The 144,179-nt window shown below is 46.3% G+C and overlaps 2 protein-coding genes across 2 annotated transcripts; both read left to right on the plus strand.

The window, feature by feature from the left end:
* Nucleotides 1–3,198: 3,198 nt before the first annotated feature.
* On the plus strand, nt 3,199–118,479 carry SPRED2 (sprouty related EVH1 domain containing 2). The gene is made up of 6 exons (XM_081100507.1): nt 3,199–3,251; nt 87,140–87,317; nt 95,038–95,206; nt 98,098–98,162; nt 112,895–113,044; nt 115,281–118,479. Exons 1-6 carry the CDS (start codon nt 3,226–3,228, stop codon nt 115,941–115,943), a joined length of 1,251 nt encoding a protein of 416 aa, XP_080956633.1. The 5' UTR covers nt 3,199–3,225; the 3' UTR covers nt 115,944–118,479.
* Nucleotides 87,894–88,106, plus strand: LOC308525709 (small nuclear ribonucleoprotein G-like; the record flags this gene model as incomplete). The annotated part of the gene is made up of 1 exon (XM_081100508.1): nt 87,894–88,106. One exon carries the CDS (start codon nt 87,894–87,896, stop codon nt 88,104–88,106), a length of 213 nt encoding a protein of 70 aa, XP_080956634.1.
* Nucleotides 118,480–144,179: the final 25,700 nt, after the last annotated feature.

Raw genomic sequence — 144,179 nt, forward strand, 5'->3', positions numbered from 1 at the left:
CCCCAATTTCATTATTACAAATTGAACATAATTAAAGCATAGTGGTTAATCACAAAAACAACATGTAATTATATATGTGTTTTCCGATGGTCTTAGGCGACCCCTGTGAAAGGGTCGTTCGACCCCCAAAGGGGTCGCGACCCACAGGTTGAGAACCACTGCTTTAGAGGAACATGAAGTACCCGGGGTGGAGGGGGTAGCAATATAGTAATACAGCTGCCTGGAAAGAAGAAAGGGTTGCCGTTAATTTCCTACTTGCAGTGTGCTTAACACAGTACCCTCACTGTATAGCCATTTAACCTTCCCCGCGACCCCATTTGTGGGCATTATCCTGACACTACAGACACTGAACCCAAGGCTCAGAGAACCTAAAAACCTCCTGGAGTGTGGCACCAGGGCAACCAACCAGGGACCTGGTGAATTCTGGACCTTGAATGTTTTTCTTAGCTCCTCTGGCTGCTTGGTTAGGGCAGGGCCAGTCATCCAATGCTATTAGCAGGGAGCTGGGTAAACGAGTGGTGATGACACCAATTCTGCTTGGCTACCTACAGAAATGAATAACCACCTCACCTGCCACCTTGTCATTTGGACTTTCTAAAACTGGAGGGTGGAGCCAAAGAGGTGCCCATTGGATGGGTAATTTTGATATGGACAAATGTTTGTGTTCCCAGAAGTCCAGGAATGACTGAGTGGGACCTCTTTCAGCAACTCTAGGAGAAAAGCAACAATGGCCAAAGGTGATAACTGGATAGACACCTTAGCTTTATGGGGCTTTAGAGACCAATGAGATCTTGCTCTGTTCAGTGCTTTCTCATAGACTCTCCATGGCCTCAAAAGCTGAGAAAGACAACCTTGGCCTTGTTATCTCTGTTTTATTAAGAAACTGAAGAATTGCTAAAAGCTTCATTCAGGGCCTTCAGGCTGCCAGGAGAAAACCAGCACCCAGGTATGCCTTCCACCCGTGCCCTTTTCACCTCCATACAACATCACTCAGCATCAAAGGTGGTCAAGCCCGATCCATATCCAGAAAGTTCATGGTTGTGATCGGCACTGAGTTAGGGTAAACCACCAATTTTGCCTTGACTCAAGGTGAAACTCTATCTTTGGAGTACTTGTGGCTCTCCAAATGTGTGTGTGTGTGTGTGTGTGTGTGTGTGTGTGTGTACTACATTTAAGGTATGTTTAATCTACTTTAAATTCATTCAGTGGTTGCTATTTAGTTAAAATACCTGTGTAGTCTCTTAGCACATTTGGGAGGATGGAAAAGTCTACTGTGTTTGGAGAGCAGGAAGGTGCGGGGACTGTATCTCTTGCTCCCTAGCAAAATCCCAGAAGGAATACCCAACAGCTGTGCAAATTGTGGGGCCCACTACAGAATAACAATGGGGAGCCCCTAGTTGGTTCAAACACTATAAAGAATGCCAAGCCTCCAACAACAGAGCATAAAACAAGCCAAGGTCCCTGTGCAACTGAACAGGGTGCATGCCCAGCAAGCAAGGCCTGCCCATTGCCCAGGCAGTGCTGTTTTGGAGAGCATGGGCCCACCTAGGCCATGGTCCCAGGACAAGATCGGAAAAATAATTTGAAGATAAAGGGAAGGAAAAGGGGCCCTAGCTGGATTGACTCAGTGGATAGAGCGTTGACCTGGGGACTGAAGGGTCCCAGGTTCAATCCCCATCAAGAGCACATGCCCCGGTGGCAGCTGCGGGCTCGATCCCCAGTAGGGGGTGTGCAGGAGGTAGCCAATCAATGATTCTCTCTCATCATTGACGTTTCTTTCTCTCCCTTCCTCTCTGAAATCAATAAAAGTATATATTTTTTAAAAAGGTAAGGAAAAGGGGACTGGAGAAGCTCTTTTCTCTCCATAACTATGGCCTTCAAGAGCCTGGGGCAGGGCCATCCTCCACCAACATGAGAAAGATTTACTGAATAAAAATGTATATTTGAAAAAAAAAAGTATATTTGGTCTTATCTTTTAACCCAAGAAAGCCTGTCATTTCTACTAAAATGCAAACGTTTCTCGGCTCGTTGGACTTATCTTTTTTTTTTTTTTTACGTAAAATAATGCCCGTTCCCTTACCAAGACAAAAGAAAAAAAAAAAGATCATAAGATTCACGGGAAACTGAAAAGCCTCTGCCATTCAGAACCTTGGCAAAAGCACCTGTGCCGCCCTCACCCTCCCACCCCTCCGTGGGGGAGTAGTTGATCGTCAGAGCCCGAGCACCGCTCCGGCCCTACCCAGAGCTCTCTGTCTCCACCCTTCCTCCTCCTCCCCACCCCCCGATTTTCAATCCAGGGGTTTGGTAGGAGGGAGGGAGCTGAACGGGAGCCAGATGTGTGCGAGTCCCCCGCTCCCGCCTCCTCCCTCCTCCCGGGCATCTTAAAACCCGGAGTTCAGACGGAGGAGGATCCGGAGTCACAAAGACGCGGTGCAAACAACTCGGCTCCGCGGCTCCCCCGGGAGTGGGAGCCAGAAGGGAGGGGGAGAGAACGCCGGGCATGCTCAGTAGACCGGACAAAGTTGTGTTTTTTTCTTCTTCTTTTTTTCTCCGCTCTCTCTCATTTTTTTTTTCGGTCGCAAGTAGGAAGCTTTTTGCACTCCACCACCTCTGGCCGCTGGGAAGACGTCATCGCTTCCGCCCTACTTCCTCCTGTTGGCGGCGGTGAGAATCCAATATGGAGTAAATCGGTAGAGTCGAGAGATGGGGCTCGGACGGGGCGCCCTGTACCGCCTCCCAGGCGCACCTCCCCCGGCCGCCGACCGCTCCCCGGAACCGTGATTGGCCCTCCCCCCCCTCCCCCCGGGGGCGACCCCGGACAGAGCCCCCACCCGCGGCCGGCCCCCTTCTCCTCCTCTCAGCAGTCTCCGCCGCTCCACGGCGCGCTTGTTTTTTTCCCTCCTCTCCCTCACCGCCGTCCCCGGCCCAAACCTCTCCCCCTCCGCCCGCTCCCGAGTCCCCGAAGCCCCCGCCCGCCTCGCCCCTCGGCGCCGCGGCGCCCCTGACCTCCCGCAGCTTGCCTTCGCACCGCTTCCCCCCAACCACCCGCGCCCGGTCGTGCAGCTTCCCCTTCTGCCTTCTGCGGCGCCCCCTTCATCTCCAGCCGTCCCCCCTCCCCAGCCAAATCAGGCGATCTCCGGAGATGTGAAGAAGGGGGTGAGCGCACAGGAAGATGAAGGGAGCAAAGCTGCCCGCCGCGGGACAGACGTCTAGGTGAACAGGAAAATGACCGAGGAAACACACCCGGACGAGTAAGTTCGGCCGCGGGGTGGGACGCGTGTGCCCCGTGGGGGCCGTGTGGGGGTCGGGGCGGAGGACGCCGGCGGGCGACGCTCATTGGGTGAACTTGGCGTGGGGTGCAGCGACTCGCTGGCCTGTGGGGGTTTGGGACGCGAGATTCCCCCCCTTGTTGATGTGAGGAGGGGGCAAAAACTGCTGTGGGCCGGCGGGGGCGCGCCTGGGGTCGGCTGGCTGGTCGCCGCTGCGGGGGCCAAGGGCGCACTGGTGACCTCAGGGAGGTCCCCCTCCCTCTCCGGGGAGTTACAAACATCCCCCCTCCCCCGAAATCCTCGGCGGCCGGAGCAGAAGACTTGACACCCCCGCTCCGGTTTCCTGGGGTCGGTGGGTTTTTGATTTGGTGACTTTGTGATTCTCCCGCCCGGCTGCTCGCCCTGCGGTCCTTTCCCGAGCCCTCTGGGGCCCAGGCTCCGCCATTTCGTTTTCTTGAATCGCTCTCATTTGCATACCACATTTTCATTCATAAAAAACACGGCCGAGCGAGGGGAGCCCTGGGTGCGGGGGTCTGCGTTGCGCCCGGGTCCTCGAGCTGGCGGGCGTGCTGGAGCCGCCCCCGGGGTCCGGCGGCGCGTGCGGGCGTGTGTGCACGCGCTCGTGTGCCCGGGACCCGCGCTCCGCGCCCCGCGGGGTCCGGTAGCTCGGGGGGCGGATCCGAGGCTTGCGCAGCGGGGGCGGGCAGGATCCTGCGGGGCAGTTCGGTGAGGGCCGGTGTGTGTGTGGGGCGGGGGGGGGGGGGGGGGGAGAGGGAGGGTCTGTGTGTTCGCCCGTGCAACCGAGTGCGTGCCGGGCTCCGCGAGTCCGAGGGTAACAATGCTCCGGGCGCTCCGCCCTAGGGGCTCCCTGCCAGACCCGTCGCCCCCCGGGGACGCATGCAGTTCTCCAGGCCCTGGCCAAGGTGCAGCTCCCTGCAGCCTCTCGGTCGCAGAGTCGGGTTTGATTCTTCCCCAGCCCCGCCGGAGGCCGTTCCAGTTGCGGGTGCAACGCAGGCTAGGCCGCTGGGCCCGGCGCCTGAGGTCGTCGGCCTCGGGTCCGAGCGGTCACCGCACAGCGGCCGCCACTACTCAGCGGCTGTGCCCGCCACCCGCCACTTTTTTTCTTCTTTTATTTTTTCCCCTTTTTTTGTGAATAAGACGTTCTCCTTTATTGTCACATGATAGCCCTCCCCTCCTCCCCTGCACATTCATAAATCCGGAGCCTGCCTCGGCTCCTTTCATTCAGAGCTGCCTGCCATTTAGCCAAGGTAGTGGCGGCGCCGGCTTCGGCGCAAAGACCCTGTTCGAAGCCGCGGAAACTACCCCTAGAGGGAGGCCCCGGGAGTGTCTCTGGGGGCGTGGGGCCTGCGGGCAGACAGCTCCTGGGGCCCCGGTCTTTTGCCTCCTTGAGCATTGAGACTCGGTGCAGAGAGGGGAAGTGACTCAGGGCTTGGGCGAGAAGGCTTCTCTTGCAGCAGGTGACAGAATGCTGTGCTCTACTCTAAGAATCTACTCCTTTTTTAAATGCCCCTTTATCCTTCGGCGTCTGCTGTTGCCAGGCTAGGAGAGAGGGCTAGTCTTGGGGAAAGGGAATTTCCTTTCCTGTGGGTCCCCGGGGAGCGTTGATTGCAGTAACCCCTAGTCTGCCGGACACCCATAGCTGGAGAGGATCCCGCCTGGTGTATATGTTGTGGCCAACCCACTACATCTGCTGGCCCTTCTGTTTTAGACATTTTGCTTGGCCTCCGTAGACTATCTTGAAATGGGAAAGTGAAAGAAAAGAAAAAAAAGTTGTGTTTCTAGGCTGAAATAATGGAGGGGAGTTATACGCTGCTGGGCCTTAACCCCTTCAGGACTTGGTTAGTAATAGGTATTTGTGTGGGCCCTCCTTTGTCCCTGCACGCGCAAATAGCAATGGTAGCCATGCTCTGGGCTTCGGAATTTCCCAAAGACAGATTCAACCACCCTAGGTTGGGTTCCTTGGCTCCATTCCTTGTGAATCCCGGCCTGGCCTCTCCCTTTTCACGGCAGCATGTTATCTGGTATCCAAAGAAGCAAAAGGACTTCGAGTGGGGTCACCAGCAAGAAATAAATATCTCTATTCCAGGCTTTCAGAGCAGTTCAACATGGAGAACTGGCTGCCCCCACTGCTGTCAGAAGCCCAGTTGAGACAATGGCTATTTGAGGACACGTTCTGGTTTCAGAAAATCAGAAAGCTGTGGCCCCTAAGCCCACTCACTGCACAGCTTTGTCAGGATTACTCTTAATGTAATGGCCTTGGCATGAGACGTGGAATGGCCGGTCAGAGAGCAGGCTGCACGTGCCATAAACTGGCATTTGTGGACACTCTACTATATTGTTCCATATTCTTATGTAATGACCCATCTGAAAATTTTCTTTTAAATATTAGTACCAGAAGAAGGTTTCTGTTTGAGTTACAGGGCTTGCTGTGATTGCCTTTTCTTTTTGCTACTACTGTCTGGAAGCTCAGAGCCAAAATTATTGCTTGATCAGGGTAGCCATATTGGCCTAGGTTTCTTGCTAGACTTATTTACTCCTCTATAAATTTTGATCCCCTATTTTCCCTTCTAATGATTTCGTGTTTGAGGTCCCTCAGATATGTTTGGAAATAGGCAAGTTTTGTTACTTAAAAAGAATTGGCGACAATGAACTGGAAACCTAGGGGAGTTATACTTGTGCCTTAGGTAAAATAGATTTTCTTGATAGTCCACATATTTTTCTTAAATGTCTGGTATATTTCACATCAGGATATAATAAATCAGAATCTTAATAACTGGTAAAATCATGCTTAATTAAAAAATAAATGTTTTGTCTCCTAATGTTCTCTTCCACGTCAATTTGAAGCTCCCCTCTGATAAATATATAGTAATTCAGGAAAGCTTGTCTGTTCTATTCACTGATGGTCCTAAAAATTAGCTTTTCTATAAAAACTACATTGACTCTTCTTTGATCCCACCCTCAATTAGACATGCATGTTAAGATTAACAATTCTACACATTTTTTTTTGTAATTTAAAAATTAAAGACCATCAACAAAATATGGAAAGTGGTCTTTTATACATAGGAGTAGAAAATTTTTTTTAAGTCATACCATATCTTTAAAGCATTTGATCATGGCTCTGTGTGGTTTGGAAATTCGCAGACAAAAAATGAAGGAATCTTCTCAAGTGAGCTATAACCTCGGAGACACCAGGTCTTCGTTCAGCTTTTTTATTCTGTCCCTCTTCTGAACACACATCTTGCTGAGAGAATGGATCTGCAGTTCTGCCTGCGGCCATACTCCTCATGTTGAAAGGTTTCTCATTAAAAAAAAAAAAAAAAAAAAAAAAAGCTTAATTATTTTTGTGGAACCATTTCAAAATTAGACATCAGAACTCATATTTAAATACTTGAGCTTAGCCCTAGTCAGTTTGACTCAGTGGTTAGTTAGAGCATCGGTCCACAGACTGAAGGGTCCTGGGTTCGATTCTGGTCAAGGGAACGTGTGTGTCTCAGTTGGGGGCTTGATCCCCAGCCCTGGTCAGGGTGTTATGTGGGAGGCAACCAATCGATGCACATCAATGTTTCCCCCCCTCTCTCTATCTCTCCCCCTCCTTTCCACTCTCTCTAAAAATCAGTGGAAAAATATCCTTGGGTGAAGATTAACAAAAAAATCAAAATAAATACTTGAATACTATCAACAATAAAAAATACACTTAAAAAATAAATTAATACTTGAGCTTACTTCCCAAAAAGGTGAGACTACTCTTGGGTGAAACCACAGACCCATCAGCACACTTAACAAAATTAAGAATAATTCCCTGATATCTTTAACACTCAGTCTCAATTGTCTGAAAAATGTCTTTTATAACTGGTTATTTCAGCCAGGAGCCAGTCAAAGATCCCGTATTAAATGCCACTCGTGAAATATACTTACAGTGCAAAACTCAGCCATTTGCACACTTTCTGATCCCACCTAGGTTTTATCTGAGTGTGAATAAAATAGGAATAAATATTAGTGATCTCATGAAGTTGCTGTGAGAATTAAATGAGATAGTTTATGTAAAATTTACAATCTAGTACCAAGCATAAAACAAGTGTCCAGTGTGACTCTAGGGAGCACTGAGGTAGGAATTTTACAGGCTCAGCTTGCTAATTTTCAAATAACCCTGGGAAGGAGTTGTAGTTACTTGCCTAAGACAGCAGACATTTTTTTTTTTAAGTGTTTGAATAAAAGTCTGTTAGTTAAAAATGGATTTAATTCCTTTTTAAAATGCGGTTTCATCCCTGTCAACTAATGCAATAATTATAATTGTATTTGGTTAACTAAGGGTGTGGAGAAGCCGGCTTTCCTTCTGAGGAACTGCCATGTTTACATGAAGCCCTTGGAGTGGTTTGTGGAAATTGGGTGCAGAACTGTCTGGTGGTGGCGATATGTGATTGACAACTCAAAACCATGTTGATTCCAATCACTGTTATAGGAACTGGGAAGTGGAAGCAATAGAACTGCGAGGTAGAACGCAATAGGCCAGGGCCTGCGTTTCTGCCTCTGCAGGAGAATCTCTGCAGAAATCACAATATTAACAATTTGCAGTAGCCGCAGGGTTCTGATGGAGTCTTCACACTTGAAGTTGGAGACAGCTGTGCTGATGAACTCCAGTATTGGCATAGCTCCTATGTTACTGGGCTGAACACAAATACACAATCTAACAGCAAAATCCTCCCAAACCGAACAAGATGATAATAGAGGCAGAGCAGGAAGTGTTGGTGTGTGTGGTTGTTTGTTTTGGCTTATTTTCTCTTAAGTAAATTGGGCTGAGACTTTTTTTTTTTTTAAAGACCCAGTCATATTGATAAACTTGATGACTCTTCTTGTAAATATTTCTTTTTAATCAATATTTAAAGCTAGGACATTGATGATTTTTTTAAAGGCACCCTCTAGGGCTGTTAGTCGCTGGGAGTAGAAGGACTATTTTGCCCCTGGTGCATACAGTGCTCTGTGGGGCAAATGCATTTTCTTGGGCTTGCCTGGGTAGGCCTGAAGGATTGTTACCACAGCTTGACGTGTCCCATGCCCTGGAAAGGAAGTCTGGCCAGGATCTTAGTAAAATCCCGGGTAGTTACTGGTGTAAGAGTTGAGGAACAACTGTTTTTTAACCACTCATTTCTGAGGTAATCTTTGTCAGCAGTATATTCACATGTGACATAGTGCACCCACGATAGCAAATTGTGCTTATTTTCGTTATGCTACTCTCAAAGGGTAGTTGAATACTTATTTCAAAACAAAATTTCTGTTTACATGCACTTAGAGCGTAGAGGTAACGTAATGGATTTTGACTTTAGCATTTGGTACTTGTGATTGAAGAGATTAGAACAGTCTGGGTAGCCTCTAAAAAGTATGGCTTTGGCTCCACTGTGTACTGAAATAATGATTTTTTAAATCTGGTTGTTTTCATGCTTAGTTATATTTCCTGTGCTCCATTCATAAATGCTTAAAACTTAATTATCAGGTTAAGTTTTTAAATTGTCTTTCCAAGTTCATCTAGTAGTGACATTTTTGTCTTTTCTTTTTTCACTCTTTAACTTTTTTTTTATCTTTAAATTCTTTTTTTTAATAATATATTTTATTGACTTTTTACAGAGAGGAAGGAAGAGGGATAGAGAGTTAGAAACATCGATGAGAGAGAAACATCGATCAGCTACCTCCTGCACCCCCCCCCCCCCCGCCCCCCACTGGGGATGTGCCTGCAACCAATGTACATGCCCTTGACCGGAATCGTCAGTTCCCAAGCCGACGCTCCATCCAGTGAGCCAAACCAGCTAGGGCTCTTTAAATTCTTTATTAGTTAAGGAATTACAAATGTGTCCTCATCCCCCCCATTAACCCCCATCCTCCACCCCCCCTCCCCCACTCATGCTCTCATCCCCCTGTTGTCCATGTCCATTGGTTTGGTTTATATGCATGCATACAAGTCCTTTGGTTGATCTCTTCCCCTTACCCCCCTCCCCTACTTTCCCTCTGGGGATTAATAGTCTGATTGCTGTTTCTGTCTTTGGATCTGTCCCTGTTAATCAGTCTATGTTGTTCTCTATATTCCACAAATGAGTGAGATCATGTGGTATTTATCTTTCTCTGACTGGCTTATTTCTCTTAGCATAATGCTCTCCAGTTCCATCCATGCTGTTGCAAATGGTAAGAACTCCTTCTTTTTTACAGCAGCATAGTATTCCATTGTGTAGATGTACCACAGTTTTCTAATCCATTCATCTGCTGATGGACACTTAGGCTGTTTCCAGATCTTTGCTATGGTGAATTGTGCTGCTATGAACATAGGGATGCATATATCCTTTCTGATTGGTGTTTCTGGTTTCTTGGGATATATTCCTAGAAGTGGGATCACTGGGTCAAATGGGAGTTCCATTTTTAACTTTTTGAGGAAACTCCATACTGTCTTCCATAGTGGCTGTACCAGTCTGCATTTCCACCAGCAGTGCACAAGTGTTCCCTTTTCTCCGCATCCTCTCCAGCACTTGTCTTTTGTTGATTTGTTGATTTGTTGATGATAGCCATTCTGACAGGTGTGAGATGATACCTCATTGTTGTTTTGATTTGCATCTCTCGAATGATTAGTGACTTGGAGCATGTTTTCATATGTCTCTTGGCTTTCTGAATGTCCTCTTTTGAAAAGTGCCTATTTCGGTCCTTTGCCCATTTTTTGATTGGATTGTTTATCTTCCTTTTGTTAAGTTGTATGAGCTCCCTCTAAATGTTGGAGATTAGACCCTTATCGGTGATAACATTGGAAAATATGTTCTCCCATGCAGTGGGCTTTCTTTGTTGATGGTTTCTTTTGCTGTGCAGAAGCTTTTTATTTTGATGTAGTCCCATTTGTTTATTTTCTCTTTAGTTTCCAATGCCCTAGGAGCAGTATCAGTGAAGAAATTGCTTCGGCATATGTCTGAGATTTTGTTGCCTTTGGATTCCTCTAGTATTTTTATGGTTTCCCGCCTTACATTTAAATCCTTTATCCATTTTCATTTTTGTCTTTTCATTTTCTTTCTTTCTTTCTTTCTTTTGTTAATCTTTACTCGAGGATGTTTTTTTATTGATTTTTAGAGAGTGTAAGGGACTGGGAGAGACAGAGAGAAACATTGATGTGAGAAAGACACACCTATTGGTTGCCTCTCACAGGTTCCCTGACCAGGGCCAGGGATCAAGCCTACAACTGAGGTACGTGCCCTTGACTGGAATCGAACCCAGGACCCTTCAATCCAAGGGCTGATGCTCTATCCACTGAACTAAACCAGCTAGGGCTGTCTTTTCATTTTCATTGTTTATTACTCTTATTTCTTTTTCTCCTTGCATTGCTTTGACTCTGGCCTCCAGCATCGATTTTTCAGATAAGCACTATTTATTTTGTATTTGCATCCCACCCTAACAGAAATACATAGAAGCAAGACCCACCTGCCCATCTACTATGGGAGTAATAGCTTATACTAACCCTTTTAAGCTTGCTGCCCATAGAAGCCTTTCTGAAAATGTTTATTGATTGGTTAAAGTAAAGAGTCATTAATTAAGAAATCATTTTACCTTATGTAAAAATTTCAACAGTTATTCATATTGTACCAACATCCAAAAAGACTTTGAGGTTGCTTTTTAAAAATTACCATGAAGGGCTGGCTGCATGATGGTAGTAGAAGAAACATGGTCTTTGGGGTGATGATACCCTGCCCCAACTCTCCATTAACTCGGGGACCCTGAAAAGTATCCTGAGCCGTGAATCCTGGGTCAATGTAATCAAAGTTCATTCTGCTACCTACTTCACAAATGGTCAAAAAATGGCAATGTGAAGTATTGTAGCACGGCACCTGATGAATTGGGAAATCAGTGGCTCATCCACCTTTGGTAGGTCTTACATCATGTAGCAAGCCAATCATTTCCCTTCAGAATTTACAAGGGAGAGAATACCCATTAACTATGCTAGTCTCATAGCAACCTTTTGAGGTAGGAAATGGGGCTCTCACCTTACAGTATGTATAGTTAAGAGAATTGAAGTGACTTGCTCAGTGGGGGTTGTGGGATAATTAGAAGTCATGTTCTTTTCATTTGGCCTTCAGTGCTGTCCTGGTAGGCCCCTCTTACAGCAGCGTAGATTTTATGTTATAGTATCAGTAATGCCCAACTGTCTATTGGCCCCTTTACTCAATGATCCTAGTTGGCTATGCTTTTTGAGAGTTTATGTTTTTAGTAGCTTGTCTCCTCTCTTACTGTCAGTAATCTTACCTCTAGTAGCATTCTTGGCTCTCTTGCCATCCTTATCTGTGGTCTAGAAATCATATTACCGGTGGCATTCAAATAGTTTCCAAAACAAGAGTCAACAGTCTTGGTGGGGATGGGCGGGCCAAGGGTTCTCTTAGGAATCAGGTGGCTTATGACTTGTTTTGTCTACTTATATGCTATGTTGGTGTTTGCCTTTTATATTTCCGGCCAAGGAATAACATGGATGCTGGACCGGAGGTTTAATTTAGTCATCAACATCCCAATAATTTTATTCATTTTTACAGACCTTTTGAAGCCACTTAAGTGTGCATATAGTCTTACTATAGTAATTAAATGTCTTTCTTTTGCTTAATAGCATGAATCAAACCTGTGGCTTTTCTCAGGCTCAAAATTCCAAACCAAGTCTGCTTTACCAGGATGGTGTGCACCGGCTCCATGTTACGTCTGGCTCTGAAGGCCTAATGGTTGCCTTCTCACTTATCTGCGTGTGCACAGGTTTTAGATCAGGACTCTGCCATTTGTAAACCAGCTTTGCATCCTGTACCATCCATTTTTAGATGTCTTTTACACTAAGGAAACTTAGGAGGTACTGGAATTACAGGTGTCCATTTGGAGTGTGGTAGACTTTGATTCCAAAAAAACTTGACTTTAGAGCAGCCGTGGGCAAACTACAGCCCGCGGGCCAGATCCGGCCCGTTTGAAATGACTAAAACTAAAAAAAAAAAAAAAAAAAAAAAGACCGTACCCTTTTATGTAATGATGTTTACTTTGAATTTATATTAGTTCACACAAACACTCCATCCATGCTTTTGTTCCGGCCCTCCGGTCCAGTTTAAGAACCCATTGTGGCCCTCGAGTCAAAAAGTTTGCCCACCCCTGCTTTAGAGCATACTTGGACTCTAGTAACAAAGCCATATATAAATTTATTGAATAGAATAAGTAACAGTGTGGGTGAGGCTGTAGGAAAGGGAGCCACTAGCTGTTGAATGCCATTCACTTACTGCAACAAACATACCAGACACCTAAACTCCCAGACAGTTAACGGAACTGTGACTCAGAGACCTCTCTGCCCTCAGGGAGCTTACGCTCGAGGGTCCTTGGCACTTGCACATGCCTTAAGGGTGTGTGATGATTGTCTGGTGGCTGCAGACTTGTTTTCCCTTTCCTTCCCATCTTTTTGCAGGTTCCCTCCTGCAGGCCTTGGAACTCCCAGATTTGGGAAGGGCGACAGAATCCCCAACACGTCCTACAAGTTATATTTCAGGGGAGTGTATGTGGTGTGGACAAGTACTCGCACAAGCACACAAAGATGGGATATGTATGTTAGCCAAGCGTCCACAGACGACAGGCAGGGAAAAGACTCAGAGAGGTTAAGTATCTTGTCTGGGGTCACAGAGCAGGCTTTGCTATTTTTAACCCAGATCCTTTGACTTCAAATCCCATGTCTGCAGAACAACATTGTGTGTTATGACTTCACAGAGCCTCAGCTTTCTCTTATACAAATACGTGCTGTGTGTACAGCTTGGTTTATATTACTGTTGAGTGAATGACATTAGAATTTACTTAAGAATCCTGTAAACGCCTCAAAGCTGTGAGGTGTCATTTCCTCTTCACATTCTTCTTTTCGCTCTGTGGAGCAGGGAACCAGTGCCCACTGAGGTGGCCTGTTCTATCCTATATAATAAAAGCCTAATATGCTAAGTGTCTGGTCATCTGGTTGTCTGTTCAACCAATCAAAGTGTAATATGCTAGTCAACCAGTCGACCAGTTGCTATGATGTGCACTGACCACCAGAAGGCAGACACTCTAACCAGTAGTTTAGCTTGCTGCTGGGGTCCAGCCGATTGGAACTAAGCAAGACGGGCCAGACACGCCCTGGAGCCCTCCCTCTGCTCCTTCCCCTGGCCAGCCCCACCCCCATTGGGCCCCCATCGGGGCAGGCCCGGCTGGACCCCACCCGTGCACAAATTCATGCATCGGGCTTCTAGTACTGATATAAAGAGCAGCTCGACGGGTACCTCTTTTGGAATAGGAACTAACCACCTTACCCTTGATGGGAAAAGTGTGTGTGAGCAGAAGGCTTAACAAAGCACAGTAGTCTCCTGGCCCTGCGTTTTAGCCTAGCTGTTTGAGAGGGGGGCGTTAAACTTGAACGTGCATAGGGAACCACCTGGGAATCTTGTAAAATGGGGACTGCGTTTCAGTCAGGCCTGAGATTTTGCATTTTTTTTTAATATTTTATTGATTTTTTACAGAGAGGAAGGGAGAGAGATAGAGAGTCAGAAACATCGATGAGAGAGAAACATCGATCAGCTGCCTCCTGCACATCTCCCACTGGGGATATGCCTGCAACCCAGGTACATGCCCTTGACCGGAATCGAACCCGGGACCCTTCAGTCCGCAGGCTGACGCTGACGCTCTATCCACTGAGCTAAACCGGTTTCGGCAGATTTTGCATTTTTAACAAACTTGCAGGTGCTGCTGGTGCTGCTGATCCATGGACGCCACTTTGAGTAGCCAGGGCCTCTCTATGGTGGGATGATAGGGAGCTCGCGGCTGCCAGGTCTGTCTTCAGAGGCAACTCACATACCTGGCTTTTGGGATCTGTTGAGGAAGCTCATTGAACAAAATACACAGAGAGCCTTTACCAAGCTCCTGCCCTTCCCTATCCCCGTCAGGACTTCCAGCTTTGAGGTATAGCTTGATTTTAGACAGGACTGTGCGGGAATTTTTTTTCTCTTTTCTTTTCTTAGGGCTTAAAAAAGTTGTTAGTGAATGCCAGGAGACCCAAGAGTTCCATCCCTTACCAAGAAATGCGAAGTTCCTGCACTGGGTGTGCAATGTCTGATAGTCAGCTGGCGCTCCCGGACCCTCCAGACAAATCAGTCTTGGGTGGAAAGCCTGCCGCCCTGGGAAGCGGGCCTGCTCAGCCCTAGAAGAAATCACAGGAAGTAATTAAACAGAGAAGGTCAGAGAAAGAGGAAGCGGTTGTGTTGTTTCTGATGCGAATTGCATTGTTGTTCCTGGGGATCAAGATCATGATGTTTGAACCTTCTGGAATGTGGCTGCTTGGGGATTTGATTGTATTTAAATTGCAGCCCTTTAGTTTATTCTTTTAGACAGCAATCTAGTTAGGAAACGAATTGCTTTTAGGTCTTATCAGGAATCCCCACGTGCCTAAGCGTAAGTCTTGTGAACCGGGAGTTGCTTATAGCTTGGCAAATTGCACTTAAATGAAATGAATGTCAAGACTATTAGAGGTTAATTTTAGGTGTCTGGAGTTCTCCCTAATTCTCCTGATTAAACACTTTAACATAATAGTCTCCTTAATTGGAATAATGATAGAATATTAGCATGCGTATTAAACCATTTACCCAAATTTGAATAGGGTTAAAATGCAAATTACCCATCACTTGTCTCTTTAGAGATAATTCCTGGGGAGAGACGGGGAAGAGACTGGAATATGAATTGGGAATGGGCCTTTCTTCTGGCAGCATTGCTAGGAAAGCCAAGAATAGACCAGAGGACTGAAGTGAGAGATCCTTTGTTTCCTCCAAAAAGAGGTTCTAAAAATACCAGTGCCTGTGACCTACCAAGTGGAGGTAAATGCAATGGGAAAGCCGAGTGAGCTGAGTGGACGTCCCTTCTGATTGACTTTGCAGTAGCCTGTCCCCTTTTTCCTTTAGACAAAAGCGGTAAGAGACTTAAGGCCCCTCCCCAGCACTTAGACACCCCTCGGAAGTCTTGAACGGATGCCACCACCCAGCAGTTCCCAAACCAGTGGCTGGGAGCCCATCAGCAAGCACTCTTAAGTATTGTCTGTGAACCAAATATATAAAGCCAGCCACATATATCTGTGTTACTCTCTTTCAGTGTATTTATGGAATAATAAAATACAACCTCATTAAAATACTGCTGAATTCACTGTGGATGTTTGTTGTATTTTTCTCAGCTCACAGTTATTGAAAAGCACAACTACAATCCCTGGGGAGTAGGGGCCAGTCCCTGAATTTTCTCCCTTAGGGTGCTCTCCTGAGAAAGTTGTGGCCCGCATGCTAGATGGAAGAGAAGATGCACGCTCCTTCTCTGGGGGGCGCATGTCTAGAGGGTGTGGTCCCACGCAGGAGGGTTTGAGTGGAAGGCCTGAAGGCAAGCAGAGGACCAGTGTAGTCGGAGGTGGAAGGGGGAGTTGAAAACGAGCCTCAGGACCTCTCCCCTAGAGACCTGGCATCAAGTTGGGTCTTCTCATGAGAGGAGGGAGAGCTGAGGGAGTGAGTCTCCTCTCTTCCAGCTCTTTCCTCTCTCCACTTACATCAGCATTTATCCAACACGTGTGCTGTGCAGCACACAACTCTTTATTGTGCAAAAGAGGATACACCCCACACTGGAAGCTCTTGGTGGGTACCAGTAGCACAGGAGGTGGGTACTCGGTTGCCATGTGTAGGTCTGGGAGTCAGCGAACAGAGGTCCCCTCCCTCTTCGCCACCACCCTGCTGCAGGACCTTAGGCAAGGCGTCAAGCTTCTTCCCTGGACTCTGTTCCCATCTCTAAAATAAAGAGCTTGAATAATATAATATTGAAGAACTTATAATTCCAGATATTGCAAGGACAGTTCATGTTTAAAAACTCATTCTTAGTATAATCATCTTTTTTAAATAGAGACAAATACCAAAAAGAAATGAATATACCTCTTGCTGCATCAGCCCAGGGGATGAATGTGCACCGTTAATAAGGGTGTGTGTGTGGGGGGGGGGCGGCGGCTGGAGTTTTAAAGGACTCATCTAAAGACGGTGCTGGTATTTGGGGGAGGCAAGTTGGGGAGGAGGCAACTGGTGGCCAAAGGTTTTATTCCATAGACAGGGAAACTCCGCGCCCAGGTTTCTGCTGTGGGAGCTCAGCGAAAGAGCCGGTCCAGCGGGCAGAGACTAACTATGGGAAGCTATTATGTGTCCTTGTGAAGCAGAGGATACATTGCTCTTTCTAAATAGAGTAAAATGGTTGCGACTTGACCATCTAATTGTAGAACTGGAGAGGATCTTGGGAAAACACCAGCTCAGCTCCCTTCTTTTACACATAAATTGCAGTCCAGAGAGGTTGAGTGAGGAACCCAGGATCGCACAGCCAGTTGGTGATTTGGGATATTTCAGGGCACAGATGTCACCTGACTGTGGTTCCAGTCCTGTTTCGGGTGCTGTGTTAAACATTCATGACAGTTGCTACCCTCCAGTTGTGGAGCCCTCCGGAGATGGGAGAAAGATGGTGGTAACCTGCTCAGTACAGGTAAATGTGGCCCATGTTGAAACCATCAACACTGACCATATTGCTAGCCTTGGTTAGTCCCTGTCCGGGGCTGAGACAGATGAGCTTGCCTAAACGCTGTGCCTGTGTGGTTTCCACCCTCGGGGACAGGAGGGTAGGGATGGAGGCAGAGGAGGGCCTCCTTCAGCTCACCATCCTGAGAGGGAAGATGAACCCCTAGATGAAAAGTTGAAATACATGTGATGTCCCCAGGTTTTTACACCTGGGCACCAGCAAAAAAAAGTTGATGAAACATTGCCTTCTGCTCTCCCCGTGTGTTTGTTTTTGATGTTAACTGCCAAGGTGGTGTGGCCATAGACAGCAGGAAGTAATATCCGATATGCAGGTCTGCTGGGGAGGGGGTCGGTGGATTCAGGAGGGGAAGGGTGGTGGGTTGGCACATTCCTGTGAGAACTCTGGGCACTTCTAAGCACACAGGTGCTTTTACAGCAAAGAGAGGAAGGGAAAAGTTGACCGGCTGGTCATATCATGAACATTTTTTATGGTAGCTTTTTAAAAATTTATTTTTTATTGATTTCAGAGAGGAAGAGAGAGGGAGAGATAGAAACATCAATGATGAGAGAGAATCATTGATTGACTGCCTCCTGCACGCCCCCTACTGGGGATCGAGCCTGCAACCTGGGCATGTGCCCTTGAACAAATCGAGCCCAGGACCCTTCAGTCCGCAGGCCGATGCTCTGCGTGCGAACTGAGCCAAACCAACTAGGGCTATGGTAGCTTTTTAATTTAGGTTTTTGTAAGGGTGCTGTCCCATTGGTTAACTCCAGATAAGGTTCAGATATCCTCTAGGGCAGTGGTCGGCAAACCGCGGCTCGCGAGCCACATGCAGCTCTTTGGCCCCTTGAGTGTGGCTCTTCCACAAAATACCACGTGCGGTGTGCACGTACAGTGCGATTGAAACTTCGTGGCCCATGCGCAGAAGTCGGTATTTTGTGGAAGAGCCACACTCAAGGGGCCAAAGAGCCGCGTGTGGCTCGCAAGCCGCAGTTTGCCGACCACTGCCCTAGGTGATGGATGTTAACTAAACTTACTGTGGTGGTCATTTTACAATATATACAAATATCGCATCATGTTCTATGCCTGAAACTAAAAATGTTGTAAGTTAATGCTGACTAGTCCGTCATGTCAGAAGGCATTCAAAAGGCCACACACATTCATATCAGTGAATGGGAATGTTCTGAGGAATGTTGGTCCTTCCATTCCCACCCTTTCTTTGAGGTTCCATCTCATTCCAGTTAGATAGCAAATAATCTCTTAGGGAGGACAGTACCAAATCGATGTTAACATGAAGGGAGATCACAAGAGACAATAAAAATAAATTCTAATTGTCGTTACAAAAGGTCTTTTATATTGAATTAAAAATTCTAAAGCACACCAAAAATACACCACCTACAATTGTCCAAATTTATGGCTGTTTTTTATTATTTTTAAAGAAAGGTTTGGCTGAAACCTTGAAAGCCCTATTAATTTTTTTCAGAAGTTTTCATTGGTGATGTAGCACAGATGCCTTTAGGAGACTAATTTAGCTATTTTAATAGTTGAAGTAGTAAATATCAGGGTGCTTTTTTGTTTTGTTTTGTTTTTGCCTTTTATTATTCTTTTCTTTTTTGGTAGAGTAGGGCCAGCTATTCTATAGGGAACAGGATAAGTTCTTGCATTTGATTTTTGACACCTTTAGTTAATGTGGGACCAGTATGTGCTCGAATTTGAAGGCAAACAGAGGTATAGGATCATATGCTTTTACCTAGAAATGGAAATACATTGATTTAAAACAGGTGTCTCCAACAAAAACTGATGCCAGGGTTTCAGATGAGTACTTGTCACCAGCGGGTGTGGCACCACATGCGAATGTGGGGAAGGCTGAACATTTTTTTAATAGCTTAGAAACTGAAGCACACACTTCAAAAAGGGACAGCCTTGCATAACAGTGTGGCTACCAATTTCACTGACCCGTACACTTAAAAATGGTCAAAAGGGTAAATTTTATATGATGTACATTTTGCCATGACTAAAAACAATAGCAACATCAAGTCAACTAATGACTTTATAAGAACTCAAAGACTTCTTTCCAGAAAAACTGCACCCTGAATACAACTGCCTGTGTGCCTCAGAAGCCAAGTCTATTTCACATCCTCACCTGTAGATTTCTAGCTTCCTGTCAATTCCTGCCTAGTCCTCTTGACTCCCTTCTTCTGATCCCCCCTCCCCCCCAAAAAAATAGCTTCCTTCATAGAAGTTTGCAGACAGACTTTGAGATTAGACCAGGGGTGCCCAAAGTCACTATCCCCTCAAGTTTCCTGCAGTTGACCAAGTATGTGTGTTTCTTTCTATACTACTGTGTCTTGACAAGGGGTCGGAACCTCTCAGAAAGTTCTAGAGGTCCGAACGGCTTCTACCAGAGCCAAGAGCAGAGCTGGTCTTAGTGGTGGGTGGTGGGGATGATGGACCCTCCCTAGACGCAGAGACCAGGGTCAAGGGGAGGCTCACGCAGTGGTGCCCCCCTGACACAGCCCCGGGCAAGCATTCACATCCACGGAGCCGCGGTAGTTCTCCCGGAGAGCCCGACCGCGGACTTCAGAGGTTCGGACAACTGTATGAGTTGCGCTCCCATGAATGTAAAAACCAGAGAGGCAAGTCAGCCCTTCATCCTGTTTGGAGGATTCGTAATCTGGCAGGTGAAATTAAGAATCACTTAATTCAAACAAACATATAGGAATATGTACTGTAGCCCTGACCGGTTTGGCTCAGTGGATAGAGCGTCAGCCTGCGGACTGAAGGGTCCCAGGTTCGATTCCAGTCAAGGGCATGTACCCTGGTTACGGGCACATCCCCAGTAGAGGGTGTGCAAGAGGCAGCTGATACTGGGGGTGTGCAAGAGGCAGCTGATCGATGTTTCTCTCTCATCCATGTTTCTAACTATCCCTCTCCCTCTCTGTACAAAATCAATAAAATATATTAAAAAAAAAAAGAATATGTACTGTAGTGCATGTCTGTGAGAAAACTTGTTCTCTGAGACTCTCCTGTTTCACATCCTTGTGTTTTTTTTAAAACTTGATGTTTCTCTCAATAAGTAGTTTTACTAGTAGCGTGTTGGTGTAAATTGGATTGCTAGGGTGTCTGAAGTGGCATACCCCTAGAGTGGGAATATAAGCCACTTCTTATGTAGCTTTTGTGAATTTTTCAATGAAACTAAACTCTAACTCTTACTAACAAGTAGTCATTCTTGATTGTTGACAATCTGTACTCATTCATAAACTGTTTATGCATTTGACACTTTCTGGCCTTGGAAATACTCAAGTCACCACATTGGATACTTAACTTGGCAATCTCTGTGTCCAGGAGAAAAAAAACAAATGTTGTAATGAACCTCTCTGATAAGCTTTGGGGACAGGGTTATTCGTGGTCGAGGGAACATTCGTTCATGTGAAAGCACACAGTCCTCCCCCCACCTTTCCCCATTGAGACACAGGATCTGAAGATCTTACCAGTTCAGGGAGCTGAGAAGTATGCCCTGTTCTACCACACCGGATGGCCCTTCGCTTTCTGCCTGGTCACTTCCGCGATAAGGAACCCACGTGCTGTGCAGCTCTGATTGTCGGCAAGTTCTTCTATGGAACCACTGTCCTCGGCAGCAGCGACAACCGGTTCCGGGTTCTGATCGCCCTGCTGATACAGATGGCAGGCTCCCTCTCTTCTTCAGGCCAGACACCATCCTGGTCTCCTGATTGGGGTTCACGCTCAGTCATGTCTTTCGTAAAATGGGGGCCCAGAACTGGGGTTGCTTTTCCTGGTGCCAGACTCTTGATACTGTGGGTATTTGCCTCCCTTGGTGCAGTCTAGGGTGGCTTCGGGGCTTTGGTCAGTGGAAAGGCACCTGGTTCTGCATGGATAATGCATGCTGCTTGTGCTGAGCCTGCGCCCTTGAGTTTGCTTTTACAGGATGTCAGTTACCATCAGCTGCCATGGGCGTAGAGGAATGGACATCTTTCCCTCTGAGAGGGCATCCTATTGGCTCTTGGTATGGTGGGCAGGGATGGGAAGGGCATTCTGCTCCAAAGGAACTCTCCCCTTGTAAGTCTTCTGTATTTCTTTTTTTAAAAAAAATATATTCTTATTGATTTCAGAAAGGAAGGGAAAGAGAGAGAGAGAAACATCAATGATGAGAGAGAATCATTGATGGGTTGCCTCCTGCACACCCCACACTGGGGATCGAGCCTGCAACCTGGGCATGTGCCCTGATCAGGAATTGAACTGTGACTTTCTGGTTTGTGGGTCGATGCTCAAACACTGAGCCACGCTGGCTGGCTGTATTCCTTGAGTGGTATCTTTTGGTAGGGGCACAGAAGGCTTGGTGAGAAGGTGGGTGAGCTGCTCATGGCACTGAAATCGTTGTTTCTTGAAGTTGGTTCTGGGCCACCTACTCAGAGTCGGTAGTTTGGAGAGCTTGTTAAAACACACGTGTCTGCGGCCCACCCAGACCTCCTGATCGGCCTCTCTGGCTGCACCGCCCAGAGGATCTGCATTGTTGAAAAGCTCCCCAGGTGATCCTCTGCCTGGAAGCCGGAGTTTAAGGTCTGCTTCAATTGTAATGACCTCTTTGATGTTCATTCTCTTAAATGTCCAGAGGACTCAGGAATCTTAAAGGCCACCTTTGTGCCTGCTCCAGCCACCCAGTGCTTTTAATGGTTCCTGAGTATGTGTTTACACAATCTGCATTTTATGAAGTCCATAAAGACATGTTTACCCAACAAGTCACCAGCCCTGCAAAGGTCAGCTTTCCTCTGTTTGTATGAAAGGCACTTAACTCAAAGTCAATTAACACCAAGAGAGAAGCTAATGAAGGCCTGGAAATGAGCGGCTCATGCCCACATTCCAGCTGTAACTTTTGTCCCCACTCATAGCTTAGTTTTACAAGCCCCTTCAAGCTAGTTACTTCCCATAACCTGTGCATGTGTGGCCCGTTACAGCGCGCAGGTAAAAGTGCCATTTGTCATGTCCTCCTGTAAGAGTGCTGTTTAAAAGCGTGTAACTTAAGGAACTATTAAATGATGCCATGTTAACACTTTTGCAGCTGACTGGAACACCCCCCCACCCCCAGCATCAGGGATATCATGGGAATGCTAGAGAAAGGGCAGGGGGACTCGGGCTCCCTCTGTTGCTTTCAGAGCCTGCTGTTGCACGAGCCTTGCCTGGGTCCAGAGCAGTGATTTCCTCATTTGCAGAGAGTAACTCCTCAAAGAACTGCTGGAGGATTAAATGAGGGAAACGTGCGTCACGCGCTCAAGCATAGCGCCTAGTTATACGTAGAAAGCAGTCGATGTGGAGAAGGTTATCTGCTGCAGCTGATGGGGATTATTAGCACAAAATCCAAAACCCTGCAAGAGGACTAACCCTTAGATTAGCAGTTGCTATTGGTCAAGAGCTCCACGGGTTGGTTGTCCAGGGCAAACAGCCCCAGCTCCGCCTGCACCTTCGGGACCCCAGCCAGACGCCAGCCCGAAGCTCTGCGCTGAGAACCGCTCCGCAAAGGAAAGGTATGGCTCTTGGGTTTCACTGTAGACCCCGTGCGTGACAGCTTTCAACCCAGCTTCTTACCTGGAAGTGCCGCATCCTTCGGAGGAAAAAGCGGGGCGCTCTTCTGATTCGGGAACCACTCTTTATCTGTTGAGGTTAAGAACTGGGGTGGATAGTACAGTTAGGGATTAAAATAAAGAGACCCCGCCCTAGGCAGTTTGCCTCAGTGGATAGAGTGTAGGCCTGCGGCACAAAGGGTCCGAGGTTCGATTCCGGTCAAGGGCACTTACCTGGGTTGCTGGCTCCTCCCGGCTCAGCCTGGGCCCTGGTCGGGGCGCGTGCACGAGGCAACTAATCGATGTGTTTATTTTACATCCATGTTTCTCTCTGTCTTTCCTTCTCTCTTCCACTCTCCCTAAAAATCAATGGAAAGATATCCTCGGGTGAGGATTAACCAAAAAAGGAAAATGAGAGAGAGGTTCTGCTTGAGAATGCTTATCAAATGCTGTGAACGTGCTGAAGATCCCGGCTGGGGGGCCGGGAGAGGGGACCGCCCTGTGTAGGCTGCTTGCGGATTGTTTGGCATCAGCACGTGAAGTTGTTTTGTTTTTTTAAAAAATTATTCTTAAAGTCTTCATGGGAAACTAAATTCTTGTTAGTAGAAGTGAGGCTGTCATGGTGGCTTCGTTCTTGTTTAGCATTATTGCAAGGAGGCAGTAGGGCATTCTTGGTAAGGACCATAGATTTTAGACCAGTGCTGTACAGTGCGAGCCGCGTAAGCATTTTTCAATGTGCGGGTAGCAGAGTTTTGTTGTTGTTTGTTTAAATAGAAACAGGTGAGATTAATTTTAACATGTTTTTATTGAAGTATATCTTCCAATTGTCATTTCAACATGTACTCAGTATCAAAAAGTATTAAATATTCTGCATTGTGTTTGCACTACACCTTTGGAATGCAGCGTGTATTCTACACTTAGGACATCTCATTCAGACCAGGTGTGTTTCCCGTGTTCCTGTTCGGTAGCCAGGGGTGGCTAGTGCCTATTGTGGTAAACGGCGCACCTCTCTGCTAAGACAGACCTGGGTGTGAACGTCACTCGGCTGCTGATCTGTTGTGTGGCCAGGGGTAAATTACCTGCACCCTGCAAAGCCTCAGAGTCCTCAAATGTAAAAAAGGTACCGTAAAACCCACCTTTCTGGGCTGCTCTGAGTATTAAGTCAGGTGATGTGTGTGTGTAAACGCGTGGGTCCATGAAGGGGTCCTCTGTAAATGGCATCTAGATGTTTTTGAGATACTATAGCCACTGTTAATTGTGTAGCGTATGGATTAAGGAGTGGGATTTATGGTGGGAGCCAGTGTTTAGACAATATTTATTTATTTGAAGAAGGATTTCAAACAACCTGGCAATCCCAGGGACTGGAATCTGGGATCTCGTACACAAGCATTGGAAGGGAACTGTGGTTCTGGTCAGAGCAATTTGCTTGGAGCTCTGACCAATTCAGAGAAGAAGGTATACAGGGAATTCCTATAGGAATCATGTGGCATTATCAAAACAGCCCGAGCCTCAGATGTGGCGGACTATGCCCCTTATATTGCATATTTCTCTTCCCAAACTTTGGTTTTCTCATCTGTCAGATGGAACTAATAATATGAGGCTTGTGAGGGTTCAATTAGACTACACCTGAAAATGCCTGCTTCGGTGTCTGGCATATTGAGTTGCCTAATTCTTGCCAGGTGGATGTTACCGGCACCTGGAAAGCGGTTTCAACTTAAAGCCTATTGAGAGGGCCTGAGGTCTAGACTGAAGGGAAGGATTGTGCCCCCCTGATAAGCAGCTTGAAATGGAACCAGCAAGCAAGGTTTTGTGAGGAACTATCTTTGGAGCTGGAAACAGACTGATAAATCCTGTCTTAGCCAAATGGAACGGGCGTGGGGGATCTAGGGCCACATACCCGCTGTTCTTTGAATACCAAGATTCTGTGAGACCCTACTAAGGATTTGTGACTGAACTGGGTGCCAGAGGGGACTCTGGAAGAGAAGAGGAAGAAAGGGGGCGTGGCCTGGGTAGCTGGATTAGGACCCCTGCACACTGGCTGTGTCATGAGCATTTTGGTAACTTTTTTTTTTTCTTGTTCCTTTAGTTCTCTGGCTTCCTTGCCCAGCTTTTGACATTTTATTTATTTATTTATTTATTTATTCTGGAAAGTAAAATTATTACTAGAGGGTCACACTCTCGTGTTAGTATTTTAAGACAGTCCCAAGAGCCAGGGGAGAACCATCCTCAAAATGGAGCTCTGGGGAATTAGCTACCTGTGTTCCCAAGGTGAAGTGTGAGAAGATACAGTGTCTTCACAGGTGAAAGGACAGACGTGATCCAGCCAGAGAGAATAAGTACAAATTGGCCTTTTGATTCAGACAAACCAGACACCAAAATCTAGCTTTGCAAAGCACGTGAACGAGGGTGTGTGTGACAGTCACTGCACACAAAGACTATGCGTTAAGTAGGCGGCACCCCCTCCCCTGCCCTGAGCAGAGAGAAACCTTGCAGCCACGTGCCCACCTCTTTGATTTACTGCAGTTCTGCACCTGGGGCCCCATAGCAACAGATTAGAGCTCCTTCTCTTGAAACTTTACTTGATAAGGACAACCCAGTGGCCCCAAAGATGGTCATTAGGTGGGTTTTCACTGCATATAGTGTTTTCCTTGAATTCAGCCATAGGTATTCATCACCCACCACCAACACGCACAGACTCACAGAGTTGCGTAGCCGTCATGATTTGGGAGGGTTTGTGTGTGTGTGTGTTTTGTTAGCTCACAGTAGCTATGAGGTCATAGGCTTTCTGTCGTGGGACTTTTAACCATGAATAGAAGAGCTGAATGCCCCATTTGAGAACTAAACTTTCCACTGCCCCAAGTAGTGTCCAGTGACTTGGACCAGAAGCCCAGGTGGAGGGCCCTGCCGCACTGTGGGTCTGAGCTCTCAGGAAAGGTAGATCTTATCTGAGGAAGTGGCGGCTCCCTTTATCAGGCCATTCTGGTGAAACAGACTCACTCCCTGCAGAGGAGAAACTTGATGTTAACTATTTCTGGCCTGTCTCTCACCTGCAGCAAGCAGACGGAAAGTGAAATAATAACACATTTCTGAAGTGTGTGTTGCTACCTGCCCCTGACATTCCATTCTCCCCTCCCTAAAGAAATCCTCCCAGAGATTAAAAAAAGGTCGACATCCCAGGTGTGGTGCATAGAGTAGAATGACTAACTATATCCACAACCAGTTAGGCCCCTTGCCACGGTCTCTGTAAAAGTTCTTTGCAATCTTTTTTTATTCTTTCAAATATTTTTTTACTGAGTTCAGAAAGAGGGAGGGAGAAGGAGGGAGAGCTAGAAACAGCATTGATGAGAGAATCAATTGTCTGCCTCCTGCATGCCCCCTACAGGGGATTGAGACTTAAACTTGGGCATGTGCCCTGACCAGGAATGGAACCATGACCTCCTGGTTCATGGGTCGATGCTCAACCACTGAGCCACGCCGGCTGGGCCTCCTTGCTATCTTGGAGACAGACGTGTGCACAGACACCAGCTGATGAAATACGGGATCCCACCTAGCAAAACTGGGCCCTTTGACTTGGGGTAGGGAGGAAGGGGTGAACCTGGCATTGTTTTGTTTTTAACATTTCAATTCGTTATTCTTGACTGTTGTGAAGAGTGAATTTTGAGAAGGGATTGGAGGATTGGAAAGTGTGTCGGTGGAGAGGATGAAGGAATCCTGGTTTCTCATTTCCTCCGGGGTGTGTTTGTGGCTCTGACATCGGCCCGGCCTCTGGAGAACTGCTACCTTGGGGTGATCTTCTGCCCTCAGGGCAGCAATATGGGCTTCCAGGTGTATCCATCCACAACATCGAGGCCAGAAGAAGCACCATTTTACAGATGAGGGCACTGAGGCCTGGGTTTAAACTCAGATCACACCGTTGGGAGCAGGAGAGTCTGCTTGGCCTGGATGTTTGCTCTTCCCCCAGGGATCATCCAAATGAGGTCCAGAAAGAAAGGGGGATGCTGTCATTGCAGGAGGGCCAGCTTGGAGAATTCCTTTGCAATTTTGAAGAGTGCCTGAAGGAAAGAGGGGATGGGAACTTTGCAGAGGCCCTGGGTCTTCTCAAACAGGAGTGCTCTGGGTAGGAGGAGAGGGGTGGAGGAGCTCTGTTATAGCTGCTTAAATTAGTTCAAAGTGAGAAATGTAATTACTATACTTGCTCAAACCAAATGTCTGCACATTGTTATAAAATGAGGTGTAATCACAGAAGAGAAGAGTGGGGCGCAGCATTACTCCCACGAAGTGGCCTCGTGTTCTCGGGAGCCCCAGTGCTGGTTAAGCTTCTGGGGGCGTTGAAGTCCCATTAAGTTCAGGTATGTGGATTGGACTTAGGGAGAGTTTTCGTTCTCATTTGGATAGTCATTCACAGTTACTTTGCATTTATAACAAACTAGTGGCCTGGTGCACGGATTTGTGCATATTGAAAGGAAATTAATTAGAAGAAATATTTTAATATCTCTATTCGCCCTTTCTCTATAATAGAAGTGTCAACCAAATTCACGATCGACAATGACAGATCAAAACACACCTGTGCAGTTGGTGCCAGCGAGAGCTTTATATGTATCATGCATGTGCTAGTCAATTAGCCTTTTATAGATATGGAATAAACTTGCTTAATTAGACCTGCTTTCTGACTTAGCTAAACTTTTTCCAGTCCAGTGAAGCACCCCAATGTCTCTTTCAGGTAATTGTCAGCAACACAGCAGTAAATATCAACACGAAACAGATTATTATTGTAGATCACTCAGGGAGAGAACAAAGGGTGAAATATTTAACTGCAGCAGTGTTTGACTATATTCTGCACAGTGAGAAAACCTGAAGTCATTTTCAAGGTCCACCATTTCTTCTTTTCAGTTGGGTCAAGTTTCTAAGCTTTCTAAATCTGCATTTTCTGGCTAATGAAAAGAAAATAGGATTCTATCGAGTCTCCTGTCTACCTACTCCAGGACTTCTGTGAGGATCAAATGAGATGAGGCATGGGAAAACACTTCACAGACATTTGGTTACAGTGTAAACTGTTTCCACCTGGCTATAAAGCAAGTCCTGTTCCTGGGCTGAAGAAACTGCAAGGAGGCTAGTCATTAAGGAGAGGAAGCCGGGGATTGCTATGTGATGTCATTACCTGGACCGTGGGACACTTAGCATATTTTATATATATATATATATATATATATATATATATATAGAGAGAGAGAGAGAGAGAGAGAGAGAGAGAGAGAGAGAGAGATTTGTGATGAAGGAGGAAAGAATCACCATTAAACATTTTAGTTAGGAATATTTGGGGTCAGAATAAAATAAGACCTAAGCCAAGAGGGAAAACTGAGAATGGTCTATGGCGACTGGCCCTTGTTAATTGCTATTTGAATGATAAAAGGAAAAATGAAAAGGATATTTCACTCCCTGGAAAAGGACTTCCTCTAATATTTTTGTCTGCTCCATGCTTTTCTCCCCCAAGCTGAAAATTGTTATAAGGAGTTCTGATTCTGCCATTTCTTAGTCGTGTGATCTAGAGCAGTTTAAACTCTAAGGCTTAGTTTTCTCTTCTGGGAAATGGGCTAATGTAGGTACAGTTAAATGAGATAACACGAGACACAGGAGGAAAACACATGGGGAATAATAGCAAGCTGCCGTTATCATCAGCATCATTGTTTCTGATCATGTTTATAGCATTTGTACTGCCCCAGAGATAGCCACGATACCGGAGGAAAAGGGGGGGATGAAAGGTCTGTTGGGGAACAGGTGCCTGGAGCTCAGTGAGGTTGGTCCAAGAAAGGTTTCCTGGGCCACTTTTTGGAAGGGAGGGATATGGTTGGCAGAAGAGAAAGGGTGATGTCCGAGCTGGGGATGGTGGTGCATGGGATGACTGAGCTGTGTCCACATTTGCAAGAAATTGACCCATTGTTTTGTAGATTTGCAATTTGTGCCCTGTTCCCTTTGGCTTCTCCCTAATCTGTGCAAAACATGGGGAAGGAGGATGGGCAGGGGTAGGTGCTTTCAACTATCCAGCTTCCAGAGACCCCAGGACCGTCTGTCTGTGAACAGTAGGGTTTAGTTACAGAAGGGCAGGGCATTTCCCTGTTTTGTTTACTGCTGCTTCCAGTGCATGGCATAATCTATCTATACTAATAAAGAGCTAATATGCTAATGGTCGATACGCTGTAACGGGTAATGACCAGGTTATTAGCATATTAGCTGGGGCATTGCTCTGGAGACGGGGCGGAAGCGGGGAGGCCCCCGGAGGAGGCAGGACCATCCCGTGCTGGGGAGGGCAGGGGTGAGAGCCCATAGCACCCCCCTGACAGTCCTTCACCACCCAGCGCTCTCACTCTGAGTGCCCTGTGGCCCACCTGCCAGGGGAAGGAGCACAGCGCAGCAGGCGGGAGGCTTCCACATCTCCCCGGGTGCCATGACGGGCGGAGCTGCCTCGTTGCTCTGGAGATGGGGCAAAAGCGGGGAAGCGCCCAGAGAAGGCAGGACCAGCCTGGGGCCACTAGATGACTGAGGGCGGGGCTTGAAGTGGCCAGAGGGCTTGGGGGCTGGGCCAGGTGCGCTGGAGCTCTGCGTGGACAGGTGGACAGGTTCGGGTGTCAAGGCAGGGCTGCAGGTGGGTGGGTGGCGCCTAGCGATTTGCGCTCTGGGCTCCTAGTAGCATAATAGGATCTCAAGTAGTATCTGCCAAATGAATGAATAGGGGTATCGCATGAGTGAATATCTACAATAAAATATGTGTGCTCCTTGAGAAAACTCATCGAGAAAATTATCATTGCTGAGACTATTAGGAGAGAAACTTTTGAAGCAACTTGGTTTGGTCACAGGCAAGTTGTTTATACTTGTGTTTATAACTAGTTACCATGCCGTTCATATGTTTAATATATTTGATTACAGATTTTAACTTTATTTCATGTGGTTGCCTGCCTGCACACCATCGTTAAAATAATTGAGGAGAAATGATTAGCATGAACGTTCCTTTTCCCAAAACGGGTTATGCTGCTACTTCTGGAGTAAAGTGTTCGAGTGTTGTATTCACCGGACTATCGCTCCGACCAGTGCAGTACTGAGCAGGTGTCCTGAGGGTTAGGGCTTCGATGTGCATGTGAATCACCCATGTCTTGCGAAATTGCAGATGAGGTGGAGAGGCTGAGAGCACACATTTCTAATAAGTTTGCTGCTGCTGCTGCTGCCTCTTTTGACCACACTTTGGGTAGCAAGACTTCAATTTGTCTCTAGTGTACTCGTGTCTTTGTGTTCTAAAGATGTAGCATATCTCATTCTCAGTGTTGACTCTTCTTAATCCCTTCTGGAAATAGTTGTTCCCTTGGGAGGACCATTGTTTGGTCTACAGGTGGTTAGTACAGCCCTGCCCCGGTGTAGCCAGCTGCTCCTAGAAGCTTGGACGTTTCAGGATTCACGGTGGACCTTGAGTGAAGTCTGAGGCTCTATATTTGGCTTTTGGATGCAAATCAAACGTTATTGGGTTCGGCGTTGGCTAAAAGTATGGGTTGCGCCAATAAATAATTTGACAGAAGCGTCCAATGCCCCAAACATGGTAGGTTCATTTCTATCACTCGGTTTGATCCTGTGGTCTCATCATTGTCTAACCCTCTTTTGGGTGAATACTAAAACAAACCTTTTGTAGTCTTGCAAAATAAATATCTTAAGTATGAATCTTTGCATGCCTATACAGTGCCAATTGATTCTAATAATTTCTGAATTGTCCATTTCTTCAGATGCAGCTGCTTTACAATACTGCAATTCAGGCAACAACATCGGTGTGAGTTTAACTTCTTGTGTATTAAGATGCTGTGTTTGCAAAGTGAACTCACTAAGGATTTACCTCCTTTGGTGCTAGAACACCCCCAGGGCTCAAACCTGCCCCCTTCTCTCTCTCTACAGCCTGCCTGGGCAGCATCTCCAGGGGTGGGCAAACTTTTTGACTTGAGGGCCACAATGGGTTCTTAAACTGGACTCAGAAGAAGGAGCTGTAGCCGTGTTTCCCGACGTTGCCATGTTAACACTGCTGCTGGTGAAGGAGCGGAGGGGAGAGCAAGAGAACCCTCCGCTCTTTCGGCTCCGGGGGCCGGATAGAACAGCTGAACGGGCTGGATCTGGCCCGCGGGCCGTAGTTTGCCCACAGCTGATTCTAGTCCCATGGCTTTCCATACTGTCTGTGTGCAGACGGCTCACAGGTGGATTTCTCCAGGCTGGTCATTCCCAGAACTCCAGACTTGTGTCGACATTGCCACATGGACGCCTAACATGCATCTAAACTTAAGTGTCCAAAACAGAACTTGCCGTCCCCTACAGCAAGCAGGCAGCCCACTTCCCCACCTTCCCTGTCTTGACACACGACGTTACCATTCACTCAGTGGTCCAGATCCCACATCTCATGGTATCTTTGATCCCACTTTCCTACACCGCCTGTCCGCCTCTAAGCCATCAACAAGGCTGTCAGTTGTTCCTCCATAAGAGTATGAGATTGTCTTTTTTCCTCTGGCAGTTGCCTCCCCTGGGCAGGCAGTCTCAGTGTCCCACCTGAAGCATTGCCATAGCCTCGGGCGCCCGCCCTCACTCTTGCCCCTGTGTAATGCATTTTCTGCAGAGTAGCCAAATGATCTTTACAGAAACACATTGCTTCATGTCTCTCATTGCTTAAAACCTTCCAGCAGTTTGATGTTGGAAACTCCTGACCTGGTTTACCAATCCCTGGATTCTTGCCTTGGCCCGTATCACACCTTCTGCTCATCTGGTACCATTCTCCTGCAAGCCAGGAAAGCTCGCTCTTGTCTCGAGGTATTGGTATTGGCCATTCCCTCTGACGACAGTGCTGTTCTGCCTGCTCTTCCCATCACTGGTTCCTTCTTGGTAAGTGTATCTGCGTTTAAATGTCAGCTCCTGGATGCCTTTTCTGGCCCTTGTCACCTCCGATTACATCACCCAACTTTAAATCTGTGTAGGACTTACCACTGCCTGTTGATTTTTATGCTCTGTCTCCCTGTATGTGAGTAGGGACCTCATTTGCCTTTTCTCTAGTGTATGCTAGTGCCTAGAAAGTACCTGAGCATAGGTACTTACTAAGGCTAAATGAATGACTACTGAAATGCAAAGAACTTGAGTTCTACCACCATTCGTATTTATTCACTGCTGTTTGAGCAAAAAAAGTAAAAAAACAAAACAAAATAGACTACATTATCCCTAAAGATTCTTTTGCTTTGTTTTGTTTTGTAAAGAAGCAGTTGCAACTGCAGGCTTGTGCGTAAAGCACCTGCTTCTTCTGGTGATGTTCGCATTCCTAGGAAACCCATGTGCCTTTCGAATTACCTGAGACAGATTGACAGGCGCTTGTGCGTGTTAATATTCTCATTGTTTTACATCTTCTAATCCGTGAGTGGTCTAAATGTTAGCATTTCGTTAGTGAAAATACTGGCCCACCATTATTGGTGGACTTCTTAAGCTCTCGGTACTTATACGTCTTTGTACTTGATGCTAGAAGGGGAAACGTGGTGCAGGACATGCTGACTGACCTTGTAATTCTGTTTGTAAACATTTAGTCCTTAACTTCTGGTTAAGCGTAGTAAACTGAACAAGTGTACCTATCTCTGCTTCCTCCCAAAACTCTTCATAAAATGACAGTAAGGGCTGAAAACAGTATAAGCACAGAAACCTCCCTGAGAGAGATAGCAAGCAAATGTTGCAAGATGCAATGCCCAGTGTGTGAATGCTGACTTAGCAGAGCAGAGAAAACTGAAACCAAACTGCTGCCAGGGTGGGTGGTGTAAAGTTGGGGGTGGGATAGATGGAAGTTTCTGCTGCAAAATCCTAAGGGCTGGAGTTCCAGATGCAGTTCTGCACTTAAAACAGGGAGTGGAAGAGCATTGTATCAGAGAGAGAGAGAGAGAGAGAGAGAGAGAGAGAGAGAGAGAGAACCTCTAATCCAAGAAGTAGGGTCCAATACAGGACAGAAATAAAGGGAAGAAGCCCAGCAACGCAGCCACACATTTAAACCCTGAGGACAGCCAGACTTGATGGGCAGCATGGATGGTTCCAGAAGGGATGGCCCGAAGAGCAGAAGTGCTTTTGGTCCTATTGAGAGAATATATTTTTCAGCTCTGGCCAGTTTATTGATGAAATAGTAATTAATGCATAGAAAACCAAGCAAAATTTTTAAGAGGAGGTCGTTTTTAAATGTTAGGAATAAGACAGAAAGCTACAAGAATGAAAATATGACCGGCGAATTTTCCAAGGTCGGCTCACTTTAAAGATGTATATCACCATAGCTGTGTGCTGCCAAAGTTCGATTTAATTAAAATGTCATATAACTATTTAAGAAGGAGGGAGGAGTCGGGGTGATATCAGAGAGCCAAACCTGACGGAGCCAGTAGATAATCGCTGATACTGATGCCAGGTTTGCACATCAGCGGTCTCCCTGGAGAAGTATCCACACCTGTATGCCATCTGCAATGCTGGGAATAGCCCGTCAGGTGCGTTGGAGGAAGTGACATGTCTAACAAAGTCCACTAGCCCAAGACTCTTGTCTTCAAGAAGTTGTCAGCCTACTTAGAAAGGCCAGAGTCTATGAATGAAATATAATTATATGTTACCTTGTTGTGAGAAAAAAGGGCTAAAAAAAAAAAAGGTGCCAAAAACATTGTAGCAATTTGGTGGGAGAAGAGGGAAAATCATCTTGGTTTAGGCCAGTGATTTTTCAGCCGATGTGCTGCAAGAATTTTTAAAACATGCAAAACCTGAATATTTAGTCAGGAGCAATGACCGCTCTTCCCATAGATTTAGTCAAATTTAAAAATTTTAAATAATCAAAATTATACCTATTTTGTCAGGCAAAAAAAAGTAGTATTTTTTTGTATGCTACAGAATTTTAGTAATTTGTTTATGTGCGCCATGTTGAAAATTGTTGGTTTTGGCAGTTGAGAGTCGCTTCATGGAAAAGAAAGGAATTGAGTTTTGCCTTGATAGATTGGTAGGGTTTGGGGGAAAGGGAAAAAAGAGCTAAGTTCTCAACCACAAACTAGTTGCCAATGAGAAAAGTAAGTACTTATTGCTCAGTTGTTCAAGATGGCGACGGTGAGGGCTGAGTTTGTCAGTTGGCTTGATTTCTGGCAGACCTGGCTCATCTTCAGGGCATGCACCAGGGTTAGGGCGAGGGTCCCAGAGGCCAGACCATGTAGGTCATTTAAGCCTGCCTGGCACCTGGGGGTGCCAAGATGCAGTGCATCTATTTCAGTATTGAAATTTTTCTACTGTGGTATTTCATTCAAAACAAAGAGAAAAGTCAAGTCTGTTTCCTTTTCTGACGATCATGACTAAATTTTTCTCGCATGAACGGTTCTTGTGTTCTTATTTAAAAGAAGAATTTGGCATATGGCAGACCTCCTCACGCTATCTTTAGTCGGTTGTGTGGTGTAAGTGATTAAGAATGCAGCTGTACTTGCTACCAGCACATGCTTTTAAGGACTGAATTGCTAAGCAGACAGGCCTGGTTAGAAGTTTAGAATAGCCTCGTGGGATCAAAGATCCAGTTTTTCCAGCACATGGTATACAAGAGTCCCTGGCCGAGGACAGAGGCATCGAGGGCTGTTTGCAGCCAGAGGCGGCGTGGCTTCTGTGTTTGACAGGGCGGCCACTCCTGGCTCTGGGAAGGCAGCATGCTTCCCTTGGAGTAGACAGAGCAGGCTGACTTCACCGTACTCTGTATAATTTGGCTCCAGTGCTCCTTTGGAATAAAACACCCTCTCCTTCTCCAGTGTGTCCTGGGACAAGTCCACCGCTGTCCCGTTGCTCGGTTACACCGTGGTGCTGGGTCCTTAGTCTTCAAAGCTTGGAACTCCCTCTTGCCTTTCCTCCGAAAATGTGTTCTTCAACTCAGCAAATATTGACCAACTTTCTGCCATACGCAGGACGGTGCGGAGAACACAAAGATGAGTCAGACATGGGGCCCGCCCATACGTGCTGTCAGTCAAGCACAGGACGGCGTGCGGTAGGGCAAGCCCACGGAGCTTTTTCCACAAAGTGCCCCACAACAGCGCCGGGTGCTGTAGGTAGTTAGAAGGGGAAGGAGATGAGTTAGGGGGTTAACCCTCATGGAGAAGGTGCCATTTGGGTTGAGCCTTGAAGGATAGGCTTTGCTGTGCAGAGCAGGAGGTGTTCTGGGCAAAGGTAGGTAACACGTGGGCTCTATACAGCAAGAGGACGGATGGGGAATTGGAAGAAAGGGTAATCAGTGCTCATTGCGTTCTCACTGTAGCCCAGGCACTTGGCTAAGGTGGCACCCTCCTTATCCCATATAATCCCCCTGGCAGCTTCTCTCCTGCTAAGAAAACCAAGGCTGGAGCATTTAAATAACTTGCCCAAGGAAGCTCTTAAGTGGTAAGAGTGGGGATTTGAACTCAAGACAGTCGGATTCCAAATTTCAAACTGTGGACCTCTAAAACAGGCATTAGCCAGAGCGAAAGGTATTTGAAGGGAAGTGGAGTAATTTGCAAGGTGAGGTTTAGAAAAAAGAAAAAAAAAAGAAGTGGTTTGGGGCAGAGGAAAGAAAGGACCTTGAATGCTGAGTTAATGACTCTGTAAGCAGCAGGGGGCCGCTGAAGGCTTGTAATGCTTTTAATGGAGTGTGACTGCAAGGCAAAAACATTGGCGTTCATTACTATGTGCCAGCTGCCCGACACCCCCGATGTCCTTTAACCTCATAACAGCCCTGTGAGGTAGGTGCTACCCATGCCCCCTTCTCCTGGTAAGGAAACTGAGTAAACGTGTAGAGAGGTTGACTTGCTAGAAGAGGAATTGAGAATGATGTGGGAGGTGCACTGGAGGTCAAAGGCAGCGAGATCAGTCAGGCCCATGAGAGACAGTGGTGACGCAGGGAGGGGAGAGAATCGGGGTGCAGGTAAGGGAGTGAGAGAGTCCACGTAGCAGAGCCTTCTGACTTCCATCTTGTAGAGCGCGGGTGCTGGGAAGAGCCCTGGGAGTGTAAGCCGTGCAGGAGGCAAGTCACCTGCCTTTCCAACCCCACACCCAGACTAGAAGGGACAGACTGGGGCATTCTGCACACGGGTGGGGAGAAGGCCGCTCAGGATGGTACAGTTGGTAAGTGAAGAGTGTGTGGAGACGGTGGAGACGGGGCCGCAGATGGAGCCACGCTGAACACAGATCTGGAGAGGAAGCTGGATGGGATGAGGGAAGCCTGGCTGGGGACGTGGATGGACAGGAGGAGCTGGTGACGAGGGAAATGGCTAGATGTGGCAAGTCCTGGTCACCGTGCACCCTTCAGGTTCAGGTGGGTCATGTGAATGTCGGATCCATGTCTGTGGAACGTACAGTGATAAGAAATCAGTCTTCAGGTCATGTGTGTCCCTCAGTCAGATCTGGCCCAGAAGTAATTATTGGCTTTGGGGTTTATAGAGGCTGCTTTGAAATAGAAGGTACATTAAGCCCTTGTCTGTGACCATTCATTGTGACACCTGGTTTCCGTCAGGCGGGCGGCCAGCGCCGGGCGCCAGCAGCCACCCCCCTCTCTGGCAGGCCTCTAAGAGCAGCACCCTTGGCCAGACGCCTGTGAATTTTAAAGGCAGGGATTCATCTGCGGAATCATCTTTCCAAACCTAATGATGTGTAATTGCTTAGCTGTGGGGTTACGATAGATCTATTTCTAGCGGGTTAGCTACCTGAGAGGAAATGAGAATGTAAATTGTTTGCTGGACTTTGACAATTTTACATATGAGGATACAGCTTACCCACAGATGCAGAGGACACAGGGAAAGGTGTTTTTCCCCTCAGGTAGCAGCCACCATTGATTGCTATTTTATAATTTTCTTGCCTGGGTCCTTTTCACACATTCGTAGCAGTTCTCACTGTTTTTATTTGGGTGGTTTTGAACCCATTTTAGAGAGGAGGAGCCCAGGTTCCGAGGGGAAGTAGCTTCCTCAAGGTCCCCCAGCTGGGAAGCGCCAGAGCTGGGATTGCAGCCTGGGTCCCTGACTGCATGTGGCTTTCTGTCCCCATTATCAGGAGTAGCCCAACAGTTGGCAATAACCACTAGTGGGTGGGTGGGTGGGTGGATGGATGGATGGATGGATGGATTCTCCAAAAACAATAGTTCATATTGCTTCCTAAGACAATATTTGAGATGGTTTTTTGGAGAAGGGAGCCACGAACCAGGAGACACCAAAAAAATCTTCCTTAAAGCCAGTAATTCCCATGATTATTATCATTACAAAGGAAAAGACCTACAATTATTCAACACATAGATGTTGAGTAAAAATGCACTCACGGCTCTGGATTTGGGGAAGAGGTTAGGGGTTGAATATACACGTGAGGGGGCAGGTTGAGTTGAGGCGCCACATTTCCCACATGAGGGGCTTCCCACCATCGCACCACATCTGCGTGCAGGTGCCTGAAAGGTGGTTGAATGCTGCACTCAGGATTATTTTGAATAACGTGCTGCTTTTTTTACATGTACCTATCTGTAGCAATAACTTTCTATAGGGAAAAGAGCTGGTTCCATGATCTTTTTTGCCTTTTAAAAGGAGGCAGGGGAGAGATCTGCTTGAAGCTCTTACCAGGTTCCTCACAGTTTCCTTTTCCCGTTATTTATTGGCAGGTAGAGTCTCTCATTCATCGAGGTCTGGGCCCCAAACGGTCTGTCAGACCACCAGTCCCCCCTTCTCATGTGGCGCTGCCCTCTGCTTCACCCCTCATCCTCCAAAGCCGACCTCAGGAAGGCTAGAGCCTGGGGAAGGAGGAAGATGGCGTGTCCCTGGCACAGTTCTGATTAATCTTATTCGTTGTCAAGTACAGCTTTTAATGAGCTGATTCATTACTGAGAGTAGGTCTCATGCGAATCCCCAGTTTGTAGCCTGTGGATTTAATTTCTAACAATTTCCTCATTTCAACACAACTCCATTGTACCATGAGTTTTACGATTTCCTTCAAATGTAGAACCTCGCCTCACATTTTATTTAAAAACGACGAGGTAAATATTAACAAAATGAAAACCTTCAAAACATAAGCTAGAAGAACACATAGCTAGATAAACTGATCTCTGAAGGAAGGATCATCCACACATAAAAGTATGGAAGAAATTACAGAGGAAATTACTGTGAAGTTTCCAAACTTCTGTTTGTGCGATAATACCACAGACAAATTTAACAAATAGGCAAAGAGTTTGCCTCGATTGTGACATATAGACAATATAAAACTATGAAGTGTTCAGGAAATTACAAAAAGAGACACTTAAGACAACCAGTAGAAATATAGACAACTTAATGCTTTCACAAATGCCAGGCTAACTATTTAAAAGAGAACAATATAGTTGGCCAAACATGGAACAAAATAGTTAACCCACAAAGTATTAAAGCAATGCAATTAAAACATAATAGCATTTTTACAGCAGCTATTCACAGGTGATTAGAGTAATACAAGTGAAATAATAGCATATTTTCAACTGTTACCAAATAGAAAAGTATTTTTAAGTGCTGGAGGTTTTTTTGCAAGGGGGCAGTTTTCGTACTGTGTTTGGAATAGAATTTAGTGTACCCTTTCTGGAAAGCAATTTGGTAACATATTACTTTTTTTTTTTTTTAAAGTTCATATTCTTTACCTCTAAATATTCTTTTTCTAGGAATTTAAAGATAATAATTAGGTGAAAACATTTTGTGGGCAGTGGGGTTTCAAGTTATGTAAAATAAGCCAAAGAAGGACAGATATGATCTCCCTTATATGTGCAATCTAGTGAACAAAACAAACTGAAGAACAAAATCGAACCAGCGGCAAGGATACATGGAACAGACTGACAGAGGTCAGAGGGAGGGGTGTCGGGGACTGGATAAAAGAAGCTGAAGAGATTAGCCAAAGAACATATATGTGTAGCCCATGGACGCAGACGACAATGTGGTGTGGCCAGAGGAAGAAGGGGGCGGGGGCTGGGTGGAGGTGGGTAAAGTGGGAGAACGTGGGGGACGTCTGTAATAGCGTTAACAACACCAACAACAAAAAGTCATGTGAGCTGAAAATGCTGATGAGGGGGCCTAAGAGAGCGTTAGTAGTACAGCCATATGGAACATCCATACGACCGGATAGTATACTAACTAGTACAGCCTCAGAAAACAGTACTTTGAAGGAATTATTAAAAAGATAGAGAATATAGCTGTGGGTGAAAACAGGATAGAGAGCTCTGTACCTACATAAACATGATCCAAATTTTGCCTAAAACGTGCATAAGAAAAGGACCACGAGGAGCTCCACCGGACTGTTAGCACTGGTCATGGTCATGGTCACTTCTGAGCTGTGGTGTCAAAGACACGACTCTTGTTTTCTTTATTCCTTTATTGATATATGAAGTTGGCCCGCGGTTTCTGTTTGCCCGGCACTGCCTGCCCTGGTCTCAGTGCTGACAGACCTACTCCACCTGTTGATCACGCTAGTGCACCCATCTCATGGCACACACAAACTAATTACTAAAATTCTAAAATATATTTTTTGCCAACCTGACAAAAAATAGGTATGATTTTGATTTACAAAAAAATTAAATAAAATAATAGTAATTGCCTACCCTTCTTGCTCCAAAGTGACTTTTTTTTTTTTAAAAAAAGGTGCTGCCCGGCCAGTGTGGCTCAGTGGTTGAGCATCCATCTGCACCTGTTGGGGTTGTGAGCTTGAAGCCCCAGTGGGGGGCGTGCAGGAGGCAACCAATCAATGATTCTCTCTCATCATTGATGTTTCTATCTCTCCCTCTCCTTCCCTCTCTGAAGTCAATACGAATATTTTTTAAAAAGAAAAAAAATCAGGTGCCTATACTTGTATATAAGGATTTCTGGTATCAAGAATTAACCAATCAGATGCAACGTTATTAGGCGACATGACCACTAAGATACAACTCTATTATATGACCTATGTATTTATGGCTCAAGGACAGGGCGTTCACACCATATGGCTGCTGCCATTTTTCTATTTGACAGCCTAAGGGGAGAGAGGTCAGTGCCCCGAAGTAGTCAGGTATTGCGTGTTTTTAAAATTCTCGCAGCACACCGGTTGAAAATCGCCGCTCTCGTGTATATGTACGGGTATTGAGGTGGGTTTGTGCCATTGGCAGGAGGGGTCAAAGACAGTGAGTGACAAGTGACAAGCTGATGGGGCCCGTATGGGGGAATAAAGCAATCAGTTTTCTGGTGATAAAATTAATATGACTTATTTTAGAAAACATAGGGAAAAACAAATATGCAAAAACTTATATAGTGTCTCCATGTGACCAGTATTGTTTCACGGTACTTAACACTTTTTAATCATCCCAGCCCTATAAAGTAAGTACTCTTTTCGCATCCCCATTTACAGAAGCACAGAGAGATTGCGTACTTTGCCCAAGGTCACACAGCTCTCAGAAGAGTCTGAATTTGAACGCAGGCAGTCCAGATCCAGATTCTGGGCTGTTCACTAGCACCTCTCTCTCTGTGGGTCCCCCACTCCAGCCACTCTCGTTGCTGTCCCTCTTGACAATTTTGTCTTTATTGCCCACAGGTGGGGCCATACTCCACTTACTGCGCCTTCATTCCAGGCCCTGTCAATGGCCAGGACTGCTTTTGACCTATGGCCAGGACTGCCTTTCTTTGACCTTGAACAGAGGAAACCCCCTTCTCCCCCTCTAGTCCAGAGCCTGGAGTGGGGATTTCCATAGCAGAGCTGCTGGCCTCTGGTGTTAGAGTTGTTTCGGTTGTGCCACATGACCTTGTGGCAAAGGGCTGGGTCCAGGTGCAGCCTTGGCTATTTCTGGAAACACTTCTCCTTTTCCTTTATTTTGCCTCATCTGGCTCATCGGCCTTCCTGCTCTCTGAATGTGATTTTGGGTCCTCTGCTCAGACCATCAGATATTTCTGTAGGTGTTGGAATCTCCCAGGAGGGCTCTGGACTCTGCAAATTTCAGGATGAGTCTGAACGTGGGAGGGGGTAATGTATATCAGGGTATCCATCTCAGCTTTGCCTAACCAAGACCCCACCCCTCACCCCCCTCGATTGCCCGTGTCTTTGTCAGCACTGGTGGATCTCTGGGCATTCGATCCCAAGGAGTATTAATCCTTTTGCTCATCTGTTTTAAATGTTTCTTCAAACTTCCTTTACTTTCCAGATTTTAAAAATGTATTCCAATTTTTTTCTTCTTCTTACAGTGCAGTTTTACTCTGGCAGAATTTCCAGCTCTTTCAAAATCTGTACATTCAAGTTAGAGCAACTCCACTTCTGAACCAAAAAAGAAATACCTTCAGCTATTGTCTGAACTTGTACCTTGCTGACAGCTCTGCCAGAGTTTCTGGGTAATTGTTTGTTTTGTCACATTAGCTGAACAATGAGAGGGCACTGGCATTCCCCTCCTATGAGGTGGAGGCACAAAAATCTACATTTCTTTTTAGGTGTGTGTTAGGGAGGGTGGAGAAGGTTTTATGCTTTTAAGTCTTAGAAATTTGTTATTTGACAAGTTAAAACAAAGGTTTTAGGTACTTCTTTATGGGGACTGTGATGTTTAAACTAGAACAGAGTTTAAATTTGGATCTTGTGTGTTATGTTTTCAAAGGAGCTGTGAGTTTCTTTATCATCTTCCTTCCAAAAAGTTCAAAAATCTGAGTCATCTTCCCTTAACACACCTTTTTGGGAGGTAAGAGGAACGTAATGGAGCAAAATTATTCTTTCTTAATTGTAAAAGTAGGGTATCTCCTGAATTTTTACTATTCAAAGGAAAGACTGCTTCCCAAGGCAAGATATTCCCCTACCCCCTCGCCAAAGGCTGATATATCATTTATGGTTACTTCTCTGGGAAGAGGGATGAGGCATCTGCTGGGTGAGAACAGGGGAGAATTCCCTGGTGGATTCCTGAGGCTGGCAAAGGGCCTCTCATCCTTCGGAGGAAGGCTAGAGTGAGGAAACAGGCCTGACCCGCCAGGATTCCTGGGGTCTGGGTGTTCATAGCTCCCTACGTAGGGCGAGCATCACTGGGGAGTTGTTAGAAATGCAGACTCCCCCCCTTTACCTACTGAACCAGAATCAGCTTTCCAGGTGATGTGCCTGCACAGTCTGTAGGTATGGGCTGAATCGGTGGCTGCCCGGAAGAGCAATTGACTCCTAAGCCCAGGAGAATGGGGAGAGAGTGGGCTAATGTATTCTAGATAATTAACAGAATAATGGATCACATGCTCAGGGTTTGCATTGTGCTTTGGGTACCTAGGAAATCAAGAGCACATCGGGAATGTGTGTTTGGGAAAGAGTTGCTTCCTTACCTCCACCCCCTGGTTTTGGTCCCTCGTCTACACTGGTAGTATTTGGAGGGGGCTGAGGGACTTCCAGCCCCATTGATAACAGACAGCCCTGAAGGGTACATAGTAAACACCCCAGTGAGGAGACCAAGCCAGGCCCTCTCCCTGTCACCCTCACCAGGGCAAACAGTGGAGCTGTCCATGAGGGTCCTCGCTGTGGGCTCAAGAAATCACAAAAAAAGCCCAGCCGGCGTGGCCCAGTGGTTGAGGGTCAACCTATGAACCAGAAGGTCACGGTTTGATTCCCAGTTGGGGCACATGCCTGGGTTGCAGGCTCGATCCCCAGTGTGGGGCGTGCAGGAGGCAGCCTATCAATGATTCTCTTCCATCATTGATGTTTCTATCTCTCTCCCTCCCCTTCCTCTCTGAAATCAATAAAAAAATATTTTTAAAAAATCACAAAAAAATGGAGCCACCAGTCCGTGGCCCTTGGAGGATTTGAGTGCTGCCTTGGATGGAGTAGGAGCTTAGCTGGGAGACAGGCACACACAGGCCGGGCGGGGCGGCCTGCCCACATGGCGCCTTGGGCTGGCATTACCTCATTCACCCATCTAGCCATTTGTTGGGCACTGATAATGTCTTTGGCTCTGCCCCTAATGGGAGACATGCGATCCCTACCTTGAGGGCTCACATTCAGAGTTTCATAAGCTCTGGATTCACTCAGGTTGAACTTCTCCCCGAGACATGTTATAGTAAAATAAGGGACGGAACATAGCTCGTGGGTGTGGCACTGGCCTGGTTCTTTTAGGCCATGGAACGCACTGAAACCTGGCGTTGTCCTTAAGAGCCTCCTTGCTCATTCCTGGTGGCTTTTAGATCTTTGCTCTCCCTCATTCTTCAGTGTTTTTAAGTTGCTTTTTACAAAAACTTATATATGTGTCTAGGTTAAAATTTGCATTTTTGGTTAATAGTCTAAACTGTTAGGCCTAAGTTGGAAATAGATATTGCATAGAGTTGATCACTTTACTCTTTCTGATTTTGTTTCGCCAAACGCTCTGGCGTTCACATGTACACATTACCTAATCTTTCCAACACACCCACTTCAGAAATAATTTTGAATCATTTACCGGCATGTTTTGAAACTTTTGTGTTGTTTTTTTACTTACTAGTGTCAGCATTGAATAGATTTAGCTGTAGCTCTTCACTGAATCAACTGAAACCTGGGTGTGTTTTCCCTTATTTTGTGGGGGAAAGAAACAAACGAACCACGAAGGGTACAGATGATTAGATGTGCAAATGAGAAGCCCCTGTTGGAGGGAGCGCATACCGCCTTTACGCTGGTCAGCGCGGCCGGACAGTGCGCATGTTTCTTAAAGAGAAAGCACAACCAAGGTTGCAGATACCGACAGAGGAGGAGACGGTTCCGGAGGCCATTTGTGGAGTTTCTGTCTTCAGTGTCCTGTGACCAACATGGAGCGTGTGTGGATGGAACACTTACCGCATAGCCCACAGCGCGCCGGAGCCTGAGGACACTCCCCACAACATCATCCTGTCGCCGTGGAGGGAAGGGCCCCCTGGCCCCCTCCTGGAGGTTTTAGATGTTTATGGCATTCACTGAATCTTCCCCAATCCAAGTATTTTTCTGTAACAGTAAAAGCAGCTTCAACTAAAGGAAAACAAAAAAGAGAAAGTTCCTTAAGAACCATTTATGGGAAATGTTTGCTGGGTGGCAGGGAGAGCGGGTCTCCAAAGTGGGCATTTTAAAAGGTACTTTTATGCTCAGGACTTCTGAAACAAGAGTGCCCTAAACATAGAGAATGACAGCTGAAGGGCCCAAACCTGAAATGTCCCTCCTGAGACAGGCAGCCAGAGCCTGTTACTTGATTTCTCTTCCTCTCTAAAATGTGGACCGTACTGTACGGGTGGAGATGACGTATTTTTGACAAGTTATGATTACATTCAGACCTTTCTCGGCCGACAGCACTGTTCTGGGTCTTGGGTGATCAGAGCTGACCTTACATTCTTAAGAGGGAGCATCACAATAAGCAGGGACACCAGGGAACAAGAAAAGTACAGGCTGTCCCCAGTGCCAGGAAAGACGTGATGGGGAATAGCCGATCCGGCCCTTACCCAGTGAGTACTGGCTCCGGAAATGCTAGCTGCTACTCTCTGTTATTGACCGGCCAGTTGCAGGGGGAAAGTTCCTTGACTGAAGTTCAGCGAAGACCTATATCCGAAGGCACACAAAGCTAATGCCTGTGCTTTCTGATACAATATCGCCCCCGCTCTCTGCCTCACCGTCTCCCATGAGCACAATCAGTAGACAATTGCTGGAAAAATCAACTGTGCCGGAAGGTTTAGGAAGCTATTTGGGATTTCCAATGTTTTTCTTCCTCTTAAAGAATAATACAGCGTGTCCCCATTTAGGGGTTAGTGGTGGTCATCATTTATCTCTTCTGCTTGCTGCCTCATTTTGCTTCTTTGCCCAAAAGGAACTTCAAGGGAAATGAGATCTTATGTAAAGTTTCCAAGTCAGAAGACCCCCCCCACCCCCACCCCCCATCCCCATGGCAGTGGTAGGGAATGAAATGAAACATTGCTCGCTATCTTCCTCTCCGAGTTCTGCCCGCCCCTGTGTCAGGGGAAGCCAGGGGAAAGAAGGCAATGCTGGCTCTCTCGTTTCCCAGCCTTCTACCACGCCCCCCATGGTGCTGGCAGCAGCTAGGAAGGTGGTGAGTTTTCTGCCACTATGCCAGCTAGGCCACTGTGAAGTCACTGCCAAAGTCAACACACGCAGCCTTTGTGTCTGGCCGGTAGGTTTCATAATGATGGCTAATGGAAGTCCTGTTCAGATGCCCTCAAGCTCGTTGTGTATTCAGTCTCCACTGAACTGGGGCTTCTCCTCTTATGTAAAAGCGAGATCCTCGGGGAATTTTTAATTTTGCCTTTCATCGGTCACTTGGCAAGGTCATGGGCTTTATAAGTGGCCATTCAATTGAAATTTATAGCAGACCTAATGTGTACCAAGTTTTGTTCATGAAAGATGTGTGTGTGGGGCGGGGTGGGTGGGGGGGCGCAGAATGACTCAGCAGTGGACCCAAGGCCTTGGGACTCTTGGTCTCATTAAGGCGTGGAGGAGAGCAAGGTAAATAAATAACCACATGATAGATCAGGGCCAGAGAGCTTGGTGGAAGGGGTATCTGAACGCCTCACATGAGAGGGTGGAAGCTGGCTTCCTTGTCTTGAAGTCTTCTTTGAGGGGCAGGATGAGTTTCAGTGAGGGTGAGGACAGGTGAGAAGGGTTCTTCCCAGTTGTGGCAGCATCTGTTGCCTACTGGTGTCATCTGAGGGAGGAAAGGGCCTGCCTCAGTTTTGTGCAACCTACGTGGTCACACAGAGCCTTGTGCTTAGAAGGGCCCCATACTTGGTTTATGTTGTTGCCACCTTGAAATCCTCAACTTTTGAACAAAGAGCCCCATCAATTATTTTCATTTTCTACTGGGTTCTGCACATCCTGTAGCCAGTCCTGCATGTGGAGATGGGGCTCTGAAGGTGGGTGGGGCCAGATTGTGAAGAGCTGTCTGTCAAACTGGAGAACATCTGGTTTTATTCTAGAAGCAGTGGGGAGCCATGGAAGGTATGTGGCTGGGGTGGTGGGAGGCTGGCGAGACCAGGGGAGGCTAGGCTGGCAGTCCATGGAGGGAGCCTGATCAGATCATGCTGGTACAGACGTGGCGGATACAAGAGCTATACCCGGTGGAGATGGCCGGCTTTGGGCACCGGGGACGAAGGTGGAGGGGGTGGTTGGAAATGGCTGAGGTTTCTAGCTGGGCTGGAGATTCTACTCAGCCACGGGAATGAAGGAGAAAGGAGTCCTCGGGGCCAGTGGCAGCCAGGCAGATGTTTTGCAGGCGTGGGGCGAGGCCCTTTCCAGAAAGACCCGGAAATCTCTGGTGGGACAGCTTGTGGAAACATGCTCCGCAGCTGCTCAGCTGCAGCAAATGACCTGCGGATCAAGGTTTGTGTCAGTATCAAGAGCTTCACTAGAACAAATATTCATCCAAAAATAAACTTCCCGTTCTTCCTGTTTTTATAACTTGCCTATTTCCTCCGAGTTTGAAGCTGGTCTCCAGTTCCGTGGGTTATTAATCTTCAGAGGATCAAGACCTCTATAGAAGTATTTCCTGTACATGTTTATCTACCCAGCCCTAAATTATTTTCTCCAAATGATAAGATAACTTTTCCATCCTGGTGTGTCAGGCTTTTCCCTTGAGAGATTTCAGTTAGACACCCCAGCAAGTAAGGCTAAACCAGAAACACTTCTTAGCCCGGAGCCTGGGAAACCCAGGGAGGAGGGGAGTGACCTGCAGCAGGTTTTGATGGGCACTCAGCCCCCTCCTCCCGGGTAAAGGTGGCTTCTTTCTGGCCAGAGTCCGAGGGAGATAGTGTGACAGCTGCAAAGGGCCCTGTTTGGGGACATTTTAAATGCCCTACTGAATATCCACCAGGGAATAATGGCTTCAGAAAGGCCGCTGCCCCTCGGAAGTGTTCAAAATACCCCTCGTTGGGCCATAATGTGTTCTTACAATGTCTTTCAACTAGAAACAGAGCCCCTACTTCCCTCTTCCTGTCACAAATGAGGGAATTAGAGTATATTTGGTGCCCATGACTGTGCACAAAGAAAAGGCAAAAAGCTGTGTGGACACGTCCAGGCCAGATAGACACAAGGTAAGTAGGCCAGGGCATTCTGCTCGTCACCCAGTGGGCCCACCTGCCTGTGGGAGACTGTCTTGGCTCCCCTGCTCTTTGTGCTGACAGCCCAAGCTAGCCTGCTGGTGGGTTATTTGTTCAGTGTGAGCTTTCTGGTATGACTCTTGCAGAGAGGCCGTGGGGACCGGCTGCGTGGGTGGCGGCTTGTGCCGCAGCGGAAACTGGAGGGAAGCCAGCTGCCTTTTACTGAGGCCTTCTGAGGTGGGGCTGGGATGTCAGATTTTGCACAAGGCACCATCCCTCTGCCCTTGGCGACTCAGGTGACTGGATTGGACATTCCTGCACCAGACCCTGGCGGCTGCTCTCAAGACCCGCACAGTCCAATTCCTCAGCCCCCAGCCGCCCAGACTGCCGTGCCCTTGAAATGAGGCTGGTGTGAGCTGAGATGTGCTGTACGTGTAAAATACACTTCGGATTTTGAGGCCTTGTTACAAAAAAGAATGTGAACTATCCCATTAGTAATTCTTTCATTTTGATGACTTGTTGACATGAAAATATTCTAGATATATTGGATTATGTCAGCTATAGTATTCTAATTAGTGTTGCCTGTTTTTTATTACTTGTTTAATGTGACTACTAAAAAAATAAGGGCAAATGTGTATGGGGCTCATGTTACATTTCTATAGGACAGAGCTGCCAGTCTATATACTGTGGGGTCAGCTGCCAGTGTGGCTTGGAAGCAAATATGGTCCCAGAGGCAGGAGTTCAGGGGGTTGGGGAGACTCCTTGCCCAGGTGGCCTGGGTGGAGGGGGTGACCCAGCCCTAACAAGACTGACTGCCTAGGGCAGTGGGTGGGACAGCCTACTTCTATGAAGGAGTTAATAACTTAAGAAGCAGCAGCAGGAATTTTTAAAAATCCTTTCAAAAGCACCCCTCCTGGCTTAATTTTTCTTCCTCCCTTCCTCCCTTCCTTCTTTCCTCCCTTCCTTCCTTCCTTCCTTCCTTCCTTCCTTCCTTCCTTCCTTCCTTGTCTTCCTTCCTTGTCTTCCTTTTCTTTTCTTCCTTTCTTTTCTTTCTTTCTTCAGCCTGCTTTGTACACCAGCCTCCTTCCTGGGACCCTTTCTTGCAAAATTCAGAACTTTCCCTTCTGTCAGCCTGGGACCTGCAGGCTTGGTGGTGTCCAGAGGGCCTTTTCACTTTATTTTCCTGTTTAGAGTGCTCTTCTACCCCTAGGTCAGGCTCCAGTAGCTGCCCAAGAACTACCCAGAGCGGCCTGGAAAGCCACTATTTCAGACAAGTCCCGTGTCCCCGGGTCCCCCCGCCCTTTGGCGTGGTTACTCAAGTGTAAATATATCTTGGGCAAACGCGAGGTGGGTGTGAAGCTTAGGAAACTCCTGCACTGAGACGGACAGAAGTACAGAACCACAACCACCTCCTGATGTTGGGGTGGAATTTCAGGAAAAGGGGGGAAATTCCACTGGTGCTTGAAAGCCGCAAACAATTCCCTGTTGCAAGGAGGAGTTTCAGAGGTCCAGGAAGAACCTGTTGGACTGTTTAGTTGTCATTTGCCAAAGGATATTACGTGGTGGAATTTCTCTGTTTGGGCACCTGTGCCGGGGGTGGGGGTTCTGTCATCAGTGTCAGAGCAGCCCTGCACTGAGGCACTTGGTATTTTTGACACATTGTGTCCACACTGCTGTCCAGGGTATACCGAACCTTTGCTGGCATAACCCACCAGAGAACCAGCATTTATTCCGTGCTTACTCCGTGTCCGGTGCTTTATTAGATACTCCAGAGCAGGTGTCATTGTTTTTCTGTTTTGCAGATGAAGAAACGACAGTTAAAAAAAAGATGACCTCATAGCTAGAAATCAGTGGGGCACAGAGTACAACTTGGGGTGCGACTCCAGAGCCGGGTGTTTAACATGGGGTGTCCTGCGCTGCCCAGACCAGTCCATGTGCGCGCTGGTCCGTCCTGCTCAGGCATTTGCCTAGTATCGACACGTCTGCTGGTGCAGGCTGGGACACGACGCCAGGGAGGGTTCAATTCTGTGCCGCTGAGCTGAGTGCCTCTGAGCTGTGCTGGAAGAGCACCCTCTCACGTGGCCTCTAAAGTGCTCCATGCTGCTGCACCTTCTCCCCATGTGGCTGTTGTGCCCAGGGTTGTCTCGAACGATGTCCCACCTGCCGCTCCCAGGCGCCCTGCAGCTGCCGTGTTGGTGCAGACAGCACACCGCCAGCGGCGGCAGGCCACCCTGGTGAGGTTTGGAATAGCAGAGGAGTTGAGGCCTTTGGCCTCTGGAGTCAGAATGTTCTTTTGGTTCTACCTCTTAATGGCTTCCTGGGTAGGCTTCTTCGCGCTCTGGACTGTAAAATGGGGATGCTCCTATTTCCTGTCTTAGAGAACGGATGTGAGAATTAAAGAGGACGCTTAAAGGTATAGTGTACTTGGCACATTGGGTAAATGTCAGCTGACATTTCATTATGATTATCATTAATGCCATTTAATGCTGCATGATGGATTAGAGCAGCGGTTCTCAACCTGTGGGTCGCGACCCCTTTGGCGGTTGAACGACCCTTTCACAGGGGTCGCCTAAGACCATCCTGCATATCAGATATTTACATTATGATTCATAACAGTAGCAACATGACAGTTATGAAGTAGCAACGAAAATAATTTTATGGTTGGGTCACAACGAGGAACTGTATTTAAAGGGCCAGAAGGTTGAGAACCACTGGATTAGAGTCTTATACAAAATGTACTGGCAGATCTGATCATGTGGCCTCCGCTTTTTGTTGTTTAAAGGCAAACATATCAGAACATATCCCTTTGTATCTGACTATGTTCCTTTATACTTGAGCTTTGTATCTTTCAAAGCCATGACCTCACTTCAGGAGGCGCCATGCGCACTCCATCCTCCCAACCATTTGCTTGAAACATTTCCAGAAGCCTTTTGGGGACTCTTCAGAAGAGAAAGATGGTGACATTACGTATACCAAATGGAAAGGTAGATTGTAAGTTTGGAAATGGCCTTCAGGTGAATGAATAAGTCGAAAATCAACTTTGGTGACGGATCCACTGTAAGGTGAAATTGAGTGCTTAACTAAAAAGTAAGGGTTGATTTTTGTGTTTTAAATTTAATGGCTGGATCATTTATTGTAAGACTAGCCCCGAGGCAGTCCCAGAAGAAGGGTTTCAGGCAGCTTTCGACTTGGGGCAGCTCCTTGGAAGCTCTAGTACAGTGGTCGGCAAACCGCAGCTCGCGAGCCACACGCGGCTCTTTGGCCCCTTGAGTGTGGCTCTTCCACAAAATACCATGTGCGGGCGCGCACATACAGTGCGATTGAAACTCCGTGGCCCATGTGCAGAAGTCAGTTTTCGGCCTGGGCGAGTCTATTTTGAAGAAGTGGCATTAGAAGAAGTGGGGGGTGTCGGTCGGGCGACGGGAGACGCAGCGCGGGGGAGGTGCGCGATCCATGCACTAGTTGAGTTGAGTGAGCCAGTCAGTCAGCAGCCTCATTGTGCAGTGGTTAGTGCTAGTCGCATCCGCAAATCGCGCGCGGGTGACAAAAGTACCTACTTGAAGCATAAAGTTACCTGTATTTTTCCAACCAGCTGCAAATCCTACAGGTATTTTTGTCATCAATTTAAGAATTGTAATTCTTTTGTGTTGGTGGCTTTATTATTATCAAATGAAACATTTTTTAGGTGCCCTGTTTGAGATGGTTACAAAGAAGAAGCAAAGAAAAACGGAAGACAAAAACCGTGAATTTAAAGTTGAATGTGCCTACCTATATAGTTTAAGTTTAAAAAATTTGGCTCTCAAAAGAAATTTCAATCGCTGTACTGTTGATATTTGGCTCTGTTGACTAATGAGTTTGCCGACCACTGGTCTAGTAAAGTCTCAAGTCTTAGTGGCAGGGGTCTGGGTGTGAGTGGGCAACATTTACTAAGACACGAGGTTCTGTTTTAGAAGTACAAGCGAGCCTTATTTGCATCTACAGTCTTAAGTAACACTTGCAGCCGAGTTGGCCTGGAGTTGGGGGGGGGTAGCTGCTGGTGGGGCCAAGAGCGGCAGCAGGTTTTGTGAATCCAAGGAGTAGAGGCCAGAACCTGGGTTGACCTGCATTCCAGGTCTGTGTGTGCCTTGCGATACACAGAATTCAGGTCTGAAAGTGTGAGTGTGCGAGGGAGGGGTGCTCTGGTTGGTGTCCTCCGCCAAGACCGTGGAGCTGCGCGTGTAAGAAGCGCTCCCCCTTCTGTAGACACTGCTGAGCGGCTGGAAGGCGACAGTCAGCTCACTGGGAGTGGAGGGAAAGTGCATGTCCCTGTGGAAAATGTCGGAAGAAAGGTCAAGGGTTTTATATCTTCAGGCTCTTGGTGACTAATAGGCTCATCCGGAAGGGCTGGGCCCCCGAGCAACCTTTGGATTATTTCCTACAGGTGGCAATGAGAGGTGCCACGTCCACGATACCCTAATGTTTATCTCGGAGGACATGGCTGAGGAAAGAGCATGGGGCTTTGGGACTTGGTCAGACTCTAGTTCTGCTCTCAGTTGCCTGATTGTGGTGTCATAAGTAGGATTGCCTGGGCCTCATTTCTCTCATCTGTCAGATGGGAACACGATGACACTTCAGGGTTGTTGTGAGGGAAGGTCAGAGGAGTTACAAGGAGGGAAGGCTCAACAGGTGTAAGCCCCCCAACTCTCCCAAGGCCCTGTGAATGACATCAAAATGAACCCCAAAGCCACAGAGAGTGGGCGGGGTCCCACAGTTACACATCAGGCAGGCTATGCCACCTGCTGCAGGAAAAGTCCCCCTGTCCCTTGGCGAGGTGAGGCTTGTGCTCTGAGAGGATGCTTGCCAGCTGCTCTCTGCTTTGGGTAAGGCCAGCTGTCAGGCTCCAGCGCTCAGCAGCTAGGACAAATTAAGCTGCCAAGACCCTTCAGCCTCTGAAAACAGGAACTTTTTAGTAGTTAACATAGACTGATCTCAGAGAGATACACATGGGTAACGAACGCTCAGGTGGGTGCGAGGGAACCAATGAAAAGCTTGATGTGAACTGCAATCCTGATATTGATAACAGGTTGTCTCCCATCTGCATTTAAAGCAGGCCCACCTCTGGTTTTAATCTATTTGCCAAGTCCCTAGTTGTTACTATAGCTCCAGTGTCATCTTCGATGGCACCAGTAATTCGCAGAAGCTTGGCCTGGACCCCAGATTCAGGACCCTGGAAAGACAGATAATTGGGCCACCGGGGTTACAGATAAGAGCAGGGGACTGCCACTGTCCTCTCTCACTTACCCCTGACCTTTTCTGTCCCACTCCATTAGGTTCCTGGAACACTGATTCTCAGCCTTTGCTATACATTAGAATTACCTAGGAAAGTTTGAAAAATACCCAGACATTCGGGCTGCACCCCAAACAATGAAACCGAGCACCAAATTACAAACGTCTGAGGCTGAGGCATCACCCTTAGGGGCTGAACTCTCCATTCTGGTCAGTCCGTAGTGAGGTCTCAGTGGCTTTTGGCTCTTTTCTTATTATTAAACATTCTAAACTTCACTGAGGTGAAAAGAATAGCATACTGGACCCCATGTATTCATCACCCAGCAGTCATTCATGTTTTCTACGCGCGCACACACACACACACACACACACACACACTTCACACACAATTTTTTTTAAATATATTTTATTGATTTTTTACAGAGAGGAAGGGAGAGAGATAGAGAGTCAGAAACATCGATGAGAGAGAAACATCGATCAGCCGCCTCCTGCACATCCCCCACTGGGGATGTGCCCGCAACCCAGGTACAGGCCCTTGACCGGAATCGAACCTGGGACCTTTCAGTCCGCAGGCCGACGCTCTATCCACTGAGCCAAACCGGTTTTTGGCCACACACACTTTTTATTGGTGAGGGAAGGTGGGCTGAAGTGTTTTAAATCAAATCCCAAACATCATTTTATCCATAAATATTTCAATATGTACTTCTATGAGTTAAGGAGTTTTTAAAAAATTACCGCAATACCATTATCACACCTAAGAAAATTAATAGTAATTCCTTCACCTCATGTAATACCAAATCCATATTCGGTTTTCTCTAGTTTGTCTCAAATGCTTCGGTACATTTGTTTTGTTCCAATTAGGGTCCCAACAGGTATAATTTGTTTTTAGTAGTTTGACTTTAACTGCAGGTGAGTAAGCCAGTCACTGTGCACACGCAGGTAATGATGCATATGCACCACAAGAGGTGCCGATGGCATTTGACTCAGCTGATGTTTACAGGATGGCCTCTCTCCTTCCTCGCCTCCCTGAGCCTCTGGTGGGACCTTGACCCATCCTGGAGGAAATGCTCATTGAGGGCCCCCCCACACACACACACACACACTTCTGTGCTGCTCTGCTTCTGCCTGCCCGAAGGCATGTTCCCTTTGGTAAACTTAGAATAGAACCATCAGGAGGCTTGTGGAGAGAATGAGTCAGCTTCATGGACAGCTTTGAATTTCCTGCTCCTTTGCTGAAGGCAGTGGCTGGAAAGGGCTGGAACAGCCTGTTGGGCCCCTCCCTGGGCTCTGCAGAGGGGTCCTGCTTTACTGCCTCCCCCTGGGATTCACCTGGGACTTGTGCTCTGACAGAGGGACCGACCAGCAGCAGCTCAGGCCTGCTTCCCTGAGCTCTGTGTGGCCTCACCTCCAGCTGGAACTCTGGGTGCAGGTCCAGATAATGGGCAGGGAAGGGGAGGGTTACTTTCTGCCCTCGGAGGTGGCACCAGACATTACAGCGTCCCTCCTCTGTGAGATAGAATGCTGTCAGAATTTCTTAAAGGGGCAGATGCCAGGATGGTTCCTAGGGTGAATGGGAGGTGAGACTTTTGGGAGATGAGCAGGAAGAAGATAAGGGTGGTAAATGGGCAACCTAAATAATAGCACTCTGCCTCACTCCTTCCACATATGCATCATACAAAATCAAAATCTCATTTTATTTTTCCATAACCATATTTTTGCTTTAGGAGGGCTTTGTCTAGATATCAGATGGGGTTTGCTTTTCTTCTTTCTCTGTATAATGGGCAGGCAATTACAGAGCAGTAAATACACATCTTAATATATAAAGGCAACTCTGGTAAACACACAGAGGCTCACAAAAACCTAAATGTTCATGAATAAGGGGCTAGTTCAATAAATCATGCTACATCCTTATGGTGGAATATTGTACAGATGTAAAAAGGGGATGGGTTAGTCGCGTGTTCCAATATGGAAAAATCTCTGAAGGGTAGAAAGCAAAGTCCAGAACATAGGAATAACATACTGAGAAAGGGTGAGGAGACTACACAAACCTGGAAGGATACACACAAAACTTTAAAAAGGTGGTTCCAGTTGGCTTGTTGGTTGGGAGAAGGAACAGGGCAGATGGGATGTAGTGGGAGTCTACCTTTTTATATTTTGATTATGAATCATGAATGTGTTACCTATGCAGAACAGCTGACTAAATTAAAAAGAATAAATGCATCTAAACCTACATAGTGCAGATAAGTTGGTGATCTACTTTGCTCAGTTAGTGTGTTTTATAAGCTCCTGACCTCTGCTTGTCTCTACTTAAACACCCCAGAAACTGCCCTGAGATGGACCAGTGAGGCTGTGACCAGCCCCTGGAATGTGTGCCATATTCTTCCCATGATGCCTTGCTCTGCCGCACATTATAAATATTTGGGTCTGTTCTGAAGGTCGTGGGCTTTTCTGCTTCCTCACGCTGAAATATAAACTGAGCTGACCACATCTAAGGTTTAACGAAGGGGACAGGGAAGGCAGGCTGCCTCCAGCACCGTTAGCTGCTGTCTTATGTGGAGATGGCACAATGGGAGGAGCCGGGGGGCGGGGAGCGGCATGGCTTCCCTTCCCATTCTAGTCTTTCAGTGCAATCTGTTGCTTATCCGTTGGCATTCCATGAGCCACATTGTCTGTGTATTTGTATTTATTTCCAGCTTCTACTGAGTGGTAGTAAAATCCCTTTGAGCTGAACTAGTCCCACCCTGGGAGCTTGGAATGTTCTAATGTTAAGACTTGCTCTTCACATTTGGCACATTCTTAGAATCAGGGACAATTCCTCCAGGGCTCACAGGAAACAAACAAATGAAATCTGTGAATAGTTTTCTCCCTTTTGAGTGGAGAAAGAGGGGTAGAGAAAATCTTTGGAGAGATTTGAAACAAAGGACATGTTGGGGGGGGGGGGTATACCTTATTTAACAGTATTCTGAGAGATGAATTTTCACCCAGGACCTATTCTTGGCTCTGCCACAAATATACCTTTTATATTTTACTAGAGGCCTGGTACACGAATTTGTGCACAGGTGGGGTCTGGCCAGCCTGCCCCAATTGGGCCAGGCTGAGGGGGGGGCGCAGGGAGGGGACTCGAGAGGTTGGCCAGCTGGTCCTGCCCCTGATCAGGGTGGGTGGGGGGCAATCAAGGGTAGGGCCAGTTGGGGGGAGGGACCTCAGGTGGTTGGCCAGCCCCCTGGTCAAACTCCCGGTCGAGGGGACAATTTGCATATTAGCCTTTTATTATATAGGATTTGTTTGTGCATTTGGAGCTTATTCTTTGGTTTTTAAGTCTATAAAATAGGTGGAGCCCACATCCCTCCCTCCCCCCAACTGTTCCCTTCTGAGACTTATTTTAATGAAATTTGAAGGCTGTCCTTTGAAATGGACAACGTGAGTGAAGAGAGTGGGTAAGCCTAAGCCTTCCTTGGTCCCTTTTCTTCCTGGAATGAGTACTACAGTGAGTACTGTTCTAGGGATGGGTACTGATCAGGTTGAGGTTTGATCACGGACTTGTTAGCTCTCCCACGGGTCTCTTCCATTCTTGACTAGAGCTGTACACACGATGAAAATCGCATGTGGTTATAATTACCCTTGGCAGTTCTGTTGGAGGCCAGCATAGTCTTTCTCCTCTTCCTCCAGTCCTGAGAAGGCCCGTGTTTTCACGATGGAGCACCAAGTGAGATCGTGGGCTAGCACTTGGAGTCCACATTGACAGATGAAATATGTACTGCATCTTTAAACCCTGGAGTCACTTCCAGGGTGGCAGTGGACCGGGAGAGGCATGTGGATAGTGGGCCCCAAATATCAGCCAACTCCAGCAGATGTGTTCATTGAGAGGAAGAGCCTCCAATGGGCTCAGACTCTTGCTTCTGTTCTCTTGCTGAGAGGGTGGTGGTGAATTTTCATCTGTAAGACTTCGCGGTAGGGCACTCATCTTACCTCCCACACAGAGCAAGGTTCACTTCCCGGGGAGGTACTTGGATTCTCCCTTTCCTCCCCTCTCTGTGTAAGCTTTACTGTGACCCCTCTTGGGAATTCCTGAGACTGGGAGATACTTGAAGCAGGTTGGATGCTCACTAACTGTGCTTTTAGGTGAGTCAGGGGGAAGAAGTTGGTGCCAAAGTCTTATCGGTAAGCCTTATCTCATAGTTTGCGATCTATTGACCAGTGAGCCTTAACTCGGGTTCACTGGCCCATTTTTTAAGTTTCTGGTAGACTTAAAATGTTTGGGGCAAAGTCAGAAATCGTTTTCAGAGAAACGTGTGCCTTTGGCTGCCCTTCTCATGATGTGTTTAATCTGGCACCTGAGAATTATATACAGTGCAGGTAAATATTCTGGACACCATCATTTACTTTTCTTGTTCTGGAATCATGTCTGATTGCTTCTCAGAAACCAGAAGTCAACGGTGTGGCAGGATTTGATTTTAGCTAGGTAGGTAGTTCTTGTCAGGAACAGTGGCCTTAGAGTTCTGGGTCCAGTCCTGGCTCCTACTGCTTTTGAGCAAGAAATGTGACCGCTGGCCTTGGTCTCCTCACCTGTCACGTGTGGTTGGTCTAGAACTAGGTATCTCTCAGGTTTGTTTTAGAATTCTAGGCTGCCCTCCTACTTTGTTTTTTAGTTAATATCTAAGGTCCATAATGCGTGAAATCCATAAATGAGTTACTTGCCCCTTGGGGGTGCTGAACTAAAGCAGGGAAGGAACATGTCACTAAGCTCTGCACTTATTACCTTTTGACTTTATCAGAAATGAAAAAATAGGAAAATATTACTTCCCAATCATTTTTTAAATGTGGCAAAGAATACAATAAATTAGCAAGCAGGCATCCCATAATTGTAGATGTTTGTAATGCTCTTAAATTCTACCACCTAGAGGTCGTTTCAGTGAATGTTTTCCTTTGCATGTCCTAAATATTCCACGGTAAACTTATCACTTTTGTAATGAAGAAAAAATACACATTACAAAAGTTTGCTACCACCTTTCTGTCATTTCCTTGCTTCATATAATCTTTATCTCCACTCCCTATTTAAGCCAGTAAAGGTTTCTCTATGGTTCGTCTGTTGAATGGAAAAAAAAAAAAATTGTTCTGCCAAGGTTTTACCATTTGCTGGACACTGAACTACAGAAGTAAACTAGAAAAATGAAAGAAAACCTTTTCTTGAGAATCTCACGTCCAATGGCAAAGGTGACGTGCAAGTCAGAACAGAATGCTGTAGTTGTGTTACTAATGGCTGCGAAGGCAGAGAAGCGGGTGTGCCGGACTCTGTTCCCCTGTCGCCTGTGTTTGGGATAAGAGTCCTGGGAGATCGTAAGGCACAGTGCTTGTGATACCACCACAGTAATGTTCACATTAGCTGATACTGTTGACTAATGTTTGTAAGGAAAAGTCAGTTTTAGCTTTGGAGTGAGCTCTGCATCCCTTTAAACTATTGTGTGAGGCCCTGGCTATATAGGTCAGTGGTTAGTGCTGTCCCGATATGCCAGGATTGCGGGTTCAATCCCTGGTCAGGGTATATATAAGGATCAACCAATAAATAAGTGGAACAACAAAAAATGATGTTTCTCTATCTCCCTTCCTCTCTCTCTAAAATCAATTAAAAAATTTTTTTAAGCTGGTAGGTTAGGTTAGGCAGGCCTCTTAGATCCAGGGTCAGGAACAGAGCTTTGTCCCCAGTCCCTTGGTCTTTTTGTTGTTGTTGTTGTTAATCCTCACTTAAGGATATATCCCTGTTGATTCTTAGAGTGGAAGGGAGGGGGAGAGACCGAGAGAGAAATAGCCATGCCAGAGAGACACATTGATTGGTTGCTTCCCGGGGCAGGGGATTAAGCCTGCAACCAAGGTATGTGCCCTTGACCAGAATGGAACCCAGGACCCTTCAGCCTAAGGGCTGATGCTCTATCCACTGAGCCAAATCGGCTAGGGCCCCAGTCCCTTGGCCTTGAGTAAACCAGCATTGCCCAGCTTTCTTTCTGTTCCTCTCTCTGTCTACTTGTATTATTAGGCAGCTTTCTCATTTAGCTGTTACCCATTCATTCCTTGTAGAGTTTTGGAGCTTCAGGTAGTGAACTAGTTTCAGCCCTACATTTTCTTAGACAAGGAAAGTGAGGCACCAAGAAGATAAGTGATTCTGCCCAAGGTCATATAACTAGTGGTAAAGCCAGGCCCAAGTTCCTGCCTCCCAACAAAATGAGTTCGTGGGACTTCTAACTTCAATAGTGTGTGCTATTTACTTAGGTGCGTGATTAAAGAGTATTGCTGAGAGTTCTCAGATGAGCTTTCTGTGCCCACAGCTAAATATCGGTATAGCCATCTGACAAACAGGTAGCTTCCACGTGGATGGTTTGCTTAGCTAGAAAGCTCCATTGCCTTGGATACATTTTTTGTGAACAACATCAAGGTGAGTGGCAGATTTCCTTTCTGAAGTCTGTTCCTGGAATGACACAGCCTTTGAGCAGCTTCAGGTCTAATCTGGCCTCTGGCCTAAAGTTAGGGGAACAGCAGAATGGGCTGAGCGAGGCTGATGGCAGATTGGGACCAGCCTGCTCAATGTGTTCAGTGATAGTCATGGTACAAGTGCATTGAGAAACAAACCATCCAACCTTGAGCAGATTTCAAACACAGACCTCGCTGCTCTGCCTGGCAGATATTAAGCACACTAAGTGGCCACCCCTTAGGCGCTCCCTATTCCCTCTCTAGATCTTGAGGCAACCTCATCCCTTGAACTTAAAATTTACCCCTAGGCCCAGGCATGGTTTCTCTTGGCAGCCCAGGTCTCTGAGGTCAGGCCTTGTTGCCCTGTTGCCTCTCCAGGCTTGAAGGGTACAATGGTTTTCTAGTGGACACCAGCCTCCAGTGCAGCCGTATACAGGCAAACCTTGGAGATATTGCAGGTCCCATTCCAGAACTAGTTGTGATATTTTTGCTGGTGGAGGGTGTTGCCTTTGATTTCGTTAAAACAAAACAAAATCTGCAACACCTGTGAAGCACAGTGAAGCAAAGTGCAATACAATGAGACACGCCGATACCCAGAACTCCGAATGCTCTCACTTTTTTCCTTTCTATCAAGCCCTTGGCTCCTTCCATCATTTCCCAGAGTGACTTTCCCATATTCCTGATATATTTTGGATTCCTTCCTTTTTATCAGTGCTGGCCTGTTTGCATAACATCCTGTGCTCCGGAGATTCAGACTCTCTAGACTAAATCAACCTGGTAGCTCAGCCCCGTTTTTCCTCCACACACATCAGGAACAAAATTGTAGGTGCATTGATACAGCCATACAGAACACCCCACACCTCCTGGTTACTCGGTGAATGTGAGTTCCCTTTCCCTTTCTCTAGAGAAACCTGGTTGAATCTACAAGCCTCGCTCTGAAAGGTCTTCTTCACATCAGAGGGTCTCTTTGTTATTTTTTTTTAATCTGCTTAGCATAATAGCCCATATGCATTTAGTTAGTGACGGTCTTCTGACTCTGGCCAAGCTGAACATCCCCAAATTAATGATGAGCTTTGGAGGGAGCCTTATCTTACCCCTGTGCCAGCCATTAACACTTTAAGGCAGAAAACTGACTTGGCTTCACGGGAGATTTTCGTATCGTCTCGGAAATCCTGCTCTCATGGGTAACAATAGAAATCATCGGCCTCCCTCCTCTTCCTTGACCAGCTCCAGCCTCATCATCCACTTTATTATTTACCATGTGCAATTTTCTGTTGGATTGACTTCACAAAAATACTGACATTTGCCAGTAAGGCAACAAGTGACCGCCAGAAAGACACTGCGTGTCTAAGTACAGCCCAGATTTCATCTCTGTCCGGACAGCTGGCGTAGACGTTTTTTGTAAGAGAACTAGCTGAAATAATTAGAATGGTTTCTTTTGTTCAAATTTCCTCTCCCAGAGACAAGTCCCAGGAGTCCCTTCACCTGCATTATCCATTAACGCCGTGGATTCATTTTCCCCAAATAAACAAGTTTTCCTGCCAAAGAAAATAGGCAGGGTGATTGGATGCAGGGATGCATCTTGGGACCTGCATTTGGGGCGTGTTGTTCATTTTTCTGGGTTGGCCCCCTAGTCTTCTTAAATGGGCTCTGGTTGGCAGTGGTGGTGTGGTAGCAACCCTCTTTTGTGAAGGCCCCTGGTGCTGTATTAATCCTGCCGTGGCTGTCCAGCCCTCTTGAAAGCATCCTTCATTTCTGTTTGCTCAGTTTCCTGAATGCCTCTTCCAGATCATTTTTCACCTCTTGCTTCAAGCTCTAGGGACACATGTGGTTTCAACATAATGCACAGATGTGACTTGGGGGGAGGGGAGCCAGGCTGTGGACTCACACACATCAGCGGGGGTCACTGGACTCTGCAGTAGAGAAGGCGGAAAGACCAGCAGGCAACCTCAGGCTCTGTAGATTCCCCACCTGCCATGAGACAGGGCGCTGTGTTTTGTGTTGTAAGGGAAGCATGAGCTATGTAGCTCCTGTGGACCAAATCACCACAGATAACACTTGTGTATCTGATTCTGAATCGAGGCATTAAGCAGAATAAGGGACCAAAGACCAAAACTTCTGTAGGGAAAAGAACTGGTTCTTTATCCCTCAAATGTTGCTCACCAGTGGTCTACAGACTTTTTTCTGTAAAGGTCTGGACCAGGGGTCCTCAAACTACGGCCCGCGGGCCACCTGCAAATGCAAATATTGTATTTGTTCCCGTTTTGTTTTTTTACTTCAAAATAAGATATGTGCAGTGTGCATAGGAATTTGTTCATAGTTTTCTTTTTTAACTATAGTCCGGCCCTCCAACGGTCTGAGGGACAGTGAACTGGCCCCCTGTTTAAAAAGTTTGAGGACCCCTGGTCTAGATAGTAAATATTTTCAGCTTTGGGGACCATATTGTTTCTGTCACAACTGCTCAACTCTGTCTTAGTAGCACTAAAGCAGCCATGTAAATGTAAACAGATGAGTGTGGTGGCTGGCCATGGTTTACCCACCCTTGACAGTCTAAATTGATAAAACTTACAATATCCTTATCATTGTTTGCATAAATTAATGAGTGCTTTGTATGTGGCCAGACTCTTACCAAGTACTCGTAAATGATCGCATTTATCCCATACAGAACAATTATGTGAGATCATTAATAGCATTGTACCCATTTTACAGATAAAGAAACAGAGGCTCAGATAAGTTTAAACAGTGTAAGTAAGGGCCAGGCTGGATTTTGGACCAAGATAGCTTAACTCATGCTCTTTCCCTTTATACAGTCAGTACAGCCTATAGTACTAACATCATTGATACCCACATTTGCTTTTATATCTTCACATTAGCTGGTATTTGGACTTTAGCCCCTCAAAAAACTTACAGATAATTGTTAAAAAAAAAAAACACCCAAAAACATGGCAAGAATTTTAAAAATAAGGGTCCATTAGTGAGTTAAAAGAAATTGGAAGCCACAGACAAGCAAAACACCCAAAAACATGGCAAGAATCTTAAAAATAAGTGTCCATTAGTGAGTTAATAGAAATTGGAAGCCATGTTCTACTGTGTTTTCTAGGCTTGTTGTGCTTAACATCCAAGGATTAGTGCTAGGAGACTGGCCTGGGGAGCTTGGAGGCCAAAGATATCCAGACTGGTTTCCAAGTTCCAAGGCCCAGTGCTCTGAAAATGGCGAGGTGGAGCTGGGCCTGAAGCAAGCTGCTGCTCCCAGGCGTGGTGTTGCCGAGACCAGCTGCCTCTTACAGAAACACCAACACCAGCATGAGCTGTCCACTCCCTTGTACACACAGGTGCAGCTCCTTGGCTGCCACTGATGGGGACTTAGGGGAGACGGGTAATCACATAATACAAGTTGTTTGCTGACTACCCGTGGTCATTAGCATGCAAGTCAACCAGATAGAAATGTCTATTAAAGATAGTAGAAGCCAAGTTTTGGATGCTTTTTGTGGTGATAGTACAGTGTATTCTGAAGAAAACTTAGAAAGAGCAAAAGGTCAGAAAAAAGATATCCCGTATTTCATCACCTACAACATTTCCCCAAGTGCTTTATTTAACAGTAATGGAAGTGGAGGTTCCTGTGGTCAAATAAGTTTATGAAAGATTAGACTAAACAAACTTAAACAGTATTTTCAAGGATATAGTATATTGTTTTCCTGAATTATTTATTTGGGTTTTTTGTTTTGTTTTTGGAGCCTCTTATAACATTGTTTGCAAGGAACATCCTTTGAGACACCCTAACCCAGAGGCATTTCTCAATGTTTACATGTTTGTAAATTTCCTTATGGTCAAGACATTTTTAAATGGGTAAAGGTGGCAGCAATAACTATGGTAGTTATGAAACCATACAGTTCTCTCTCTCTTTTTTCTTTTTGTAGCAGAAGTTATGCATTTGTGTTTAACTTTATTTTAAAATATGTCATACTCCAGTGTCTTCATTCTGCTCACTGTGATACTGCAGAGAAATTATTCTTCATCACTGCTCAGCAGAATTATCATATATACTTAATGCTTAATCATCACTTATATTATTTCATTTTACTTTTTTTTCCAGTTTCCTTGCATTATTATAGTGTCTCTGTTACTGGTTTTTAAGAGCTTATTTATGACTAAAGATGTTAACCATTTATCATGCATTGCAGATGAAATACCATGTTTTTTGTTACTGTTTTACTCTGGTGTTTTATTTTTTTGTTATATCAAACTTGTGTATTAAATATAATCATGTTCTGTTTTTAAAAAATATTATACTTATAGAAAAGTTGCAAGAATAGTACAAAGCTCTCTTTTATACCCATTTCACCGTTTGTTAACATTTTACCACATTGGCTTTATTCTCATTCTGTGTGTGCATACATTATTGTTGCTATTACTTTAAAATATATATATATATATGTATATATATATATTGATTTCAGAGAGGAAGAGGGTGAGAGAAACATCAATGATGGGAGAGAATCATTAATTGGCTGCCTCCTGCACGCCCCCTACTGGGGATCAAGTCCACAACCTGGGCATGTGCCTCGATCCGTGACCTCCTGGCTCCTAGTTTGACACTCAACCACTGAGGCACACCGGCCGGGCTGTTGCTATTACTTTTGTATTTTTAATTAGTAAAATCTGAATTTAAAAATATTTTAATGAACTATGGATTTATTTCTTTAAAAGACTTAGAAACTCAAAATAGGCTAGAAGTTTATTAATTCCCCTAATTCTACCTGTTGCATTGCGTCAGTGGTTCTCAACCTTGGCTGCACATTAGAATCACCCCATAACAAAGAAACAGAATTTCCAGAGGAGGGGGCCCAGAAATCAGGATTTTAAAAAGATTCCCAGGTGATTCTAATGTGCAGCCAAAGTTGAGAACCACTGGAAGCAGTCAGTGTGTCAGTCAGGCTGGGCTAACAGCTGTAACAAATAGGCCCAATGATGGACAATGGCTCTGATGAAACAGACATTTTGATAAGCCTGTAGCTTGTAATCCTTAAGAGGGAAGAACCTGCCGAAACCGGTTTGGCTCAGTGGATAGAGCGTCGGCCTGCGGACTGAAGGGTCCCAGGTTCGATTCCGGTCGGGGGCATGTACCTGGGTTGCGGGCATATCCCCAGTGGGAGATGTGCAGGAGGCAGCTGATCGGTGTTTCTCTCTCATCGATGTTTCTAACTCTCTGTCTCTCTCCCTTCCTCTCTGTAAAAAATCAATAAAATATATAAAAAAAAAAAAAAGAGGGAAGAACCTGAACCAAGGAAGGCTTCACTGGGCCCACACACAGTCCTAATCAGGCTGTATTTGTGAGGGTGTCATTGATATTCTGTAGAGACTGTCACAACCATTTGCAGCCCATTTGCAGTCTTTGGGGCAGTGTCCTTTGAGAACTGGGCTGGGCTGAGGTGGGAGCCTTGGCCTGACATCCTCCTATGCTTTAGTGGGACCTCTGTATTTCAAGTGTCCCACGCTGACTTATCATGCTTTCCGAACATAACAACACCACCGAGGTTTTTTGTAATGACATCTAGTTTCAACAGTGGTTTTGTTGAACATACCTTGGAGCTTCCATATCTGGGTGTTTTTTTCCTGGCCTTGAAATCAAAGCTCTCTTTCTCCTTCAGGTGGCTTAAGTCACCCAATTTGAGCATCAAGTGAGTCGGGCAAACACTGTGCCACATTACAAAGCGATTTGTTGGTTTAAGGGGACTGTGGAGGTGACATAATCTCTCAGAGCGTTTGCAGAACCATATAAGGAAGCTGGAAATAGTCACCTCTCCCTCACTGTGTCAACATTGAGCTCACAGAGGAGGCCTGGACTGGTGTCCTCAGAGCAAGCACAAGGAACAACCAGACAGTCTTGGGAGGAGAGGGCACCGAGCATTCGTGTTTGGGGTGGGGGTGGGGTGGATGCAGCCCTCACAGTGGCCTTAGGACATGTGTCATGCCTTCAGGCTGGACTCCCTCTCACCCACAGAGCCACTGGGCTGCACCGTGTGAAAGGGGCCGCATGCTCACACGTATGGCAGGTTCATACCTAGCTTGAAAGTGCCTTGTTTGGGCACAAATTTAGACTATAAGGACTGAACATTAAAAAACACGCAAACATTTGATTAAAATTTTCAGAGATACTCAAAAGAAGAGAGAATAATAAGCTTATAGGCTCACCTCAGATGCAACAATTACCAAGATTTTGCCACATTTTCTTACCTCCCACCCTGTCTTTTTTGGTTAAAATATTTCACAACAAACCCCAGAGAGCTTATCATTTCACCCCTAACATGCTTTCTCTAAAACAGTGGTTCTCAACCTTCCTAATGCCGCGACCCTTTAATACAGTTCCTCATGTTGTGGCAACCCCCCAACCATAAAATTATTTTTGTTGCTTCTTCATAACTGTAATTTTGCTACTGTTGTGAATCGTAATGTAAATATCTGATATGCAGGATGTATTTTCATTGCTACAAATTGAACATAATTAAAGCGTAGTGATTAATCACAAAAACAATATGTAATTATATATGTGTTTTCCGATGGTCTTAGGCCAGCAGTTCTCAACCTGTGGGTCGCGACCCCTTTGGTGGTCGAACGATCCTTTCACAGGGGTCGCCTAAGACCATCCTGCCTATCAGATACTTACATTACGATTCATAACAGTAGCAACATTACAGTTATGAAGTAGCAATGAAAATAATTTTATGGTTGGGTCACAACATGAGGAACTGTATGTATTTAAAGGGCCAGAAGGTTGAGAACCACTATCTTAGGCTACCCCTGTGAAAGGGTCATTCGACCGCCAAACGGGTCGCGACCCACAGGTTGAGAACCACTGCTCTAAAAGGTAGGCATTTTATAAACAGAATGCCACTATCCCACCTAAGAAAATACACCCAGGGAGCAAAAAAATGTTGGTGTATAGTTTTCACAGAGCACCTGCAACTAGGTAACCTTACAGCATAAGAATCGACTAGGGCCTCACTGATAGCTTAAAGGAGGGAGCAGGGCCCTTGCTCTCAACTCGGAACAACATTATTTGGATTGGGGGTGGGAGCAGGTGAACAGTTTTGCACTTGTGGTTCTACAGACTCCAATCTCGGGTATTGAGCTATGCCATTTGTTTCCTGGGCACTTCATAGTATCATCAATGACTGATAATTGTAACTTACAGGAATTCTTTTAAACAATATTTTAATTGGAAGAAGCATCTGTCAGCTGTCAGGCTTCCAGCTTCCACTTTTGAGAAGCAGGATGTTGAATGTGAGTAATGACACAACAGGCCTATAAAATGCGGACTAACCCTCGGATGACTCATCCAGTACGTTGCAGTATATTTGTCAAGGAGACTGAATCATATATGGGGGAAACCACGGCTCAAGCAGCCAGCTGGTTCTCAGGTCCGCAAGGGACGGTCCATTTTTATCGGAAGCTTTATAGTAGCAATAATGCTAATACCCAGCACATGGGCTCTACCATGTAGAGGAAATGGCACCGCCCAGCAGGTATGTGCTTGCTGTTTACGTGGGCTTTCTTCTCTCCTTCTCTTCTGCCTAGCCTTTCCTGTGTGTGCTTTCTACCGTTTTTAAGGGAGGGAGAAAATTATTCAGTTTATAAAGAAGTGAAGCGTGTGTGTGTGTGTTTGTGTGTGTTGTGCCCACGTGCAAGGACACATAGGTAACCATGGTCTTTTGTTGGACAAAGAGTTCTTGTCACTCATCTCCTTTTCTGAAAACAAATTTCTCCTTAGGTATTCAGCTAGAGATGGTCTTAACCCATCCCCTTTGTTAAGCCCTTAGTTTAAAAGATGCTGCTGAGGAAACAGCTTGCAGAGGTGTTATACATTTTAGGGGGCTAGCTTAAAACTTAAAAAAGAAATGAATAAGCAGAGGTGAGCTAAAGGATGTGGTCGAATGATAACTGTTGTATTCAGGATGTTGGATCTTTTTCAATATTGTGCTCTTTCCTACCCTTCAAGATGCATGACTTAATGCAAGAAAGCTTTATTCCCCTCCTGAGTGACTATGTCTGTTTTTACAAATTATAATTTGTTCATGCTCAGTTCATGCATTAACTTTTCTAGGTGGGAGAAGAGGAGTTGGGGGGCTCGATATCAACCTTTAATTATAGCTTTCATGTGATCTGAAGGATTGCTCTGCATAATTGGGAGGCTGTGTCGCCTGTCTGACCTTCCCCGCCCCCCCTTCACTCACTAAATTTAAACAATGCCTGGCGAGTTAAGGCGCATATCTTGTTTATTTGAGTACATTAAACATTCCTCTGTGTGTTGACAGTCCATTCAGTGTCTCCTTGTATTTTTAAAAAAGATTTTCTGCATCCTGTGCATCCTACTTGTTAGGGACAGAAGCAGTACTATTTCTGCTTTTCTGGTCTGTCTGCTGTCCAGAATGTCTGGGTGAGGACAACTGCCCACAATTTTACCTAAGATTTAGCATTTTTGGAGCAGCTCCATTAATGATGATAAATTCTGTTATCACTCGGACAGCATTAAACATATGGGACTACCAAGCTGGAAAAATAGGCAGTGTTTGTTTCTCTTCCCTTTTCTTGTAAAGCCCATAATAATGTCTTGTTTTCCTTGAGGCATCTGTATTTTAAACTGTCAGTGTTAAATATATTAAATTTACTTCTTTAAATACACTTAGAATTCTGATTATCTGGAAAGTCGGTGTGAAGGGGCTTATTTGGTTCGTTTCTATTTGTTTTGTAGATTAAGGGGTATACTTTTTTTTAGAATGGTCAACTTGTTTTTGGAGGCGGGACTATCTCCAAATTTCATTAATTTTGCATTCTATAAATGAAAGCCACCTGTTATGCTGTACTGTGCTAATTATGGTAGAGGACAATAATGAGGAAGGACAGTATTTGAAATATGTGGGGGTTTTGTTAAGAATTTTCCTGCCCACATCTGTAGTGCTTATTTTTACATGTGCGTGTATACATGCATAGTGCCTATTTAATAAGGGCATTTGGTAATATTAAAAAATACTTCGGATTCAAAGTGAGAGTCCTTTTTATTCTCATTAACATTTTTTGTACGCTGTAAAAGACAGGCTACTTAAAAAAGTGTCAGCTTAAACTAAAGCCTGAATTTTGTGACCTTATAGTAAATGGGGTTCTCACTGGAAGCCACATTCTGATTGCCACCCTCAGCTCAGGGTTCACTTTGTCAAAAGTCATCTGAGCCCAACTGGTGTGGCACAGTGGTTGAGTGTCAACTTATGAATCAGGAGGTTGAAGTTTGATTCTCAGGGCACATGTCCGGGTTGTGGGCTTGATCCCCAGTGGGAGGTGTGCAGGAAGCAGCCGATGAAGTGATTCTCGCTCATCATTGATATTTCTGTCTCTCCCTCCCTACCTTCTCCTCTCTGAAATCAATAAAAATATGTATATTTTTTTAAATGTTATCAGAAAAATAGCTAATTTGCTCCAATTTTTCTGACATCTTCAGTTCCATTATATCTTTTTTTCCTTGAGCCTATAGAAAATGATTACAGGTAGCTATATGAAAACATGTCTTATTTTTTAATTTTTAAAATATATTTTTATTGATTTCAGAGAAGAAGGGAGATAGAGAGATAGAAACATCAATGATGAGAGAGAATCATTGATCGACTGCTTCCTGCACTCCCCACACTGGGGATCAAGCCTGAAACCTGAGCGTGTGCCCTGACCAGGAATCAAACCATGACCTCCTGGTTCATAGGTCAATGCTCAACCACTGAGCCACGCCGGCTGGGCGACTTCACTCTCTTCTTGTCTGCATGGTTTCTGACATGCAAGCCACTGTAATCCTCCTCCTTAATTCCTCTATGAGTAAGGTGGTTTCCCCCCTCCTTGAAAATATTTTTTAAGATTTTCCCTGTCTTTGGTTTTCTGATGCTTGAGTAGCATAGGCATAGATACCAATGAAAACATGTCTTTTAAAGTTCTTGGTTTATTGGCATTTTCTGTGAAAATGTGTTGCTTTCCTGTGATTTGTGTAGTTGAGACTAACTCAGGTCCTGCCCAGGTTATTTCAGGGCAACATAGATTTCGTTCAGCTTTGGTTACATTACGCACCCAGCGCATATTGATCACTGAGATTCAGCAATGATAATCACCCCTACAGTTGGGGCCGCCACTCCTCAGGGGCCCCTTTGCTGTTAAGCACCATGAGCCATCACTCCAGAGTGACTGCATGGTTTTTAGATTCCCCTTTTCCCTTTTGAGGCCACAGGAATACAGAGCCAGAGCCAGTACCAAGGGTCTCAGATCATTCAACTTGGAAGCGATCAATAGATATTGAGTGAGACATTGCCTACATTCAGAGCTATGTGCTGGGTAGTGTTAAATTAAGAAATTCTTACGATCCGGGCCTAGCCCTGCCCTTGTTTTAATTCCCCTTTCAGTGGGAATTTATTGTTATGGCCCCTAGATTCCTCCTGAGTTTTCTTTTATTCATAGATTTACTGGAGTCTATAATCTGGAGCCACTAATTGCTCTGTATAGAAGTGACTCTCAGCTATTCCCTTTTGGTTCTTCAACATCTAACTCTTCCTTGGATGGATGTCAAGAAAGAACTGTCCTACTCAAAAATTCGTTTGATAGTTTTGGTGGCCATGTTTTTCTGAGCTACCTTGCACAAAAGCTGTTGGTTTTTTGTTTTGTTTCATTTTCTCTCTTCCTTGAGGGGTGAGGCAGTCAGAGAGAGTGTTTGAATCCTCAAAGCTTAGAGTCCAGAATATTTTAGTGAAACAGATTAGTAAACATCAAGGATAGTTTTCCCAATCTTTGAGGTTGGAAGACCCCTCCCCGCTTTAGCATCTATAAAAAGTATATTCTAATGACTCAAAGCCGTCATGAATTCAGTAACCATTTAATAAAAACAGGTTTATTTAAAATCACCATAGGTTATCTGTCGACATTTCAAAATACTTGCATTTAGAGAGATCTGCTTAGTGAGTCCACCATCCGTTCCTGCCGTGCGGGCGGATGATTTATGGGTGCTTGGTGATCTCCCCCAGCTGGGCCTATTCATTGCCTGCTGTCCATTGCCCACTCTTCTGCTGTCCCCCCACATCCGGGGTTTATGGTCACTCTGCCTACACAGGGTTGCGATGAACAACACTTAGATAAATCTTGTAGCATTATCTGGAAATAGTCGACTTGTGTGTGTAGCTCAGAAAGGCCAGAAACAAGTACAGAACAGCCTTCCTAGGGCATGAAGCCCATTCTAAAGAACACACGAATGGGGCAGTGACCACTCTCTGATCAAACCAGCAAAGGCTTTTATTAGTCCTGAGCATTCTTCTAGGGGTGAATTTCCTGGCTGCCTGTTTGCATTGATTATCTGGGCCCAGATTGTCTTGGGATGCATGTGGGACAGTCATAGAGGTCATGCCCATCCCCAGGTGGATTCTTAATCACCAGCATTTCTTCGTGACTAATAATCACCCCAGGGAAAGGAAATGCTTCAGAGGCAGGCTGGCACTTCAGCCCTCTTAGAAAGAGCTTTTGGCTGGCATGCCAGTCTACTACCTTCCTTGCTGCACACTTTGAGAGCAGCTCCAGGAGTTAGCTGCCTCATCTTCGTAGAGCTCAGGGTGCAAGGGACCGCAACAAGATACTATCTCTTTCCAGATTTCAACCCAAGAGATGACTTTTCGTTTCCAGTGTGAATTCATACAGTTGTGAAGATTTTCAGATTGGGGGTGTCCAAGCCGGGCTGGGCTTTTTTGTGGTTTTCTTTTGAACACACGTTCCTTGTGCCCATCCAGAGGAAGAGGGGTGGCCCTGGCCCCGTGGGGCCTGCTGTTTGACTGGGCCTCTCGGATTCCGTTAAATGGAGCACAGACAGCATGTGTCATAAAGGCTGCTTGGGAAGGGGGAAGAGCAAAATTAGTGTCTGTGGGTGGGCATGTGTTCTCATCACATCGCCAAAGAACTACAGCGGGCAAAATCTGGCAGGAACTTATTCCAAAGGAAAATAAAGCGGCCCCCTTTTCTGCTTTGAAAAATATTTTAAAAAACATCACCAATCCCCATGATGAAGAAATGGAACTCTTAGAAAATCCTTGTGATTGTGTGTGTGTGTGACTCTAAAATAATCTCAAAATTGAGGTTGGAATAGAAGAAATAGAAAGAGAGTAATAAAATATTTTTAGGGGTCCTGTTGCCTCTATTGTAAAATAATAAGCATCCTATTCAAACATACTGGAATGGCAAAGGATTAGGGGAATTTTTGGAGCTAACAATTAGGGGAAAGTCTATTATGCTTACCGTGGCTTCTGTTCTTTGAGATGACTTTGTAAGAAAAGCCATTTTTATCTCAGTAAAACCCTCCACGAAGGAAATGTTTGTGCTTTTTATATATGCAGTTCGTCTGATATCCCAAGGAACAGAGCATAGGCCACATTTACATTTATATTTAAAGCACAAGATCTCCCTTCTATAGTTACCTTGAGATCTTGCAGATTTGTTCATTGTTTCTCATAGTGTAGAAGCGTGTTTCTTAGCTTAGGGGAGGGGTGTGTGTGTGTGTGTGTGTGTGTGTGTGTGTGTGTGTGTCAATGTTTATTTCTTAAGGACTACAGCAATATTCTTTTGTCAAAGCCCAAAATTTATGAATTTGGATCCTTCTTGCGTATACCCACTTCAAGTGGCCCTTTTTTGTTTCTCATATTGTCTTTTTTGCGTGTGGCCAAGTAGATGCAATTATCCTACACATAACATAAAATGTGCCATCTTGACTATTTTTAAATGTTTCAGTAAATTATTAGTGCTCACTACATGCATGCAGCGAACTCTAGAACCTTTTCATCTTGCAAAACTGAAACTCCAAATGCATAAAACAACTCCCCATATCTCCCTCTCCCCAGCCCTTCACAACCACCATTCTGCTTTCTGTTTCTGTAAGTGCGATTACTTTAGATAGCAGAGTTTCAACATGGAATCACGCAGTACTTGTCTTTTTGTGACTGGTTTATTTCACTTAGCATAACGCCCTCAAGGTTTCATCCATGTTGCAGCATACGACAGGATTTTCTTTTTCTTTTTTAAGCTGAAAATATCCTGTCATATGTATTTTCTTTATTCCTTCATCCTTTGGTGGACATTTAAGCTGTTTCCATCTCTCTCGACTGTTGTGAATAATGCCACCGTGAACATGGATGTGAAATTAATGCCTTTTGAGATAAGACTTGACTTTCAAAAAAACATCAGGTTAATTCTTTATATGTCGCCACACAAGAAAAAGTGCCATCATGTCATCACACCTTGTGTTTATCTAGCCCTTTGGGTTTACACAAGAGCTTCCATAGACCAAGTTGCTCACTGCAGGAAATGGCTGGGTATGTAGCAGTGTTCAGTTTGGGATGGCCTATTTACGGTGCCTTCAGGGGTTGTGACTTGCCTGCAGGTGAGCTTAGTCCTGAGAGGTGGCTGAAGCACACCAAGAGTGAAATGAGCTGTGGGTAGTTCCTCTTGACCAAACATTAAGACAGGGCTCTTTTATTCTTCCGATGCTAATTGGCAGCCTACAGTGACAGCATGGCTTCAGGGTAGCGTAATTGCCTCTGTTTGGCCATACAGACTGTCACTGAGCGCTTCCCTGGTGGGAGAAGTTGGTCATAGCTCCTTGGTTGTCCTGCCTTTGACAGTGGGCAGTGGTCTTAAGCCACCACTGAACACATGACCTAAAAGATAGATTGGACTTCCTGGCGTAAGCACGTTGGCGAGGGGCAGGAAGGCCCAAATTCAGCAGCTTAGCCTCCAGGGATCTCAATTTTCTGTGCATACCAAGAGTCTCGAAATCAGACAGCTTCTAGCCCTTCCACAGGCTGGTAGACTTAGTTATGTGTGGGGATAGCTTTTCCCCAGAGGCTGTCTTTGAAATCGACCTAGAAATATTCTCCTACAAATGAAACTATTTTAAGAATGTCATGTTAAACGGTGGGCAAAGCTAATAGCTAGTTGGCCTACTCATTCTCCTGACGGCCCAGCTCTTTTATGGCAGGAAAGTCACTTATGGAGGCACGTGCCCCAAGTGGATGGCTCTGTTGTGTAATAACTCAGACGGAAATGGCCCTCGGAGGTCAAATCCTGTTCCTCTCTGTAGTCGAGCACTCGCCAAGAAGGCACTGCTGCCTGATTGTCCCGGGAGCGTGAAGCTTGCCTTGTTCCTGCCCTTCTGATTGCTCGCCAGCAGTCATTGCCGCCATGAAGACAAACAGTTGTCTCGGTGACACTTGGAATTCCTAATCAATGGTGTTAATTCGGATACCATTGCCGTAATTTAGCGCGTTCCTTTTGGTTTGACTGCTGCTCACTTAGGTGTAAAGACTTCTCAATCTTATTAGTAGATGATCATCAGGTTGGCTCTTTTCAGAGCTATTCAAGATCCAGTGATGTGGAATTCCAGGGTCCCCCCAATGAAGCCTAAGCCAGGAGTTTAAGAATTCTTCCTTGCTTGCCCTTTCTCCCCCACCCCACACCCAGGTGGGGAAAACTCTTGGCCAGAGCTGAATAGAAGGGACCATTCCCACTGGAGGGGGTGGGGGAGGTTTCTCTCTCTTAAGGGGACTCTCAGTGGGCAGTAAAAACCATGTGGGAATGGAACTGTGATTCAAGTATTTTAGGAATTGATTGGACTCTCCCTGCTGCTCACCAGTTTGTTTTTACAAGAAAACTTTTGGACCCGAATTCATTTGTGTCATTAAAGCATCCTGGACCCAACGTGAAACTTGAAGTGCACAGAGTTGCTTTATCAAAGTGTCTCTCCCCATTTTTTAAATTAAGCACATGCTTCATTACCTTCTGCTCCTGAAACAGCTGTCTTTGAGTCGATTGATAGAGCATATAGATCAGTGGTTCTCAACCTTGGCTGCACATTAGAATCACCTGGGAATCTTTTTAAAATCCTGATTTCTGGGCCTCATCCTCCGGAAATTTTGTTTCTTTGTTACTAATGTTGTGGCCCCACCTCATAACAAGGAAACAGAATTTCTGGAGGATGAGGCCCAGAAATCAGGATTTTAAAAAGATTCCCAGGTGATTCTAATGTGCAGCCCAGGTTGAGAACCACTGACATAGATGAACTGTTAGGGAGAGAGGAGGCAGATGCCTCTTCTCTTCGTTGCCTGCTTTTGTCCCATAAATACATCTGGAGGATTTTCTTCTGTGTATCGCTGGAGAGAACCTCACACTTGTGGACATGTAAACCGAGTCAGAGAGCGAAGTTGGACCTATTTTACTCAAAGAATCTTATTAAACTCAATTTTCAGCATTTTCTTGTGTTTTTTTGTTTTTTTTCCAAAAACACTTTGATAGACTAGCTTCACTCCTGGGAACTTTATTGCGTAATAACACTTGCACTGAGAGAACGTATCTGTTAGTTTGTCGTGGTTTCAGGTCTTTGTGGTTTCAGGGGTTTTTTTCAATTCAAAAGATATTTTCGGTTACCATTTTACTGCTCAAAGTTTTCTGATCTGCTTTTGTAGAATATTAGTGTGGCTTCAGTTTGCTGATTCCTTTGGCACAGCTAAAGGGCTTTAAGGAGATGTTTTTTCATGTGTGTGTTTAATACAATTTTTAAAAAAAGGGCCTTAGAGCTCATTTAGCCCCTACCCTTCATTTGACCTACGAAGAGACGGAGGCTGACTAGCAGAGTCTGGGGTGCCTCAGCCGGGAGTGAGGAGATATGCTGTAGAGATTAAGTCTGCTGACTTATGGCACGACTTACACTGATGGATCCAAAATGAGGACTGCCTCTGTTCCTGGGAAACTTTGCCAAGCTGAGCAGGTCCTGCTTTTTTTTCTTCTCTTCATGTGGTTGTGTCATTAGTGATACCTCTTCATTTCTCCTTATGACTTCTTTGACAGTCGGCTGCCTATCCAGTAAATTTTAAAGGACTAATGAGAATAGCTTCTCTTATATCCTCTAAATCTGTGGTGGGGAACCTTTTTTCTGCCAAGGGCCATTTGTATATTTATAACATCATTCGCGGGCCATACAACATTATCAACTTAAAAATTAGCCTGCTGTATTTGGTCAAGCATTTAATTAACTCACCCCGAATGCCTTGGCAGGCCCAGACCCAATGATTTCGCAGGCCTTACACGGCCCTCGGACCGGATGTCCCCCACCCCTGCTCTGGATCTACTAGCTTGGATACTGGGAGCTTTGCCACAACACGGGACCCTTTAAAACAAAGTGCCAGGGCAGGGGGGTGGTTGACAGAGAGTGGAGCCTAGTCCTTTTCCTGTTCCAATGCACAAGCCCCTCCTCCAGTGTGGATTGTAACTTTTTCATCGAAGCGAGGGGTCTAGGGCACATGGTTTCTACGCTTCTTTCTAGCATAAAAGGTGTGTATCTAAACGTGTTTGGGTGGCTCTTCACTAGTCCTAATTGAAGACCTGAAGTCCACCTTAGGCCCAGCTCTATTCCAGTCTCTACCTGGTACATGAAGAGACCCAGCATTCTTCAGCGAGAACAAATGCCTGCCTGTGCTTTATTTGTTCCTCAGTGTTAGGCTTTTCATCTCTGATGGGGGAGGTCAAAGAGAGGGAACAACATTCCCTTTGGTAATTCTTGCCACTCACATCTGTTGGAATATAGGCAGGGAGGCTGGCACTACAGGCTGCCTTTCCTCCCTGTGGGCTAACTTGTCCCCTCCTTTTGTTTGAGAACAGGCCTTATTAAGGACTGGCTTGTAAAGGATTTTGTAGGTTTAGAATTTGGCATTCAGTCGTTTGGTAAAGTAATTTCCTGCCCTTTTGACCATCGTTTGCTTTGGGGATTGGGAGGGACGGCAGGTGGCAGGTGAAAATACGGGAGGCGTGTCCTGGATCGAGTGAAGAGAAATAATTGGACTGAATTTTCAGTACCGTTATCAGCATCTCCTAAGTTTACTGTTCATCTTCATTTAGAGTGGCGCACCATAAAAAAGCCTTCCATTTGGGGGTGCACAGTCACCGCTCACCAGCTCCTGTCTGCTACCAGCATTTGGCTATTATTGCTTAACCCACGGGATGTACCCCTCTATCATCCCTCTCTCCACCCCAGTCACCTTGTTACTTTTTTATGCATCGCAAAGTAAGTTACAGACATTCGTGTGCTTCTCCCTCAACACCAGCATGTGGATCATTAAGGAAGCTCTTCTTTGTTTTCTCCGATTCAATGAGAAGAAAAAAAGAGATTCTGAGGAAGTCAGGCACAGCATTTAAGGGCAGCAGTTTAAAGACCCAAGTTAGAGATGATTAACTTGAAACAAACCCCCTTGGTATTTGTTTGTGGAAGTACCCATTTTTCTATTACATTATACTTTACTGTGGAGAGAGTTGATTTTGTTCGGTAATTTATTAAATGTGTTTAGTGATTTCCGTCAGCTGATCTTTGGGTGTTTAAATGTGGATTGTAAATGCCATCGTTGGAAGGGTAAAAACAAGGAAACCTGCTTTCAAAGTAAAAAGTGGGAGAAGACGATGGGGCTCGCTCTCCAGGGACGCGTTATTTGATTTAAGCTGGTAATCCTTTGATCCTGACTAAGTATGAACTCCACTGAACTGTGGGCTTCGCAGAGCAGCAGACAATAAAGGCAAATTGTGAACCCGGGTTTCAGACCTTGGGCCTCTACCCTCCCAGACTCCCAGTCCCCACGTCACACCATGCTGTCACCCTCTGGGACAGCACCATTTTACTCTTTAAGAAGTAGATTCATTCTGTTTTGGTTTGAGCAAAAATTTCATTTTTTTAAAAAAAGTAGTTTGCTCACGTTCAGGTTGTCTGTGTTTGGGTGATTTTGGACAAAACTCAGAAGTCTCCTGTAAATGCCTTAAGTGTGAATGAAGTGTTGTAGGAAAATCTTGCCATTATTTCCTAAAATGTTTTAGCTGATCTTAAAATTCCCATGTTAACATTTAGAGAATTTGTGTATAACAGTATGATAAAACTCATGTTTTAATGCAGAGAATCATTTGCTGTTGAGTTTTAAAAAAAGTAATCTTTTCCTAAAAAAATTTTTAACTTTGTTGAGTTCCGTGGAATTGTAATTTTTTTTGTTTGTTTATTTTAAAGTTGTATTATATTTACTTTTTTTGTTGTTGTTGGAGAGCAGTATGAGCTAGTTTACTTTCCTGGATCCCAGTGTTTTAAACTAAAAGATAATGTAAAATGTATACCAGAGCCTGCTATTAAAGAACTTACCCACAGTATAGGTACTTGCTAGATGAGGGTACAGAGGTCCCAAGTGGTTGAGCAGGAAACCCACCTGGGACTTAAGGGGCCTGCGACCAGGAGCCTCTAGTTCCCCAGACCCTCGGGGTGGGTAAATTAGGATTTCTGCTGTTAATAAAAATTAGAGCAAATGGTTTTAAATTTTCAAGAAAAAAAAAATGATTGTTCCTCACTGATCGTGCATTCCCTGCAATAAACTTCAAGCCTGTCCTGCCCCAGCTCTCCAGGCGCGACCTCAGCAGGGCCTTTCTCCTCCGAGCCGGGTACATTACTCACCTCAAGAGGTTCTTGCTCAGGAAAGTTATATTGACACGGGCGAGTTGCCAAAGAGCCATTAAAACGAAATCTGTCCTAGACACAACTTCTAAAATGGCCTTTTCAGGTGCTGAAGCTAAGATTTACTTCAGCGAACGGTTCATTGTCCAGGTCAAAAACTACCCCGTGTTATGGTTTGGGGTTGCACATTAGCAGAAGAACCCTAATGCCTTTATCTTCCTTGTGCCCCAGCTCTGAGTGATCCGCCATCACGGGTATTATATATTTAGTATTCTTGTGGTTTCTGAGTTTAAGTGCTGAATTTAAATGTCGGTAGGAAGAGCATTGTTGCTTTTTTAAACCATAGCTTTGTCCTTTAAGACATTGGATATAGTAAGTAAATAAAATCAAAAGATTTTTATAAAAAGGTATTTACAAAAGAGAAAAGGATTGAGAACCATAGAAGTAAAAGCCAGTTGGACCGTTCATTTCCTGTGGAGGATGTATGCTTGTTCACCATACAGATGATAAAAGCTTAGAGGTTACATTGAAAATTGCATTTGAAACACAGTACTGTAGAGTGGAGTGAGTCTCATGTAACTTTGTAAACTTTGGGAAGGAAACCCAAAAACCAGTGTTCTATAAGGCAATTTCCAGTGGCCATCCCCACCCTTCACTCACAGTTTAGGAAGATTTGCCCCTGGAATTGGGATTCTCACCGAGGTGGGGCCGCCAGAAGCTCTGGCTCACCTCGGAGGCCTCCATGGATTTGGGAGCTGGAGGTCCTTGCTCCCAGGCTGCAGAGATGTTAGAGGGCCCCTAATCGCCTCTGGTATTTCCTCAACAGCCTCTTAAGCAGTGGTTCTCAACCTTCTGGCCCTTTAAATACAGTTCCCCATGTTGTGACCCAACCATAAGATTATTTTCGTTGCTACTTCATAACTGTAATGTTGCTACTGTTATGAATCGTAATGTAAATATCTGATGTGCAGGATGTGTCTTCGCTTCATTTCCTTTCTTTGGCCCTTAAGGGTTGCAGGACTCAGCAGCAAAGACAGGGGGGCCTGAGTGGTGAGTAGCACACTGCCCAGTACCCTCGACTTGGGACAGCCCCAAAGAGCATCCATTCCCAAAGACATGTGTGTACAGGGTGGTATCTTGGCCCCACATGGGAGAGAATGTGCCAGAATACTCAGCACACTGGCACTCTGGCTCCTATGGCCAGAGTGTAGCCATAGGAGTAAGTGTAAGGTACACTGTAGGTGTAAGGTAGCACCTGGGAGATTAGAAAATGTGTCTGTTTACAGTGCTTTGTAATTGAAAGGAAAGTATTAGAGGCACATCGCTTGCTGAATCAGCACTGGATGTTAAGCAAGGTCTGGCCATTAGTTTAGAATCATAGAATCACTCGCTTATAAAAATAGGAGTTAGCAGTAGTTATTCTAACAATATTTTTGTGTTAAAATTTCAATAGGAAAATAAAAATACCAGAGGCCACATCTAAAGAACGTTCACTTGCTAGGCTGGGTCCTAAGGAATGATTTATAAATTATTACATTTAATAATCATGCCTGTTTCAAGCACCCGTCGTGTTGGCAGTGCCTTTCACAATAATGGAGGAAGCGGCCCTTTCTCTGTGCACTAGACAGTGTGTGTGGGTGAGGAGGTCTATTTATAGGCTCCAGGGTAGCTAGGTAGCATCAACAACAAAGATGCGGGAATTAAGTGTGGCATGCGAGGATGCGCATGGGCGTGCCCCATACTTCCCCCTCGGGGTGAGGGTAGATTTTGGACCCCGAAGGCTCCAGTGACCTTGCAGTGCTACAGAATTTACTGGTTTATGGTGCAGGGCTGAAGTGGAGATTCCTAAAACATTTTTCGCAGATTCTGAGCCCAGCACATAATAAAGAAACCTACTCATACCCGCTCTGGGGCTCCTACGATATAAGCAGGACCCCTGACTTTCAGCCTAATTGACTCCTGGGTGAAGCTTACATCCCTAGCCATTGCAAGGCAAACAGCCCCAAGCACCACCACCTTTTGGGTACCAGGTTATATATTGGGATTCCATTTCTAGAAACTCGTTACCATTTTTAAAAAATGCCTAAATTATGAAGATAAAACATATAAAAGCTCTGTTGTAATCCTCTGGGAGAATGACTCTGCATGGGCAAGATGAACTGCAGCATCTCAGAAAAGCAGGGACACGATGGAGATTGGACTGCCGAGCCTGCTTTCCTCTCTCCGAGATCTGGTCACTGCCTGAGCGCCTTGGCACCGTGAGGTCAGAGCCACGGTTTTTCCCCTCCCAGGTACTGGGTAGGGCAGTTTCCAAGCCAGCTTTCTTCCTGTGTACTGCATGGCTGATTTCACAGATGTTACGTTACTGTGGGGAAGCCTTTTTCTTACATGATCTTGACCCACTTTTGAGCTTCCCCAACTCTGATATTAGGCAAACCAGTTCTCTTTATGAAGCAAATTGACATTCAGAAAATGTCTCTGCTTCTTAGTGCCTGCTCATCAGCGCCCTAGAGAGCTGGTCCCCTGCAGAAGCGGGCTTCTCCTGCCACCGTTCTCTGTAACGCCTCAGCCAGTACAAGGCCCCCACACATTTTAGTAGACATTAGCAGAGAGAACACAGTCTACCTTTAGTGGCTCACACAGAGCTGAAAAGCACGTTCCCACCATGCATGAAACTATATAAAAGCCCAGCGACCAAACAGCGGAATGACTGATCACTATGACATGCACTGCGGCGGCCAGCTGGCCCGATCTGGCCCTGATCAGCCCCCGCAACCTCCTGCGGCCCCTCCCCCTGGCCGGCCCGGCCCCCGATAGGGCCCCCCCACCCCGATCGGGCATGGGGACGCTGGCCAACCGCCAAGAGGCCTTGATCGCTGGCCAGGCCGAGGGACCCCACCCCTACATGAATTCATGCACTGGGTCTCTAGTATTATGTATAACTTTCCTTGCCTATAAACTTCAGAGTATATAAATTTCTAAAACTGGGGCAGTCAACTTAAAAAAAAATTAAGTAGTTGATGCTTAATAGTAAAACAGTCACTCACAGAACCACCACTTGCTTAAATAGAATATGACCAATATCTTTGGTTTCTCAACACACTTGATTCTGCTGAAATAAGTTTGTTGATTCTTTTTTTAAGATGGCTAGACATATATATTTCATATACCCACATACTTTATACACATAATATTTTATATATACACTAGAGGCCCAGTGCACGACATTCGTGCACGGGGTTGGGGGGTGGGGATCACTCAGCCCAGCCTGTGCCCTCTCACAGTCCAGGACCCCTCACTCCTTACCGCCCGCCTGCGGCAGAGGCAGGAGAGGCTCCCGCCACCGCTGCTGCGCTTGCCAGCCATGAGCCTGGCTTCTGGTTGAGCGGTGCTCCCCCTGTGGGAGCGCACTGACCACCAGGGGGCAGCTCCTGCATTGAGCGTCTGCCCCCTGGTGGTCAGAGAGCGTCATAGCAACCAGTTGTTCCACCAGTCAATTTGCATATTAGGATTTTATTATATAGTATATATGATTCGATGAAATCAAAGAGCCTTTAGAAATCTATAGGCATAGGAAGATGGGGTAGACAGGGTGTGAGTACAGTAAACTGTGTGCCTGGCTCCCCTGGAGGACTTGGGGTTCTTGTGACTCAGTGGGCAGCTGGGGGTTGTGCTGAGGGGAAGAAGGAGCCTAGATCTTAGCTAATCCTTCTCAAGGTCCGGTGAAGTGGGGAAGGGTAGAAAAAGAGGGCTGGGAGGAAATTAATGTAATGTTTAGCATCATGTGGAGATAAAGATGCCTGGTAATCAGATAAGGGCTGGCTGAGGAGGGGTCAGGGAAGTATTTATGGGGGATGTAAAAGTTCTAGCCTCCATCCCTGAACCGGCGAGGGGAGGGGGAGAGGACCGCTCACAGATGGCAGCTGGAATGATTTTTCTCTACAGGTGTGCCTGCGATGTGGGCTGCAGCCTCGCCTTTAGGATTCTGACTTGCACTAATAATTGCCCTGGGTTCGTTTTGGATTTTCTCCTGTTGTTAAGGGCCTGACAGCCTCCCTGCCACTCCACTCTCCTGCAGCTGAAAAAGGCAGTCAGTGGCCAGGGACCTGTTTTAATCATCAAAGTCAGCCTTTCAGCAAAAATAATCATGATGGCTACAACTTCTGTGTCAGATACTTGACCTCTATCACTGCTTTTAACCCTCTAGACTTCCCAGCAGGATAGATCCATTTCTTCTCTCTCTCTCTCTTTCCCCTTCTCTACCCCCTCCTACCCTCCCTCCCTCTCTCTCTCTCTCCAAATAAGGAAACTGAAGCTCAAAAAGAGGCTCCTTCAGCTACTGAGGGCTAACCTGTCTGACTCTCAACATCATTTACAGACAGTTGCCTCCGCACCATTTCCTACAATTCCTTTGTTTACTTCTGCAATGTGGCCCGTGCAGGGCCTGCTTTTAATCTAGGGAGACCTTAGAACATTAAGGCCTGAGATCCAAACCTTGCCTTGCCACTGTAGAATGAGTACTCCCCTGACTCCCCCGACTCGCCCCACCTAAAAAAAAATTAGCTTTGAAATTGTTCTTTCTGCTTTAGGATAGCACCTACCTCTTCTGTATGTTGAGCAATCACAGAACAAGACCTGTTTTTACAAATAAAGTCACACATGGCAACACAAAACTTTTTCCTTAAAGAAACCACATTTAAATGGCAGATCCCCAGTCCAATTTGTAAGAATCAATTTTACTCAAAATGCATCTAAAGCAGTGGCTCCCAATGTGGAGCCCATGCCCCACAGGGGGGCAATTTGAGAATGAGTTATTAACGGAATCTTTGGCATCTGCATTTCTTATGGTTCTAGAGGCCTCATATACAGTATATATATATATATATATATATATATATATATATATGCCTAATATTCAAAGTGTCCCCTCTGGAGTTCGACCAACTGGGAGTTCAATCACTCGCTGTGGCATGCGCAGACCACCAGGGGGCGGCGCGGAATGAAGGGAGGCCCAGGCCGGGAGGGGAAGGGAGGCTCTGGCTGGCAGCCGCTAGGAACCCTATCCATGCACAAATTTCATGCACTGGGCCTCTAGTATAAATATATGTCGTGACATATTTATGCATTTCAGTTCTCTGTAATACGTTGTGAAAATTTATTTGCCATTTTTTCATATCACTTCATATTATTATTTTTTAACAACTTCTTAGTGATTTCTTCCTCAGTACTTCAACTGTCCTTTCGTTCTTTTATTTTCCTTTTATGGATGCCATGTTGTTTGGAAGCTTGTTTAGACCAAGTTAATGGTCTTTTAGGCTTCCTCCACATAAATAGGGGCTCACTTTTTGAAGAATAAGAATGATATGGCACGGAGGGGGCATCAGGATTTTAGAGATGCCTTGGTGGGGCGTGGCCAAAAAAAGGTTGGGAACCACTGATCTAAAGAACATGGTATTGTTTGGATGGTGGGAGTCAAACACCATTTGCACGGACGTTGATTCTACGGGGCAGTTTAGCTCAAATTCGGACACGAGGGCTCCGTTCAGTTGGTATCTGGACACACGCCTGGAGCATCATCAGGTCCTGAATCAGTTACACTAGTTTGGCCGTTGAAACTTTCAGAAGCATATTTGTTGTTGTTATTTTTAACAAAAATAACATTATTTTGTAAAATTTCTGAGGCTCACTAGCAGCATGTTCCTTGTGCACGTTAGAACACTAACCTACCTTTGCCCTTCCTGCTCCCCTCCTCCCCCCAGCCACCCCCACATCTGGTTTAAACATGTTGTTTAATTCTTTCCAGAAGGAGGGGAGGGAAGGTGGGAAGGGAGTTTTCCTCCCTATACCTTCTGGTAGGAGAGTTCACTGTCGTGTCTGTTCTGGGTGGGGGGAGATGCCTGAGTAACGTAAATACACCACGGCTAGGAAGCAGCTGGCACGCAGCCATGCAGCTGGATTACCCAGACAGCCTTCGCAGCTTTCAGTGCAGCACTTTATCCCCCACCTCATTTTAAACAGCCAGATGCCTCGGTTAATGCTGGCTGTCGGAGCTGTTACCAGAGAAGACGGGAGTGGGGGGTGGACTTCTGTCCTCCCAGCCCCATCACACGCAGCCCCTCACAGAGAAGACGTCCGCCCTCAGGAAGGGGCGTGAGATGAATCAAGGCAGGAAGGAGGATGCTGCCGACCCAAAAGCAAAGGCCCAAATTAGCGCCTGTGGCCGGGACGCCAAGGGGTGGGGCATTTTTAAAAATCTCTAATAAATGAATACTTTTTGGAAATAAGTTTATGACACGAGCATAAGCAATACAAACTTCCTTTTTCATACTTAATCCACTCGAAAGGAGACCAGTACACAGCTGCAACACCAGAACAGTGAAAGCATGTCTCCGTAAGAGGTGTGTGGAGTTTCAGTTATTCCCCTTGGCCTTTCCCATCAGGATGAGCCCACAGCGCACTTACCGGAGAGTTGAAAAGCTGAGTTTCATACCACAGCTTTTACACATCCTGGGACCCCTTCCTTTTTCTAGAGAAGATGAGGTATTGGAGGAAAAAAAGATATTCTCAAGATGTTTGTATGCAACTAATCTAAACAAATGTAAAAAAATGTTCTTAATCTCTATGATCTAAAGGAATATGCATGTGGGATCCTAAAATAGATTAATGATGTGATTTTTTTAAAATTCAGTTTGTTTGTTTATTTATTTATAAATACCTTTTTATTGATTTCAGAGAGGAAGGGAGGAGAGATAGAAACATAAATGATGAGAGAGCATCATTGATTGGCTGCCTCCTGCATGCCCCCCACTGGGGACCGAGCCCACAACCTGGGCAGAATCTAACCGGAGACTCTTCAGTCCACAGGCCGATGCTCTATCCACTGAGCCAAACCGGCCAGGGCCAGTTTTCCTGTTTAATGAAGAGGAAATCTTTACCTGATCCCAATTAAATTATTATGGCTCATAAGCAAAAGGGTATTGAACACTTCATGTCTTCTCAGGAATTCTGTTAGCTACAAATTATTTTTTTAAACCTGTTGCTAAATATTGTGTATTTAACCCAATCACTGTACCACCTACTACATGTAAGACACCGTTCTAGGCTCTAGGGATATAGAGCCTAGAACAAAAGGGGCAAAGCCCCTGCTCTCATGGGGAGTTTACATTCTAGTTGGGGAAGGTGGACAAACAAATAGGCCCAGGGTCGACTTAGCAGCATGTAGAAAGACAAAGCAGGGTGAGAAGATTGAAGAGGAGTTCACGGTACTGTATATAAAGTGGACAGAGAAGTCTTCTATGATGAAATTAACCTTGGGAATGAACCTAGTTTGTGTGGGGAGAAGGGGGAAATGGCATTTTAAGCATGTGCAAAGGCCCTGAAGTAGGAATGTGCTTCATGTGGAGGGCCCTCAAGGACAGTGGAACTAATGTGGAATGAGCAAGGAGGAGAGTGGTAGATAAGTGCTAGATTTTTTACGTTTACTCAGAGTAATAATAAAGAAATGTTGCAGGGTTGGTTTGAGTCGAGTGTCATACTCTGAGTCACCTGTCTATTTTCTTAGAAAGTTGGGCATGTGTGGAAGTAAGGAGGCCAGTTAGGGGGCTACTGCAATAGTCTGAGAGGTGGTGACAGCTGGGCTCAGGGCAGAGTTGAGGGAGGTAGTAAAATGTGGGTTCTGGATATGTGTCAAAGGGAGAACCTCCTGGATAGGAAGGTGTTGGGAATCACGATTTCAACCTGCTGATTGATGTGCCTACTAGATACCCGAGCAGAGAAATCATAGGCGGTTGGTTTTACTGTTCTGAAGCTTAGAGAAGAGGTCTGGACAGAAACCTGAATTTGGCCACTGTTGGCACATGGACAGAACTGACGTTGCAGCTGTTGACCCTGGCTTGGACCGTGGACGGTTTAGCCAGTTACCGAAGGAGAGGCAGAGAGTCCGCGTCCAGAGTCATCGGCGTGCTGGTGGGCATAGGTGCAGGGCCTTTTCTGATGGTGTCTATTTTCTCACTGAAATTAAAGCGAGCTCATCCATCATCTGAGAGGGAGGTGGTAGGAGGACACGTGAAGTGATCTTGGGGACAGACTTGGGGAATGTAGCAGATCCTGGGTGGCTCTTTAGGACCCATGGAGGTTAGTGCTTATGACTTTCACCCTAGAACTATAAGTTAAACAGAGTGGGGGGTTTTCCTCTAACCATATTCAGCAGCCTGGGTGGGAGCATGGAGTTGAGTAGATGGTGGGATTTCCCCTGAGTTGGGGTTTCGCCAGGCAATTACAATGAAGAGAGAAGAAATGCGTTAAGGTTTTGTGCAAAAGAGTTGGGTAGAGAATCAAGTAAGAGCATAAGGGGGTGGGAAGTGGGGTTGGGGGGGTCATAACACTAGATTGTGACCCCAGTGGGTGCAGTTACTGAAGTTGTGGGAGTGAGGGAGGGAGCTTGCAAATTCGGGAGGTGGTGGCTGGAGGGCAGGATGGTTCGAATTGAGGTCATGGAAGTTGTACAGCTGTTGTTGAAGGTTAAGGCTGTGACTCGGCATGGGTGGGAGAGGTTGGGTGGGAGACCAGGTCACAGGAGCAGAAGATTTCCAGAAACTGAGGGGCCAAGAAATCGGAAGGATCCTTTGGGTGAATAATGAAATTAGAAAGAATCATGACGGGGATCATGGTGGGGAGATGGAGGGACAACGAGTGTTTTCAAGGAATGCGGGGGAGTGACCCCGAGGTCTGAAGATTGAAGAGGGGTAGTGGGGACATGGTCAGACTCGGGAGCTTCAGAGGAGCTGGGGAGAGGGCCACTGGCCTGCAGCAGCGGTGAGAAAGCAGCCCAGTGTGTGCGGGCCGAGGCTCAGCCCAGAGCACCTGTGCCTTGAGGTTAAGAAAGTGAAAGGAGCTTACATGAGGTACCCAGAGTAGAATGGTGGCTGCCAGGGGCTGGGGAGAAGAGAGAACGGGCAGTTAGTGAGTATGGATTTTTAGTCTGGGGAGATAAAAGAAGTTCTGGAGGTGGGTGATGGGGATGATTGCAGAACAATGTGAATGTGCTTAATTCAATGCCATGGAATTGGACACTTAAAATGGTAAATTTTACTTTATGTATATTTTACCACCAAAAAAAAGTCTGAGGAAGGGGGATAAGAAGGTAAGGGGTGGGGTGTCAGACCTTGATTCTGATGGGCACAGGGGGAAGGGAGCTGGGTCACAGTAGAGGGTAAGCTCTCTAGGGAACCAGGGAATCTAGGTGGCTTTGTCTTTGGGTGAGTAAGGGGATCAGGGACGTGGGGCAGAGGGACTGTCCAAATGGTCTCCAGCAGCTTGCAGACTGCGTGGCCAGGCTCAGCGCCGGGCCCGGAAGGCGGAGGGAGGGGGTTCTGTGTTACTCTGCATCTTTGTTCCCTGGAATCTGGCACAGTGCCTGGCGTACAGAAGACGGGGATATATGTTTGAATGAGTAAAAAATGAATTCTTTCCAAAGAAAGAGAGCAGCAAGTGAGATTTAATGGCCTTGCTGAAAATCCAAATAAATTTCCCGCAAAGTGACAGAAGAATGAAAAGAAGCTAGAGTTGGTCTCTGGAGAAGAAAGAGGATGTTTGGCAACTGTGCAAAAGAACTTAATGTGAAATTGAAATTTAGACTGGAAAAATAGAATCAAGAGGTTACACACGTGTAAAGGGCACTTAAATTGAAATATTTCCCACCTATATGTGATTGTATAGTGAATTTGTGAATTGGAAAAGGATTCTCCTATTGTTATGCTAAATCAGAGGATTATTAGTTTTATAAAATGTTAAACCTTGGCATTATAAACTAAGTTTTAATGGTTGAAACCATAATATCCTTTTAAGTTAATAGATTTGTCTTTCCTAACGTATGATACCAAACTATAGAGATCACCTCATTTGTGTGGGTTTGTTTTTTTTAATGTTTTTATTGATTTTTTTTTTTAAGAGAGAGAAGAAGGTAGAGGGAGAGAGAGATAGAAACATCAATGATGAGAGAGAATCATCGATTGGCTGCCTCCTGCACACCCACTTCTGGAGATCAAGCCGGAAACCTAGGCATGTGCCCTGACCTGGAATTGAACCCCAATCTCTTGGTTCCTTGGTTGACACTCAACCACTGAGCCACACCAGCCGGGCCAGCTCATTTGTTTTATTAATATTTACCACCCAGAAATTGGACATACATCTTAAAAAACTCACAAATATTTTTAGTTTCCGGGCATCTTTTTTTAAAATGTACTTTTATATTGAGTTAATTAAAGTTTTGGTTTTTCTCTGAAAGTTGAGATGGCTGCCTTTGAAGGTTGCTGCCAGGCATAGGTTTACCGTCGATGAGTCCAGCAAATGCTGGCATCTTGCTTTGTGAAACGTGTCCTGCAACTGCCAGACCATTGTCATGCCCCATTCTTCTTGTTGTCGTTTTAGTGACAGCTATATTGTGCGTGTCAAGGCTGTGGTTATGACCAGAGATGACTCCAGCGGGGGATGGTTCCCACAGGAAGGAGGCGGGATCAGTCGCGTGGGGGTCTGTAAGGTCATGCACCCCGAAGGCAATGGACGAAGCGGCTTTCTCATCCATGGTGAACGGCAGAAAGACAAACTGGTAATGGCAGCCGGGGGGTGCGGGGGTTAAATCAGCAATGACTGATTTCTTTGCCTTAAATCACAGCACTCTTCCCGTAGGATATTTCTTCCCTTCTTTCTCTGACCCCAAACTCTTATGAAAGCTTCCAAAGTTATAAGTCTGGAGCTGGTGCCAAGTTACAAAAACACAACCCTGGCTTTCTAGCAAAGTCACTTTTACACACACCGTATGACTCGGATGCTGTCACTGTAACAAGATATTCAAAACAGAAGTGGGTTCTTTATTATGAATCAGATTGTAGTGAGCTGTGAAGTCAGACTTTTTAAAAGTGTAGGGTTGCTTTTTTTTATGGAGCGTGCCACCAAGGATTGGTTGGTTGGTGAAAAGGTGGAAAGAAAAGGAGCCACTTGATATTTGGTTACTTCTAAATACATGTTTAGCTAAAAGATAGGGTAGCTTTAATTCCATAAGGTAATGAATAAAGCATGTTTGGAAAAAGAAAGTAACAAAAAGTAGTGGTATCACACTTCCATACTAATTCTACGTGCTTAAAAATATACGTTTTGGAAGTATCTTTGAGCTCACTTGGCCACCATGAGCAAAGCTCACCCTCCCGAGTTAAAACAATGTATGGACAAGCAGTTATCCTTGAAATTAAATGGTGGCAGACATGTCCAAGGAATATTATGGGGATTTGATCCCTTTATGAATCTTGTGATAGATGAATGTGTGGAGATGGCAACTGGTGGGCAACAGAACAATATTGGGATGGTGGTAATACGAGGAAATAGTATCAGCATGTTATAAGCCTTGGAACGAGTATGAAGAATGGCTATAGTTGCCAGAGAAATCAACTGCTTCCACATGTCCCCTCTCCACAGCACCTGTTTTACTACAATATAAAAATAGAGTCCATTTTCACATTGAACTTTTGTTAAATAAACTTTTGTATTGGTCAAAAAAAAAAAATATATATATATATACATATACATGTATATATACACACACACACACACACACACACGCTTTGAAGTGTAATCATGACCTCACAGGGGTGGGCACATGGATAATCCATTCAGTCAGTTGCATGAAAGAACTTGGATGTCCAATTCTATATTATGAAGGGAAATTGAATGTCTAAAGCTATTTAAAAAAAAAAATTTTTTATTGATTTCAAAGAGGAAGTGAGAAGGAGAGAAAGATAGACACATCAGTAATGAGAGAGAATCATTGATCGGCTGCCTCCTGCAAGCAGCACCTTGGCGATCAAGCCCACAACCTGGGCATGTGCTCTGACCGGATATCAAACTGTGACCTCCTGGTTCATAGGTCGACGCTCAACCACTGAGCCATGCCAGCCGGGATAACGCTATTTGTAATGGGTGGTGTGAACCTGGAAGAAAGCTGCCGCTATCTGTACTTAATCATGGAGTATACGCTCAAAAGCCATCAGATGACTCAGAGTGTGCCAGGTGGTACAGGATCTCAACAGAGAAAACACAGAGACTGCAGAGCATGTCAGTGGTACACCTGAAGCCCTTTCCTGTGGTGTCTGTTGAGTTGATGAGGTGCTAAGTGTACAGATATAATATTTTACAAACACTTATTGTTTTAAAAGTTATGAAATAAGACAGAACAATTTGTAAATATTATATATGGATTCATAGAAATGCTGCTTTCACACTTGATTCATCTCTAAAAATAAAATAAATGAAAATATGTCTATTTAAGAAATTTTCTACATGATAGTCAAATAATTAAACATTCTCGTTTATAAGATAGTCACAGTAAAGGCAGTATAACCACACTATCAATATAAAATAACTACCCTTTATACAGCATTGACCCTGTGCTAGCTCTGCAGTTAGGTTGCATCATTGTGTCCTTGTAGCCTGTGCAGTCAGACCTGAAGAAATTAAGATTCGGAAAGACTGCTTGTTCTTGGTGACTCATCTTGGAGTCTGGAACCAGTATTTGCTACTCTGTCACTCTGACCCCAAAACTGAGCCAAAGTCGCATGTGCACAACCACCTTTATTTAGCTCTGATGCAGCTTTTCCTCTTCATGCATATTTTTATTTTTACTAGCCATAATCCTAACTCATGAACAGTTCTGCTCGTCTTTGGTTTTGCCCTAACATTATTATAAGCAACTTTCCATGTTGCTGTTATCAGGTTGATTATTTTTGTTTATTTGACAATTTCCTTAGTGTCAGATATTGAGGTTCTTCCCCCTGGCTCCCTCCCCTAGGATTACCTCTCTGCATCTGTAGATACCTACCTGCATTTTCCACATTTTTATTTCCTTGGAATAACTTAAGGGTCACATTTTTATGACTTTTGATTATTGTACGAAGAGCTGCGATCATTATGAGAATATCCTAAACACAACAAGGATCAGATACTTAACATCTTCACCAATTTGACAGATTATCAGTGGTATCTGATGAGAGCTAATGTTTTTCTGTTTGTTAAACAGTGACAACTAAATTATCTGTTAATGATGTTTGATCTATTGGGACCTTGCTTTTCTCCTTCATGTGTATGTATGCCCTCTGGTATCAGAAGGATATTAATCTTCATCTGACACATTTGTTGCCTTTTTATTTTAGTTGGTGTTCTTTTTCTACAAAAATTTTGAAAGAAAAGTTTTCCCCCTTTTACCCTTTTTATTGTTACTACTTTTGTGTTAACAGATTATCTTACCTGAATGGTTATATTATTTTAGATGGTTTTTTTTTTCCCCTGGTATTTCTATGGTTTGTCATAGAATATGTCAATCTAAAATGGCCTTTAGCTTGTCTCATCCAACGCCTTCATTTTATAAATACATTTATAAACTTGTATCTTACCACTGACATACATAATAAACCTTTGCGGTTTTGTTCAGGGCCCTTATGTAAATCACCTCAGTTAAATCCCTGCAACATGCTGTAGGAAGCAATACTATTATGTCCACATTGTGGGAGCTCGGTGCTCGAAGAAGTGACGCATTTCCTCTGTCTAGGCCAGGGGTGGGCAAACTTTTTGACTCGAGGGCCACAATGGGTTCTTAAACTGGACCGGAGGGCCGGATCAAAAGCATGGATGGAGTGTGTGTGAACTAATATAAATTCAAAGTAAACATCATTACATAAAAGGGTACGGTCTTTTTTTTTTTTTTTTAGTTTTATTCATTTCAAACGGGCCGATCCAGCCTGCGGGCCGTAGTTTGCCCACGGCTGGTCTAGGCACACAGCCTCAGCAGAGCCAGCATTGGGAACCATTTCCTTGTGAAGCCAAAACCTGGTCCCTTCTTACTAACTCCGCACAGCAGCAGGGCAGTCCTGCTTGCGGGCCGGCTTCCGTTGTGAAAGGATTGTGTGCCTCCCCCTCTCCCCAATCATGTTTCTCCGTCACTCTGTCCCCTTCCTGACCCTCTGCATTCTGACTCTACGCTTCTGGACTTTTATATCCACTAGTATTTAAATCACACACCCAATTATGCTACTCCATCTTCGCATCCCTCACCTTACCTATGCCACACTCTAGGAAATTCTGGACTTCTATACTCAGTGGTACTTTACTCCCTCCCTCTGCCCTGTCCCACAACACACACACCACCACCACCACCACCACCACCTTCACACCCCACTCCTCACCCTCCCACCCCCCGGAGATATGGTGCCTCCTCTTTTGGCCTCCACGCTTCCGTAAGCAGCACTCCCACCTAGTGCAGAGTATGAGTCCCTGTGGAAGGTGGGTTGTTGAAGGAAAACACACACACACCCCTAAATGGTGGGATTTGGAGGAAAGAGTGGAGATCATTTTTGGAACAGAGTGGATGGATGGTATCAGAATCCCCAGTATTCCAGCTAGGACAGGAAGTGCTTTTTCTGACAGAAACCGTGTTGTCAATAGCTTTTCCAATGTGCAGTTCTAAAATTCAAAACATTGGTTTTTGTTGGTGTTGAATTAATATGTTGAGGCCTGTGAACTCAACTGCTACTGTTTTATGGCAAGTCTGGGTCCCAGACATCCGTTCACAAGGTGTTTGGGATCATTTTTTGTAAGTTGGAGACAGTCAAGTTTTCCTGAGCAATTATATGTAAATTGAAAATTTCTGGGTTCAATCTTATTTGAGATGGGTTAGAGGAGTTTACTCCTGAAACAAATCCTGTGAGAACCACCTTATGAAAATGAACCACAAAAGCTAAAAGGTTGATCATTCCATTCGTCCCCGTGTGCAGGTGGGAGCGCTCCCGTCTGGTGGGAGCTCCAGCTGGCAGGGCTCTTCGAAAGGCAGTGTGGCAGGATATCGGTTGGTTTTAAAGGTACATACCTTTTTACCTGGCAGTTTTACACCTGAGCCCTGTCCTGTAAAAATAGACTCGCCCGCAAAGATTTGTGGACAACAACAGTTCTCGAGCATTTTTGGTCTCGGGCTCCCTTTGCACTGAAAATTTATCGAGGACCCCAAAAATCTTTTGACGCTGTGAGGTATAGCTGCTAATATTTACCATTTTAGAAATTCAAACTGAAAATTTTTTTAATCTTAAGTAGCAGTTTTAGCATAGGTGGCATTCTTTATGAGAGCTAACTATATAACTGTTTTGCAGAATAAAAAATAGAAGGGTAGTATTATTTTGCTTTTGCAGATCTCTTTAATATCAGGCTAATGGGAAATGGCTGGATTCTGGTGTCGACTCCTGCTTTCAGTCTCTTGCAGTATGTTGTTTTGGTTGAATAAAATCCAGCCTCACACAGGTTGGTAGTTGGAAAAGGGAGAAGTACTTTAATCTTTTCAGATAATTATAGGTATACTTTTTTGATACTACACCAAAACTTGGCTTGTAGAGTTTTATGAATGTGAAATCTGAAGCCATATCAATGAATTTTTCATACTCTTACAATAAAATCCACTGGTTTATCTTTCACTCTGATGACATCTTTTACTCACTCTTGGTTTTGTAACATTCATGCATTGGTCATTTGGAAAATAATGATTTAAGCAGATCTTCCAAATGTTGGTACATTTCACCCAACCGTATCCAAAAATCACAATGTCACCACTAATCTCATTTGAAACGTCTTGCAGTGTTGGGGAGCTGTCCACAATTCTTTCGCTTGAAAGTTCAAATTTTATTATTGGCAACAAATAACTCTAGTTGTTTTCCTGGAAGTGACAGGCTCACTGTGCTCATATTAAAGAAAAGATCTGCCAAATACACACGTTTGAGTAACCGTAGTTCATCTGTCAGTGGTTCTTTCAAGGAAACCCATGAAAAAAGCAGGCAGGTCAACTCACAACTGAAGTAGTTAATTGCGCTAGTGCTTTTCCTTGAGACAGTTGTCATTCTTCCCTGTGCAGCAGAAGTGAAAAGGCTGTTAGAAATCCTCTTCCCTTTCCCAACCGCATTTGCGCAAAGCCAGGCTTTCTTCATATACTGCAACCCCAGTAACATGACAGCAGACTGGACGCAGAAGCAGAGATGAGAATCCAATTATGTGTACTTCCACTTCATCACACAAAAGATGTCCATTCAAGGGTCAAGCTTCAATAATTTTTAATATATTTTTATTTTTAGATATATTTTTATTGATTTCAGAGAGGAAAGGAGAGGGAGTGAGAGATAGGAGCATCAATGAGAGAGAATCATTGATCGGCTGCCTCCTGCACACCCCACAATGGAGATCCAGCCCGCAGCCCAGGCATGTGCCCTGACCAGGAATCGAGCCATGATCTCCTGGTTTATAGGTCAATGCTCAACCACTGAGCCACGCCGGCCAGGCTAAAAAGATATTTTGAGTTTTAAGTTAATGCCTAAACTTCATTAGAGGGACTATACTAGTACCTGTTGGTAAGATGAAAGCATCTGAACTTTTTCATTTTTGTCATTAAACTTAGATATGTAATGATGTCATTTTTTTTGAAACTTCTGTAAGAAAATGTACAGTTGTAATAATCTTAAACTTGGGCCAAAACCGGTTTGACTCAGTGGATAGAGCGTCGGCCTGCGGACTGAAGGGTCCCAGGTTCGATTCCGGTCAAGGGCATGTACCTGGGTTGTGGGCATATCCCCAGTAGGAGATGTGCAGGAGGCAGCTGATCGATGTTTCTCTCTCCTCGATGTTTCTAACTCTCTATCTCTCTCCCTTCCTCTCTGTAAAAAATCAAAATATATTAAAAAAATAATAATAATAATCTTAAACTTGGAAAATGTCAACCAAAGACTAATTTTTTCACCCTAAAAATATGGAGAAACTGGAAGTCTTTGTTTTTACAAAAAGTTTATTTTGAGACCTTGAATTGAGACTATTAAATTCTAAAATAGATAACATTTGTTAGCTAAAGCCTTGGTTATTTGGATTTCCCCAATTAGGAATGGGGCTGGGCTGACATTTAACCGTTGCACTATTCTTAGGGGGAAACGGCCATAATAAGCATTTTAATCATAAATAGAACTGTATGAAAAGACTGTTGTCTTCTTTCAATACAATGTAATAAAGTTAACTGCTTGGGACTGCTACTTGATATACCAATTTGACTGTTGTTCTCATCTGTCTAGAAGTTAGGGAACATTTAGTAGGCAGCACTTAATTTCTTAGTGTGCTTAGATGTATCCTTGAAACCTGAACTCATTTAAGAATAGTCTCGAATTTGAATTTATACTAATTTAGGCAGGCCTTTACTCTTTCCCTTCTCTTAGTAAGATTTCATTTGGCTCAGTGAAGAGCTTCACCAGAACAAAATCAAAGCTATTAATAACACTTAGCAAAATTATTTTGGTGTACATAGGAATAAATATTGTTGATAAATATTGTTGATATTTTAGAGATTTTTTTGTGCATAAAGAAGGGAATTTACATTCACATGATTGCAATGCTGCTTTTATGCTGTATATGTTCACACTGATACTATTAGTGTTATTTCCATTTCAGAGATAAAAAAAAACCAAGAGTCTGAGACAATCTATGCAAAGCTATAGCTTAGTTAAAGGCAGTTCTGAAGCGAAATGGCTAGAAACCTGGAGATTGTTCTAATAATGCAGATAAAGGGTTAATAGAGACCCAGATCAGGGTAGTAGCAACTTGAATGAATTTATATAAAAGATATTGAAGGAAAAATGAAACGGACTTGGTGATTAATAATACAGGGGGCAGAGAAAGCAGAAGAGGCAAAGGTAACCGCGGAGATTTTAAACCAAAGAGAATGAACAAAGAGGGATTGGCATTGCTAGATGTGGGGAAGTTGGAAGAGGAAGCTAGTGGCAGAAATTTCAGAGCAGATTAAGTTAGTTTTTCAACATGTTGGATTTGAGGTCACCAGGAAACACCCATTAGGACAGAGGAGGGACAGTTGAGAGCCACTAATACAAAGGCCCTGGCATGGAATCAGTCACCTGGAACAGAGCAAAGCCCCAAGACCTGGACCCCAGCTTAGTGCCCCCCAATCAGGGAGTGAGGAAGAGGAATGAGATGAAGTGGAATGAGAAGGAGTACCACAGTACAGTGGGATCGCCAAAGGGAAGGGGGTTGGGGGGTGGGGTAGGGGGACAGGTCAATAAAGAGTAGATGGATGGTCCACAGAGGCAAGCAAAGGCCTTTCCAATGGAGAGACTCACAGATACCTGAAGGCAGGAGAGGAGGGTTTTCATTAGTTGCCACCAAAGATGGACAGTTCCCAGTTAGAGTTTTGTAACCAAACACCAGCATGACTGTTTCACAAGTTAACCAGCCTGTGTGTTTCAATCCTTCAGGTGGTATTGGAATGCTATGTAAGAAAGGACTTGGTCTACACCAAAGCCAACCCAACCTTTCATCATTGGAAGGTCGACAATAGGAAGTTTGGACTTACTTTCCAAAGTCCTGCCGATGCTCGCGCCTTTGACAGGGGAGTGAGGAAAGCCATCGAAGACCTTATAGAAGGTATTGCGTTTGTCGCTGCGTTCCTAGTGGGACTGTGTTACTTTTCTGAGTTATTGTTCATTCTTGTCCACCATCATATGTTTGTGGTTTATTAGGAAGAGGGTTGGTGGCCAGGTCAGTCATTAGGAGCCAAAACTTTAGGAACATCCAAGGAAAACAATTACAAAGTGAAAAACCGGGGGGGGGGGGGGGGGGGTATGGGTTTCTGAGTAAGAAGTGGTCCCAACTGGTTTTTAGACTTTTCTCTGAAAAGACAAGATCTAGACTTCCATGTGAATGAGTTTTTGATGGAGTTCACCTTCCCCTGGCGATTGAAACGGCTTGGTCTATCGGTCATGGCTCAAAAATGGAGAATAGATTCAAATGGGCCCAGAGGGCTCCAGGCCTACCCATTGCCCTTTTGCTCTCAGAGCCCAGGTGTGCAGCTGCCACCGAATATGAAAGGGATCTGTGACTCCCGGAGCCCTGGTTTGGTTTAGGCCTTACCCTGTGGTGAGTGATTAGTAGACATTATGTACATTTGATCCTGGCCTGGAAGGCTCCTAGCCAGTGATCAGCAAACTGCGGCTCTTTGGCCCTTGAGTGTGGCTCTTCCACAAAATATCAACTTCTGCGCATGGGCCACAAAGTTTCAATCGCACTGAACGTGCACGCCCGCACGTGGTATTTTGTGGAAGAGCCACACTCAAGGGGCCAAAGAGCCGCAGTTTGCCGACCACTGTCCTAGGCCATCGATTCTCATGGGCTTTTCTAGAGTCCACAGATGCAAACACACGACTTCTCCACTGTAACTCATTCAGTTCTCAAACCAGAGGGTCACTGGTACCACAACCATGAAGAAAGAAATACCAAGCAAAAGCCAACCTCAGAATTAATTATAAAAACTAAATAAAAATCAATCAGAAAAGAATGTGTGTTTCATCTGTTTAAGAAATAAAAGTGTTCAGAAGTCATTTTCTTCATTATGGATTTGTGAGAAGAGAGAAAAGCAAGTCTTCAGTGAAAAGCTACTTAACATCAGTAGTAAGATAATTATAGCTGAAACATGAATCTGTTACCTACAACCACGTGATAGCCAATGAAAACTGGTGTTTACATCATAGGTCTTACCTAAGTAACAAATATTAAAATGTTATCAAACATATCTTTTAAATGTATCGAGAGAAAATAGCTCCTCTATTACTGATAGCAGTTTTCAGTATGTCCATATACTTAATTACTGAATTTATAAACAAAATTGATCACATGTCATTGTTTTCTATGTATTCTCTACTTAGCTGTTTTCTATCAAACTTGCCTTAAATATTGATTGATTAGTATAATTTAAATAGTAGAGAAAAAACCCTGAAAGATCAATACAAATTGTGCAGAGTTTATTATGGAACTTATTTTTCCTCCAGGGGTTCCTTGCTGGAGATTTAAATATTTCTCTTCCCTTTCTTTTTATATATTTTTATTGATTTCAGAGAGGAAGGGAGAGGGAGAGAGAGCTAGAAACATCAATGATAAGAGAGAATCATTGATAGGCTGCCATCTGCATGCCCCACAATGGAAATTGAACCGTGACCTCCTGGTTCGTGGGTCAACGCTCAATCACTGGGCCATGCTGGTCAGGCTCTCTTCCCTTTCTGAGCAATTCTTTTAATTTCTATTTTACATAGTAGCAAAATATTTTCTAAATGCATATTTTTAAAGACTTAACCAAGAAAAAGAGAAGGTAGAAAATAAATTGCTCTTGGTCTATCACTTATGCAAATTTAAATATTTTTCCTTTTGGCCACTAACTGTCACTTGCTGATCCACGCATTACTGGGTACTATTAATGGGGCAAAGACGGGAATTTCTACTGGTTTGCATACCAGAATGAAGAGATGAAAAGGTAAATAACTTGAACCCCCATTTCATGATGGAATGAACCCGGTTTTCTGACCTGAGCCTAAATGTTGGCCTGCAGAAACAGAAAACCCACTGATACCCTGGTACTGCAAGAGAAGACAATATTGCCCTGGTATCAGCTTAGAGCAGCGGTTCTCAACCTGTGGGTCGCGACCCCTTTGGGGGTCAAATGACCCTTTCACAGGGGTCGCCTAAGACCATTGGAAAACATATATATTATTACATATTGTTTTTGTGATTAATCACTATGCTTTAATTATGTTCAATTTGTAACAATGAACATACATCCTGCATTTCAGATATTTACATGACGATTCCTAACAGTAGCAAAATTACAGTTATGAAGTAATAACGAAAATAATGTTATGGTTGGGCGTCACCACAACATGAGGAACTGTACTAAAGGGTCGCGGCATTAGGAAGGTTGAGAACCACTGGCTTAGAAGGTGGCTCCCACCATCTGGGTTTTAGACAACAGTGCCTGAATTTCAGAACAGGAGGGGACCATACAAGCTGTTGAGTCAAGCCCCCTCTTTGGTAGCTGAAAAGACTAGAAAGCTAAGTCCAGTTTACAGTGAGATGGTGGTGGGTCTAACCTGGGGGTTTTCCATCCCGTGCTTTCCCTACTATACCCTGGTGGGCCTGGGGGATCGCTGGCAGAGGCTGGTCTTGACCTTGCACGGCAGAGCTGTGGGCAGGCTCTCACCGCCCCTCCTCTGTGTTGCCTCTCTGTGTGCTTGTTCTCTAGTAGCCAGTGCAGAAGTTCAAGGGGTTAATTGGGAACAACAGTCGGCCAAGTTCATTTAGGGGGCATCCTGGCAAGGGTCAGTTGAAGAATAAATTAAAAGCATTAATTCCCAGATAACATCTCTGTTAGTGAGCTACATACGAAAGGAAGGAGGTGTGGTTTTATTAAAATCTACCTTTTAAACGATTGGACTGGACTTACCCTCTTTGAAAACACTTTTTATTACATTTATTTTTTGTCTTTTTAGGCTCAACCACATCATCTTCCACCATCCACAACGAAGCTGAGCTTGGTGATGACGACGTTTTTACGGTACGTTCTCTGTGTCCTTTGCTCTCCAGGTCAGTGGTGAGTACTCGGGAGAGGTTGTGGTTAAGGGCATGAGAGACACTGCAATTTGGCATGTGCTCTTGCAGCAGGGATGCCATCGTGGAGATCTCTGTCTTGTCGCAATTTTTCCTGGGCTGGGTTTTGCCTTTGTTGTTCGTGTTGCAGTGGTAACATCACCACATGACCTGAGAGTGTCAACTCTCCCGGACCTGCCCCAGGTTCTCGCACAGTCTTTCCTCGGATTTAGGATGAACAACCGCCTGGTTTGCCCAGGACTGTCCTAGTTTCAGCATTGAAAGTCCCTGGTCCTACAAAACACCTCAATCCCAGGCAAACCGGGACAACTGGTCACCCTACTCAGAGTGGAACACAACCACCTCCCTGGCATCGACGGGAACACCAGAAGTAGCCTTGCTGATGAGTAATTAAACTGATCAGAAAGGCCTGAAGGCTGAGTTGAGGTTGGAACTCAGTGTGCGAAGGCAGGAAGTGGCTTGGATATTTTGACACAGCTTGAGTTAATGGGATATAACTGGAGATAAAATGATTTCTCAGCTAGCTTCTTCATTTAAGTCCTGGGCTTCTAAAAGTAAATAGCAGATAGTTCATTGCACACCTACTGTGTGCCTGGTGCAGTGAAGAGCTCTAGGGCAGCATTTTCACACTCTTGGCCTGGGCCTACAGTATGAAATACATTTACGTTGTAACCTAGGGCACACGCATCCAGGGACACCTAAAACCAGACTGTACTTCATGCTCTGCATTATGTTTTTTCTCTCTGCTGTTTTGTTTTCTTCTACTTTTGATTATGAAACTTTTCAAGCACATAGGAAAAGTACAGCATAATCCAGTGAGCACTGTATGCTCTACACCTAGATTTGGCAGTTGGGACATTTTGCCCCATTTGCTGTATCTGTGCATATATGTGTATTTAGAGATGTGCACCCTCCCCCCCCCCCCCCCATGTATATTTTTGCTGGTTGGTTAAAAATAAGTCACCTGGAATTACTTCAGCATCCACCTCCTAAAAATAAGGTGGTATTCTACACAAGCACAACACCATTCCTATACCTAAGAAAATTCATAGGAATCTCCTGTCGGATAATAGTTCCCCAGTTGTCCCAAGAATATCTTTTACAAGCAATTTTTTATTTCATATTTTAAAATATTGGTTGCACGCCTTTCAACGTGCTTTCCAATAGACTCCTCACAGCTAGTGATTTCGAAAAACTGCTTTGGGAATCCAGAGGTGTGTGTAAAGCGAGGCTACAGCCCTGGTTCAGGGAGCAGGGTGGTTTGAACAGAGATGAGCTTGGCTCTGACAGGCTTAGACTGGCACAGACTGTGGAGCCCTCTGCACCAGGGGCTTGACGGTAGGGGAGGTCAGAGAAGACCACTAGTGGGGAGGCCGCCTGGACCTCGGCGGCATTTGAACAGGGCTCGGGAAGTGGCTTCAAGGCTGGGAGCCACAGGGGCGAAGGCGGATGCCGGGATGTGCATGGTGAGCGGCCTGCGGGTCCCAGCCTGACGTGCGTGGGGGTGTCAGGAAATGAGCTCAGCCGTCCTTCCCTGGAGCGGCTGGTGTGATGTGGCTCTGAGCAGGCTTCCTATAGCGCTCCAAGCAGATCTTCTCAGCAGTTGGCATGTTGCTTACATCTGTTCCTTTGTCACGTTTGGGGAGACAAACAACAGCAGGAGGGTTAAAAGGTGGCTTCCTGTGCTCCAGAGCAGAACTGTCACCCGCAGCTGCTTCCCAGCTACCTGCCAGAATGATTTATAGAATCGGGAGAGGGCAGCGGGGGCCGGGTGATGGAAGCCAGCGTCCTCCTGGTTTTGCCCTTTCATCCACGGGGCATCAGCATGCCGCTGTAGGGTGCCGCCGAGTGCCCGGAAGGAAGTGTAGGAACAGCCCTGCTGCTCCCAGACCCTTGGAACTCACGGAGAAGGAGCCCCAATTACTCGCATTCCGTGTAGCCTGATGTCTAGGACCAGTGGCCTTCGTGCCATTTGTTTACAAAGAAGGGACTGCTAACAGTAGTACCTCCCTTCTCAAGACAGCCCCAGGCATTGGGTCACTGACGGTTAGAAACATCCTGTGTAATGACAGGAGGATCATCGAGGCTAACGCACCAGGTTTCCCATGTGCCCGCTCGCTCTCAAAATCAATTTTAAAATCTTCTTTTTAAAGAACACCTTTTATGGGTAAGACAGGCGTTTAGAACTCAGAACTCATTTATCAGTGAAAGAGTGTAACTTACCGCCTGCGATGGGATCGGGAGAGTTTCCTGCGAGAACAGCATGTGTGTAGGGACACCTGTAGAGGTGTCACTGGAGGAACCACGAGCGTATCCTCTGTTCCTGCTGGTGGGGCCAGGGGGTCCCTGTTTCGGGGGTTGCTTGGGGTTAGTCTATGGATGCACATTCTGCTTTAGGGAATGGAGTGGAGGTGGAGGAAGGGGCAGCCCAGTTCCCTGAGGGGTAGCTGTCCGGCCTGGGTGCTCACCAGCCATGGGCTGTCCCTGCTCACACTTCCCAGCCCTGATGGTTAACCCCCAAGCAGCCTCTCCGCCTGACTTCTCAGGATGGTACAGCCATGTTGCAGTTTCTCAGTTAAATTCGTGCCCTTCTTAGTGTGTGCACGCATGTACACACGTATGCACACCTGTCCTGCCTGTGCACCTGTGGCCAACACTGTGGCCTCCACAGTCTTCCCATGGCTCCCCTGTCCACATCACTGCCACCAGCCTGGTGTGTGTCCACATCTTTCCAGCCAGTACCGCCACCAGAGACTCTTGATTAGCAACCATTCCGACTTTCTGAGTTTGGGCTGTTTATCCGTTCATGTGCCCTCGTATTTCGCCCTCAACCAAATATGATTGTTCTCTCTTGTTTAAAGTCCCATAGCACTCTGCTTATTTCTCAGGCCACTTAAAAGCCTGCCCCCTTTTTTGGCTTTCCTCTTTTATTTGCTGAGTGAATGAATCTTCGTCCAATTAGAAGCAAGTTATTCATTATTTTAGCCTCTGCAACCCTAGAAAGCTTTGCTCTATAAATACCTAATAAATAAATAAATGGGTGATCTGACCCCCAGATTAACAGGCCCGGAGTAATGCGTTTCATTCAACATCATTCTGTTATAACGACGCCGAGACAGTGTAAGAACTTCACTCTTGCATTGTTGGTACAGCCTCTGGTAAAATGGGCTTCGTTATACATCATTTTGCTTTAAGTCGTAGACCCTATAGATGGCATTGGGTGGGGATGACTGTATAGTGTGTAAAATCACAGGTGTTCCTACTTTATTCATTTGCTTTGTTATCTTGGAGAGCCATTGGGAGGGGGTGATTATCTCAGTGACTGCGTGCCGTGTTTCCAGCTGTTTTGTGCTCGGTCTACAGCGAGGAGCGGAGCCCTGGCTTTGTCACCGACTCTAAGCTGTTGGCTCCTCGCGCTGCTTCTTACCCTCTCGTCCGCGTTCTCCTTTGTGGCACGGCCCTCTCACAGCCCCTCCACTCCAGGGAGACCTCAGTTATAAGGGGTGACCCTTGGTGGCAAGGGAGTGCCCAGCATTAAACGTGGAGGTACCAGGAATTCCAGTGCCTGAGCCACTTGGTAATGTGTAAGATGAATCATGCAAAGAACATAAAACAACAACAAAGGTTTGCATTCTGTACACTGCTGAGAGCACACTCTCACTGCTGCGTCTGACCGGCAGCTTCTCCCTTCTGTCCCTTCCGAGCTGGGAGACGAGAGGCAGAGAAAGACCCACTAGTCTGTTCCCGCTGTGGTGCTTTTGTCTCTGTGGAGGAGGCCCTGTGAACTTCAGGTCTGGGCTGTTCGGCTCTGTGGATAAGCTGAGCTGCTTTGCTCTCCAACTTAGAACTGACTTCCTCCCAGGTCCCTCCAGGTGCGGGGTTGGAACCGGCAGGGAAGGGATTCTTGGGCAGAGTGAGGAGAGAAAATGGACTGGCACTGGAGAACCATTTCCCAAATCCCTGTTGTGTAGGGTTTGGTCCGTTCAAACCAGGTGGTGTATTTACTGCTGCGGAATTCTGAAGTAATTTTTAAATGGGATTAGCATCTTCATAGCAGACAAGGATCGTTTTAATAGGATCGTTGGAGAATGCAGCTGCAGGGCACACATACTTCTGGAGCAGCCGACCTAGAATCTGGCCACGTGTGGTCAGTGCTTCAGCTGTCACTGTGCCGAGCGGCTGGATTCTGGCTCTAAAGCTGGGGGGATTAGGGAAATATTTGCTTTATAGGAAGATACTTGAGGGTGTATAAAAGGGCTCGATCTTCATCCACAATAAGCAGTCCTTAAATAATATCTAAATCTGCACATCAGAAAATAGCATAAACCACATGGGGTTGAAAAAAAAAAATGGAGACAAATACAAGAAGAGCCACAGGAGTAGAAAGTGTATTAATTTCTCTGGAGAGTGAGAAGCTGAGGTGGAGAGGGGTGAGACTGCTACTTGAGATATTAAGTGATATACATACGTGTATTGATTATTTTATTTTTCTTAAGAATGAGAGGGGTTTTATCAGAAGGTGGGTGAGAGGTCAAGGGAGAAGGCGGAATCGAGACGAACACCTTAGTTATGGCAGCTCATCCTTGCTCCCCCCGCTGGAGGTTTAGAGACTAAAGAGGTTGACTTTTGTGGCTCTCAGTGCTCCTCTTCCTGCTGTCCTCCCTGCCTGGTGCTAGGCAGCTGCATGTCCACTGTGGAAGTAATGGCACGTTAGAGATAAGATAAGCTGCAGGCGTTACTGGACATTTATTTGCCTTGCTGGGTGGCGAGGGCAGCTCTAAAAAGCCAGCTCCTTAGAATTGCAGGTCTGGGAATGGGAAGGGATTGTGAGTTCTTCCAGGTGACTCAGACGCGTGACTTGCCTAAGATCTCACATCCAGCCCTAACCAGTTTGGCTCAGTGGATAGAGCGTCAGCCTGCGGACTCAAGGGTCCCAGGTTCGATTCCGGTCAAGGGCATGTACCAGGGTTGCGGGCATATCCCCAGTAGGGAGTGTACAGGAGGCAGCTGATGGATGTTTCTCATCGATGTTTCTAACTCTCTATCCCTCTCCCTTCCTCTCTGTAAAAAATCAATAAAATATATATATTTTTTAAAAATCTCACATCCAGTTCATGGTGGAGGGGCAGTGGGGACTCACGCCCAGCTTCCCAGTTCCCCGCTGCCGCTGTTGAATAATTATATTTAGAGTCTTTCAGCTGTTCTATTTTTTTTAAAACCACCACCAAATATAAGAGTTCTATCTTAGGGTTCTCTTGGACCCAAGTTGGAAAAGGGAGATAAGAGAATAAATATGTGGCTCATGCCCATGTGACCCATTCATGTGGTGGGCTGGGAGCTACCTAGTGGGTGTTACAGTCTGCGGTCCCCAAGATGGCAACTCAGAGCTTGACCATAGCAAGGCCTACCCTACATGTATAGGTTTGGGTGGTGTTTTCCCACCCTCTAGGTTTACTTCCACCTAAGTACTGTTTTGGGATTTGGACAGCCCTTCTCCATCAATTCTTCTCTATTACACCCTAGCACTTTAAGGAATCCATCCTTATATAATGAGTTAACGTGTCCTGCGCACCTAGAATGGTACCATGTAATGTCCTTTGCAGAATTGAGGAGAGTCATTCAATGATTTTGTTCAGGTCTGAACCCTCCTAGAACCCAGTTGGAAAAGGCTGGTATTTGGATTAGGGGTTGGTGTTTCGCTGTATTTCTTTAGGTAGGCAGTCCTCCTTTAGGTAGGAAAAATGTCATGTCTTTTAGAACATCATCAGTTTCTAGCCATGTTTTGTCCAAACTGGAAAACCTGGTCCTGCCCGGTGCCCGGTGCTTGGCCCCCTGGCATCCTGTTTATTACAAGCTGCATCGTTACCTTCCGGCTGTTCAGAGCAGTTGTCCCCGATGGTACCTCGCCCTTCCACCCCAGGTGTTCGCTAAAGCGAGGTTAGAGCAAGTGGTTGAAACCAAAGTACTGAGCAGCAGTTTTGTTTTATCCTAGATGGGCTTTTGAGTATTTATAAGTTGTCCTTATTTTCATTCTTAAGTAGAAAAAACATTCATTGAATTTTGTAATTACCTAGGTTTCACTTACAGAAGCCGAAGAGTGCAGAATACCACAAAATTTTTCCACCTAATTCAGCCCTAACAGACATTAAAACTGAAGGCATATCGACCAATTTTGTAATGAAATGGGGTTCACCTACTGATTTTCGAAGAGTGTTTTTAAAAGCTGAAGTGGTGTGTGACCCCTGAGAGTGCGGAGTTTGGAGGTGAGGGAGAGGCCTGCCTGGATTCTGAACTTGGTTCTGCTGTGAGTTAGTGGTGACCCTTGATCCTTTGAATACAAAACCTCAGGGTGGACACATTTCTTCTGAGTCTCTGTCTGCTGGGGAGGGGAGGGGAGGGGAGGGAGAGGAACTGGGGTGTGGAGCTGCCCTGGCGCTACGCCCACACTGGCACATACATCGCTGCATCTGTCCTCCAGCCACCTGGGAGGTGACCTCCTGGCACTTCATGTCTGCAGATGAATCACCCAGGCTCAGAGAGACTCAGTTCCACACTCTGCTCACGCAGAACTGTAAGAAAAGGCAATACTTATTCAATATGTTTTAGTAAATGTTACCTGTCAAGCGTACCAGAGTCCCCCTTCGTTGCAAAAGAACCACCTAAATGATGGCTATGTCAACTAGGGCACTGGCTTAAGACCTCTGTGTAGGTAGACAGTCCCCAGTTCCTCCTCGAAGCCCCAGCCTCCTTTTAGAAGATAAGCTGATCAGAAACGTTTCTGTTGTCTCTCCCTAAGGAATGAAGAGATGGGGACAGAAGGGGGTGGGGGGAGGAGACGTGGAGAGAAAATAGGTTGGAAATGTAAGTCCTATAAAATTTAGTGAAGTTGGTCTACAGTGCTTAGTTAAGAAAGGCAAAAATGTTTGGGAGGGGCAGCCCTGTGCCCCATAACTGCTGCAGGCGGAGACCCACATGGATGGGAGCTGCTTTATCTTCCACACGACAGTTATCAAGCTCACATTACATAGTAAGAGGAGGATCTTTTTATTCAAAAGTAATACCTTACAGTGGCTAAACTAAATCAATTAATGTCCAACAAAAGCTTTGCAACACTCTCCATGTCAGGAAGGCCAACGGCATTTCTCTAACTCGTCCATGTGTGTCTTTCTTCGTTTACACGTATGTCATCTCATCTTTTTAAGCTGTGGATAGTAGGCTACTATTATTTCCATTTTACTAATTCATACAGAGAACATAGTCAGGGTTACCTGAAACCCAGCCTTCCTGCTCCCATCCCTCAGCCCTTCCAGTGAAGCAAAGCTGTGGCTTATCAGTCCTTTCCTTTCATATCAAATTTGCTTTCACCTGACTTCAAAATCTAGACACATAAAATTTTGTTAAACATGTGGAAATTTCCTCTTTTTTTTATTATTAGAGGCCCGGTGCACAAAATTCATGCACAGGTACAGTCCCTAGGCCTGGCCTACAATCAGGGCCATCTTCCCTAGCTGCCTGCAGCCAGCCCCTCCCCCTGCCGCCCCCCGCCCCCGGTTCCCTGCTCCCCATCAAGTGATCGAGTGATTGGAGCCTGCCAGCCAGGAGGAGGAACCAAGAGGTTGGCCATTCCTGTCCGCTTGCCGGCCCCACCCCCATTGTGGGTTGCCCTCTGTGTGTGGGGTGACCAGCGGGGTAGGGGCCTTGGCCTGTCAACACCCGCATCCCCCACCATCCACCCCCGGTTCCCCGCTCGCCATCAGGCGATTGGAGCCTGCCGGCTGGGGAAAAGGCCAGAAAGGTGATCAGTGCGCCTCATAGTGACTGGTTGAGCTGTCATTCTGGTCGTTCCACCATTCGGGTCAATTTGCATATTATCCTTTTATTACATAGGATTTTTTTCCCAATGAAAGAATGCCCACTTTATTCCCTGGGTCCCAGAGAGGGTAATAATGCCCTAGGACCAAGTTCTCTCTTTCCCCCAAGCAGCTGCCTCTTAGGCCCAAACTGCCTGCTAGCTGGGACCATAGAAGAGCATGTTCCTGGCCGATTTTCTGCTCTGCTTGCCTGTTTGAAACAGGACACCAGACCCATGTAGGCCCTCAGGACAGGTGAGCCAGTGCTACCTGTTCCCAGAGACCTGGTGGTAACTTCCTGGTTAGCAGAGGAAAAGGGACTGGCCACCGGCCTGTCAGTCTGGTCGATACGGAGCAGAAGGTATGCTTTGCTGAAGAGTTCGAAACAACAGCTCGTCCACACCCCCTGAGCCAGGAGCCTTTGGGCCCTTGGCCATCCAGGTCACTGTCTCCTGATAGGCAGAAGCAGCCCAGAGTTTTATGTGATCAGTCTAGTCTCCCAGCCCGAGGTGGAGAGGAATGGCATACATTTGTATTTATATGTACTCTGTGTGTGTGCATACTTTTTAAAAGAAATAAAACGAGCAGCCCTTGCTATAGGAAGAATGCATCAGATGTCGAGATCTATTTTGGTGGTGGATTGCAGTAAAAATAATACGAATTGTGGTCATAACTCCCAGTAATCCATCCTTAAAAATTCAAAATAGCAGCATCTATAGATGGCAGAAATTCTACTTAATCATCTGAGTGAATCCTCTGGCAGTTTGGGGGGTGGGGGGCATGGTGATGACTTTTATTATTTGTGTTTATTGAGGTATAGTTGACATATATCCGGTGGCTCTTCAATCAGCTAAGCAACAGTGTTAGACAAACCCTTCTGACCTGTCATATTCTTAGGAAGAGGGAGGAGGATTACACATGAAATTGTTAGGGCCCAGAGAGACCTTGGAGATCACCCAGTAGCACCCCTGATCTTACACATGAGGAAACTGAGGCCCAAAGAAGTTCAACAACTTGTCTAAGACGAATGGCCTAGCCTGGCCTGGCATCAGGGTTGTCCACTTCTCTCTGCATTGAGCTCTGTTTGCCTGGCATTGCTGTGTGATCCCCAGATGCTGTGGTCGGGCTCCTCGAGCAGTGTCTTACCTGTCTTTCCTATGCCTGTTGAAAACACCCAGGTCCGCTGGCCTCCGGAAGTAGCCGCCAAGTGGGCTTGTCTCCATGCACTGTGCACTTTCTCCCGTCGGCTCGTGTTCTGGAGACACGGGGATGACCAAGTGGCTGTACTTGCTTGCTTGCCTCCCTCCCAGAAGGGAGGAGAAAACTGACGAACACCAGCCTTCTCGTAGTCTCACCGATACACTCAGTGGGAGTGTCCTACTCGGGAAAGCTATAAACCAGGAGCCCCTTAATAGTTCCAAGTGTCCTTGAAAAATCAGCCCTGGACACACCTTTCTCTCCCCTAGCCACTGTCTGCCAGCTGTTGCTGCCTTTGTTCTGTACCCCCCAACCCCTTTTGGAAAATCAAGGATTTAGCAGGAAAACCCAGGGGAGTTAAAGGGGTTGCACATAGTCCTGAAAACACTTCTTTTACTTTGAAATGTATAGTCTGACCCACCCAGAATGCCCCAGAAAGCCCTGGTCTGCAGCTAGGATCCTATCCCAGATGGGTAACTTAATTTAAGCAAATTGCCTTCTTACCTGGCTTAGCCTCTTGGTTTTTTCCCTCCCTCTTTGAGCTTCCCCTGGTCAAAGAGATTCACCTTCCAAATGAAGGAGGCTCGTTCCCGGACCCAGAGCACGCGAACAAATGCACGTGCTTCTTCAAGAACCTCCCAGTCAACGCAAGGGCCCTCTGTAGGTCAGGGAAGAATAGCCAACTTTCCACGAGTAAGAAGTCCTATTGTACAAAATATGCCCATAACAGAGGAGGAAGCCAGCCACAGCTTTAACTTTAGGCATTGATCTTCTACTCCCCTTTCTCCATTCAGACCAATTCCTGCCCACACAGGTAGCACTGACCTTGGGGAACAGGCGGCCTCCACCCAGTGTCTTTTGTACTTCAGATTTTGACTTACTGGCAAGACAGCATAACATTCAAGTCAGTTCTTCAGAAGAAAGGTCTATCAACTTTTGAAGCTCCGTGGTTTTCCTCTTATTTGTTAAATTAAATTCTGGAGAATTATCTGAATTCTGACAGTAAGTACAACTTATGTCTGCAGAGTTCAGACATTGGAAGCTTACAGTGTTTAAAGGAGTTTATCAGTTGTTCACTGATAAATTTGAGCCTCTTTTTTTCTTCCTCTGGGTCTTGGTCTGGGTTGTCTACCCATCTAGAATGTCCTTCCTCAGGGACGCTTCCTGGCCTTGCCCTGCCCATGTCACCTTCTGTGAACCCACATCCCACAAAGCACCCAGTCCAAACCCAAAAACCCTTCAGGGAAGGGATGGGTATTGGTACTACCAGAGTGGATTTGGTCAGGCTGATGGGGGCTCTGTTCAGTGTTTCTAAGGTTAGCAGTGCCCACCCTTTCATCTCAGTACCCAGAACTCTCATTTCCACCTCCCTTCCCTTCCCACTCTCCTGTTCTTTCTCTGTTCTCCTTATCAAGGTCTTGTCTCGGCTTACTGCCATGTTAGAGGGTCACACAAGCTTGTTAATTACTCAAAACATGTGAGTTTTTACAGTAGTCATTGGAAATTTATTTTTTAAAGTGCTTTTTAAAAAGACAAGCCAGGGTGCCCTAGCCAGTTTTGCTCAGTGGGTAGAGTGTTGGCCTGCGGACTGAAGGATCCCAGGTTCGATTCCAGCCAAGGATACATGCCTGGGTTGCAGGCTCGATCCTCAGTAGGGGGCATGCTGGAGGCAGCTGATCAATGATTCTCTTTCATCATTGATGTTTCTATCTCTCCCTTCCTCTCTGAAATCAATCAATCAATCAATCAATCAATAAATAAATAAATAAATAAAAGACAAGCAGGGCCACTATCGCCTCTGTTTTTCCACATCATGCTGGAAGCCCTGGCAAAAATTGCAATAAGATAAGAAAAAGAAGGTATAAAAACTGGAAAAGAGGCCAGACTGTCTTTTGTGGGTAACACAATTTACTGAGAAAAACCCAAAGTCACTATGTAAACTATGTGAACTTCTGTAAGGAGTTAAGTGAGGTGACCAGATACAGAACCAACAGAATCAATAATTTTTCTGTAATCGGCAGTAACAGTTTAAAAAATGGGAATGTTTAATCTCATTTCATTTTTGTAATAACTCTGAGGACAATTTCAGCTCCATTTTTGCAGATAATGAAAACTGGAGTTAGACGTTAACTTGACCAAAATCATGCAATTTATAATTAGCAGAGAATGATTCAAATCCAGTCTGCCGGAGCTGAGACCCTGATATTTAACATTATAATATCCCATCACCTTTCTTTTCTTCGGCCCTCATGTTACGTTGCAAACTTCTTCCTTGGACATCGTTTTCATCATGGGCACTGACACTGAGTCTGTCAAACTCGGAGGCGGGTTGTGGAGGAGACCCGGGCAAGTGCAGTGGCTCGGGGAAGCCTGGCGCTGAAGCTGTCCCTCTTAGGGGGGCTGAGGGCCTCTGCTGTTGTTCTTCCCGAGTTCAAGCCTGCAACAGTTGAGAGACACCCTCCGGAGAGCAAGGCGAGTTTAAAACGCAGCCGCAGTCTTTCCGAGTCGAAGGAGAAGCTGTCAGATGGGTAGGTGTCATGAGCGTGTGCACACAAGTAACAGTGACATTCGAGAATCTTGCTTGTGGATGCGTGCGCGTGCGCCCAGCTTCGGTGGCTGCTGCTCTCCGGCTGTGAGTGGAAACCACGAGCAGTTAGGTCAGCGGTGCATGTGGGTAGGAGGTATTTCCCCCTCGCTGTTCTTGGAGATGCCCTGATAGGACATTCCTCTTGTCGGCAGGTCACACCGCTTGCACGATCTGTCTGATAGTATAGATTTGACACAACCTTGGCTTCCCGTGGAGCCTCTCTGGCAGGCTCTCCTCTCCAGAGTCCAGACCCACACCGAGCAGTTTGGCAGGGGAGGCTGTGCGCTGGGCCAGGCCGTACCCTCAGCAGGGCCCTCGGGAAGCGGGGAGCCGTGGGCATACCTCAAAGTTGGCTGGCTTTCCTGCTCCTTTGTACAAACCCGTCACTCGGTTAGGAGACCTTGAAAGGCCTTCCTCGGCCTCACGATTGGGAAGCTTTGCACTTGACCGTGCAGGGGGGAAGGGCTGTTTGGGCCTAGGGAGGTCAGGCGGGGGCATTTCTGATTGGCTCACGAATACCGGGAAAACTGGGTGTGCCCCATTTCTCAGAATGACTTCCTCCACATTGTTAACCTGGCCCTGGGGTGGATGAGGGTACCAGCTGACTAACACAGAGGTGACCGCGAGGTGTTAACTGGTTCCCGAGATCTCAGTGCTGAGTGCATGTTACCGGGTTCAGCACTCGGGTAGCTTCTAACCTCAGAGATGACCGTCATGTGGGTGTTGGATAAGAATTTAACCCCTGAGATCTGAGTCATACTGAGGGCCCTTATCTGCTTACTCAGGAAGTACTTACCGAGATCTTTGGGAACCTTTGTATCGTGTGACGCCATCCCCTTATCTCCTGGGTTCTGTCACACAGGGTGCACCTTCTGACGTGAGGTTGTACTTTCGTTGAGGTGAACACAGTTCCTCTCAGAGGCGGCGCTGGAATGGGCTCACCTGAGTGTGAGAAGCAGGGTGCGGGGTACTGAACTCCAGGGGGCTTGATGGTCAGGGTGCCCACATCTGGGTTAGCCACTGCCGGTCAGCAGGTCCTGCCTCTGTGCGATGTGGAGACGATATTTTACCTGCGATGGTTCACGTGTACCCAGCCCCTGGCACGTGGTACCCACTCTCATAACGGGGGAGTCCTGGGCCTTGTTGTCGGATCGACAGCAGAGTGGGTGAGAGCTGGACAACAAGCAGAGTGTGGAAGAAAGGGGAAAATTCTTGTGTGTCAGCTTGGTCTCTTACAGTTACTGATATTTAATAGTAATTCTTTCCTATCTGAGTTCTGAACCAATTGGGGGGACCCTTTATGATCCGGGCTGACATCTGCAGGAAGCGGGTGTCTCAGGACCCGCCCCGCCAGGCACAGGGGTGCTGGGTCTGCAGCCTCCCCACGGTGGGCCCCACAGTCCCCAGAATGGCTGCTCGCCAGTTGGGTGGCTTCCAAGAGGCAGAGGAGGGAGGTAGCAGGCTGCACGCCCAGGTCACCCCACCCATTGTGGAGAGGAGTCAGGGTCACAGAGAGGCCAGGGGAGTGACGCAGGTGGAGCTGCTGCCTCCGAGCTGGGATCGGGAGGGAGGAGAAGTGCGCCCAACACATCTGGCTTAAGTTACCAAACAGTGGGTCAGGATTCAGGCTTGACTGGACCCCAAAGCCCAGATGGTGTCCCTGGGGGTGGCCCTCTCTAGGTTTTGCTTCACTTCATCCAGAAGGTGCTTCCCCAGTGCCCTCACCACCATTCCAGGCTTATGGGACCCGTAGGTCTTAACTTGAGGTAAAAAGTCAGCATCTTTTCTGAACTCTCCATCAAAAATCTTTCTGTACTGCCTGAGAGGACCATGTGTCCACATCTGGATTAGCCACTGTGGGTGGAGGGACTGGGCACAGGCATCAGCCCCGCATCATTTGGACCAAACCAATAGGAAAAATCCAGGCAGATTGGGTCCCTATAGGGAAGCTGCACATGTCCACCAAGTTTTAAAAATTAACAGCAGTTTATTGCATAATGAAAATGAGTCTTCTTTTTCCTAAATACCTGTAGTCCCATTTTTCTGAGCATTTACTTCTTTATAAATGGGCAGAGGGGTAAAAATAACTTATCAGTCTATTTGTTTAAACCCTGCCTTGCCCCCAAAAGGATTTGTGACACGAACAAAAGACATGTAGAATAAAAAGATAAGGGGACTATGAGAGCAACAGCCAAGGAGAGGAAGAAGTTTCTAGATACAAGAAAAACCTTTTCATTTGTTTGGAGGTGGGGAAGGGTCCCCGACTCCATGGAGGTGAAAGGTGGGGTGCCCTGGTTGTAAAGACTTCACAGTCTTTTACGAGCATGTGGGAGGTGGGAGTGGCTGTGGAGGGTGACCATCACCTGGCCCCCTTCATTGAGTCTTAGGCGGGAGCATGAAGCACCCAGGTGGTAGATATATTGGGAGGCGGTGGGCCCCCCCTGCGCTCTGGCCACAGTCCATCCCAACATCCGCTCACCTTCCCAAGGCACCATCAGGTAGGCCCCGGGCTGAACTGGATACCGCTGCTGGGGAGACAGCTCTGCCAGCCCCTCCTCACAGCCTTACCCCTCTGCAGTCGTCCATCTTGCTGCCAGTTTAAAGTGGACCCCAAAGATGTCCTATAAAATGTCTGGAGAGCCAGTACCCATGATACCCCATGGTATCCTTCTCTCTCTCTCAGGCTGGGACTAGCCGCACATGTCAACATTTGGGTTTGATTTTTTTTCCGTGTTTGCACCTCCGCTGCTCGCCGGAGTGCCTTGGAACTAGCGCTACAAATGGGACGACCATCCTTGACCAACGGGGCTGCACCCGTGGGAGGCCTGCTGTCGTAAGCCCGGCCCCAAAGCCTGGTCGCTGCTCCCACATTCGAGAAAACAAACCCAGCTTTCCAGGGTCTGGCGGCCACATCATGTTTAGACAATCTCGCCCTTCGGGGGTCCTCCCGCCTCGGGTAGCCCAGCAAGATGCCACAAGGCGGGCAGACGGCATGCGAGGGTTTGGTTGTTTCAAATTAACTCTTGGTTACCTCCCTCTCAACAGACAGCTACAGACAGTTCTTCTAATTCCTCTCAGAAGAGGGAACAACCGACCCGGACAATCTCCTCCCCCACATCCTGTGAGCACCGGAGGATTTACACCCTGGGCCACCTCCACGACCCGTACCCCACGGACCACTACCACCTCGAGCAGGTGAGCGGCAGTCTCCGTCCTCGGGGGTCCTCGGGGTGGGAGTCCCAATGCTGGGAGGCCTCCTTCCTCTCCCCGAGCCCAGGCCCTTCCGTGCTACTTTGTGCCCCCCCCCCCCCACCCCACCCCACATCGCTGGCAGTGGTGGCAGCTCCCCTTGCTTAGAGGTTTCTGTGGGCCAGAATCCTTGTACTGTATCTCGTTTAATCCTCACAAATTTCCCCACAAGGCAGGTCCTCGGCTCCCCACTTTGTAGATGAGGAAGCTAAGGCTTAGAGAGATCGAGTCCCTGGTGGAACAGATTCAAATGCCAGTCTGTGCTCACCCCTGCGCTGTGCTGCCCCTGCAGAGGGCCTCCCGGCCTGGAGTGGAAGCACAAAGCCCCGTCAGGCCTGAAGAACGCGGCACCCCTGGTCACGCCCTGGCCGCTCGCGCTGCAGGCCCAGGCCTGCTCAGGGAGATGGAGTCTGGAATTCAATAATTCAACAAATATTTACCGAGTGGCTGTTTTGCAGAGTAGGTTCCCAACCTGTGGGGCTGGGACTGGTGCCCGTGCAGGGTGATGTGGCCACCGGTCTGCTTTGAAAAGAGAAAAAAGGAGCACAGTTAACATAAAGCTAGGTTTATATGACTCTTTTTAAAAATCTTTTTGTTGTATGCTTCCCGACAGTTTGGCATTAAAAAAATTTTTTTAAATCAAATTATGGTAGCAATCCATAAGAACTGGCTTCTTGGCTCTCCTTACTTTGCAAAATAAAAAATTAGCAAAGCCTGTGACAGCTCCCAAGATCCGTTTTGAAATCCTACAGGATTGTGATTTTTCTGAAGCCCAGGAAGCTCTCATGTCAAGACTCTCAGGGGAAATAGGGCAAAGGGTGTGAGAGGTGGCCCTGCTCACAGTCTGGTGGGAAGCGATGGGGAAACCCACCTGCCATATAAAATGCTGTCACTGTGACAACGGCAGCCGGTACCGAGCACAGTCCGTGTGACAGGCTCAGTGCGAACACTGCGTAGATTCCTCCTCTCCATTCACAACAGCCCTGTGCAGTCTGACAATCAGGGAAACTGAGGCTGAGGCATAGCCACTTGCCGGGAAATTGCACAGCCCGAATTGGACTCCAGTGGGTTTGCTCAGAACCATGCTCTTTCCCCCTTAAAGAGCCTTCATGCCCAAAGGACTTCGAAGGTGGAAAACCAACTACCTGCTAAGAGGATTCTTGGCCCTAAGGGAGAATGCAGTTGGCGTGTGGGGGCTGGAGGGTGTGGCTCTGGGTCGAAGCTGCCTAGGCCCAGGTTCCAGCTCTGTCGCTCACTATCTGTGTGATCCTGGCAGGATTCGAACCCAGGCAGCCGGCCTCCAGAGCCTGCGCTCTTAACCTTCTGTTATCTGGGTATCTTCTCTTCCCAACCGGATTACACGGTTCTTTTTTTTTTTTAATATATTTTATTGAGTTTTTACAGACAGGAAAGGAGAGAGATAGAGAGTTAGAAACATCGATGAGAGAGAAACATCGACCAGCTGCCTCCTGCACACTCCCCACTGGGGATATGCCCGCAACCAAGGTACATGCCCTTGACCGGAATCGAACCTGGGACCTTTCAGTCTGCAGGCCAACGCTCTATCCACAGAGCCAAACCGGTTTCGGCTACACGGTTCTTATAGTTCCTGGTAGCCCCCGTTTGCTTTTTTTGAACACGATCCACAGTGAGAAATGCATTTTATATGGTGACCCACGGCTCACGTATTGTAAACACATAGATTATGAAAAGTACTTATTCCTCTAACATGCAGTGTACTCTAGTATTCGTCTATTTCACTGAAGAAGAAGAAGAAGAAGAAAAAAGCTGACCATACAACAGAGAACATACTGTCCAAAACCAGGCAGAAATCAGGCTAGCAGGCAGCCTCACCTTCTGCTTCTTGACCTGGGTGTGTCCAGCTTCTGAAAATTCAAACTATTCTTACAATGGGCACACTTTCCCACCTAGACGGTAATCAAAACAAGGGGGAGGATAAAAGCTGGTCTCTGCCCATTCAATTGATTCCCGACCCAGGAATGGATTGAGACTCACAGTTTGAAATCCATCTTTGACCCATAAGATGTTCAGTCATTACAGGACGGGTCAGTTTCTTCCAGAAATGCCTTTGTCGAGGTGAAAGGTACATGTTGGATTCTTTTTTTTCTTTTTTTTTTTTTTGCCACTGCTGTAAAATACTGTCTCTTTTCTCCTGGGGCAGCCGATGCCCCGGCCCTACCGCCAGGTGAGCTTCCCGGACGACGACGAGGAGATCGTGCGCATCAACCCCCGGGAGAAGGTCTGGGTGACGGGCTACGAGGACTACCGGCACGCGCCCGTGCGCAAGGCCCTGGACCCCGCCGAGGACGCGGACTCCTACGTGCGCTTCGCCAAGGGCGAGGTCCCCAAGCACGACTATAACTACCCCTACGTGGACTCCTCGGACTTCGGCCTCGGTGAGGACCCCAAAGGGCGCGGGGGCGGCGTGATCAAGACCCAGCCCTCGCGGGGCAAATCCCGGCGGCGGAAGGAGGACGGCGAGCGCTCCCGGTGCGAGTACTGCAGGGACATGTTCAACCACGAGGAGAACCGGAGGGGCCACTGCCAGGACGCGCCCGACTCCGTGAGAACTTGCATCCGCCGCGTGAGCTGTATGTGGTGTGCGGACAGCCTGCTCTATCACTGTATGTCGGACCCCGAGGGCGACTATACAGACCCCTGCTCGTGCGACACTAGCGACGAGAAGTTTTGCCTCCGGTGGATGGCTCTTATTGCCTTGTCTTTCTTGGCCCCCTGTATGTGCTGTTACCTGCCCCTTCGGGCCTGCTACCACTGCGGGGTGATGTGCAGGTGCTGCGGCGGCAAGCACAAGGCGGCCGTGTGACTGCCCCTCCCTCCCCTCCGTCCACAGCCACCAGGGAACGTGTCTCCCACACACTCGCATCCTCTCCCCTGCTCCCTGGGGCGCCATTCCAGCCTGGGGAGCCCTCCGGTGGACTCTGCACCTCCCAGCCACTCATCCATCCCTGCACAGTGTTCTAAAGAAAGGACCCCCCTCCCCCCCGCAGAGACTCGTGTATTCATAATCTGTAATCAAGCTAACTGTCTTATACCTGTGTTGATTTCCTGCCCACCTCTTCCAGTTCAAAGGCACCTGCAGGCGGAACTGTTTTTTGGGTGTTTTTTTTTTTGATGGGTCTTGTAGTTGGTTTTTCCAAGAGCATCGAAGACTATCTTTCTCTTGGCTCAGCTTGCCTATTGCCAACAAGCATCACCGGGTTCCTGGAAGTGTGATGTCAGAACGATGAGACCCAACCAGAAGTATTTTAACCCCGCGTTAGTTGCTCTGTCTAGGAGGTGAGCTAGCTGACAAACAAGATCGCTCTAACTTTTCTAAAGCCAAATTTCCCATGTAAGCCGCAGTTTCTGTCTTGAGCCCATCATCATTTTCTGCCCCCGCCCCGCCCCCAAATCTGCCAGTTCTTCAGGATGCAAACATTCACCCGGAAAATGACTAAGAATCGAGCCTTAACTTCAGATTAACTTGGGAGAATCAGGAAAATTCCTTAAACTGCATCACAGCCTCTCTAGCCAGGGCTAGAAAGGAGGTTTCCAGATTTCCCCGAGTCTCCCCAGTTACCCCTAAGGTAGGACTTTTTAAAATTGTGTCGCCACCACTTCCAAAAAATTTAGCAATATTGAAAGAAAATGCTAATAAAGTAAAAAATTTTCTTGCTGTTTTGGAAACCAAACACTCCATTTAAACACAAACCAGTGTTGGGAAACACTAAGATTCCAGTAAATAAAACTAAAGGAGCTCCCCTCTCCCCAGTGGGGGTTTTCTGTTAACGGGGCAAGTTCTAAATGTTGTAAATTTGAGGAGTGGTAGGCTGCCTCTTGCACGTGGGTTTGTGTTTTTCGTTTGGACTCAGTTTCGCGTCACCAAATTCTTCATTTATACTTAGGAAAAAACAAGGCCATATGTAAAAAACCCCTCCGATGCCTAAGTGTCTTTCTCCTGCAGCTCCAAACCCAGACTTGCCACTTGGTGTGCACACACGGTTGAGTCAGCAGGCTAGGGCTCCCTGTCGCCTTGCCACGTAGGAGGCTTCGCATTAGCTGGAAAAGAGTATTTTTCTAATCTATTGCAAGGAATAGCCAAATCTTAGGGCAGAAAGAAGAAGAGTGAAGAGTGGTTTCCCTGCGCCCAGCATAGTACAATCAGAACGACGTGGAGAACACAGGGGCAGGTTTGTCAAACACTGTTCTTCCCGCCATGATCTTCCCGTGGTCACTGCCCGCTGAGGGCACGGCCTGCTCCCTCCCCCTCGCTTCCCCCTCCCTTCTCTGTGGCACACAGGACACCAGCCCTCAAGGAGAGGGACTTTTTCCACTCTTCCCATCGCGCGGGAAAGTGCTAGCCGTGCTTACCTTCGTGGAATGTCTGCAGCTCTCCTGAGAGCCCGTCGCACTTCTTTAGTCAGATCATCGGTGCAAATGCCCTCTGTGCTTCTGAGAAAGTCGGTAGACGTTTTCATTGGTTGGAGTGACTGGTTTGTGCCTTTCGGTCTGGAAAGGGACCAGAGAGTTGTCAATCTGGTGATGGGAGAAAAGAGCATTGTTTCCCTGCCTGGGGAACATCTAGCGGATGGCAGCCAGCCTCCCAACTTTGTTGAGACCACCCCCACGCCCTGAGGGTTTTCCTCAAGGCCTTTCTCAAGGTCTCCTCTCTACAAAGCACAACACTAATGTATGTTTTGTTAGACCTCAGCTCCAGTGCCCCTATTTATTTCAGTGAGAATACACATATCCCCGCAGCTTTTTGTTTGTCGGCTGTTTTGTTGTCTCTCTCTCTCTCCCTTCACCCCCTGTCCTGGTCCACCCCTTTGAAGAGCTATGCCAGTGAATCTTAACTCCGCCTATGCTTTTTGGTTTGTGAAGGTAGCGGTGAAGGGCACAAGGACAGCCATGGGGACATTTATGTAAATACGTCTCTCTCTCATCGCCACACTGCAGCTGAACAGTGTGTAGTATTTTCCCAGTCAGCTTTGCCATACTGACGTCAATCATTTGAAAGAAATTATTCAGATTTTATTTTTGTATCTGTGGTAACAAAAACATTAACCAAAAGATTATCTGTTTGGAAGCTTCTCCCAACACCCGCGCCCTCCCCCCAAGCTATTTGCTCACATTAACAAATTAAAGTGCCTGAAGCATCATTCATTCTTTACCTGTATACTAAAAACCCTGTTGTATTGATTTTTTTATAATAACCCTTTTTACCTCTGTGTAAAAAATATATATACAAGTGTATGATGTACATTTTAAGTTCTTAACTTTTTTTTTATGGTTTCTAATATGTATGACCAATGTAGCCATTGCTTTAAAATGTACCGTGTAAATATAAACACATCCTACGAGATCGCTGACTTTGGGCTGTTTGTCGGGCCAGAGATGGGGCAGTATCGGAGCCTCTGCTGGTGCGGGAGTTCGCGCACACAGGATGGGAAGGGGTTTCTCTTGGAGAAGGATGTGGGGGCACAGGTCTGTGTGTGTGAGGCCCTTCCCGGCGAAGTCATATTCCCAAGGGGAGACTGCAGCTCCTCGGCACAGCTGCCTCAAGTGAAAGGAATGCTGTATGTCACCACCCGGGGAACACCCCCTCTTCCCAGGCCTGCCTTCCCCCGACGAGCTCCTCAGAGGGAACAGCTGTACTTCCTCCCAGTTGTTTTCCACCAATTCCTGCTAAACCGTGTGTGTGTGTGTGTGTGTGTGTGTGTGTAAGACAGTTTCTACCAAAAACAATTGTTAAAACGGCAAGACCCTTGGTCTCCTCGCAGTACTTTTCTGCTCAGTGACATCTGGCCCACTTTCCCTTCCAAGCGGGCTCTTTGGATGCTCAGAAGTTACAGTGGCAATCCTGAGCAGATAAGATGTGGGTCTTTTTAGGGTCACAGAGGAAAGTTTTGGCTCCTTTAGAGAACTGAGAAGGGCCTTAAAAAGATGTATAGAGGGGCCCCTCCATCTTAGTTTTAACTCCTGCAGGGAGGAATGACTTCTAGGCCACTGGCCAAGGTGAAAAGGAACAGGAGATGCTGGAAGGTAGAAAGCGAGAGGTAAGCAAGAGATTACTGGAGAACTTGAAAGCTACATTTCATTAGAGGAGGAGATGCATCAACCAGATTATAGTGGGGTGAAGAGTCAACATGGAGGAAGTAGAAACATCAAATGTAAAACTTTTATTTTGATAGTAAAGGAATAATGGGATTGCTCTGAAATAGAATTGGTGAATTAAAAAAATATATATCTGCCAGAACAATTTACTTATGACCATCCTGAATAAATTGTTTTGATTTAGAGAGAGAGAGAGAAAGAGAGAACTTGGAAGGCACCTCCAGAACTGCAGTGGGGAAGGAGCCCTAAAATCTTACTTGATCCCCATGGACCCACCTCTTCCCCCCCGCCCCCCCGCCCCCCAAGGTATTTCTCTCCTGCTACCTCTGTTTCCGGTCGAGGGACGGAAGCTTAGCAAGGGTCAGTAACTAAGGTGACCATGCAATCACATGAGGCAAGGACTGAACCAGGCCTCAGCTCAGGTGACTGCAGAGCCCCTTCCAGGCCTCGCTCTGATACTTGCCTCCCTGCTTTCAGGCTTGAAAAGCAGACACCAGTCAAGAGCCTCAGCCTGTCTGCCCTGTTCCCTCAGGCCCCTCAGGCTGCCTCTGGAATAGCCCATCGTGTTTGGTGCCCTTTGTGCTCAGCCAGGAGCTGGGCACACGTCGTCTCCTTTAACCTTCTGCAGAGGAGCTGGTGTCTTTCCATGTTACAGGTGAGGAATCAGGTGTAGAAAAACTACATTAATTCGATCAAAGTCACTGGACAGTCTGTCATTACTAGCAAAACAATTTTTGAGCCTGTTTCCTCAGATGTAACAAGTGGAATTATACCTACCCTCAGCACAACACAAAGGTTAAATGATGTGCTGTAGTTAGAATGTAGTCCACAGGATACACTTCCAAATGCTAATTCCTCCCTCAGTTCCTCCTTTTCTCTTGAAGCACAGGAGGCTGAATCCATTGTAAATATTTTATACATATTTAGGCCTACAACTTATATGTTGAGATTTTTTAACCTCTGCAATTCTAAATTAGGTTTTGATTCCTTGCTGCCCCTCCCAGATATGTTAAGTGAGAACTGCAGAAGTGTACCAGGCTGGCTGGAGTCCTCAGGAGCAATGAGGGACAAGAAGGGCATTACATAAGGATAAAGCTGTCAACCCAAGAGAATATAATATTTTGTAAATAATTATGCACTCAACATAGAGACACCTAAATATATAAAGCAAATATCAACAGACCTAAAGGGAGAAATAGACAACTGTATAATAGTAGAGGACTTTAATACCCCCCTTTCATCGATGGGTTGATCATTCAGTGAGAAAATCAATATGGAACCAGTAGTCTTAAATGATACAGTAGATCAGATGAACCTAACAGATATCTAGAACATTCCATTCAAAAGCAACAGAATACACATTTTTCTCAAGCGCATATAGAACATTCTTCAGGATATGTCATATATTAGGTCACAGAACAAGTCTTAATAAATGCAAGATTGAAATCATATCAAGCATCTTTTGCAACTACAATGATATTAAACCAGAAGTCAATTACAAGAAAATAAAAATTCTCAAATATGTGAAGGTTAAACATCATTTTACTGAACCAATGAGTCAAAGAAGATATCAAAAGAGAAATTAAAAAATACCTGGAGACTAATGAGAATGGAAATATAACATACCCAAACTTACGGGATGCAGCAACAGCAGTTCCAGGAGGGAATTTTATGCACATAAGTACTGACATTAAGAAACAAGAAAGATCTCCAATGAACAACATAATTTTACACCTCAAGGAACTAGAAAAAGATCAAACTAAGCCCAAATTAGTATAAGGAAGGAAATAACAAGGATCAGAGCAGAAATAAATGATATAGAGACTAAAATGACTACTTAAAAAGAACAATGAAACTAATAGCTTTTAAAAAAAAAAGATAAACAAAATGGACAAACCTTACCTATATTCACCAAGAACAAAAGAGAGGACTCAAAATCATAAATGAAAGAGGAGATGTTACAACTGATACCATGTATATATATATAAAAGCCTAAGTGACTTTTACAGCCGGAGGACTAGCCGATAGCTATGATGTTCACTGACCACGGGGCAGACACTCAACGCAGGAGCTTCCCCCTGGTGTCAGTGTGCTCCCACAGCTAACCTCCCGTGATCCCTCCCCCTGGCCAGCTGGCCCCAATTGGCCCTGATCACCAGCCAGGCCAAGGGATGACGCCACCCATGCACGAATTCGTGCACTGGGCCTCTAGTAGAAATATAAAGGATCATAGGAAACCACCATGAACAATTATATGCCAGCAAATTGGACAACCTACAAGAACTGGATAAATTCCTAGAAACATACAACCTATCGATAAAGACTGAATCAGGATGGAAAGGAAAATCTTAACAGACTTATAAGAAATTGAATCAGTAATCAAAAAAACCTCCCAGCAAACAAAAGTCCAGGACCATATGGCTTCACTGCTGAATTCTAAACATTACAAGAAAATTCTCAATTTAAAATATTAGCAAACCAAATTCAACAATACATTAAAAGGATCATACATCATAATCAAGTGGTATTTATTCCAGGAATGCAAGTATGTCTCAACATGAGCAAAGCAATGTGATACACCACATTAACAATGTGAAGGATAAAAATCATATGATCATCTCAATAGGTGCAGAAAAAGCATTTGACAAAATTCAATATCCATTCATGATAAAAACTCTCAACAAAGTGGATATAGAGGAAACAAAACTTAGCATAATAAAAGCCATATATGATAAGCCCACAGCTAACATCATACTCAATGGTGAGAAGATGAAAGCTTTTCCTTTAAGATCATGAACAAAACAACGATGTACACTCTCACTGCTTTTAATCAACATAAAATCCTAGCCAGAGCAATTAGGCAGGAAAAAGAAAGAAAAGGCATACAAATTGGAAAGGAAAAAGTAAAACTGTCACTATTTGCAGATTATATATAATTTCCCTAAAGACTCCACCAAAATACTGTTATAACTAATAAAAAAAATTCAGTTAAGTTGCAGGATACAAAAATCAATATATGAAAATCTGTTGTGTTTCTATACACTAACGAAGAGCTAGAAAAGACATGAAGAAAATCCCATTTACAATTGCACCAATAAGAATAAAATTTAATCAGAGGTAAAAGACCTGTACAATAAAAACTGTAAGACATTGATGAAAGAAACTGAAGACACAAATAAATGGAAAAATATTTTGTGCTCACAGATTGGAAAAATTAATATTTATGTTAAACTGCCCTACTACCTGAAGCACTCTACAGATTCAGTGCAACTTCATCAAAATTCCAATGTCTGTTTCCACAGAAATAGAGCAAACGATTCTAAAATGTATTTGGGACCACAAAATATCCTGAATAGCCAGAGCAACCTTGGGAAAGAAGAACAAAGCTGGAGGTATCACACTTCCTGATTTCAAACTATATTATAATGCTATTGTAATCAAAACAGTATGGTATTGGCATAAAAACATACATTAAATCAATGCAACAGAATGGAGAACCCAGAAATAAACCCATACATATGGTACATTAATTTACAATAAAGGATATACAATGGGAAAAGGTGGTCTTTGGTATAAATGGTGTGAGAAAAACTGGACAGATGCAAAAGAATAAAAGAATACTCACATGATTAATAAAACTGGACCACTATCTTATACCATATACAAAATTTAACTCAAAATGGATTAAATACTTGAAGGTAAGACCTGAAACCATAAAACTCCTAGAAGAAAACTGGCATTAAGCTCCTTGACATCGATCTTGCTAATGATATTTTTGGCAACAAAGGCAAAACTAAACAAGTGGGACTACATTAAACTAAAAGCTTCTGCACAGCAAAGGAAACCAGCAGCAAAATAAAAAGGCAACCTACTGAACGGGAGGAAATAACTTGCAAATCATATATCCCTTAGGGGTTAATATCCAAAATATATAAAGAACTCATACAATTCAATAATAAAAACACAAACAATCTAACTTAAAATGGGCCAGAGAATAAACATACTTTTTTTAAAGGAGACATACAGATGGCCAACAGGTACATGAAAAGGTGCTCAACATCATTAATCATCAAGAGAATGCAAATCAAAACCACAATGAAGTATCACCTCCCACCTGTTAGAAAGACAAGAAATAGCTCAGCTGGTGTGGCTCAATGAACGTCAACCCATGCACAGAGAGGTTGCCAGATCAATTCCCTGATCCCCAGCAGGGAGTGTGCAGGAGGCAGCCAATTAATGTTAATGTTTTTATCTCACTGATGTTTCTCTCTCTCCCTCTCCCTTCCTCTCTTTCTAAAATCAATAAAAACATATTTTTTTGCCTGACTGGCATGGCTCAGTGGTTGAGTGTTGACCTATGATCCAGGAAATCCTGGTTCGATTCCTAGTCAGGGCACATGCCCAGGTTGTGGGCTCGATCCCCAGTGTGGGGTGTGCAAGAGGCAACCAATCAATGATTCCCATCATTGATGTTTCTCTCTTTCTCCCTCTCACTCCCTCTTTGATATTAATAAAAATATATTTAAAAATAATAATAAAAATAACATATTTTTTAAAAGCCTTTTTAAAAAAAGACAAGAAATAAGTGTTGCTGGGGATGTTGAGAAAAGGGAAACCTTGTGCCCTGTGAGTAGGAATGTAAATTGGTACAGTCACTACAGAAAACAGTATAAAAAATAAAGAGAACTACCATATGATCCAGTATATCTATTTCTGGGCATTTATCCAAAGGAAGCAAAATACTAACTCAAAAAGCTATATGCACCCCAATATTCATCACAGCATTATTTATAATAGCCAAGACATGGAAGCAATGAAGTGTCCATAGATAGATGTATGGCTACAAATATTATGGTATACACCACAATGGAATAGTATACAGTGGAATACTATTTAATGATTAAAAAAAAATCTTGCCATTTGCAACAACATGGATGGACCTTGAGGACATTATGCTAAATGAAATAAGTCAGAGGAGAAAGATAAATACCATGTGATCTCACTTATGTGAAATCTAAAAAGAACAAGCTCATAGATACAGAGAAGAGAGAACAAACTGATGGTTGCCAGAGGCCTGAGTTGGGAAGTAGGCAAAGTCATCAAAGCTACAAACTTCTAGTCCTATCTAATAAAAGAGAAACATGGTAATTGGCATACGACCGCTACCCTTCCCATTGGCTAATCAGGGCGATATGCAAATTAACTGCCAGCCAAGATGGCGGCCGGCAGCCAGGCAGCTAGAAACTAACATGAGGCTTGCTTGCTTCAGTGACGGAGGACTCCAACGTTCCCAGCCTGCCGCTGCAGGCCTCTGAGCTGGCAGTTTGAAACATTGTAACAAATATAGAAGCTAAACAAAACCCCAGAAACCTGCTTTAGTCCGCCTGGCTTCAGCCAGCAGGATCGCAACATTGTAAGCAAAGGCCAGAAACCTACTTTCAGCAGCAGAGGCCTAAGAGCTGGAGCCAAGCCTCAAAGCTAAAGCTGGCCCAGAATAAAAAAAAAAAAAAAGAAAAAAAGGAGCGGTTGGGAGCTTCAGTCACCCCCAGCCTGAAAACAGCCCTCAGTCCCTCACCCAGACTGGCCAGGCACCCCAGTGGGGACCCCAACCCTGAAGGGTGTGTGACCAGCTGCAAACAGCCATCATCCCCTCACCCAGGCTGGCCAGGCACCCCAGTGGGGACCCCCACCCTGATCCAGGACACCCTTCAGGGCAAACTAGCCAGCCCCCACCCGTGCACCAGGCCTCTACCCTATATAGTAAAAGGGTAATATGCCTCCCAGCACTGGGATCAGCGTGACAGGGGGCAGAGCCCAAACCCCCTGATCGCCCTGTGGCTCTGTGTGTGACAGGGGGCGGGGCCACAACCTCCCTATCCACCCTGCTCTGTTCGTGACAGGGGAAGGCGCCCCAACCCCCTGATTGGCCCTGCTGCTCTGTGTGTGACAGGGTACAGAGCCCCAACCCCCTGATTGGCCCTGCTCTGTGTGTGACAGGGGGTGGCGCCGCAACCTCCCCATCGACCCTGCCTTGAGTGTGACAGGGGACGGTGCCCCAACCCCCCAATCGGCCCTACCCTGAGCGTGACTGAGGGTGGCATCACAACCTCCCGATCGCCCTGCTCTGTGCATGACAGGGGGCGGCACCCCAACTCCCCAATCGGCCCTGCTCTGAGCCCGACCAGGGTCTGCACCTAGGGATTGGGCCTGCCCTGTGCCACCCGGGAGCAGGCCTAAGCCAGCAGGTCGCTATCTCCCGAGGGGTCCCAGGCTGCGAGAGGGCACAGGCCGGGCTGAGGGACCCCCCGAGTGCACAAATTTTTGTGCACCAGGCCTCTAGTTATAAAATAATTATGTACTGGGGATGTAACACCTAGCACAGTCACTCCAGTTAATAGCACTGTATTATATACTTGAAAGTTGCTAAGAGAGTGCATCTTAAAAGTTCTCATAAAGAAATGTGTAACTATGTGCAATGATAGATGTTAACTAGACTTATTGTGGTGTTGATTTTGCAATATGTACAAATATCTAATCAGCATGTTGAATCTGAAACTAATATAATGTCAACTGTATTTCAATAAAAAGAATAGGAAAGCAGGTAAGAGAATACAGCTGTCTTCCACTTAGGCTAGTGGTTGGCAAACTGCGGCTCGGCAAACCACGGCTCGTGAGCCACATGTGGCTCTTTGGCCCCTTGAGTGTGGCTCTTCCACAAAATACCGACTTCTGCGCATGGGCCACGAAGTTTCAATCGCACTGTATGTACGCGCCCCCACGTGGTATTTTGTGGAAGAGCCACACTCAAGGGGCCAAAGAGCCACATGTGGCTTGCGAGCCGCGGTTTGCCGAACATGGACTTAGGCAGACAATGAAGAGATTTGCAAAATATAAGCTAGTGATTCTTTTCTCACTGAAATATTTTTTATTTGGAGAAAACAGTTATTTTTTTATTAAAAATTTTATTTCTGTTACCATGCAAAGTGTCTACTGTTGTTACTTTTAAGTGAATTTTAGCAAATACTTTGTAAATTTCTTTAGTGTCTAACGGGACCATATCAATAGCTATAACCTACTTAAACAAGAGCTTTTTGGGGCCCTCGATAATGTTGAAGAGTATAAAGGGATCCTGAGAACAAAAAGTTTGTGGCCTCTTCCTCCGGTTACCAGTCAAGTCTGCTCTCCAAACACGGCTTTGACCCCGGCGCTTCTCCTTCTGGGGTATCTTCTTATGTTGGCCAGCTCTCTTTGTATCTCCTTCTCGCTCTTATCTCAGACTGTGTGGTCCCCCTAGTTCCTGCTTTGGCCAGTTCCACTGAGGCCATATCTCCTTGCAATTTTCCGAGGACACAGAACCGCAGCTATCAAAGATTCGCATCTGTTTCTTGTAGAAGAGCAATGTTCAGAGAGATCTGCTGCCTCTGGGTGTTGAGAGCAGTTTTCTTCTCCTTGGGGCTCTATTATCTTTTCCTTGTCATCTTGTTGGTATTTTTCCATCGAATGGAGAGCTCTCTATCTATCCAGACTCAGCCTTGGCCACCCGACCAGGCAAAAGCAGCTTCCTCTCGTGGATCTAAGCCTGCTTCGCTCCGACCTTCTTGCCTGGTGAGCATTATCTGGGGTATCTCGGAGGCAGCCTATGGCTGCTGCTGCTTCTGCTCAGCTCTTGGGACCCCTGATGGGGCTGGAGAATCAAATGTAGTTTGCAGACCTTTGAGCAGCCAGTGCCAGCACCTTCCCTCTCCTAGCCCTGTGGATGACACTTCCTCTAGCCTTTCCCTTCTGTTGTGTTCTGGGAATTGCAGTCTTTGTTGCTTTGGAGAGAGGCAGAAAAAAAAAAGAATGAAACTGTCTTACCTAGAAGATAACGCCTGCCTGTCCAGGTGGAAGATCATTGCCGACAAAGGGACCAGGTCAAACAAAACTATTTCCTTCCTTCCTGGGGGCCATCTGTCTGTCCTGTTCTGGCTCAGAGCCGGCAACACCAATGGCGTGAAATCCAAGGCTGTTCTTCTAACTGCATCCCAGCAGACCATGTGGTCAATGAAAATTCTGCTGGGATTTTGGCCTGCGGCCTTATCTTTCTGGCCATAGAGCCGTTGCCAGGTTTCCTGTCTGTATGAGACTTCCTGGGGACCTGCGGGGGTGCTGGGAGGGGGTGTCGGGTGTGTCTGGTTTGCTCCTGCTCTCACCTGGAGTGCTTGACTCTGGCTCTCCTGGTTTGGGGTTACTTTATATTATCTTTTTACCTTAGCAAGCTCTCTCTGCATCTCTCCTCTCAGACCGTGTTGTTCCATAAATATTTGTGGCTCGACGCAAAAACCATCCTGTTTTTTGCTCTTTTGTCGCACCTAGGTAATGGCTACCTCTGTCTCATGTTTGCCGTGCTCCATTAGTAACTATGGTTGCCTTTCAAGTGTCTTCCAGAAAAGTCTGTCTCCGTCAAGAGAAAATTGATCACGTCCGCCCAGCCCTGAAAGCTGATGTAGGCTGCCACCAAGCCATCCTGTGCAGCGTGAAGCAAGGAGCGAGGACTCGAAGGAGACCCATGGGACGGGGCTGCGCTCCCTGAGTCTGGGGCCAGGAAGTGGTGGTGTGTTTCTCGCGTGCTCCTTCTGAATGAACTGTCTTGGCTTCCTCACTTGCTCCATGCGGCCAGCAGAAGCCACTTTGAAAATGCCTCGCCCCGCTGGGCCCAGACACGTTCCCAGCGGCCTTTCATTCTGCTAACGGAGTGCGCGCCTCTGCAGACGTGTCGGGCCTCCCTGCGTGCCTGCAGGCCCCGAGGTGCCATTCACCAGCTTTTCGGTTTGCTTTGCAGGCAGGGAGCCACCGAGGGAGGCCTGACTCAGAGCACAGGGCCTGCGTCTGCTGCCGCCGCCTCCTACCAGTGCAGACTTGGCGGGGAAGGAAGCAGTGGGTTTCACAGCTGGTGTTTTTGGTTTAGGAAAAAAAGAGAATTTTTTTTTTTTTTTTCAAAAATACCTTGGCCATGTAAAATGACACCAAATGTAAGTATACATGCAGTATTTTGGGACGGGATAAATTGCCTGTTTTGCATGATTTATCATTCTTCTTGATGGCAGCAAAGGCGGCTTATACTCAGCCTCTGGTATTTTGGGAGTTTGTTCTAAATGCTTGGAAAAGAGTGGGGAGGTGCAGGTTCCTGGCCCCTTCCTCAGGAGGGTGTGTCTGGGTGGGGTTAGGATAGCTGGGCATTTACTTCCTCTCATCTGACCACGAAGATTCTCATTTTTCTATCAAAAATGGTGTCAGTGGCTTCATGCGTTCAGGGGGGCAGGGTGTGGGGGGGAGAGAAAGCCATGCTTTGCTGAGTCTGACTTGAGCCCAGGAATAGGTGTTAATAGGCTAGATTGGCGGGCCCGGCCCAGCGCTCTCAACAGGTGTGTCGGGCTCCCTGGAGGCCAGTCCAGCGCCGGCCAGGGTTGGTTGGATGGCCGGCAGCCAGGGACATGCAGTCTTTCTAGGATTCAGCCTTTGCAAGTCCCCAAAACATGGTGTGCTTCAAGGCTGACACATACCTTGGCAGGAGCAATGAGGCTTCTGCCCAGAGCGGGGAGTCCCCGGGGTCAGGCTGACCTCCAGGCTGCAGTTTGGCCTAGGGGAACGGCCACAGGGTGGGTGTGGTGGCCTCTCTGGGCAGAGCCAGGACCACAAGAGGCAGGCTGACCCAGGGACCACGTGCACAGGGAGGGCATGCGGGGAGAACCTGACGGCAGCTTCCTGGCTGCCGCCTGGCCTGCCGGAAGCACCCCACATTCCATTCCTAACCCTCACTGTGAGATGGGAGCACTTCCTCATTCCCTCCCTCGGCCACAGGCAGACTGCAGGTTCATGGTTGAGGTTGGACAGCCCTTCGTATAAAAGTGGAGCATTCTACCTCTGAAATGCAAAACTTCAGTTCTTCAAAGCTGCATGAGACTCCCGTCTGGCGAAACAGAATGCTGAGTCCAGAAGTTAACACAGTCGGCTCTACTGCTAAGTTCTGTTTCTTGCTTCGGGGGGCAGTTTCAGGAGCCTGTTCCTTCTAATAATTTGCTAAGGTGAAGCTCTACATTTGCCGTGCGGGGTTTTCTGTGTGTGTGCTTTATTGGACAATAAGATGGTTGCAGAAAAGGAAAGTCCTCTGCAAATGAATTAACGATTGCGTGGCGCCTAAAAGCTAACATTGGTCTCCAAATCTACTATTACCAACAGTAGCCCCCGCAGGCTGTGGTCATTGCCCCGCTTAATGCAGCCTGTGGGCTCGGCAGAGACACGCACACACTGCTCGGGGTTACCCGTGCGATCCACCCCCCGCCCCCTAATGTAGTAGCCCCTCCCTTGCGATTGGGTGTGGCCCTTGCCTAGTTCTGGCCAGCGGGCTCTGAATAGAAGTGAGCTCGAGAGGCATCTAAGAATCAGCATGCGGTCCTCTTGCACTCTCCCCCTCCCCAGGCCTGTACCCCTCCCCCAGGCCGTCCTAAGAGGCCACCGTGGAGGTGGTAAGCCACAAGATGACAGCAGATTGGGTCACCGAGTCACCACAGAACAGATGACAGGAGGGGCCTGAGTCAGGGATTGATGTGTCAGTAAAAAACAAACCTTGGGCCCTGACAGGTTTGGCTCAGTGGATAGAGCGTCGGTCTGCGGACTGTAGGATCCCAGGTTCGATTCCAGTCAAGAGCATGTACCTTGGTTGCGGGCACATTCCCAGTAGCGGGTGTGCAGGAGGCAGCTGACCGATGTTTCTCTCTCATCGATGTTTCTCTCTATCCCTCTCCCTTCCTCTCTGTAAAAAAATCAATACAATATATTTTTTAAAAACCCAAAAAAACCTTGGCATTAAGCCCATATAATCTGGGGTTTGTTGCTACCGAAGACTGTCCTGACAGATACAGAGAGCAGAGGCTAATGAAGAAACATCAACCTCATAAGACAAAAAGCCAGCTTCACTCTAGTGAAGGGAAGGCGAACAGGTGACAAGAGAATGCCCCCACCCCCTACACACACAGGGCCGCAGGGCTCAACAGTCCTGCACCCTCTCCCCAGGCCCAGAAGAAGCTTCAGGATTAGGGACAGAAGCCACCACCCCCTCCAGCCCAGCCCCCTGGCCCTCCCCACCTCTGTGTCCTGTGTGACCTTGGGTGAGCTGCTTCATCTCTCTGGATCTTCAGCCCACGCCTCCTTCGGGGAGCCAGACATGATGCGTCTCTACTGCCTGGGCAGCAGGCTTAGCAGGTGAGCTTCACAGATCCTGGCGGCCCCACGCGGGTGTGATGAGAGGGTGACTGGAAAGAGGCACCTCTGCTGTCCACACTTTGTGTTCCTTCAGCAACGTCCCTGGGGCACAGGCAGGTGCTGGAGTCCGTTATTATCAGACCTGGATGTCCCAAAGCCAAGAGCACACATGGCCCCCTTGGTGCCACCCCCCATGCCCTGGAGATGACAGATGTGTCCTCTCTGAGCTAGGGACCTAGTGAGTGACCCCAACCATCCCTGGATGGCATCTTGCTCTTATGGTCAATGTTGCCCACACACATTTGCGGAGCCATTCGCCTGAGGATGCTTATTGCAACGTTGGTACTGATGGCAAAAAATCTAGAATGTCCCTGAGGAGAAGACTGGTTAAGTTCCTCTATATCCACATTATGAACCACTATGCAGACCCACTTATATCCTAAGAATCCCAAAATACCAATCAGAAATAATATATGCACCCCTATGTTCATAGGAGCACTATTTACAGTAGCTAATAAATATCTGGAAACAGCCCAAGTGCCCATCAGTAGACGAGAGGATAAAAAAGATACAGTACATTTACACCATGGAATACTATGCAGCTGTAAAAAAGAAGGATCTCTTACCCCTTGAGACAGCATGGAGGGACCTGGAGAATATTATGCTAAGCGAAATAAGTCAGTCGGAGAAAGACAAGTATCACACGATCTCACTCACATGTGGAATCTAATGAACAAAAATAAACTGATGAACAAAATAGATCCAGAGACACAGAAGCATGGAACAGACTGACGAATCTCAGAGGAAAGGCGGGGAAGGGGGAATGGATGGGAAGAGATTAACCAAAGAATTTATAGGCGAATATGCATAACCTGTGGACACAGACAATAGTGTGATGAAGGCCTGGGGCAGGGGTGTGGGGTGGAGGAGGGTCAATGGGGGGAAAATGGGACAACTGCAATATTTTCAACAATAAAGATAACTTTTTAAAAAAGTCAGCCAGCGATCTTGGTACTGACACTAAAGCCTTCCAAGGCATGTTAACTGAAGAAAGCAAGGTGCAGACGCTGTGGAGAGCACACAACCACATGTAGACACACACACAGTGCAGATACACCAACACGTACCCCTCTGTGTGTCTCTGTAGCTGGAAGGCAACTAAGAAATTAGAAATAGTGGCTGTGTCTGGGCTGGGGTCTGTTGGAACAGAGTTGATTTTCGCTGTAAATTCTTTTGTGCTGCCTTTTACCATATATGGATGTGTTCTGTTTCCCTTTAAGCTTTGTTTTAAATCAAAGACGCAGAGAAAGGAAACACTGCTTTGGCATCCCAACCCTAGATTTCCAGCCTCGCCTCGCCACATCATAACTGTGTGTCTTGGGCAAGCCTCAGTTTCTGTATCTGTGAAATGGAGAGGCTAATAGAATCTCCCTCAGGGGATTGCAGTGAGGATTAAATGAGATAATGCGTAAGAGTTTAGCACGGGCCTGGCACCCGTTACGCACTCTGGGCATCCATTCATAACACCATTAAGCTATTTTTGGTGGAGCCCAAAGCTCACTGCCCGTTTGACCTCAGGGCACAGGGATCTGACAGAATCATTAAGACCAATCCCTGAAGAGCGTGTGTCAGTATCGGCTTTAATATGTTATCACCTGGCAGCAACTGGCAGAAAACATTCACTGGTAACCTCCTCCTGTGCCCTGCCCAGCCTGCTACTAACCAGCACCAAAGCCTTCTTTTTTTTTTTTTTAAAGATCAATTTTTTTTTTTAAATATATTTTATTGATTTTTTTACAGAGAAGAAGGGAGAGGAATAGAGAGTTAGAAACATTGATGAGAGAGACCGATCAGCTGCCTCCTGCACGCCCCCCACTGGGGATGTGCCTGCAACCAAGGTACATGCCCTTGACCGGAATCGAACCTGGGACTCTTCAGTCCGCAGCCGACGCTCTATCCACTGAGCCAAACTGGTTTGGCCAAAGTCTTCTTAAGATGTGTGCTTCTCCGTATGGTTTCCCTAGTAGTGGGTGTGCAGGAGGCAGCTGATCAATGATTCTCTCTCATCATTGATGTTTCTCTCTCTCTCCCTCTCCCTCCCTCTCTGAAATAAATAAAAATACATATATTTTTAAAAGAAGAATAGACAATAAAATTCTATTCAACCAGTTATTGTTTCCAGTGAGAGGCTGACTGTGAAATATGGTAACTAGTCTCTGGCCTAAAAGCATGTTACCTCCAAAAAGAAACTAATAAACCTGCTTCTTTTCTGCAGTCACAGTGAATTCAGCATGGCTCGCAGCCTGTTGCACAAAACTGAAAATGAATGACTTCTGTATTAATCAAGTTAAAAACTGAACACTACACTAAAAACAATAACCACTTAAGTACAAGGGTTGTGTAGCTCCCCCGGCTTGTCCTCCGTAAGGAACGCAGCTCTTAAGCCTATCCCAATGGCCTGACAGAGCCCAGCCTCACCGACCAAACACTGGTTTCCTCGTCTGTTGGACCAAAAGTCATAAAAGGCTTGAGAAAAGGTGACTGTGTCTTATGCATCCACGCAGCCTCCATTAATGACCTGACCACTGAGGGTCGTAAGTAGATGCCAGGGAGACTGAGTTCTTAGGAGCTGGGATCCTGGGACCAAGGGGAGGAGCTGGGAAGACCTGGCTGGCATGGAGGGGTGGAGCTGCTTGCCTTTGGCAAAACCACTAACTGGGCTTGGACCATGAACATCATGGTATCACTCATGATGGATGGAGACCAGGGGCCCCTCCCCTCCTGGGCACCTGTGAGTTACTGGTTTGTATGGACTCACACAGGAAAGGAAGGACATTACCTCCTGAAATGTGACTGAGATGGAACTCCATTCCACCGTGACACGTGGGAGCCTGGAGGCCTGTTTAATTAGAGCAGGGGTGGCCCTGCCAAGGCATGAGGGGCGAGTTAACAACATGTTTGACCAAATATACCAGGCTAATTTTTAAGTTGATAATTTTGGATAGCCCGCAAATGATGTTATAAATATCCAAATAGCAGAAAAAGGTTCCCCACTCCTGAACTAAAGGGACAAAGTAATTGTGATGTGTTCCACATCCAAATTTGAGCACTAAAAGTCATATCAACTACATTGGTAGCCCTGGTGCCTAGCACAGAACGTGGCACACAGTCGCTGCTCATTGAGCATATAATGAATGAAGAACAAATCCTGAGGCCTTACAAGATCTTCAGTCATGAAACGAAAACTCAGTTACTTTTCCTAAGTTTCATTATATTTAAAGACAGAGAGTGGGCTCTCGCCATGTAGAAAGTTGTCCATCCCCATTAGGAAGCAGACATTCTCCCTTGAATCACATGTCACTCTCCTGCTCAGTCCCTCCAATGGCTTCCATCACCCTCTGAATCAGATCCCAAGTTCTTCTTGTGACCTTCACAGTCCTACAAGACTTGGCCCCCACTATCTCTCTGACCTCATCTTCTCACTCTCTCCCCCTTTTACTTCAAGTCACACAGGCCTCCTTGTTTTCCTCAAACATGTTCCTACCTCAGGACTTTTGCACTTGCTATTCCCACCCCCTGATATGCTCTGCCCTGTGATCTCTGCACAGCTTCATCCTTGCTTCCTTCAGCTCTCTGCTCAAATGTCACCTGTTTAAAAAAGCCTTTCCAATTCACTTTATCGTAAATTGCTTCTTCTGTCAGTATCCCCATCATATACCCTTTGCTTACTCTCCTCATAGTCCTTAGATGACATATTTGTGATACAGTTTTTTGTATCCTATATAATAAAAGCCTAATATGCTAAGTGTCCGGTCGACCAGTCAGCCATTCAACCAATCAAAGTGTAATATGCTAATGATATGCTAAGGCCACTCAAATGCTTGCAATGATGTGCACTTACCACCAGGGGAAATATGCTCCAGGTTAGCTTGCTGCTGGGGTCTAGCCCTGGAGCCCTCCTGCGGTCCCTCCCCAGCTGGCCAACCTCCCTCATCTCTCCCCTGCCCCGATCATGCACCGGAGGGGTCCCTTGGCCTAGCCTGCGCCCTCTCGCAATCTGAGACCCCTCGGGGGTTGTTGGAGAGCCAGTTTCGGGGGATCCGCCTAAGCCAGCAGGCTGGGCTGAGGAACACCACCCCCCCCCCAGTGCATGAATTTTGTGCACTGGGCCTCTAGTCTATAATAATAAAAGCATAATATGCAAATCAACCAAACGGACAAACAGCAGAACTATCCGGACGACCACGCTATGACACTCACTGGCGCCAGGCCAGCCAAGGCAGATGCGATTGGTCTGGGTCCTGGCCATCGCCCCATGATCACCCTGCAGAGGGAGGCCCAGGCCACGGGCCAGTGGGACGATAAATCAGGGGCTCCATAATCGCCCCAGAGAGGGAGGCCCAGGCTACCTGGCTGGCAGCACTGCGGCAGGTAGGTGGAGCCTCTCTCTGTGGGGGCGATCCATCATGGAACCCCAGGCGAGTAAGCAGGGCCTACCTTTTTGGGGTGATCGATCATGGAGTCCACGACCGATCGCCCCAAAGAGGGAGGCCCAGGCTACCCAGCTGGCGGTGCTGCAGCAGGCGGGTGGGGCCTCCCTCTGCGGGGTCATCGATCACAGGGCTCCTGGACTATGAGAGAGCACAGGCCAGGCTGAGGGACCCCCCCACCCCAGTGCACGAATTTCATGCTCTGGGCCTCTAGTTAGAGCAATAGGAGAAAAGAGCTTATTATATTTGTTTCTGAATCCCAAATGCCTAGAACAGTACCAGGCACTTCATAGGAGCTCAAGAAATACTTGTTGGGTAAATTTAACCAACAAATTTGACTGCCTAGGCCACCACACCTCCGAGGTATTCTCTCAAGTGAGATTCGATTGGCATGAATTTCAGAAACAGAAAGTTGGAGCTGGAGAAGACTTGAGGTCATTGACTTCTGCCTTTTCAGGGCCGAGGCGGGCTGGGGCATGGGCACCTGACACCTGCCAGCCCGGGGGCTTTCCACTGACGGTGAGGAAGTCGCCCTAATGAGGGGACACTCCCAGCCCAGTGGCTCTGTGGTGTCTTCTCCAACACCACTGGTCTCAGAGCAAGAGGGAAATGCCTGGGGGAGCCATTCTGAGAAGACTCATGGGGAACTTGGGTTAAGGCCTCTGGACACACCAGGGCTCCTTGCATGCGACCCTCCAAGGCGGGGGGACTGGAGATCACATTCCTTAACTGCTTTCCAATCCTTGTTCTGGAGACCGCTTTTGTGGGATTGGTATTCCCCGGGCACGTTTTGGAAAACATGGGTTTCATGCTTTCTTCCCTGCGGAAGCGCCTTCTGAAGAAATGTGTGGACTCTGATCACCGAACACACCCAGAGGGGGGCCTTTCCCTTCCACACAGCCAGACTCACCAGCCCCGGCTGCCTCTCCTGGGAGCCCCAAAGCACATCCTTGCCTACATGTCCCTCCATAGCCCTCCATACACATCACACGCGCACGCGCGCGCGCACACACACACACACACACACATCGCAGGAGGCTCGAGGCTCATCTTTCCCCTGCAGGGGTCACCGTGACCTGCCTACTTCCCAAGGCCCTGCCTTCCTCCCTCCTGGACTTCAGAGCTGCCTGCAGGGAGAAGAACCTCCCAGAAGCACCCCCCTCCCAGGGAGCCATGGCAAAGGAGAATAGGTTACTGAGCAGTGTGTGCATGACCCCAGTCTATAAAGCAGACACGCGGTGGGCGTGGGCACGTGCATCTGTAGAGAGAGAGGATGTTATCTCTGGACGGGGGGGTTTGAGGTGGTTTCTTCCCCTCTTTTTGCTTAGTTTTATATTTCATTTTTCTACATATGTTTTTTGCAATATATTTTTTATTGATTTCAGAAAAGAAGGGAGAGGGAGAGATAGAAACATCAATGATGAGAGAGAACCATTGATCAGCTGCCTCCTGCACGCCCCCTACTGGGGATCGAGCCCGCAACTCGCCCTTGACCGGAATGGAATTCGGGACCCTTCAGTCCGCAGGCTGACGCGCTACCCACTGAGCCGCACCAGGCAGGGCTTCTGCGTGTGTTTTGAAAGAAAGAAAAGGAGGTGGAGTAAGTGTCGGAATCTGCAGATGCGGCCGGTTCCTCTCTGGCTGTGTGGCCTGAGTGCCTGACCTCTCGGTTTCCTCGTGGCAGAGACGCCCCGCCTTGTTCCTTGTCTGAGGTTCTCGGGAGCCATCGCTGTTCGCAACTAGACTGCAAGCAGCTGGAGAGCAAGTGTCCGCACCTCGGCGTCTCCCGGGGCCCCGGGGGGCGCGCGCTGCAGCGTCCTGATGTTTTATGACTGCAGGTGCTCAATAAATCCTCATGCCCGAGCCCGGAGCCAAGCACATTTATCCTTGTCGTCGCTCCAATTCTGCGCCTGGGATGGAGCCCAAGGCGCTGGAGACACAATAAATCTGCTCTCTGGGCCCCACCCACTTCTCCACCAAGCAGATGTGGTAGCTGGGAGCCAAGGCTTGGGGGCCCCGATGCTGAGCTGAGCGCAGGAGCCAGCGCCAGGCCTCGTGAGCTGGGCGTCCCCGAGAAGGGCTAGCTGGCCCCACACAGCCTCCCCTCCCAGAGCTGGGAGTCAGCATTTGGCAGTGATTTCCCTAGAAGGGAGGGATGCGGCCTGATCAGGTACGAAGGCAGCCTAAGGTGACAGCCCTGCCCGGGCCCAGCCCTGCCTCCGGCTTCTGGCCTCTGCCACCGTGACCGTGGCCCAAGTCGTGGAGTTACTGCTCTGGGGCTCCCTTTCCTCATCCACTCAAAGGAGCAATCACGCCTATATTTTGGGTTATTTTGAGGATAAAATGAGACCATGCAAGCATATTCTGGCACAAGCAAGCGCTCACAATGACCAATGGGCACCTTTAAGGTGGTCTGAGGGGACAAAGCCGGTCTCTAGTTGAGTAGACAGCCCCCAGGTGCTCCAAGTTCAGGGCTGGCTGGGACCCCTCCACTCTGCTCACCACGCTGCCATGGGTGCAGCTCATGGGAAGCAAGCTCCAGGCCCGGATAGGGGGCCACCTTTCTCCTGGACGCTAGCGCCCTGAGTGGAGTTATTGCCAAAAGCAGCTCGTGGTGCACCTTTCGTGGCTAGGAGCTTCGTGCCCTTTTAGAGAGGACGCTTATCGGGGTGCAGGAGGATGAGGTTGTGTCAAAGCCACCCAGCGTGATGAATGGTAGAGCCGGAGGATGCGACTCCCTTCCAAAGCCTGCTCTCCCCCCGGCTGCTCTGCAGACTGTGGAATGTGCCGGTCCATTTGTTTAACCCCATTTGGAGCGGAGGCGTCCCACTGCATCTTGGGAAGGAATGTGCTAAATGGTACTATATGCAGACTCGCTCCTCCCACAATTAGCCACACTGAGTGCCACGCCTTTAAATCATTCTGAGACATTCTTCTCGGGCTATTTGTGGCCCAGGGAGCAGCCTAGTGCCTCCTCGTAGCTGTGTTCCTCCAGGCTGTGGACGGTGATGGAGACCCGGAGCTGGGTGCTGGCTGCCAAATCCTGTGGGTGACTCAGACCCTCTCCGGCGTTCCCTCTGGGAGGGGAGGAGGCTGGGTTCACTGGGTGCTCAACAAATGTTACCTGAGGCGGAATGCTCGGGGACAGATGTTGGAGAAACACAGCTGGAAGGATGGATGCTGGACGATTTAGCTACACCAAATTCACATTTGACCTTTGACTCCACATGAGATTAAAGGACAGAAAAGCTTTCCAAAGTCATTTTCTATTTATAGAACTAGATCAAGGGCGAGGATAGAAGTGGGGATCCAATGTCTGCCCACACCACTTCCTCTTATTTTGACTTATGCCAGTGGTTCACAGCTTGTTTGTATTATAAGTATTTTGTAAACTCCCTTTAGTACCCCTAAAGAAATTCAGGGATTAATAAGCTAGCTATACACGTTTTTAAAAATTAATGTAATACCTTAACTCTAATAGAATTTTTAAAAATGTATTTTTAGCCTGGTTAGTGTGGCTCAGTGGTATGAACCAGGAGGTCACGGTTCAATTCCAAGTCGGGACACATGCCCGGGTTGCGGGCTCAATCCCCAGTAGAGGTAGTGCAGGAGGCAGCCAATCAATGATTCTCTCTCATCGTTGGTGTTTCTATCTCTCTCTCCCTCTCCCTTCCTCTCTGAAATCAATAAAAATATACTTAAAAACTAACAACAACTCCTAATCAATTATTTTGATCTGGTCTTCCAACTATAGATCAGCTCCCTAACCTCCCCCAGATGTGACAACCAAAAATGCCTCCAGAAATTGCCCAATGTCCCTCAGGGGGCAAGATTATCTGCCATTGAGAACTCCTCCCCTAACATAAAGGAAGAATTAAGTGATGATAATGTATAATAAAGTCACATGTATTTCAAACTATAAATGCTCAAGCACAGCAGCACCAGGGGACAAACTGAAGCAGCCAGCTGCCTGCACCTACCGATGATGATGGTGTCTGGATTTCAGAGAAGTGAGATCAGAAGCTGTTTAGACAAGAACAGAGAAATGAAAGGGCAAAGGTAGGGTGGACATAAGTATAAAAACTAGTGTTAGGCTGAGTAATAGCTGAGAACATTTACCTATATATAAGAGAAAGAATAAAATAACCAGATTAAAATAAAGATAGTATAGATCAGTGGTCGGCAAACTGCGACTTGCGAGTCACATGCGGCTCTTTGGCCCCTTGAGTGTGGCTCTCCCACAAAATACCACGTGTGACCGCGCATGTACAGTGCGATTGAAACTTCGTGGCCCATGCGAAGTTTGTATTTTGTGGAAGAGCCACACTCAAGGGCCCAAAGAGCCGCATGTGGCTCGCGAGCTGCAGTTTGCCGACCACTGGTATAGATGCACTATAGACTCAAAGTTATCAATGAGCTGGGACTTATTTGTAAGTACAGCATCAGGGGGTTTCCTATTTTATGACCTGGGGTGTTACCCTAATGACAAGGTCTCTAGTGCTAAAAAAAAAAAAAAAAAAAAGAAGAAGACGCTGTGAGAGGACGGAATGAAAGAGGTCACGTGGCAGGAACCAGAATGATGTTGAAGAGGAACAGGCCACTGGAAAATAAATCTTAAGGTGGAATCCTCACAACCTAGATTTCTGATTATTGTGCTACAAAATTAATATAGATAATACGTATGTAGAATGGCAAAATTATAACAACATTTTTTAAACATTAATGAAATTCACTGCGTTCCTTGCATTTCACGAGTCTGCGCATTTGTGTTTGGTAAGAGGTCTGTTGAAAGAAATCTCAGGTCTCTCTTACACGTTTTCAGTTGGTTTGTGTAGTGAGAGAGCTTAATGCACAGAGCCAGCAACCTGCACGAGTGAAGTAGTCAGTAATTTCCAGACAAGATCACCCTGCCATTGAGGTTTCTCCCGACGAAATGGTCTTCTAAATTACTGGGTGTCTCGAGTAACGTCTTAGAACTCATTTTCAGGATTATGATGTTCTAAGTACTGATGATCTACATTTGTACGTGCGAGTCTAGCCTGAGGGAACACTCGAAAGTCATGGGGGACATGAGACAGTTCTTCATAATGCAGGACATCTAGCTTCCTCTCCATCCCCAAATGCCAGTGGGGGTGTCAACCAAACACCATTCTACCAATCTCCAAAATGCCCCCACGGGGGCACCACAGCTTACATGACCACATCCTAGATATGGGTCACTGTCATCCCAAACCACACAACAACACCCACTTTGTGGTTTGTTATATATATATATATATATATATATATATATATTTATTTATTTATTTTATGGATTTTTTACAGAGAGGAAGGGAGAGAGATAGAGAGTTAGAAACATCGATGAGAGAGAAAACCATCGATCAGCTGCCTCCTGCACATCTCCTACTGGGGATGTGCCCGCAACCCAGGTACATGCCCTTGACTGGAATCGAACCTGGGACCTTTCAGTCCGCAGGCCGACGCTCTATCCACTGAGCCAAACCGGCTTCGGCAACAACACCCACTTTGGATGGACACAGATTCACGTCCCTCCCACCAGCGGGTGTTGGGGCACAATATAGCTATTTCTGTTCTCCCTACTGCCTGTAACACATTGATGCAATTTTGATTTATAGCTCACTTAATAAAACCTTTCGGGAGTGGTATTGACAAGGTAAACAGGTAGCATTTGTTGAGAGTTCCCTGCGTGTAGGACCCTGGGTGTTAGGTCTGTTATTTCACTTAAACTTCACCATAATCCTACAAGGTAGACAGTATTACTAGACAAATTTTCAGAGGAGAAAACCGAGGCATGAAGGAGAGTTTGGGTAACTTGTCCCAAGTGACTAACTAGTGACTGGCAGAATCAGGATTTGAACCCTGGGTCTTGCTCTGCTATACTGTTTCCCCCAAACCGGCTTCTCTATATTCAACTTAAGTAAAAGAAGCAAATGGTAGCAAAGCATCCTATATAATAAAAGCATAGTATGCAAATTGTCCCCTCAACCGGGAGGTCTTCCAGGAGTTTGACCAGGGGGCAGGGCCAGCCAGGGGAAGGGAGGGAGGCCCCAGCCCGCAGCTGGTAGCCAGCAGCTGCTAGGGACCCTACCAGTGCACATATTTCATGCACTGGGCCTCTAGTACTTTCCTAAAAGTCTATACGCATTTACACCCAAAGCGTATCCAGTCTCAGTATACATTCAGCACAGCCCCCCTAGCCTGTTCTATAGGCCTCTGCACTTGGAGTTGAGGAAGGGCCGTTTGGAGTCTTGCCCTTTTGGCCCTGAAGCTATCCCATTATGAAAGAAATATTGAGCTGAAATCAGCATACCCAGAATAGCAAATAGGTCTTATCTCAAGTGTTAGCTGATTGATTGGTCATGGCTGGCTAGGATTGAGAGGATTTTAAAGGCAAGTCAGAGGTCGGTATCATCATCAATTCGCAATGTCTGCTCTGGCTCGGATAGGACCCCTCATGGCCCCCATGTTCTGCAGTTATTGTCCCTTTTTTTCTAGGCAGGAAATTGTACTATTAAAAAGTTTTCAAAACTAGAAATAAAAATGAAAAATAATTTTTGGTGGGATTCTAAATTCACCCGAAAACCCAGTTCCTCGGAATATTCTTCTCCTGTGGCCATAGAAACATTACAGTAGGAAGGACCTTCAAGATTATTTTGACTTATTCACTTTAGAAATGTTAAAAGGAAAAAAAAGGAATAGAAACAAGGAGGAAATTCTGGTGGTGAGTTCTAAGTTCACCAGAAAACTCAGTTCCTCAGAATATTCCATTCACAGACTCGTAGAGACTTAAGGAGAGGAAGAATGTTTAGGATGAGTTAGGCCTGAGGGTCTCCCGTTTGACTTACAGTAGAATCTGCTGGGGAACTTCTGAAAAACTCTGATGCCTGGGTTTTGACTTATGTGGTCAGGGGATGGGTCCAAGAACTGGCATTTTTCTCAAAATTCCCCTACCGATTCTAATGCCCAGCCTGGACTGAGAACTCAAAATGCCTCACTCTTCATATTTCTTTTTTGTTGTTGTTAATCCTCACCTGAGGATACTTTTCCATTGATTTTTAGAAACAGTGGAAGGAAGAGGGAGAGAGAGAAAAGAGAAACATCGACATGAGACACATTGATTGGTTGCCTCACGCTCGAGCCCTTTGTTGGGGCCCGACTGAGGTACTTGCCCTTGACCGGAATCAAACCCAGGACCCTTCAGTCCACAGGCTGACACTCTATCCACTGAACCAACCCGGCTAGTGCATATTTTTTTTATTTTATTTTTTAAGAGAGAGAGAAACATCAATTTGTTGTTCCCCATTTATGCATTCATTGGTTGCTTCTTGTATGTGCCCTGACCGGGATCGAACCCCACAACCTGGTGTAGCAGGACGATGTTCTAATCAATTGAGCTCCCCGGCCAGGGCAAAACCCCCCATTCTTCAGATGAGGAAATGGAGGCTGAGATGAGGCTGTGGTTTCCCGGGACACAGCAGGGGGTGGAGTGGGTTCTGTGGCAGCCTGGGCCTCTGGTCTGGGTGTGGGGTGAACCTGGAGTCCTGGAGCCCGGGTCAGTCCCTGCCTGTGTCCATCAGCCCTTTCCTTGCGGCTGAGTTTCAAGCTGAGCATGACCACTACCCCCCCCCCCCCCACACACACCCCTGCTGCTGGCACTTCCGACGAGAACACCACGCTTTTCTTCCTGCTTATCCACCGGTGCTGTACTGGGTGGCCTGCTTGTCCCTCCTGTCCCTTCGTAGCACTGGAAGCAACAGGAAGAGACCAACACACCACTGCCCTCAAACCACCTTGCTCAGGTGGAGGAAGAGGGTGAGAAGCACCCTAACGCCTGCGGATACCTCCCACCCGCAAGCCCCTTATATTTATTTGCCCTCTCAGCCCCGGAAGGCAGTTATTACTATCGCATTTCACAGATGAGGAGAGGTGGGTGTGAGCGGTCAGGTAGCTGCCCCAGGCCACACAGCTAGTGGACGGCAGTCGGGATCCGAGCCGGTTTCACCACTGCCCTCGCAGCTCCTCCATTACCGTGGAATGCTGCTCCTTGAAAACCCAGGGTACCTCGCCCCACGGTTGCTTCTTGGTTACCAGGGGAAATGGCAGCTATGCAGTGAGCGGACAAGCCTGACCGCACATCGACCAGGTGACCACAATGAGCATACGCAGAGGGGCATCATCCACCATCACTTACCTCACCTTCTGACTGGGCCGCACAGCCCGACCCCAGTCATGAGGAAACATGCGAGGAGCCAAGTGAAGGAATGTTCTGGAAGGTAACTGGTTTCCGTCATAAAAGACAAAGGCGGAGGAACGGTTCCAGAGAACAGAAAGCAAGAGAGACACGGCATCGGACTGCTGAGCGTGGTGCTGGGTTTGATCCTACACTGGCGTCTGGGAAACGCTCTGAGGCACTCCGGGCCGTTGACCACCTTGGAAAATGGAGAGTGGAAGGGGAGATGTTACGGTGATGGAATTTAACTGTCTGAACTTGGTAACGGCACTGTGGCTCCGTAAAGGGATATCCTGGTCTTAGGAAGCACACACTGAGGTAGTAAGCGATAAGGGGGCGTGGAAGTCTGAAGCTACTCTCCACTGGTTCAGAAGAAATAAGTGTCGCCGCGATTTTCCATACAGCAGCCAGCAGAGAGCTCAGCCCATAGCAGACGGCGAATTGAACATCTGTTTTTATTCGACTAAATAATTTCAGTTTACTGGCATCAAGGAAAACACGTTTCAAAGCGGCTCTCTTGGTTTCTAACAATTTTTTAAAAGATATTTTTATTTTTTAAAATATATTTTTATGGATTTTAGGAGGGAGAGGGGGAGAGAGAGATGGAAACTTAAATAATAACATTGATCGGCTGCCTCCTGCACGCCCCACACTGGGGATGGAGCCCGCAACCCAGCCTTATGCCCTGATGGGGAATCGAACTGTGACCTCCTTGTTCATAGGTCGACGCTCAACCACTGAGCACACCGGCCGGACAGTTTCTAACACTTCTTGATTTCAGAGAAGGCTCAAATAAAATTCTCATTCTTCAACCCACGGCTCCCCTAGGAAAAGGGGGGAAACACTACCGAGAATTTGCCTTACTTCATGATCATTTAGAGATCCCTCCATATTTCCTGGAAATTTATTTGGGATTTTATTACTCTTACCATACTTGTAGGGTAAATAACACACACACACACAA

This window comes from Myotis nattereri, assembly GCF_964212035.1.
Source record: "Myotis nattereri genome assembly, chromosome: 10".
NCBI lineage: Eukaryota > Metazoa > Chordata > Mammalia > Chiroptera > Vespertilionidae > Myotis > Myotis nattereri.

Excerpts from the sequence above, each read along its gene's own strand:
- SPRED2 (XM_081100507.1), top strand. The coding sequence starts at position 3,226 with ATGACCGAGGAAACACACCCGGACGA. Across the intron at positions 98,163-112,894 it reads GTGATGACGACGTTTTTACG|ACAGCTACAGACAGTTCTTC; the intron begins GTACGTTCTCTG and ends CCCTCTCAACAG. Across the intron at positions 113,045-115,280 it reads ACCACTACCACCTCGAGCAG|CCGATGCCCCGGCCCTACCG; the intron begins GTGAGCGGCAGT and ends CTCCTGGGGCAG.